At 43.6% G+C, this 143028-nt stretch overlaps 3 protein-coding genes and 1 long non-coding RNA gene across 10 annotated transcripts; 3 read left to right on the top strand and 1 right to left on the bottom strand.

The window, feature by feature from the left end:
* Positions 1-5427: 5427 nt before the first annotated feature.
* On the top strand, positions 5428-40984 carry CD101 (CD101 molecule). Of its 2 annotated transcripts, XR_012003060.1 has the most exons (10): positions 5428-5538; positions 13280-13660; positions 14930-15346; positions 19214-19600; positions 23049-23417; positions 24501-24905; positions 27741-28151; positions 30761-31156; positions 38766-39060; positions 40745-40984. XR_012003060.1 is itself a non-coding variant. In XM_025994637.2 (9 exons), exons 1-9 carry the CDS (start codon positions 5496-5498, stop codon positions 38993-38995), a joined length of 3039 nt encoding a protein of 1012 aa, XP_025850422.2. In that variant the 5' UTR covers positions 5428-5495; the 3' UTR covers positions 38996-39784. The 2 variants fall into 2 exon arrangements, 1 of the variants encoding a protein (XP_025850422.2); XM_025994637.2 differs by lacking the exon at positions 40745-40984 and having other exon boundaries at positions 38766-39784.
* An 18743-nt stretch (positions 40985-59727) lies between these two features.
* On the top strand, positions 59728-99420 carry TTF2 (transcription termination factor 2). 4 transcript variants are annotated; one of them, XM_025994638.2, is made up of 23 exons: positions 59728-59839; positions 59921-60023; positions 62363-62449; positions 71707-71773; positions 72609-73547; positions 73864-73978; positions 74331-74513; positions 76250-76377; positions 77575-77656; positions 79697-79816; positions 81119-81269; positions 83498-83606; positions 85631-85815; positions 86557-86710; positions 86998-87089; positions 88099-88184; positions 88601-88737; positions 89716-89886; positions 92282-92340; positions 93189-93339; positions 94021-94103; positions 95795-95869; positions 98592-99420. In XM_025994638.2, exons 1-23 carry the CDS (start codon positions 59812-59814, stop codon positions 98734-98736), a joined length of 3450 nt encoding a protein of 1149 aa, XP_025850423.2. In that variant the 5' UTR covers positions 59728-59811; the 3' UTR covers positions 98737-99420. The 4 variants fall into 4 exon arrangements, with proteins under 4 accessions (XP_025850423.2, XP_025850425.2, XP_025850424.2 ...); XM_025994640.2 differs by lacking the exon at positions 95795-95869 and having other exon boundaries at positions 59745-59839; XM_025994639.2 differs by lacking the exon at positions 62363-62449 and having other exon boundaries at positions 59752-59839.
* Positions 99421-111849: 12429 nt separating this feature from the next.
* Positions 111850-120301, bottom strand: TRIM45 (tripartite motif containing 45). 3 transcript variants are annotated; one of them, XM_025994641.2, is made up of 6 exons: positions 119353-120301; positions 116978-117711; positions 115577-115706; positions 114846-114960; positions 113134-113297; positions 111850-112120 (listed from the first exon to the last, which is right to left on the bottom strand). In XM_025994641.2, exons 1-6 carry the CDS (start codon positions 119838-119840, stop codon positions 111889-111891), a joined length of 1863 nt encoding a protein of 620 aa, XP_025850426.1. In that variant the 5' UTR covers positions 119841-120301; the 3' UTR covers positions 111850-111888. The 3 variants fall into 3 exon arrangements, with proteins under 3 accessions (XP_025850426.1, XP_025850427.1, XP_025850428.1); XM_025994642.2 differs by having other exon boundaries at positions 113134-113260; XM_025994643.2 differs by lacking the exons at positions 114846-114960; positions 115577-115706 and having other exon boundaries at positions 113134-113260.
* A 1527-nt stretch (positions 120302-121828) lies between these two features.
* LOC140599973 (uncharacterized) lies at positions 121829-141884 on the top strand. Its single transcript, XR_012003061.1, has 3 exons — positions 121829-122502; positions 127796-127929; positions 140978-141884. It is a non-coding gene; the product is annotated as an uncharacterized lncRNA (long non-coding RNA).
* Positions 141885-143028: the final 1144 nt, after the last annotated feature.

Below are 143028 nucleotides of genomic sequence, written 5' to 3'. Positions count from 1 at the left end.
TAACACTTGCCAAGGTGAGGGTGGAGTGACCCTCAATTTAACCTGAATTGTAAGAGCTCAAACAGAATCATGAGTAGCTTCCTGCTGATCCCTTGGGGTTTTTCTTTTCCATCCTCCAGTCACACACACTATCCCACACACATTCTGCCTTCTGAAATCATGAATGGCAAGCTAGAAGATACAATGGAAAGAGTATGATCATCTCACACCTGTTAGAATGACTAAACCAACAACACAAGAAACAACAGATGTTGGTGAAGATGTGGAGAAAGGGGAACCCTCTTGCACTGTTGGTGGGAATGCAAACTGGTGCAGTTGCTGTGGAGAACAGTATAGAGGTTTCTCAAAAAGGTTGCAAAAACAGAATTTGCAACACAGTCTAGTAATTCTACTACTGGGCATTTACCCCAAGAATATAAAAACACTAGTTCAAAACGATCTATGCACTCCTGTTTATTGCAGCATTATTTACAATAGCCAGATTATGGAAGCAGCCCAAGTGCCCATCTATCCATCGGCAGATGAATGGATACACACACACACACACACACACACACACACACACACACACCACGGAATATTACTCAGCCATAAAGAAAAGTCTTGCCATTTGCAACAGCATGGATGGCTTTAGAGGGTATAATGCTCAGCAAAATAAATCAGAGGAAGACAAATACCATAAGATTGCACTTGTGTGGAATTTAAGAAACAAAATAAAGGAGGGAAAAGAGACAAACCAAGAAACAGATCCTTAATTCTAGAGAACACACTGATGGTCACCAAAGGGGAGGTGGTTGGGGGGTTGGATTAAATAGGTGATGATGGAGATTAAGGAGTGCACTTGTCATGGTAAGCACTGGGTGATGTATAGAATTACTGAATTGCTGTATTATATACCTGAAATTAATATTAACACTTGTATGTTAACTATACTGGAATTTAAAATTAAAACAAAACAAAAAACACTGAGCCAAGAGGAAGAAGGCAGCCATTTCCTAGCCATACCACCTTGGCCAGGTCAGTTGATTCCTCTGAGCCTGTTTCCTCATCTGTAAAATGGGATTCGTAATACCTGTCACATGGTGATGTGAGCCCTTCTATAAAACCATGTATGTGAAAGTGTCTTGTATGGAGCCTGACAGGTAAAAAGTCCCTGATGAAATAGTTTGGGGCCTGCATGCTTCAGACAGGAGGCCACAGTACCCGAGATTTCTGTGATTTTGTGGAATATTTGTGCATGTCAAATCTGAAAACAACAACAACAACAACAACAACAACAACAACAACAAAAACCACTTCTTTTTATTAATCTTCCAGGAACTGGAACATAATTTTTTTTCGTTAGTACATTCCTGTGTTGCTTTGTCCGTTCCTGGCTCGCTCTCTCCATCTGACTCAGGAAGTGCGTTTTTACATTCTTTTCGCCTGATACAATTACAATGCAGTGATTCCCAAGGTAATAGAACAACACTCTCTCTCTGGCTCTGTTTTATCTTTCTTCTTTTTTCCCCCTTGACAACAGAAAGCTGCTTTTTTCCTTCCCTCCAGAAAAGAAGCGACATCACTCTGTCAATGTTAATTCTGCAGAAATGGAGCCACTAAAATAGAAAGAGGGGGAAAATTGGCAATAGCTAGAAATGAGAAGTTGTATAGCATTTATTTGGTTGAATGTATTTCAGGAATACTGATACTATGAATTATTGGCAATGATCATCCCCGTGGTCAATGCTCATTTCTAAAATAGTTCTCTTTTCAGTGCATGCAGCAGCAGATTGGCTTCATCGGTAGCTCTAGTCCTTTTTGCCCTGTAACTTTGCTGTTCCCCTCACTAAAAAGATGAGCCTGATAACCCATCTCTGCATTTGGACTTGGTCATGTGACTTGCTTTGATCTATGGGATGTTAGCACCATGATAAAAGTAGAAGCTTTAAAAAGTGCTGTTGTGTTTCTACTAGTTCTTTTGGACTCCTAACCTCATCATGAAAACCAGCTTGGGCTAGCCCATTAGAAGGGACAGCCAAGGCTGTTCTAGACCATCCAGCTGGGATAGGTGACTCACAAGTCTGTGAACAAAAATAGATGTTGACTGTTGCAAGCCATCAAAGTGTTGTGGTTTGTTCTACAGCAATAACTAACTGATATAGTGTATTTGCCTAAAATTTCAGTGCTTGGGGATGACCCATGCTTTCTCCAACTGAAATGATGGACAAATTACTGTAGTTCAAGCCCCACTGATATTATAGTCAACAGCCTGGAAAGGTCATTTGAAATCCCCATTCAAGATAAACTACCCTTTAATTGTTCCCTGAATATAACCTGTGCATCCCTGCCTTTGTATCTTTGTACGTTGCATTTCTCCCTCCTGGAATATCCTTCCCTCCCTCCTCTGCCTATTTGAATCATACCAGATCCCCCAAACACCTACTTGAAACCAGCTTTTTCTGAATGACCTATGGCTGCTCTCTGCCTACAGAAGCCTCTTCGGCCTATTAACTATTAGGATATTTTTTCTCTGAGCCACAAATTGGATACTCAACATACACTGCCTTATTTGGTTACTCTTTCTTCCTTTCTTCTTCCTCTCCGCCGCCCCCCCCCCCATCTTTCTCCCTTCCTTCCTTCCTTTCTCTTTCTGTTTCTCTAACAAATACATACACATTCACACACCATGTGATAAAGCACATATGGAAAAATGTTAAAAATTGTTTGAATATAGGTATAGGTTTGTGGTGGTTTTAAAATACCTCCATGGATTCTTGACAGTCCTTTCAAAAAGCATAGCCTTGGGGCACCTGGGTGGCTCAGATGATTGAGCATCTGCTTTTGGCTTGGGTCATGATCTCCAGTCCTGAGATCGAGCCCCATGTCAGGTTCTGGGTCCAGTGGGGAGTCTGCTTCTCCTTCTCCCTCTGCCTCTCCTGCTCATGCTTGCTTGCTCTCTGTACCTCTCTGTCTCAATAAATAAACTCTTTAAAAACAAAACAAAAAGCACAGCCTGATTTCCTTCCTCTTGAGTGTGAGCTGGACTTAGTGATTCATTTTTAACAAATAGAATAGGGTGGAAATGATAGTGTGTAGACTAGACCACAGAAGGCACTGCATCTTCCATCTTGGTCTCTGTCTCTTGGATCACTCAATCTGGGGGAAGCCAGCTGCCATGTTTTGAGGACACTCAAGTGTTGCTGTGGAGAGGCCCCCGTTGTTAGGAGCTCATGCCAACTGACTCCTGTTTCTTATCTGTGGTTGTATATTAAGCTAGATTCAAGTTTCTGGAGAGACTGACTCATCTTCCATTTCTCTTATCCCCAAGCCTTGCATTGTACCTTGAAAAGGGAAGTTAGAGAGCTTTTCACTAAAGACATTAATATTCATAGTTTGACTGACCTTGGAGGGCTAATTGTTAGGTATCATCACTAATAAATAAATCCAGAGGGGAAGAAAGTTAGAAGTTAGAGGCTTCCAGACCTGAATGTATTGAAGGTTACCCTACTCTACTATAATGGCCACTGGGAAAATAAGCCCTGTGTTAAGATTGGCCTGATGTCCCATTCCCAGATCAGCTATGCTCTCTCCCTCCTTCAAATGTCCATACCTCTTTATCTGTATTTGTTCTGGATGACCTCACCCGACTTACCTTGTGTGATAGCCAGCCATGCTCCTGCTTGTCCCCCCACCCAAAATGCTCCACCATTCCCGACAGAAGATGCTAAGATCAGAGGCTACACTAATTCCAAATCTCTAGCTATCCTTCCACAATATTTTAAATGCCCTAATTCAGGACCTTATCACTTATATGGAGGACTACAAAAATCTTATAACCAGCCTTCCTGCTTCTAGCCTTGTCTCTCTCTCCCTCATTTTTCAACCAGTTAGCAATACACAACATGGAATTCAATTCAAAGGGAAGACCCAATCAGGCATTCTCCTCCTAAAGAAGAAGGGGGGAGGACCTCAAAAGCTCCCCTCATCTATGGAATAAAGGCCAAGGTCCTAGGTCTGGCATGCATGGCCCAGTAAGATCTGCCCCAGCCTACCTCTATGGACCCTGCTCCTTTCATACCAGCCCCAAACTGTATTCCAACAGGAGAGCATGGCTAGTGCATCATTATCCACGCTAGGCTGCTTCTTCCTCAGCTGTACTGCCCCACCCCCTTCTTCCCTAGTTGTCTCATTTGGCCTAGACCAGCCCAGCCTGGTCTTCCCTCTTGCCCACCCACTTTTTCCCACTTCCTTCAGGGACTGCCTTGATGACTGTCTTTGCAACATTGCATTGTGATTCTCTGATTAAGTGGAAGTTTCCTGAGAACAAGGACTGGGTTGCTGGCATCTTCATATGTGCAGAATTTACCCAAGCACCCAGCATATAGAAGTACTAAAAAATTGGTGAATGGATGGATGGAGCAGGAATCGGCCTGAAACGGTGGCCTGAAGCACACCAGTTTATTACTGACCTATCTAGATGTAGCCTTGACCTAGGGAACCAATGTCTTCATTGAACCCCTCCTGGTATGATCTTGTCTTCCAGGATTAGATAGGATTAAGTTGGCTGGGGTTCAGTCCCAACTGTTATATTTAGGCATCTACTTGCCATTCATGGTGCCAGGCCCATCTTGGACAGGTGAAGACTCACTTAAATGTCACATGATGGCAGCTGACATTCACTGAGCACTTACTATGTACCAGGTACCATTCTTTTTTTTTTTTAAGATTTTATTTATTAATGAAAGACAGAGAGAGGCAGAGACATAGACAGAGGGAGAAGCAGGCTCCATGGAGGGAGCCCAATGTGGGACTCAATCCTGGGACTCCAGGATCATGCCCTGAGTCAAAGGCAGATATTTAAGTGCTGAGCCACCCAGGTGTCCCACCAGGTACTGTTCTAAGTGCTTTGCATTAATTCATTCATTCAACTCACACAGCAGTCTGATGGGGATACATCCTCCTAGTATCTCCATTTTATAGATGAGGGTTAATAACTTTTCTAATATCACGCAGCAATTAAAAATAGGATCTGCATGCAAACCCAGGCAGCCTGGCTCCAGAGACAGTCACCATTACCATCTCCTCATGTCTCCCACGTTTTGTGTTTTCCAGGGGCCCTTCTTACATTTCATAGTTCTCTCTCCCAAGAGGGAAGGAGAGGTAAGGGCTAAGAAGAGAATGTTACTGCTTGATTTTCTATTTATTTGGTTCACCTTCATTTCCTCATGATTATCTAATGATACATACTTAGCATAGACAAGGCCCATCTTTTCTTATTTGTCTGTACACACTTACCCATGAAGATCACTCACTTTTCTCACTCAGATTCAAGTGATTAGCCAAGAACCGTATGATGCAAATGGTTTTTCTCTTTGCAAGCTGTCTGTGTTTCCCAGTGCACTGAAAACCACACTATTGCTTCCTCTTTGCATTTGTAGCAAGAACACAGCTTTTGCCGCTCAGTGTCTGAGCAACTTCAGTGACACCACGAGGAAAGGTCTGTCCTGGCCCAAATGGCACACATCCCACGTGTGGCATCTTTCTTTCTTTTTCTGAGTAAGTGTCATCATTCTGCCTGTCTCTTATCCCAGGAGCTAGTCAACAGGAGGCTGTAGGGTGGCAGAGCAGGACAATTTGGTATTTACAGGAAAAACTATGCCACTCATCTCTGGTGTCGGCAATAATTTTTGACTTTCTGATAGAAGTTGCATGGTTTACCTTGGCATCCTTGAGTTCTAGGGTGGTGCAATGCTTGGTTGAGTCTGTGAACCCATGGATTTTTACAGATGTGTGTTGCTAGATCTGCCAGTTTTGCTTGCCCTGCCTCAACCTTATCTCCCTGGGCTAACCCATCCCTGGCACCAGTGAGGGCTCAGCTCCCCCAGCCTGAGAGATGATCTTGTGTTTTGTCTGATGTGTTTGCCTTGTCTTGTGTTTTGTCTGATGTGGCTGGATGGAAGGGAAAGTTCTGAGAGCCCTTAGTGGTTTTAGGTTAAGCTAACAGAAAGTTCTGGATGTCCCTGGGAGCTGAATTGGGAATCAGCTTGAGGGATTGAGAAGGGCCAAGAAGATTTGCCGGGCTCTGCTAAAGGGCATCCAGAGGGGTCTTAGCTGGCCCAGGAGCAGGGTGGAGGAAGGGGAGATTTGGAGGTAGACAGGAGAACACATGGCCTGGGCTAGAAATGGAATTGTTCCAGAGCAAGTAGCAGGTACTGTTTTGGTGCTGTGCATGCCTTAGCGTCTGGTGAGGACTATGGATCCCACCTTAGAATAATTTTTTAAATGCCTAAAATAAAATACATGGGATTATAGGGGAAATCTGTCATACTGGAATGTAATCATCAAAATAGTTTTAAATAGTGATGTAGTCATTTATTTGCTTCTTTACAAATTCCATAACAAAACCTAGACGTGGTCTGTTAACCACCAAACTTCCAGGGAGTAAGGGATATGAATCATATTTCAAGATATCTGCAACAACTATAGTGTGATGTGAAAATACCTATGGCTTGTTGTCCACAATCAGGACTGAAGGAAATACTAAATTTTCATTAAGACTAATGAAAAATAAAGATGTAGGGGGGGTTCCCCTCTACATTTATGAGCCATAAATTCCCCTCGAATTTATGGGCCTTTTAATCCCGTGTGTGGCTCAGGTTAAGAACTTCTGTCAAGGGCAGCCCCGGTGGCGCAGCGGTTTAGCACCGCCTGCAGCCCAGGGTGTCATCCTGGAGACCCGAGATCGAGTCCCATGTCGGGCTCCCTGCATGGAGCCTGTTTCTCCCTCTGCCTGTGTCTCTGTCCCTCTATCTCTGAATAAATAAATAAAAACTCTTAAAAAAAAAAAAAAGAACTTCTATCAAGACTAAATTGAATCGGTGTGGGGACTCAAGTGACTGGAAAGGTAGGGGAACTAAATGAATTTATCATCAGTGTGGCCAGAGCTGTGGCTAACACATAAAGAGGCGACAGCCTTCAGCACAACATTGGCTCAAATTGAACTGGGCTTGTGTCTCAGCAGACATTAGATCATGTGAGATAAAGATCCGATCTAGGGCCTGATAGGGTGAGAAGTGGCCTGCAGGGTTAGTTAGGAGGACTGGTTAGTTGCTGGGTGAGGGATGCCCACCAGACTGGCTTGGCAAGCACTGATGGCCTGGAGGATTGGTGGGATCTTCACTGGCTGGTACATTCCTATTTGCCCTGTTCACTATTGAGTGTGAGTCCGTCTCTCTCTTTCTTTCTCTCTTTCTTTCTCTTTCTTTCTTCCTGTCTTTCTTTTTTTCTTTGAATATGATTCTTAAGTGCACGTGCTTTGTGTATTTGGACTGTGTGTTTGGCTTGTGTATAGGGGAAAGCAGGGTGTATTGTGCAATAAATCAGACACTGCAAAGTCTCTCTCTCTCTTTTTTTTTTTTTAATTCTGGTGAGCAGGCTAGAAGGCTTGGGTGAAGGCAAGTTGTAACCAGGTTCAAAAAGAGAAAGCTGGAAGCTTTTCCTTAACCCACATAAACAATTATCCAAACTGAGGCATGTATTTATTTCTTCTAGGTCTGACTCACCCTAAAGCACTAATTTTGTATAGAACCACAGTTTTTATGTGAAGAGCTCATAAATCAGGAAGTGACTTGAAAGGACTTTGGAAGCCTGCTGTCTTTCCTTACAAACATGGAGGGAAAATTATAAATAAGGGAGGAACTTAAATGCTGATAAATTGATGGGTTACATTGTTTAGCAAAGGTGTACTTTGTTAATTTTTTTAAAATTTTTATTTATTTATGATAATCACACAGAGAGAGAGAGAGAGGCAGAGACACAGGCAGAGGGAGAAACAGGCTCCATGCACCGGGAGCCCGATGTGGGATTCGATCCCGGGTCTCCAGGATCGCACCCTGGGCCAAAGGCAGGTGCCAAACCACTGTGCCACCCAGGGATCCCAATTGTTTTTAAATAAACATAAAGACTGATTAATTTTGTTAGAACATGGTGCTGGAAGAGGTTAATATTATGGGTAAATGAGCTCTTGGATTTAGGACTCAGCTTTGCCTTCCTGATCTGGATCTGTCACCCCTCACCCTGACTAAGCTGCCCTATATGTAAAAACCATTAATGTGAGAGGGTGCTAGGGGGGACCGATTTTTTTTTTTTTAATTTTACCATGACTGTATTCGTAGAAGAAAATGTTTTTGGTTAGAAGCTCTCTCAGCCTTCAAGGGCATAGGGATTTTGTAAGTGTAAAGAAAGGGGTGTTGCTTGTTATGTCTGTAGTTCTCCAGGTAGGTTTTGTATGAGATGGAATGATCCGAAGTTGCTATTTTTGTGGATCAAGAAAGGTCAGTTATGGGCCATTTTATACCATCCAACCTTAACAGCTTCCATTTAAATAATATAACAGTAAATTTGGCAACTATTGAGATGCCTGGGTGGCTCAGTGGTTAAGCATCTGCCTTCAGCTCAGCTTGTGTTCCCGGGGTCCTAGGATCGAGTCCTGCATTGGGCTCTCTGCACAGAGCATGCTTCTCCCTCAGCCTATGTCTCTGCCTTTCTCTGTATCTCTCATGAATAAATAAATAAAATCTTTAAAGGAAAAAAAGAAAAGAAAAAAAGCCAGTACCACCCGAGAAAAGTGTGGCCCTGGTATGGTGTGTAGGTGCCCAGCATTGTGTCCATCAGTCAGTGAGAATTTGAGCTGCTGTGCAGAGATCTCTAACCCTCTGTCCACTGGAAGAAAAGAAACAGAACAGTCCTCTGAATTATTTTACTTCTTAGGAGGAGGAGAGATAGGTACAACATATCCCATAGGGAATATCTTGATTAAAGATGCTTCAGCATATGGTCCCAATGCATAGCCTTTTGAATTGATCTCTGTCAACCATTCCTTTCCACACCAAAAATACCTATGAGACTTCCACACTGTTGCTTTACTTCTCTGAGAAAGCAGTACCTTCCCCCTCCTGTTCTTGACCTCATGCCTCTACTAGGACTTTCCTCCGTTCGTTATCCTGTTGTCATCCACATCTCCCCTCTCAGCTCCTCTTGCCATCTGCCACCCTATTCTGTTTCCCATCTCCACAAAACTTCTTGGAGTCGTTTACCCCTCCTACAGTCACTTCTTATCCTTGAAATCCTTTGCTTCTGGTCTTTTGAAACCTCTTTTACAAAGATCTCCTCCGATATCCTCCTCATCAAGCTGAAAGAACCGTCCCCCCCCCTGCCTTTGGGTCCTTACCCTCATAGCAGCGTCCAGCAAACAGACAAGCCCTTCTGTGGAGCATTTTTCCTCCTTTGGTTTCTACGCACCTGTGTCCTGGCCACTCTCCTATCTCCCTTGCTCTTCTTTCTGGGTGTTCCTTATCCTAGCCCCTAAATACAGAGACCCTCTCATAATCTCTCTTTAGCCTTCCCCTTGTATTCCCTAACACTGCCCAGCACTGGAACTGACCTAATCCACACCCATGGCCCAGAACCCTCTGTGGTTATAAAAAGGTGCTCAGAGGAAGCAGTGAGAAACAATGGAGACAGCCAGGGATTTCACATTTGCAGATTTAGGTTCAAGAGCAGCTCAACCAATTACAAGTTTGACATTGCTAAATGTGGGACTATCACAGAATTCTTAAAAAGGATTAGACCACAGAGATTTTCAAAGGGTTGAATAGACTTGAAAGTATATATATATATATATATATATATATATATATATATATATATATACTTTTTTTAAAGATTTATTTATTTATTCATTCAGAGAGAGCGAAGACAGAGGCTGAGACACAGGCAGAGGGAGAAGCAGGCTCCATGCAGGAAGCCCGATGTGGGACTCGATCCTGGGTCTCCAGGATCACACCCCAGGCTGTAGGCGGCGCTAAACCGCTGTGCCACCAGGGCTGCCCTATATATATACTTTTTAAAAAATATTATTTCCCAGTGTTTGCTGGCTGTCTTTCCTGTTTATGGTATTCAAATTTAGTATTTTCAAAAGCAAATGCAGTATCTTCTCCCTCACCCTTGAACACAGCAGTCTCTTCCTGATACCCTTATTTCTTTTTTTTTTTAAATGAGATTGTATTTATTTATATATTTATTTATTTAGAGAGTGAGTGCGAGGGTGGAGGGGCAGAGGGAGGGGGAGAGAATCCCAAGCAGACTCCAAGCCCAATGCAGACTCCATCTCTCGACTCTGAGATCATGACCTGAACTGAAAGCAAGAGTTGGCCTCTTAACTGATGGAGCTCCCCAGGTGCCCCATAATACCCTTATTTCTGTTAACAATATCATTATTCTCTCAGTCAGCCTCACAAAACCTGCCATCATTTTTTATTTCTTCCTGCCTTCCCTTTCTCCATCCACCCCTTCTACCACTTCCAAGCATCTGAGACCCTGAAAAACTCTAGATTTTATCTCGATGGTGGCTCTTTGCATTCCGATTATGGTCATCATTTCTCTCCTGGGCTACCATGGTTTTCTGTCACATTAATTTTCCTAAGACTTTTCCAACACTTACAGTGGATTCCCCATCGCCCAATTAGTCAAGTCCAAACTTTAAAACATGACTTCATGGTTTGGGCCCCAAATTCCTATCCAGCCTTACCTCCTTCTATTCATCTTCATGTAACCCTTCCCCTAATCCAGTTTATCACTCCCTAATTGCTAAACAGGTTGATTCCTAGCCATACAATCGTGTCATGAAGTCGCCCACTTAAATCATCATAATTTTTCTGATGCTCCAAATTCCTAGCCATACAATCGTGTCATGAAGTCGCCCACTTAAATCATCATAATTTTTCTGATGCTCCAAATTCCACTTCTCATCCTGTCTCTTCCATAAACCTTTTGTGTTTCCCTCCCCTAAAAGTGCAATCTGTCCTTCCCTCAGATTCCTTAAAGCACTTTTATCATCTCCCTGACATGGAGATATGACCATCATCCTGCCTTACTAAAATTTTAAAATCATGAAGTCAAAGACTGTCCCAAGCTCATTTTCACATCTTAGTTTCTGAAGCATTAGAAATACAAGTTGTTGAATAAATATTTATCAAATTGGCAAATAAAGCAGTAGAAAATGGAGTGCTAGTTTTCACAATAAAATGTTTCACATGTGGTACCTATCTTTTAAAGTTATGTAAGATGTTGAACAAGTGTTGCCTAGCCACCAAAATAGCATTGTGGTCACATACCCTGTTAGAAATAGGTTAGTGGTACCTCAGAAACCATATTTCTATAAACATTTTTATTGTGGAATATAACACAAAAGAAAAGGTAATAAAACATAAACATGGAGATTAGCAAATAAGTAAAAAAAGTAAGAACCATGTAGTCACTATCCAGGTCAAGAAATAGAACATTGCTAGAACCCTAGAAGCACCCACCCACTGTGCTGTGTGCCCCATCCAGATTACAACCCTCCCCCCTGATGCACAATCACTGTCCTGACTCCCATGATAACCACTTCCTAGCTTTTCTTCTTTTTTAAGTGATTTTATGTTTGTATTTATTAAATAATGCATTGTGGTTGTGCCTGTATTTAAATATTTATAAAGGACTGGAATCATTCTACATATCGTCAAAAAGATTCTCCATATACTGCATCTTTCAACACAGTCATCCACGTTACAAACAGTTGCGATTCACTTTCATTTCTGTGTAATATTTCATTTTATGGATGTGCCACAGTTTGTTCTGCTGATGGACATACAAGCAGTCTCAAGATGGGGGATATGATGAACGGTGCTGTTGTGGGTATTCTTTCACACATAGCTTGGTGCACAGTGCACACAGTTCTCTAAGATATATATCTGAGTCTAACCAGCGTTGCCGAAAATGTTTTAAGTTGCCTCTGTTGGATAATTGTTTGGTAAGTAATAAGTTACATTTTTCCTATATGTGCCTCAGTATTAGAAGAGCGTAATATAATTACATCACATTAACTTGGATGTATGAATCAGTTGGCGTATTTTAATTATTATTGGAAATGTGTGTGATTGGTGGGATGTTTGTTTTTCAGTTTTGCATTAAACATTCAATAGGCCAGTTTTAGTGGGTTGCCTCAGATGACCACTCACCCTTTCTCCCCGTATGTTGTAGGCCCCCCTTCTATCAGAATTGTTTCCATTCCAAAATTCCCATCCCCCACCTTATGGTCTCTGTAACGTCATTTTTCCTTTTTCTCGCTTTTTTTTCCCCTTCTACTCTCCTTTACTTGCTGTTCTTGTGGGTTTGCAAAAGTCAGCAGATACCCTGCTTCTTCCCTACCTTCTTATGAGTTCTATTCTGTTCATTCCACAATACCAGCAGTTGCTGCCTGGCGGTGGGGGAGGGGGGAGGACTCTTCTGATGTCTTTCTTATCCTCTTCCCCTTCCACTGGGCCCCAGATTGGGCTCACCCATTGGCATCTCTGTTATTTGCTCTTTGTTCTTTCTGTGGCACAAACTAGTCTCTTATATCAGCCGGATCCATAAACACATGCCTTTCCATTTCTGCAAGCTGCTTGATTTTGAACACGTGCACTTCAAAGAAAATGTTGTCAATTTGATCATGTTTTCTCCTTTAAGCCTGATGCTTGAGATTTGTCTCAACGGGAGACAGTCCAGAGCAATCCCAACTGAAAACTTTCAGTCAGAGAAGAACTGAAAGGGACTCTGAGGCCGGATCCTGGTGGACTTGACTAGCTGGCTTTTACAAAGCTTTTCGATAAAGCTGTGGTGGCTCTTGAAGAAAAATGACAAAACAAAAAACCCTCCACGGTATAGAAAGGAAGTGCTGCTGTCTCTCTGGATGCTAATTTTAGCTAGTCCTGCATTTAGACCTGGCCAGGAGCTACAAATAGTTCTAGCCAACTAGCAAGACAAAGAAAGCGCAGCATCAGAGGCAGTGGGTAGATTTCTCTTCTCCACAATCTCTGAGAGAACTGTCTGACAGGTACCCAGGAATTTGCTGAATTGTCCTAGAAAATAACATAAAAGGTGAATTTCCTTATGTAGTATTGACTTTCAAATAATGCCCTTAGACAACACCGGGCGCTAAGTATTAGCAGGTGTAATAGCTCGAATACTGTTGAAGCTAACCTAAGAGGCTAGGAATTATTACAGAAGTTCAAGTCCTAAAAGAGCAGTGAATTCATCAAGCGATCCCACCGTGCCTCAGCCTGAAGGAGACATCGAACATTCGAGTCAATCATAGCTAATAACCTCTGATCTCATTTACTAGAACTCTTAATACAGGGAGCTGCAGACGGGGGCACACTGGGGACTGGAACACAAATCTCTTTTGATTCCCCTTTCTCTCTTTCCTCTTTGCAAGCTAAGCTCAGCCTTGGCCAGAGAGAGGTAACCATCCAGAGAGGACCGCTGTACCGGGCTGAGGGCTACCCCATCAGCATTGGCTGCAACGTAACTGGCTACCAGGGCCCTTCTGAGCAGCATTTCCAGTGGTCTGTTTACCTGCCCAAAGCCCCGACCCAAGAAGTCCAGATCGTGAGCACCGTGGATGCCACCTTCTCTTATGCAGTGTATGTGCAGCGGGTGAGAAGCAAGGGGATCTATGTGGAGAGGGTCCGGGGCAACTCGGTCTTCTTGCACATCGCAAAGCTCCAGTTGAAGGACTCTGGCGAGTATGAGTGTCACACGCCAAACACAGATGAAAGATACTACGGCAATTACAGTGCCAAGACAAGGCTAATTGGTAAGCTGCCTACCCCCCTGTTCTTGCCAGCGTCCCCCCCACGCCTTGCAGTGTGACGTGGCTTTCCGTCGTGTCCTTGCTTTGGCAAGAGAGCCCTCATCGCCCTCTGGATATGTTGCAGAAGGGGCACAAATCGGTATCTCCCATTCTCTAAATGTTCATCTTTCCAGTCACCTTTGCCCTGGGAATTTAGATGGTGTGTGTGGTCTAGGCCTGTCCACAGCTAGCCACAGGGTGATCGTAGCAACAGCATCAGACAAAACTCTGGGAGTTCTCCCCATGTCATCTCTTCTGCAGGCAGAACATGAACTTGGTAATATGATCAGTGGTAAGTCACTCGCTTGGAAATGATTATCCACAAACTAGTAATGTCCAACATATTTACATAGAGAGAGAGGGTCATAATCTTTGTAGTTAGCATTTTGTCCCCTTGCCTAGAATATCTTAGCACCTCTTTCTCAGTCTAGCCAACTCCCACCTATACTTGCACCCAGTTTAGGTTTTACTTCTGTGAAATCTGTCCAGATGGTCTCAGTGCATATTCCCCATCTTTGTTTCCTCTTGATCCTCTATTCACATTGCTATTATTAGCGCTCACCTGGTTGATGGGGTATTTGGCTACTTACATGACTCCTACTTCACCCCAAGGAGAACAGTTAGGAGAACATGAGAACAGTTATCTCAGCCCCAAGCACAGTGGCTAGCCCTGAGTAGCTGCTTAATAAATACTTACTGATTGAATCTAAGTGCTGCCTTCCCATAAGCTTGGGCTTGGAGGAAGAGCACAATGAGATGGTAGGATGGTTGTCAGAACTTTGGTGAGGGCTGCATTTTGGCTCTGAATGGCAGATTGTAAGGGATTATTGCAGAATTTTACAAAGAATCAGGTTAAGGTGTAAGGAAGTGAAGTGACTTGCTCCAATTCCTGTAGTCAAGTAGGGACAGATTTAGGATCAGAATCTAGGTCTTCTAGCTCCCAGTGCTCTTCCCTTTTAAATACTCTGTGTCTGAACAGCTAAATTGGTCACAACCTATGCTAAAAATGTAAAGTCAGGGTCAATACACCACTGAGCCATTAGTTTTGCCAAGTCCCATGGACTATGTATACAGATGCCAACATTCCTCTTGGTGGTAGGGAAAGCATATGGCTGGTTGAAGAGCAACTCAAAGTATGTGCTTTACGGACGGTGGGTCAGGGCGCCATCCTTATCCAAGGAGGCTTGTCTGACAGGTTATTGGGCCAGTCAGTTATCATTCCTTTGTCTCCAGTTATTCCAGATACCCTCTCTGCCACCATGAGTTCCCAGACTTTTAATAAGGAGGAGGGTGAATCATTGGAACTTACCTGTGAAGCATCCAAAGCCACAGCTCAGCACACTCACCTCTCTGTCACCTGGTACCTGATGCAGGATGGAGAAAGAAGCCAAACTACCAAGATAATTTCCCTCTCCAAAGATTTCACGTTGATCCCTGGGCCCTCATATACAGAGAGGTTTGCAGCTGGTGATGTACTGCTCAACAAGCTTGGAGTCACTACCTTCAGGCTCTCCATAGGGAGGCTCCAGCCCTCAGATCAAGGTCAGCTGTTCTGTGAGGCAACTGAGTGGATTCAGGATCCAGATGAAACCTGGACTTTAATCACGAGAAAGCAGACAGCTCAAACAGCTCTGAGAATCCAACCCACAGGTAAGGATCTTCTCAAGCAATTCATACTATATTGATGGTGGGTGTTTATGGGATATCTTTTGGGTTTTTTTTTAATCTTTTGTTGTGTCTAAAAAATACATTTAAGAAGTTTGAATACATTTTGGTTTTGGCTTCTGGGAAGCATAAGTAAGAAGAGGGACATTTGGTTTCAGGCCTGTCCACAGCAGGTTTCCTATGGGATAAGATCTTCTGAATGGTTAGGGATTCCACAAGTCATGCATGAAAATGTTTTGTTATCCTCCTTGCTGAGCCCTGTGTAAGCACTTTATCTGCATTATCTACTTTATCTATATTACCTAATTTTAAGTCCTTGCTCCATAGGGCAAGTGGTTAACTCCCCATTTTTAAAACAAGGAACCTGAGCCTCAGACATGCAAAAATGCTGGTGAGAGATAGAGCTGCTGCTCTAAGCACGTGTGTCTCTCCAAACCGCCCACACCACAGACACCCAGGCCTCAGAGTAGCTCCAGTTTCTAATGTGGAACTTTGTCTTACTGCTGGGATTTCCTTCCACCTGACCCCATTTCCTGCTTGGGATGGTGTTACTTTTCGTGATCCATTGGCATTTTCATCAAAGCAAGTGGGAAGCCTCAGCTGCCATTCCTGGTTTCTCTACACGGGCTATGGTCCAATAGGAAGAGGTTGCAAAAACCATATATTTCCATGCTAAAAGCAGTGATCCATTGGTAGATCATTGATGATTCTTTCTTTCTTTCTTTCTTTCTTTCTTTCTTTCTTTCTTTCTTTCTTTCTTTCTTTCCTATTTTATTTATTTGACAGAGAAAAAGCACAAGCAGGGGGAGTGGCAGGCAGAGGGAGAGCAAGAAGCAGGCTCCCCACTGAGCAGGGAGCCTGATCTGGAGCTTGATCCCAGGACTCTGGGATCATGAGAACAATTTTTTTTTTAATTTAAAGATTTTATTTATTCATGATAGTCACACAGAGAGAGGCAGAGAGGCAGAGACACAGGCAGAGGGAGAAGCAGGCTCCATGCAGGGAGCCCGACGTGGGATTCGATCCCGGGTCTCCAGGATCGCGCCCCGGGCCAAAGGCAGGCGCCAAACAGCTGCGCCACCCAGGGATCCCCATGAGAACAATTTTTATATAAAACAGTCTTCATTTATTTTTACTTATTTATTTCACAAAAATTCTATGTATTTAAGATGCACATAATGTTTTGATATACATAGGCATTTTGCAATGATTACCACAATCAAGCTAATGAACATATCCATCATCTCACATAGTTATTTTTTGTGTGTAGTGGGTGTGTGCTTGTATGTATGGCGAGAACAGTTAAGATTTCTATTCTCAGCAAATTTCAAGAATGAAACACAGTATTATTAACTGTAGTCACCATGCTATACGTTAGATCTATAGAACTCACCTTGCGTAATGGAAACTCTGTACCCTCTGATCAATATCTCCCCCTTCCCCCTCCCCCCTAATCCTGGCAACCACAATTCTACACTCTACTTTTATGAGTTCAGCAGTCTTAGATGCCACATATAAGTGAGTTCCTACAGTATTTGTCTTTCTGTGTCTGGCTTATTTCACTTAGCCTAATGTCCTTCAGGGTGATCCATGATGTTGAAATGGCAGGATTTCTTTTCTCTCATAGCTGAATAATATTTCAGTGTGCATATAATACCACATTTTCTACATTCACCTATTCATCAGTGGACCCTTAGGTTGTTTTCATATCTTTGCTATCATGAATAATAAACTTGGGAATGTAGATATCTCTTTGAGATCCTCATTTCACTTCCTTTAGGTATCTACCCGGAAGTGGGATTGCTGGATTATATGGTAGTTCTATTTTTAATTCTTGAGGAAACACCACACAGTTTGTATAGTAAACTGTGCACATCCTCCACGTTCTCACCAACACGTTATTAATTCTTCTAACCCATGAACATGGGATATCTTTCCATTTATTTGTATCTTCTTTAATTTCTTTCATCAGTATTTTAAAGTTTTCAGTGTCTTTCACCTCCTTGGTTAAATTTATTTCTAAGTATTTTCTTCTTTTGGACATTATTGCAAATGAGTTTTTTTATTGAGATAAAATTAGTATATGACATTATACAAGTTTCATGTGTGCAACATTATAATTCGATATTTGATACACTACAAGTGATCACCACCATAAGTCTAATTACAACCCATCACCATACAGTTGAGCCCCTTCACCCATTTTGCCCATTCCCCAACCACCTTCCCCTCTGGGAACCACCAGTCTGTTCTATGTCTCTATGAATTTATTTTTGTTTTGTTTGTTCATTTGTTTTGGTTTTTAGAGTCCACATATAAGTGAAATCATATGGTATTTGTCTTTCTTTGATTTATTTCACTTAGAATAATACCCTCGAGGCCCATCCATGTTGTTGCAAATGGCAAGATTTCCTTCTTTTTTATGGCCAAGTAGTATTCCTTTGTGTGTGTGTGTGTGTGTGTGTGTGTGTGTGTGTGTGTATACCACATTTTCTTTCTCCATTCATCCTTTGATGGACACTTACATTATTTCCATATGTTGACTATTATAAATAATGCTGCAGTGAGCATAGGGGTGCATATATCTTCTTGGTGTTTTTGTGTTTTTTGGATAAATACCCAGAAATGGAATAGCTGGATCATATGGTAGTTCTATTTTTAATTTTTTTTAAAGATTTTATTTATTTAGGAGAGAAAAAGAGCGTGCACACATATAGGAAGAGGAACAGAGTGGGGAGAGAAAGGGACAAGCAGACTCCAATATGAGACTCTGTCTCACAACCCTGAGCAGAAACCAAGAGTTGGCCACTTAACATACTGAGCCATTCAGGTACCCTATTTTTATTTAGTTATTTATTTATTTTGAGAAATCTCTATACTGTTTTCAATATTGGCTGCACCAATTTACATTCTTAGTAGCAGTGTAAAAGTGTTCCCTTGTTACCACATCCTCTCCAACACTTTTTATTTCTTGTCTTTTGGAGAATAGCCATTCTGACAGGTGTGAGGTGATATCTGATTATGGTTTTGACTTACATTTCCCTGAAGATGAGGGGTGTTGAACATCTTTTCATGTGTCTGTTGGCCATCTGTATAGATTGTTTTCATAATGTCTTATTCCCATATTTTGTTGCTAGTATATAGAAATGCAACTGACTTTTTTTTTTTGTATGTTGACTTTCTGTCCTGCAACTTTACTAGTATCATTAATTTTAAGAGTTTTTTGGTGAAGTCTTTCGGGATTTCTATATATAAGATCACATCATCTGCAAGCAGATAATTTTACTTCATTTTTCTGACTTGAATGCCCTTTATTTTTTTCCCCTAACTAATTGCTCTGGTTACGGCTTCCAGTACTATGTCAGATAGAAGTGGTAAGAGAGGACATCTTTGTCTTTTCCTGATCTTAGAGGAAAAGCTTCCAGCTTTTTATTGTGAAGTGTTATGTTAGCTGCGGACTTGTTATACATCACATGTACTTTCACTTAGGAAAATTCCACTAGATAGTCTTAGCCAAGAAAAGAGAGCAAAGAAATAATAATTTATAGCAATTCAACATATTATAAAATATTTTATATTTTTTTATTAAAAAAAGATACATTATACTTTAGACTTCTATGTATACATCTTGCTTAAAGGATTGCATTCAGAAAGCTATACGCTGTTCTTTAAAGAATAATCAAGGACATTTTTGGTTCTAGGTATTTCTTTGGTTGAGCTACTCCTCAGAGCTAAACTCCCGCCTGAAATTCAATCCCTCTACTGTCCTTACAGGGGGTATTATCTCTCTGTGGTTCTGAAAGGACAGATGCTGTGGCTTCTCTAAATACCTGTGTTGCTTTTGTTTCCTAGTGAGAGATTTTCAAGTCAACATTTCCGCTGAGAGCACGTTTACTGCAGGGAAATCCTTAGAACTGGTCTGCCTGGTAGTAGGTGGCGGCTGGGACCCACAGCTTCAGGGCGTTTGGTTCTTCAATGGTAAAGAGGTGGCCCGCATGGATGCTGGGGGTGTTCTGGACCTGAAGAGAGACTACAAAGAGAGAGCAATTCAAGGACAGCTCCAGGTTTCAAAGTTAAGCCCCAAGGCTTTCTCTCTCAAGATCTTCTCTGTGGGCCCGGAGGATGAAGGCGCCTACAGATGTGCTGTGGCAGAGATGGCAAGAGCTCAGATGGGTTCCTGGCAGGTGCTTCAGAGCAAGCAGTCACCAGATACCCGTGTGCATCTGAGGAAGCCAGCAGGTACGTGAAGTCAGAACAAGATATGACCGGACTGCTCTCAGCTTCCCTCCTTTGTGAGTACAGGATGCCTCCATGGACACAGTGGACTTCTCCTGAAGAGTCAGGTGTCAGCTGGATCACTTTGAGGTGGGATAGAGAAAAGCGACCAAACTAGCTGAAGACCTGAGTCTTATTCCTGGGTCCTTAAATGGGCTGTGACCACAGGCCCAATACTTAACTTCTTTAAATCTCAGCTTCCTCAAATATGAAATAATGATGTACAGTTAGATTGTCCTTAAATCCCTTCTTGCTATCTTAGATTCTTATTTGCGATTAGTCCTCATTTTTGTACATTGGGTTTTTCTTCAAGCAGGAAACACCTGTATTAATGAAACCCTCTGTCTTCTCTTTGTTGTCCGTGTGATATGAGTACGTGAGAATGACACTTTGCCTTCTTCCTGGGGATTAGACACCTACATTATGCCTCCCTGCCCCCCAAACATCTCTCAGATGCCTTTTTCCATCCTCTATTATCTTAACCTGATACAGGGGATGATAGTATATCTTAATTCTGTATCAAAGCATGACTCAAAACAAGAAATGAAGAGGCAAATGAAAGCAAGCAGACTCTGTTCCCTGCATTTTGCTGTAATGTGATATGCCTCTCCAAATGGGTCTGTGTATCTGTAGGCATGAAAGTGGAAGGCCACTGGGCTCTCATTTCAAGTTTGTGAAGGTTGAATGATCTTAAATATGTTTGAACACTCAGTGCTTTTTGTGTGAAGAGAAAACAAACAAATCTACAACTAATATTAGGATGCTCTGGGCTAGGTATTATATTCAAAGTCTAGAAAGATTAATTGCCCAAAAGCACAAAACAAAACCCAATTAAAAATATAGATATCCTTGTTTCACTTGCCCATTGGAGGCATCTTCAAAGATGGATAAATTTCCCTTTCATGTTCCTCTCTGTCACCTCATTTGCTAGCAATGAAGACACACAAGACAGGAAGTGTGTTGGTGTTCGTTTTCACACTAAACATTTGGTCTAACTTTCTAGGATTCAGGAAGAACTATGTGGGTGGGTTTACATATTTACACAGAGCTAAATCTCTGCTTCATTCATCACAATCTCTGCTGAAACATATCTGTAAAACTTTCTTAAATTCAGCATATGGGAATTTGTGCCAGACGGATGTAAAAGTGTTTTTTGTGTTGCACAGATCATAAGCCTATCAGTAGTGTGGTCTTCCAAACCTAAAAATAGTTCTTTGCATAGGCTGGAGTCCAAACTGGGACTAATATGTAGAAACAGAGAAAGTTATTAGCAAATTTATTAAGGATTCTTGTGAGCATTCAGTTTTGAAAGTCAAACCAAAGTATGAGCAGAGTTTTATCATGAGATTCATATTTTATGAATATTTTAAACAGAAGGGGGTACTCATTACCACTGTGAGTGTGTAACTTATACATACTTGATAAGTGTATTACTTCTTATCAAGAGGCAGTAATGACTGTAATGAACTAAGGAAACCTCATTTTTTTTCTTAAAAAAAAAAGATTGATGTTAGTTGAAACTAACCATAATGGTTTATATTCAAGTAGTGAGATTATGAGTAATAATTTCCTCTTTATTTTCTAAACTTCAGTTATGAGTCTATTTTTAACTTGAAAAAAACTTAAGTATAATCTGCCTCCAATACCCAAAATTTGGAAGCAGTTTTGCATATACATATACATAGCATATATAAAATATATATTAAGTATTATTTAAAGAATTATTATTTAATTATTTAATAGTGTTATTAAATATTTTAAAATATTAAATACATACATTAAACTTATTTCTGGACATTGACCTTCATTCTGCCTTTGTAACTTATATACATATACACATAAAGCAGAAGATAGGACTCCTTCCTCAGCAGGGAAGAACAATTTGCAAATTCATTTAGATCCTATTTAGATTTCTCATCCCAATTCAATTTTGTTTTCTCTCTTCTGTCTTTGAACTACTTCACTTTCACTAAGTGCCTATCATTACAACCAGTGCTAATAGCCACCCTTTACTGGTTCTTTCCCTTTCCAGCCAAGCTAAGCCCTTTTGCATGTACTACTTTTAGTTGTCCCAACAATGCAATAAAGCGGGTGCTGTTAATACCTTCATAATATTCAGGAAAGAAAATCAAGGGTCATGGAGGACAACAGTATTGCCCAAAATAAATTCTGACACCCAGGACCTTGGCCTTAAACCTAGGATGCATGAGTTACTGAGGTGTCTTTGCTTTGCCCACAGAGCACCCAGGACAAAGGCTTACACAGGAAGTATCTGTTGAATGAGTATTTGCATTTCTATGTGTTTTGAATTTCCCATTTGGGAGCCAGATTTTTATTTTGTAGCTTAACATTATAGTTCAGATATAAGAAGGATCTCCTCCCATCAACCAAATATATATATATATATATATATATATATATATATATATATATATGTATATGTATATACACACACACACACACACACACATACATATATATATTTTAAAGATTTTATTTATTTATGAGAGACATGCACAGAGAGAGAGAGAGAGAGAGGCAGAGACACAGGCAGAGGGAGAAGCAGGCTGGACGCAGGGAGCCCGACGTGGGACTTAATCTCAGGTCTCCAGGATCACACCCCAGGCTGAAGGCGGTGCTAAACTGCTGCCACCCGGGCTGTCCATATATATGTGTTTATAAACATGTATTTTATATATATGAATATGTGATTTGAAAGAGTAATATATCTATGTATTACTATCTATCTGTCTATAGGTAATATTTTCCACCAAGTAATTGTTTTTAATGGTAGTATTTTATTTGATGTTGTTGTTATTGTTGTTTTAAATAAACTGTACAACCAACGTGGAGCTCAAACTCATGACTCTGAGATCAAGAGTCAGATGCTCTAAGGACTGAGCCAGCCAGGCGCAATTGGTAGTTTTGAACAAAAATCTAATTACCAATACTCCTCCCCTGTTCAAAACACTTACTAGTTAAGGAAAGATAAGTAGGGAGAGGAACATCAATTCAAACTGTGAAAGACAAAATTCCAAAAAACTAAAAATTTAAATAAATGCTGCTTCCTTACTCTTAGGCTTGTACACCCACCCTAACTCATCTAACAAAATATTACCAGATGTCCCAACTAGATGTTCATAATGAAAGGCTGATTTAACAAATCACTAAAAATAGGCCAAATTGTAAATTGTTTAGGTGTAAATAAGTTCTTCTGATATCCTTCTGCTGCCCTGTTTCCACTAGGTAAGTATTAAGCAAATCTCTTTCCTGGGGGTGGTCCAGCAGTAAAACAGCCTGACCTGATTTATCACAAACTAGTCAAGTCCTAATTAAAGAGATATCACCGTGTTTTATAAAAATGTTCATTTACTTGAAATACTTTTTTTCTCCTCTCAAATGTAATCCACAGCAAGGAATGTGGTCTTATTTACCAAGAGCAAGCTGCAAGCAGTGTGGGAAGGAGAGGCATTAACCCTTCTCTGCAAGGCAGATGGAGCTGAGAGTCTCTTGTCCGTGGAATGGTGGCACTTCCCACAAGGCCGGACGCAGCAGGAGTTTGTGGCTGGCATGCGGCAGGATGGCACCGTGCAGCTGGGTGCCTCCTCCAAGGGCCACGCAAGGCTGGAGAAAATAGACTGGGCCACATTCCAGCTAGAGATCAGCTCCACCACCATCACAGACAGTGGTGTGTATGAGTGCAGGGTGTCTGAGGGAACCCAGAACCCGGCCAGAGATTGGAGCTGGACTCAGAAGTTGGCAGTCACTGTCAAATCTCTGGGTAGGTGTCAAAGAAATCCTATTCTAAACTTGCATATCACTGGTACCTTCCTTTGCAGTGGGATGCAGTGGAATTTGATTGTGTGTCATCATGAAACCCCGAGTTGTGGCGTGTACACTCCAGGACACAGGGCATAGTCTCTGGCTGCTGCATCTGTCTACTAATCTCTAAAGTTTACTTACCTTGATAAGGATCATCTGTAGGGTACCACTTGTAGGTGTTATTCAAAGCTGAACACAAAGCCTCTGACTTGAAGTAGATTTAGAGAGGACCTGTGCCCAGTGCCCCTGAGCCTCTTACATCCGGGCTTCTGTAGCTGCAGCCCTGAGATTGCAAAGTCTCTTTGAGCCTATGCAAAAGAGCAACACTGAGCCCATGAGTAGAAATGGGGGGTGGGAGGTATGGCGAGTGCCCCACCCACTCAGTAGTAGCTGTCTAAGGAGCAGGCTGGGAAAACAGAGCCTGTTTGTTGTCATTGCTGAGGATGCTCTTAGAAGAGGATCAACTTTGAAAAATTGAGGGCTGGGATGCCTGGGTGGTTCAGCAGTTGAGTGTCTGCCTTTGGCTCAGGGCATGATCCCAGGGTCCTGGAATCAAGTCTCACATCGGGCTCCCCGCAGGGAGCCTGCTTCTCCCTCCGCCTATGTCTCCGCCTCACTCTGTGTCTCTCATGAATAAATAAGTAAAATATTTTTTTAAAAAAAAGAAAAATTAGGGATCCCTGGGTGGCGCAGCGGTTTGGCGCCTGCCTTTGGCCCGGGGAGCGATCCTGGAGACCCAGGATCGAATCCCACGTCGGGCTCCCGGTGCATGGAGCCTGCTTCTCCCTCTGACTCTGTCTCTGCCTCTCTCTCTCTCTCTCTCTGTGTGGCTATCATAAATAAATAAATTAATTAATTAAAAAAAAAAAAAAAAGAAAAATTAGAGACAGAATTCAGGACAGATTGGACTGTGAGTCAACTTATACCCCCAAATATCTGATGTTCCCAATGCATGGTTCTATGTTGAAGAGGGGGTGAGTAGGAAAACTTAGACCTGATAAACATATTGGAAATTGTCTTTCCCACTTTTTTCTGCCCCCAGAGTCGAGTTTACGGGTTAAGCTGATGAGCCGTCAACCCCAAGTGGAATTAGCCCACACCTTTGGCCTGTCCTGCATAGTGGAGGCTGACTACCCCAACCTCGGGATGCTCCTCACTGTGACGTGGCAGTTCCAGCCTGCGACATCTCAAGTCTTTCATCCACTAGTTCGAATCACCCATAATGGCACTATTGAGTGGGAGGATTTCCTATCTCAGTTCCAAAAGAAGACAAAGGTTCTACAGTCATCATTTCATTCCCAACTCCTAGTCCATGATGCCACCGAGGAGGAAGCAGGAGTTTATCAGTGTCAAGTAGAAGTCTACGTCAGAAATTCCCTCTGCACAGGCAGCCCCGCAAGAGCTTCTGCTATCTCTCACTCACTGATGATAGCCGTCAGTTTACCAGGTAAACACCACTTGAAATTAATAGCTGCTTTCGAAAACAAACACATGTCTCTTTGGGTCAGTTATAGAATTGTTATAGAATTAAAACAGAAAATATCTCCCCCCACCACCACCACCACGTTTTATACTGCGTACATGTAAAACCACTATCCAGGCTGACATGAAGTTACTGTGCTTGGGAGGGCCATCCTGGTTATTAAACACTGACCTCCTTCCACACCGACTACTAATAACTTGCTCCATGCCCCTTCCCCCTAGTCTCCATAAGTCCCACCATCCAGCAACTGAAAGGTAACATGTGGCACAACAGGGGGCTTCTCAGGCAGTTTTGGTGGGGAGGGAGGCATTCTTTTGGATTGGTCACTGCCTGTGCCTTACTGCCTTACCAGTCATTAAATGTTTGGAACATCTCCCCTAGTGGTATGGATAATGTAAATTCCATTAAAATACATTTATCCTCTTGGTTGAATGTGTTAATGTATAAGAGAGTACAGGATCATAGTCAAATATAATTTACCTCATCGGTTGGTGAAAGAGCAGAGGGGAAAAAAAAAAAAAACCAAAAAACCAAGACACAACCTGGTCAAAGTCCTGCTGGCTCATGTATCTTCTTTTATCACTTCCGTTCTCTTAAGACACAGTGTTCAAGAGCCTTTGAAGTCATTTCCACCTGACAGGCACCAGCGAGCAGCTTAGCTTTGGGCAAGTCACTCAATCTGGTCAACTCTAGGTACTTCTCCCTAAACTGCCACTGGCACTGTAAAGGTGGTGACATATGTAATGTGCCTAGGACAGTACCTGATGCATCCAGCAGATGCTCGGCCATGGTAGCAGCCATTATTCTCTCTGCTGCTGAGCGACACTTTTGGTAAAAGTAATAATGTCCATGTTGATTAACTTATGCCCTCATTGCCTTGTCCTTCTAGTGGTATTTGAAATTGGTGACCCAATCTTTTCTTCTTAAAACTTCCCTTTTCCTTGGCCTCAGGACCTAAGATTATATTGGTTTCCTTCCTAACACTCTAACTGCCCCTTCTCATTCCCTTCTGCAGAATTCTCCTCCTTCACAGATCCATTCCTTTGTGTTTCAGGCTCAGCTTGCTCTCTCCTAATTCTGTACAGTATCCTGAAGTGGGCTTATTCCTCCCCCTGGTTCAGCCTATATACTGACCACTCTTAAATCCATTATCCTGAAAGGCTTCTCTTCTGATCTCCAGACTCGCTATGCAATTGCCTCCAAGGCAGAGCTACACTCACTAAGTCTGGGTGTAAATGCACCATTCTTATCCTTCCTTTTAAAAAAAAAAAAAAAAAAAAAAAAGATCTTATTTATTTATTTATTTATTTATTTATTTGAGATACAGAGAGAGAGGCAAGCAGAGACATAGGCAGAGGGAGAAGCAGGTTCCATGCAGGGAGCCCGATGTGGGACTCAATCCTGGGTCTCCAGGATCATGCCCTGGGCCGAAGGCAGATGCTCAACTGCTGAGCCACCCAGGCATCCCCATTCTTATCCTTCCAAAGCTCCTCCGCATAACAATGTTCTCCACGTCCTCACAATCACCAGTGGCCTAGGTGAGAAACCACAAGGCCTCCATATCCAGCTCATCCACACTCCCATAGCATGACCTGCAAGATCCTTTATAATCTGGTATATTTGTGTCTTTCCAGCATCATCTTCTACTTTCCATCTTGAATTTGCACTCCATCCACACTGACCTATACTTGTAGGCCTTCAAACACTATGTTCTCTCTTCTCACTTTTAGTCTTCAGTTCAAGTCATATGTTTTGTGTGGAACTCTTTAACCTCTCCTCCACCAGACTAATTCTTATTAACCCTTAAGAGCACAGAGTCCTGCTCTGTGCTCGGACGACCACTTCTGCATACCTCTGTCAAACTTGGAATCAGTAAGCCTCTGTGCCTGTACTAGTCTCCCCCTCTAGACTGTGAACCCACTGTTGAAGGTATCCACAGGGCAGGGAATGCTCTGGCACATAACACAGTGTGTGCTTGTTAAGTATTTGCTGGAAGAAGAGGAAAGAGACCCACTGGCAACTTTAAGAAGCTTCTACAAAAGTAGAATCAGGGATGTCAGCAAGAAGTTAGAATAAGCTTTAGAAGGCAGGTTATAGCATTCATCCTCCTGCCAGAGCAGAAAAGCTGCTGGAGTAAAAGGAGGGTTGACTCTATACCTGTACGAGATTCCCACTATTGACCGGCTGCAAAGAGACATACAACTTTAATAGCCCACGTACAGCTTCCTTTTGTTTACCTGTGTTTGAAGGCAGATACAAACAAGGACATGTCAAAGAATTGTGAATCAAGGAGTGTTCTAGAGAGTGAGCACACGACAAAGCATTAACAGGGCACTTTTTCTCACTTTGACTTATGAAATGCAACAGAAGAGAAGATGTCTGTGCTTCAAAAGTGAGACATATCATGTGGAAGAGATTAGTTTTCTGTATGGCACTCCATCCTACCCCACATTCCCTATCCCACTCCTATGGGTAAGGGTAGAACCAGGACCAGTGCCTGGAAGATATGGAGTGGTAAAATTCAACTTGATGTCAGAAAGAATTCTCTAGTGGCAGTGATGTCCAAAGATGAAATGGGCTGCTTTGTCAGTTGGTGAGCTGTTCAGAAGCTCGATGGGCAGATAGTGGGTTGCTGGGGTGGGAATTCCCACATCCAATGGACGTAGGAGGCATTGCCCTCATTGACCTCTAATGTCCCTTCTACCTTAAAATTCTATTTTCTAATGAAGTAACAAAAGTCACTATCACCATTCTTATATATATATATATATATATTTTTTAACCATTCTTTTAATTTAGAGAGCAAGCTACAAGTGAACTCAAGTAGTCAAGTCCAAGAGATCTCCATTACCTCCAACACTGTCATAGAATGTGGCATCTTGTCCCGGTCTGCTGGAGACCTTCAGTTAGCCATCGTTTGGTACTTCTCTCCCAGTTCTGCTAACACAACCTGGCTGAGGATCCTGCAGATGGACCAGAGCAGTGTTGTAAAATATGGGGATGAATTTCACACCCCAGGTAGAAAACAAAAATTCTACCCTGAGAAAGTTTCCCAAGACTTGTTTCAGCTACACATTTTGAATATGGAAGACAGCGATCAAGGCAAATACCTCTGTGCTGTGGAGGAGTGGCTCTTGTCTACAAATGGAATTTGGCACAAGCTTGGAGAAAAGAAGTCTGGTCTGACAGAACTGAAACTCAGGCCCACAGGTAAACCTGGCGAGTATATTCTCACACATCTTTCTATAAGATTGTAATGGCCATCTTCTCTTAGGCAGGTCTTCTCTGTCGTGGTTATGTGAAGGTAGAACTATGACCCAAGGTCATAGGAATGGTGTCCACCTACCCAAAGAATGCAGGACCTGGTTGGTCAGCAGAAGAGGTGGGAGTCACTTAAGGTGAATCAATCTGAGGCTTTAAGGAGCTTGGATGGGAACAAGATCTCTTTGATTGGTTTGCTTTTCAGCCTGGCAGCCTGGTCTATGGAGCTACCCAGGGTGTCGTATCTCTAGATCTCTGTAATAACAAGCTATGTCATTCCAGTGGGGCTCTACTGTAATTTGGCAAAGAAAGAGTAATACGAAGCATATTTCTCCCACTGTGAACAGAAACTGTACAACTCTATAGGGATGTGTGGAGAAATTGCTTTTCAACATTTGGCTTCCTAAACATAAGGCGAATAAGAGTAGTTAACTGTTGGAATGGCTTACTGAGGGAGTCTCCACTTCCTCAGGAGATCTTTAAAAATGTAATAGAAGTTCCATCCATTTGCATTGGTCTAGGTGTACTGTGGTCTCAATGTGGGCAGGGTTGATTAGATCTCTCTGTATTAGATCACCTCCAATGTTGATGAAAATTAAGTGAATGTCACAGCTAAGGTTGGGGAACTGGCTGAGATCCAACAGTACAATGCAAATAAGTTAATCTAGTTTAGCACTTAAAATTTTGTTTTCAATGTAGCATGCGAAAATAAGATTATTATAATGAACATTGCTGTGTATTAGACAATTAGAGATACAAAGAGAAATAAGGCACAGTTCTTGCCTTAAGGAGCTTACAATCTGTTGGGGGCGGCAGAGCAAAACAATAGTTTAACATAGGGATCTCTCTTTCTGCTGCTCTGGTTCCCCTTCTCCACATTCTTCAGGCCTTTCTCCCTGCTAAACATGGATGTTCCTCAGGGGCAGATTGTGGGTCCCTTTGTCTTGTTATTCTCTGCTCTCTTCAGAATTTCTTAAACACCAATTTGGTTTCAACTACCACCTTCAATGAAATAGTTCTTTATACTTCACCCCTGTCTCCTGAGCTCCAGGTCTTTCTTCCCAACTGCCTGTTGTACATTTCTGTTTGGATGCCCCCCCAAGACCCTCACACTCAGCATGTCCCAAATTGCATTATCATCCTTGTCATCCCCCAAGGCCCCTGCATACTTTTGCACTCTCTGTCTCTGGCTGGCAGCCTTTTCTCCCAGTTGGCCAAGCCAAAACTTGACAGTGTATGCACAACCCTGTAAGGAAGCAGCCACTCCTTAGCTCAAGCTAGCAAGTACTTCCCACCCAGAAACGTGAGCTCAGTGATGTCTGAACTTTTAGTCTACCAAGAAGTGCTTAAAATCTTTTTTTGTGACATCACTTAATTTGAGAATGTATGCAAATAATCCATCTTCTTTTCAAATTCTGAGGGTTTCAAACAAGATAGATCTGTGGGTGGGGTGTGGCTGTCTGGAGGTGGTCAGCTGTGCACCCCAGTGTAGAGAGGGAGTTAAGGAAGAGGCCCCAGAGAGAGATACCAAGAAGGAGTGGTCAGAATTGTAGGAGAGGCATTTTCTCTGACATCAAAAATGAAGAGGATTTCAAGAAGAAAATGGACTTTAGTGATAAAACCTGCAGAGAAGACAACAAAACTAGAGAGTCTCAAGCTGGGAATTGGACCCATCCTGAGGATCTTGGCAAGAGCATGGGGATGGAATTGGAAGGCTGATTGCAGTAGAGTTGGGAGGAATTTGAGATGAGGAAACAGAGACAGTATCATATAAACTAATCTTACACATAATTTACCATGAAGGGAAGGAGAGAGTAAAAATGGTAACAACAAGAACAAAATCCAGGATCAGACAAAGTTATTCTCTTAAGGATAGATTAATAAAGGTGTTCGCAGGAGAGTTGAAAATTTAGCGTATACTATAATTTCTTTATTTTGTTAGTAACTACTCTGGCTTTCATTCAAAATTCTCACCTGCTGGTTAGGAGGGGAGATTTTTAAAAGTAAATGTCAAGCTCTGTTTAAAACTTAGTCTAATCCCATAGTTAAATAGTCTCTCATTGAGTGTATCCTAACACTTGTGTAAAATGTTCAGTCTCTCAGTAGCCTCCTCTTTCCCTATGTCTCGAACTGAGATGATATCTGGGTATATGGGAGGAAGGTAATTTGCTAAGAATGAGGGGCAATAGTTTAATACACAACTTGAGGAAAGACCAGAAGTTTTGAATGATCCCTCTGGGAAGTTGAAGGAAGAGTTGACCAGGGAGAGGTAAAGCAGCAGGGCAGAGCACCCACTGAAGCTGGGTGGTATTGAGGGCAGGTTTGTGGGAGACAAGAGGTAGGGCTGAAGAAGGAAAATGGATGGTTTGATTCATAGAACAGAATATTCTAGCAAATGTGGAAGAAGGACAGGGGTCAAGGAAAAATGTTAAAGATGGAAGACCTGACATCTAAAGATTTTAAGATGGCATCTCCTCAGTGAAGACTAGATTTTTCGGAGGAGGTATCCAATCTAAAATCTAGATTTTTCTCTAATTTACTGCCATTTTATTTCCTAGGAAGTAAGATCCGTGTCTCCAAAGTGTACTGGCCAGGAAATGCTACCGAGCACGGAGAGGTGGCCATCCACTGCAGCATGGAGAGTTTTGGCAGTTTAGCTTCCCTGTTCTCTGTCACGTGGTACCGGAACAGGGAAAATTCTGGAAGGAAGATGCTGGTGCATCTGCAGCATGATGGCTTGCTGGAGTATGGTGAAGAGGGACTCAGGCAGCATCTATACTGTTACCGTTCATCCCCTACAGACTTTGTCCTGAAGCTTCATCAGGTAGAGATGGAGGATGCTGGACTATACTGGTGCAGGGTGACAGAATGGCAGCTACATGGCAACCCAAGCAAGTGGGTCAATCAAGCATCAGAGGAGTCGCAGCACGTGGTACTCACAGTACTGCCTTCAGGTAACTAGGGGTTAATCTGCCATGGCTCATGGTCAGGAGAATCTTGGTCTCTCCTCTTGTGCTTTCCCTCTCAGCTATGTTTTGCTGAAAACAATTCACAACCTAAAGAAAGTGACTTTGCTGTTTCTCTATTGAGAGAAATTTCTCTCTCTCTCTCTCTCTCTCTTTCAATAGAGAGAGAAATTACTCTGTTGAGACTAATTTCCGTTTCTCATTAGGACAGACAAGGTCTATGTGAGATTTTGGCATAGACATTTAAATGTCAGGGGCTTCCGACCTTCTTCCCCCACCCTTCCCCTCCTAAGCAAAAAAGCCATCAACATTGCATCCCTTTAAATAACAAAATAATGTTCAAAGCAGCATCCTTACCCCTGGGCTGATTCTCCAGTCTCAGAATACTTCAGAATGAGGGATGGGGGACAGGTGACTTTAAGGTCCATGTGGTTGAACCAGGGTCAACTACACCTAAATGTTCCCCATCTCAAAAACAAAACAAAACCATTCTCGATGAATAAGTGCCAAGCTTCTTATCTCTCTATTATGTTCAACAAATCAGCAGGACTTTGATCATGATAGTCATTTGGTGTGCCTCTCCTACTGGCAGCTTGCAAAGCATCAAAGGGAGGAGTGTGCCCAGTAGAACTTGTTTACAGGGTCCTGCAAGGAGGGTAGCTACTTAAAGACCTTGGCTAAAGAGTGGCCATTCCCTGTGTGGGAAGACCATCCTGCTCAGCTGAGTACGCAGCTACAGGAGGGATGTGAAACAAGTGGTTGTGAAGGAAAGGAGAGCATCCTTCCAGCCAATACAGTGCCAAGCATGTACCAGGCATTCATTAAGCATTTGTTAATGAAGGCAAAAATTTCTCTAGCCAGACCAGTAAATCTTCCCTGGTGATCAGTGTGCTATGCTGGCTGATGTTCTAGCCAGTTCATCTCTGAGTCGCTCCTTTCTGGCGCATTGAAGGAGAAGGTGAGAGGTGCACAATAAGCTGAACTTACACTGGAAGGGGATGCTGGGGACGCAGAGGTGTGGTCTGGGTGCCCCACACCAGGAAGGGGAAAAAGGATCAATGAAGGATAACATTCCTAAAACACCAGCTAGCTTTGGTGATACTCCTTCGTGGACGTGAGGGGAAGGGTGCTGCCGGGAATGAGTGGCAACTTCTCTGATGTAGGGTTAGTTGCATCTCAACCTCAGCCAGGCTTCTAGAGTGAAAGTCAGAGTTATCGGATTTTTTCCCTAGGCCCTGACCATTCTTCAGCAGAAGGTTTCTCCCAAGTGTCCAGAGAGAATTTTTCTTCATATCAGCTTTCCTTCTATTCTGACAATAATGTGAGATCCCACAACCCTGAACACATTCCATGCATGTTTTCTCACTGGAATTCCTGGGCTCTGTGGAATCAGCAGTTTTTGTGGTAGAATAAATAGATAATACATGTTTAAAAAAGTATATATTCTGTGAATAAAAAGCACATCTCCTCTGAGAGAGGTGGGATCCTTCAGAGCATATCTATACTGTTCATCTTTGTGGAATCCTTATAAACCAGGTGAAAGGTTTTAAAAAAGATAAACTCTGGAAACAAAACATTAAGAATTCGGTGGTCTTTGTATTATTTACAGTTGAAGAAGCTTAAAAGCCTGTGCCATGATAAGCTGAGGGTTTTCATTATAAACACAGTTAAGGGGTCCCAGGTAAATCCTCCATCGTAGCATCTCACTTCCTTTACCTGGCTACTCCTTCCTGGTAGTTGTGGAGTTATGGAGGTCATGTGGGGGGATGAAAAAAATCCCAGGGTTTGGAATCAGACAAGCCTAGGCTCAAGTTCTAGCCCTGCCACCTCCTTACAAGCTTTGAAATTATACCCTGGTCACTTAACTTCTGCGAACCTCAACTTACTCTTAAAATGAGGATCACAATACAAATGTGTATAAAGTATCTAGCATAGTCTCTAGAATATTATAAGTGCTCAAGAAATGTGAACTCTCTTCCCCCTTAAGCCTCCAAACATGCATGTGCACACCTATATTTGTATACTTATAGATATATCCATGTATGTGACAAAATACTTTATGTTGTTCAACAAGTAACTATGTGAGGATCTAAGAACATAAAAACATGTATTACAGAGTCTTTTCTCAAAGAGCTCAGATTCTGATGGGAGATAGGAAGTCCAAAACGGTAGGTATCATCAAAGAAGTAGCCTCAGGATGCAGCAGGAGGAGCAGAGACTGGGCTGGAATAAACGGCAGAGTGGGGAGATCTGGGAAGTTCTCCAGAGTATTGGGCCTATGAAAAGGAAGAGAACATATTTAAGGAAAAGGAAAGACTATTGAGATGATCAGAAAAGCTGTGGTGCAAGAACGAGAGATGAAGTTAGTGAGATGAGGAGGGTATGGATGTCAAAAGTATCCTGCATGCGTAGCTAAGGATGGCGATCTGACTCATGAACGTTATGGAATGTCAGCAAACACGTGCAAGCAGGGGAGTGACATCATGAGATCTGCATTTAGAAAGCTCCCACTGGGAACTTGTTAATGATGAATTGGTAGGGAGTCAGAGAAAGGGGAACTATCTGAAATTGATGGTAGGAACCCAGGTGAGACAAGATGAAGACCTGAATTAAGGCAGTGCATGTGAGGACTGAGAGAACAGGAGGCATTCAGTGTTAGGAGGCATCATCTCCAGATTTAGACACTGATTAGATGTATGTGGAGGGCGCAGGAGCAGAAGGGGGGAATCAAAGATGAACATCAAATTTCTAGCATGGGTGGATAGTGGGGCACTCACTAAATGAGGTAATATAGGGGAAAGGTCTGAAGAGTAAATTGGTTGAAATTTGAATAAGCTGGACTGGAATTGAGTTTGGAGTATGTGGGAATTATCCAGAGAGATCTACTCAATAGACCTGGAGACTTCCAAGTGAGATCTTTGCCAGAGTTGTAGATTAGAAGGTATCAGCTTATAGGCAGTAATGGTGCCCAATGATGGATTCCTGAGATATACCACTGTTGATCAGGGGAGTGCAGAAGAAGAGCCTGTGAAGGGGAATGAAAGGAGTAGCCAGGAGGAAGAGGGAGGAGGAAAACCCAGGGTTTAGTAGTATATCATAGAAACCAAAGGCAGAGAGGGTATCAAAAGGGAAGGGGAAGCAAACAGGCTCAACTATTGCAAAGAAGTCAATCAGGATAAGAATGGGAAAATATCCAGTGGATTTCACACTGTAGGGCAATTGCAGACAAGCAATGAGAAAAGTCAGACTGCAGTGAGAAAGTAGACATATCAAATACAGATTACGCTTTCAAGAGCTTTGAGGTAAAGACAAGAGAGAAAATAAATGGCAAGAAGTGTCAGTGAAGTTTTGCTTTGTTCTGTTTTTGGTTTGGAGCCGGTATATGTTTGGAGCATGGTTACATTCTGGAGGGGAGAGAGGCAGAGGAGAGGACAAAGAGGAAGATTAGAGGAAGGTAGAATAGCAGTCCAACACCTTGCATCAATATATATCACCTCCTGTCTGGAAAGTTCCTTCATGTCATCCTTCTCTGGTCAATGTCTATGAATCTTTCGCCTCCCAAATTAACTACCGCCTTCTCAGTGACTGACCTTATTCTCTTAGTCATCACACCTAACATCCATCAGCACAGCCAGACTGTACATTCTGAGAAGGCAAAGACTGAGTGTCTCACTCCCAGCGCAGCACTGTGCCTGGCACATGGAGATGTTCAAGGACTTACTGAATCACAGCGTAGTCGCACTTCTCATAAGGGCCTGCTCCATGTATTAATAAAGTCTGGGTCAAATATAACATGCTACCAATTCTCACTTCTCCAGTGGTTTTCCACCACCTGTATGTGGCACTTTCAGGTTGGGCTAGTTTAGGACTACCTAGTACAACTGTGGAGCATGTGGCTCAAGTGAAGGCAGAAAAGTTAAGAGGAATTTCCCAAGGGTGGGAGTGGGGGTTGGACCTTGCATTTTCTTCTCCATCTTACTTCCTTATCTGTGACTATGCCGAGGTAGGGGCCAGAGATATCTTAGTCTTCTACCTCACCTTCAGAGCCCAGACATAAATGTCTTATTCTAGAGAATTCTCTGTGATTCATTAATAGGCAAGACTATAAGGCTTCCTGGGGCCTGGATTAGTTGTAATAATATGGTGCTTATTACTATTCCCCAGCTTCTATTTGGGTAAGGATGTACTTAGAAAGTGAACCTTCAAGGGGAGATATGTGTCCCTATCACTGAAGTTTCTGGAGAGACGATAGAACTTCTATGCTACCCCTAGTACCTCCAACAAAGTCTGGCACGTAGTACATAACAAATGCTTGATGAGAGAATGAGTAAGAGAGTCTCCAGTTGAAACAGGATGCTGACAGGCATTACTCATTCTGGGATGTACTCCTATCAGGTTACCTACCCCTACTTTAAATTTCTGGGCAGGAGCCAAGTCTCTCACATGGCCACACTTGGCATAGTCTGTTGCCAAAGTTTTGGTGGGGGTGGAGGAGGAGTCAGTAGCCCCCTTATTATCCTGTATCTTTCTTCTGCTGAGGTCAGTGTTTCTGAGGTAATATCAAAAAGGAATGCTCCTCGTGGTGTGTTTGGCTGTGGGTGGAAGCAAGCTATAAACCAAACCTTGTGATGAATTGTTCTCATTACATTTTTGGCTCTGTCTTGCAGACCTTGTACTTTGAGCATTGGGCACTTACTCGGATTGATTCAAAATGCCAAACCTTAATGGTTTTGAATGTCACTAATTCTAATCCAGATATGGGTGAGAGGCAGATGGTGGGAAATGGTGATCGTGGGATCCAGAGCAAACACTGCCCTCCCAGGAGAGGTAATTTAGAAGCACTGGAGCTGACACTTGCTAGCTGTTGGCCAATTCAGCCCTGTGAAGAGCGCACTTTGCCATCCTTTGATGGCAGATTGCTCCAAACAGAGCTGCCTCCTCCCCACTAAGATAGTCAAACTCTCTGGCAGTCCCTTTGTGCTGAAGGTAAGAGTCTCAATGGCAAAAAAGCCAAGTACCAGATTACTTTCCACCTTCTGTGTGCCTGCCCCATCTCCTCATTATCACACCATCATCAAACAACGGTGAGACTGAAGTGGACTCTCACCTTCCAGTTTTCTGCCACCCATGACTGGGAAGGGAAGTCAGAGTCTCTTACTAAGTACTCATTTGACTGATCTCAGTGGATTGTCACCCAGTTGTGGCAACAGAGGGACCAGAGATTTAAGGGGGGGAATCTTGGCTTGTGGAAGAACATGGCCCTTGTGTGGGGAATCAGCTGGTTCAGCCATGTTGTCTGTCCCATCTCTTGAGAGAAAGTTGCCTCGGATTTTCCTAACTTGCTTGCTAGCATTCCAACTAATATTTATTTCTTGCTGACTCCACAAATGCACTGGGCACTGTTAAATATTATACATTGTCTCATCACAACTCTAGAAATTATTATCCTCATTTATTAATGAAGAAACTAATCATTATAGAGGATAAGGACTGGTCCAATGTCAATAACAGTAAGTTGAAGAGCCCAGTGTGAACCCAGCTCTCTTCAAGATGGTAGTCAATCACTACTGTGCGTATGAGGAGTATGAAGTGTCAAAGCCAGTACTCTTACCCACCATTCCCTACAGCTTCGTTCTCTTTCCGCATCACCATCTATACCTCCTTCTTATCTACATGCCTTCAAATATATTCAGATAAGAGTTGGGAGACTTATTGTAGTCAAGCAGGCCTTGGAAAGCGGTGTCGGGTAGGATATGAAGAGAGAGGGTGGTAAAGAATTAAAGTCTAGCTTTACCTTTGCCCACCATTTCAAAAACAAAAACCAAATTTCAGCTGGAGAATATAAATAAGACCAGAGAAAAGCCAGGCCACAAACCCCTGAAGCACTTTGTGAGTCCTGTTCAGAGCTGCCAGCCTAACGTTCAGGGATGATCTTTACTCTGTTCAGTGATGATGGCAGCCACCCCTGGGTTCCTGTGGGTGGGTTTCACTCACGCAACTAATTCCTTCATCAGTTTCCACTGATGACCTATGGACAAAGTGCTAGACAAGATAAAAAGATGTGTAAGGCATTGTCCTTCAGGAGTTCACAATGTGGGGGTTGGACAAATGTTTAGATTCTTCCTTGACTTCAGCAAAGATATATTCTTCAAGGTGCAAGATGCATCAGCAATGCCCAAAATGGACTTCTTGCAGCCAAGGTTGGTGGAAATGACCTCTAAAGCTGTTTACATCTCTAAGAGTCTATAATCTCATGAAGCCCATAGCTTAACCACTGAAGAAGAAATTGCTTATGGCATTACAATTTTCCAATAAAATCACAGCTCCTATTAGCATCTGATTTTTCAGAAAAGCCCGGGTTTCAACTATCCTGTCCTAAGTACCTGTAGTTGGAAGACTACATTTAGTCGTTGGCATTGCTCAAAGCTTGTGTCTTTCTGCACAAAGAGTCTATAAACCTGGTCCTTTGACTTGTGAGTCTGGGTGCTGCTTCCTAGCTGTGGTGTTGGCAGTCCTGTCCCTTTGCTTCCCTGTCCCCATGCTGGAGAACCACTCTGGGGCCGCAGGTGCGTGCTTGGCATGTCTGTGTGCTGACGGTGCTTCCCCACGGGCTGCAGCTGCCTGATGGTCATGTGCCCCAGCTTGCCTTTATATGGTATCCTCTGCCCATGTGGTTGCAGTCAGTCCGATTCACTTCAGATAGGCAGAAGTTGTCACGCATGTGTGCAGGGCATGGCAGGGGCCACGGAAACACACGACACTGTCAGGCATACTCAGGCACCTGTGGTGAAATGAAGGAGATGAGTCAGGGGGAACAAAAGAGGTCTACACCCAGGGACCTGTGAAGAGAGGTTCTGGGAAGACTGTGCCTGAGGCAGGTAGGATGACCTTGGGGAGGAAGTGTCTTCTGAGCCAGGTCAGAGGGACCCAGGGGATTAGGGTACAGAGAGTGTGCCTGTTGGAGGCCATGGTATGAGCAACTCAGGAAAGGAGCCCAAAGGTCAGGGGTACCCTGGAGGAGACCCATCTGGAGTGTCAGGAGGGGATGGAGCTGCTCGCTGTGGGTGCGTGTGTTTGTGTGTGTGTGTGTGTGTGTGTGTGTGTGTGTGAGAGAGAGAGAGTTGCATGCGTGCACGCGCACTTAAGCAGCAGTGGGAATCATCCCATTAACAATTCAGGACCCGCAGCCGAGTTGAGAACGAGGGTTGAATTCTAGATCTCTTTTCTGAAGAGAGCAGATTAAAGGAGAGGTTTGCTTTTTTTGTTTTTTCTCTCGCGGCTGTTGGTTTTAAGTAGGTCACGGGAACCCCAGTGGTTGGAACGGGCTGGGTGAGGGCAGCCGAGGCTGGAACAGCGGCATGCTGGACTTCTGTTTGCCCCACTGCTTCCCCCTTTCTGCCCACGTGTGATTTAAAGCGCCCCCCTCCAGCTCTGCTCTCTGGCCCCCAAGGATGTTACCTGTATCTGCCTGTATCAGTACCCACCCCCCCACCCCGCCCGCACCCCCCCCCCCCCCCCCCCCGCAAGGTGTTTATCCGTTGATCAGGGCAGGTGAGCTGGAGACTCATTATCTTCTTTGTTCTCCTTTCCTTTGCAGAGCCCACATTTCCTTCCAGGGTCTGCTCCTCAACATCTTTACTCTATTTCCTGTGCGCCTGCCCCTGCGTTCTGTTCATTCTTCTGCTCATTTCCCTCCTCTGCGTGCACCAAAAGGCCCGGAAATTGTCAGCGCTGAGCCTAAAAGTGCAGCAAGAGAAGTCTCTCTGGGTGAGCCTGAAAGGGCCTGGAGACTGGACAACCAACCAGAGGGAAGAGGAAGACAATTGAATCCGGAGAGCTGCCTGCAGCCCTGGGGAAGGTGTGGGCTTTGGAATTGGACTGAGCGGTGGCAGGTGAATGGATCCTGATTGGGTTCTTCTTGGTGTCTGTGGCCTTGGGCAAGTTACCTAGGAATCAGGGGGAATGTTTACTGGGCAAGTACCCGGGGCCCCACACCCCTGACTGTTTCTTCGTGTGTTGCCCTCATCTACCCCTGGCATCCTCCCAGGAGCAAGATGATTTATCCTGTTTTTCATTTGCCCACAGAGGTTCCGGCTCCCTGTCTGTAGGGGGACAACCTCCCTCACACAGCCCTTGGGGTGAGGGTGCTCTCTCCTCTCTCCTCTCTTCTGTCACTGATTCCTGGGAAAGCTCTCCGAGTGGTCCAGTCACACTGGCTCTAGGTCATCTTTTGCCCCCCAATAAGAGGCTCAGGAAGGGGCCTGATGTCAGCAAGGCAAAAAGGAATTGGAGATATGCCCTTCATTCACATCAGATCTTTCTCCCAACACGAGTGTGACTTCCTCCAAAGCAGAAATCTTGCCTTTCCCTCCTCCCATCTATAAGTGCTTCTCAAGAATAAGCTCTGCAGGGATGCCTGGGTGGCTCAGTGGTTGAGGGTCTGCCTTCGGCCCAGGGTGTGATACTGGAGTCCGAGGGTTGAGTCCTACATCGGGCTCCCTGCATGGAGCCTGCTTCTCCCTCTGCCTGTGTCTCTGCCTCTCTCTCTGTGTCTCTCATGAATAAATAAATAAAAATTGTAAATAAATAAGTAAATAAATTGGAATCTCTGAGGGTGAACCCTGGGCTTTAGAATATTAAAAAAAAAAAAAAGAATAGACTCTGCATAGAGGATGCCTAATCAATATTGGTCCTTTGATGAAATTATAAAGCATTTTGTAGTCTGAATCCTTTTTCTTTCTTTCTTTCTTTCTTTCTTTCTTTCTTTCTTTCTTTCTTTCTTTCTTCATTCTTTCTTTCTTTCTTCTTTTTTTTCTCTTTTCCTCTTTTCTCCACTATCATTAGGTCATTGTTAAGGAGAAACTTTTTACAACAGTGCTCTAATCAGCCCCCAAGACCTCCTACCTCCCCTTCCTCCCCACAACAAAAGACCCATCTGGGTCCTGGCTCTTAGCCAATGCCTTATTTTCTTTGATGTACCAGCATTAGGTAGTAGCACAGGGCCTTGTGGTAGTTCTTGGGTGGAGGAGGAGTAACAGTGCCCCTGCCCCCTCCTCCTCCAGCAGGAGCTCAGGGGAAGCAGTGGGTCAAGTCTGGCTCCTCAGGGCCCCCTGTTCTCAGCCACGAGAAGTCAGGGGGTCTGAGGTTGGGGAGTGTCATGGCTTAAGGCTTTCAACAATTGTCCCCCAGGATATAACAACTGTTTCCACTGGGCCTGAGGTCTCCTCCTCTTTGTTTAAAAAGCTGCTCAGGCCTGTTTGTAGCCAGAATTAGAAATCAGTGCCACCTAACAGACTTGAGAAAACGCATCTATTTATTATCTACGTGACCAACAGGGTGGCTTTAAACCTGGTAATTTGCATATCCAAGGAGAGCAATTTATTTTTAATTATTTTATCAAGCACACACGTCTTCTTCAAACATAATTAGTTCCTTTGCAAGGTGAGCATTGGTGGCTATGAGAACTCCCCACGTAGACCCTGTAGGTTCCTTATGTTCATCTCCCTTTATAGGCTCATTTGAAATACTCCAAGTGTTTCCTTAAATATGTCAACACATTTGTCTCTTCTCTTTCAGGTAGGGTGGCATATTTTTTAGAAAACAAAGACTTCGGCAGCCCTGGTGGCTCAGCGGTTTAGCGCCGCCTTCGGCCCAGGGCCTGATCGTGCAGACACAGAATCGAGTCCCAGGTTGGGCTCCCTGCATGGAGCCTGATTCTTCCTCTGCCTGTGTCTCTGCCTCTCTCTCTCTCTCTCTCTCTCTGTGTGTCTCTCATGAATAAATAAATAAAATCTTTAAAAAACAAACAAACAAAAAGACTTCTTAGAATTATGTCCCCTGCCTTTTTTTTTTTTTTCCAGAAACCTGTGTTTTAATTGGGATTTGAAGGGAAGGGGAGCAGAATTGAGCCCTGCCAGATAATCAGATTCTAGTGCTGCCCTCTGCTTGAGGTACTCTTTCCCCCCGACCTCTTTCCTCTCTCCTCACCTGGGTCCTACCTTTTAGCTCATAGCTCACATGCTACTTGTTGGTGTTTGAGTCCAGCATAGACATTGCACAGAGCAGACACTCAAATATCCAAGTGCCTCACCCAGAGCAGAGCATGGGAATGATTATTTCCCAGTGAGCACCTCCTCATGCCCAGAACCAGGACAGATGTGAGGGGTCCAGTGATGATTCAACCAGACACAGCTCCAGTCCCCTGGGGTCATGACTTTGTTTCTTCTGGATGCTATACTTGCATACAGCATGTTAGATGTCCTAAGAAGCTACATTGCACTATGTGGCCCATTATAAATTTTTAGGCAACTAAACCCCAAAGTCATCTTTTCTCTTTTTTGAACTGAATAAAGTTTGTTTTCACCTAAGTCAGTAGACATTTTACATGAAACTTCTTCTCTTTCCAAGTATGTACTTGTTCCATTTCACTTTCTAAAGCTTAGTGGAGAACTTGGCTTTTATTCATCGATTTAAACTTTTCCATTCTATGTCAGCACCTGGTTTTCCTTTCAGCGTCTTGTGTTTTAAAACCCCCTTGGCAACAGAACAAACCTGTCTCGGGGGTTGGCTACCTCTGGCCCACAGGCCAAATGTGGCCCACCACCTGTTTTTGAAAATATGAGTCACTGGAATACAGCCATTCCCGTTTGCCTGCATATTACCTCTGGCTGCTGTCATAATAAAACAGCAGAGGCAAGTGGTTGCCATGGAGACTGTATGCCTGGAATATTTACTATCTGGCCCTTTACAGAAAAAGTTTTCCAACCCTGCTCTGTTTCAGTGGCTAATGTTCTATTTGTCTTAACCATGCACTGTGTTCCTGGGAAACTTGATTTGACCTATTATATCTGTATCTGTTATATACCTGATTAACTGAAGAATAATCTTAGGTCCTCCAGATTGGTGTCTAGCCCAAGCAACTGTGAAGTGCAAATCCTCTGCCACACTCCTACTAGAGATGGAAAAGTCATCACTCCAGAGGTACTCCTACTCTGTGCAGGATGAGATGATATGCAGATGAATGAGGCGTGAATAGGCTGGTTTAGTTCTTTTTGGCCTTTTGAGACATGAATAGGAAAACAATTGATGTATGACAGAACATGAATGCAATGGTAGAAAGTCAAGTGCCATAATACTCTCTGACAGTTGCACAGAAATTGTTCATCATCTCAGAATTTCAGGGCACCCCCATGCCAAAGGGATTGTTATTCCTGTCCTGCAGGTAAGACACGGATGCTTAGAGGGATTGGGTTGATCCAGGATCATCCAGCCATATGTAGAAGAGTAAAAGCTCTGATTTAGGTCTTCTGACAGCAAATCCTAGAGTCTTCCCACAGGAGACACTATGCTCAAACTCACAGCGATGGGAACATCTAGTGATAATATCCACCTCATGTGGTTGTTATGAGGAAGGAATCAGATACTTATATGGAGATAAGTTTTAAACCATTTCAAGTCACAAGTGAATGTTGGCATAACCAAGTCTTTTTTAGGTCTCACCTGTCTATGCACATAAATTAGCATAATCAAAAATCTTTAAAGATTTTATTTGAGAGAGAATGAGAGCAGGGAGAGGGGCAGAGGGAGAAGCAGATTCCCCACTGAGCACGGAGCCTGATATGGGGCTTGATCCTAGGACCCCTAGATCATGACGCTTAACTGACTGAGCCACCCAGGTGCCCAATGATAATCAAATTCTATGGACTTTCGCCCCAAGCTACTTACACAGGGTGTGGGTCATCTATAAGGCATTCTTCAAGTATTTCTGGAAATTCCATAGGATTCTGGGAATTAATATGAGTTCACAAACAAGTCCGCTCCCACATGGTTTCCTGCTGTTCTGTTCAGATCTATGGGCTCCCACAACCACTGGGATTCTGGATCCTATGATGTGTCAAAGCTGGACAGTGTTCACTGGTAAGCAAGGAAAAACACCTCTCATTCTGCCCTCATATTGTACTCTGGATTGCAAACAAATCCAAAATTGCTTGTGCCCCCATATCTCCAAAGATTGTGAAAACAGGTCCTTTAACTTTTGCCGAACACTTCCTTGCTCCATAAGGTCTGGGCACCAGCCAATCTGGGCCCAGTCTGGGAGAAAGATGTCATGCTGTTTGCCTTTCCCCATGCTCAACAACTCGAAACGTGTTAGTACATATTCATCCCAGGCCCCCTGTCTGCCCTGCAGTTGACTCATGCAAATTGTGCTTCCTGGGAGGCCATCCGCTCATCAGACAGGTCCAGGGAAGTTTGCATTCTCTGCAGGTTCAGCTGGGACTTCCTGTCATATTGGCTATTAATTTTTACCCCTGATTCAGTAAAGTGCTATGGCAATTGAGAAATCAGAGACCACTTCATAGAAGAGATGTCGTGTAAACGAGGCTTCAAAGTCAAGAAATATTTTCACAGGAAAAGCTGGAATAAACAGTAGTCTGGGGAGAAAAGTTGTTCCATGAAAAGCAGTTTTTAGAATAGCTTTGATTTGATATAAGTGTTAGATTTATAGAGGGGAGCGATGGGAGATATTAAATATGGAATGGTTAAAATGAGGAGCGGCTAGAGACTAGATCTTGAACATGCACAAAAACTTGGACTTTATTTGGTGGACAATGGTGTGAGCCATTGAATGCTATTTAGCAGGGAAGGAGCAGCTCTCCTTTAGGACAGTTGACAAAGCAGCAGGATAGATGATGGGTAGGGGTTGAATGAGGGCTGAGGCAGTACCCAGGCAAAGCAGGGCAGCTAACTTTAGGAAACAACCTCCACTTTCCTAATTTGTGTAACAGGGATAAAACTAATTTAGCAAGGTTTGAGGACTGAAGCAAATTATCAAAAAGTTTTAAGGATTACATCAAGCTCATAGAGGTAGTTGATGTATATTTGTTAAATACAATGGCACATGTTATGGTCTTTTTCTTCAGCTTAATAAATATTTGTTAACCTAATTTTCTATTGGTAAGTGTAGAGGTAAGAGAGTTCTTTTCAGGTCCTTTTCAGGATCCCCGGGTGGCTCAGTGGTTTAGTGCCTGCCTTTGGCCCAGGGCGCGATCCTGGAGTCCTGGGATCAAGTTCTGCGTTGGGCTCCCGGCTTCTCCCTCTGCCTGTGTCTCTGCCTCTCTCTCTCTCTCTCTATGTCTATCATAAATAAATAAAATCTTTAAAAGAGAGAGAGAGAGAGTTCTGCCTTTTCACTTAGCTGGCTTTCCATTTGCCTTATCCTTTTTTTTTAAGACTTTTTTTTTTTTTTAAAGTAATCTCTACACCCAGTGTGGGGTGCGAACTCACAACCCCAAGATCAAGAGTCACCTGCTCCACTGAGGATCCCTTACCTTATCTTTTTGATGCTTGCTTTTGTGTTTAATTTACTTGTTAGATATTTGGAGTTCCTACCATGTCATCTTTAAATCTGAAGCTCTTTCTGGATCAGCTCTGACTTCCAATAGAGATACGTTGACTAGAAGCATAATTATCACATTAAACCATTCACTGAGATGGAAGACTACTTTGGACAGGAGGTGTGAATAAGTTCATATGTCAGAAATAACCAGTAAATGAAAACCCAAATTCATTATGCCTTTATGGTCACAATGGTACAGGATGTTGAAAGTGTATAATTCAATTTTATATGGAGAGATAATCCATTTTCGTGGATTGAAAGCCTCAATACTGTTAAGATGTCAGTTTTCTCCAAATTGTTCTATAGAGTTGATTCAGTAGTTATCCATGGGGGAGGGAGGGCATGGTAGTTGGGCTCTCCAAAGAACATTTGGCAATTTATGGATGCATGGTTTTGTGTGGCATGGCCTGAGGAAGGGGGATTTGTGACTGGCACCTAGTGGATAGAGGCCAGGGATGCTGCTAAACATCCTCCGGTGCACAGGACAGACACCTTTCCCCATGGCATGAATTGCCTGGCCCCAAATTTCAATGGTGTTGAGGATAAGATACTCTAATTTAACTGAATCCAAATCAAAATTGCAGGCAATTTTAAAAATTGACTAGCTCATGCTAATAAATTAAAATATAAATTATCTAGGAAAGACAATATTTAAAAAGAAAAAGTTGGAGGAATCACACTCTTATGTTCTGGGACCTTGTATAAAGCTATAATAATTAAAGTAGTGTGTTCTAATAGGGGCAGCTGACTGGCTCAGTCGGTGGATCATGTGACTCTTGATCTCAAGGTTGTGAGTTTGAGCCCATGTTGGGCATGGAGATTACTTTAAAAATAAATGAATAAAGTCTGATAGTATTAAAAAAAAAAACCCTAGTGTGTTATAGGTGCAAGTATAAACAAGGAAACCAATGGAAGAGAATAGAGTCCAGAAATACACCTGCATATGTACATTTACCTAATTTCCATTATAGGTGCCATTGCAGTAGGGAAATCATTCCTCTTCCAATAAATGGTGCTGATATAACTGGATAATAGTATGAAAAAAATGACCTTGACATCTACCTCACATTTTATACTACAAAAGAAAAAATTAATTGGACATCACTAAAATAAAACCTTTCTGTTCATCAAAGACATCATTAATAAAGTGATTACACAAGCCATAGATGGTGGGGGAGAGAGTCACAAAACATATCAAATAAAGACTTACATCCAGAATATATACAAAACTCCTATTAATCCATTAAAAAAAAGAGAAAGAAGGAGCATGAAACTCAATTTAAAAATAGGTAAAAGACTTGAACAGAGATTTTACAAAAGAGAATTATGGGAACAGTCAGTAGTCCTATGTGTCAGTTCAGGCTTCATAAAGCATATGCCAAGATGATGGGGTCTCCAGAGGGAAATGCCTATGAAGGAAATGGGGATGGAGCAGGAGAAGGTGGGGGGAGAGCCCTGGACTGTGGTGCAAGTTTGATATCTATAAAAGGAAACTGGGAAGGATGAAGGATTATATAGGAAGAACTTTAAAGTCAGTGCAATTTTGAGATAATCTGGGTCAAGCTGCTGGGAGTCTCTTGAACAAATTTTGGCTGTTGGGAGGAGTTCCTCACTGGGCAGAAATGGCCTAGCTCTAGTATCTCTGCCCTGCTTAGTCTTTGACTGGAAACAGCCCTGGGAAAACGTAGCCTCAGCTACATTTAGTGATTGTAGTGTAGTGTAGTGTAGCTTCAGCTACACCAATGAGCATGGTGACAGATACGAAGATCTAGCTGCTGGAAGCTGTCAGTCAGCTATGTTTCCTGCAGAAGTTTCTCTTGAAGGAAGATTTCACAGCACAGCTCTATGCCACAGCATCTGAAAAGATGCTCTGAAAAGATCATTCGTCGGCCAACTGAAAATTAAAACAATGAGCTCCCTCTATCATCATGATGATTAAAATGTAAAAGACAATATCAAATATCAAATGCAGATACGAATGTAGAGTTACCACAAATTAATACATTATTGGTGGCAGTTTAAATCTGTTCAACTATTTTGTAAAATAGTTCGGTAGGTTCTTTTTAAGATTTTATTTATTTATTCATGAGAGACACAGAGAGAGAGGCAGAGACATAGGCAGAGGGAGAAGCAGCTCCCCAGAGGGAACCTGATGCAGGATTCGATCCTGGGACCCCAGGAATCACAACCTGAGCCAAAGGCAGACACTCAACCACTGAGCCATCCAGGCACCCTTAGTTTGGTAATTTTTGAGGAAGTTAAACATATACCTGCCCTATGACCTAGCAATTCCCCTCCTTGCATTTGCCCAAGAGAAATGAATACCTATATTCACCAAAAGACACATACGAGAATACTTACAGCTTTATCCATCATTGCTAAATCCTGGAAACAACCCTATTGTCCATTTTTAGGTGAATGGATACAGAGTTTATGTATACTGTGAAATACTACACAGTAATAAAAATGAACAAGCTACTGACATACATGACACCATAGATGAATAGCATAGCATTTTTTTCATGAAAAAAGCCAGACATGAAAGGGTATGCTCTATATGATTTGGTTTCTTTGAAGTCCAAGAACCAGCAAAACGAATCTATGGTGACAAAAGTCAGAATAATCATTTCCTCTGGCAGGGGAAGTATTGGCTGGAAAGTAGTACGAAGAACCTTCTGGGGCAACCAAAATTTTTTTTATCTTTATCTAGGTGCTGGTGCTGTAGGTGTATACCTATGCAAATATCGACAAAGCTGTTTTCTTAAGATTGAGCAATTTCTATAGGTAACATATAGCTTAATAAATGTACAATACAAATATAATAATATATAACTTAAATAATGTATTGTGTATGAATAACCTAAACATGAGTTTTGAAAAACAGCATCTCTTTTTCAAACCATATTTGAGAACCAACTAGATGACCAATGCAGAGTGAGGGATTTTAATATAGAGGGATATAAGATTTATTTATTTGATAAACATTTTCTGATATTCTGCATGTGCCAAGACAAATGCTAGGAGCTAGGAATGCAGAAATATAATGGACATCATCCATCCCCTCTAAAAGGAAAGGAGAAATGAGTTAATGCTCACTATGTTGAACAGCCATCATGAGTTAGGAGGACTGGATCTTTATGACAAACTTGTGAAGCTGAAATTAAACCATAAACCAGGAAAAAGCAGGTAAGTATCATGTCTTAAGTATCGTGATCAGTAAGTGTCAGAGCTAGTATCTAACCCCAAGTGCATTAACTCCAAAAGCAAGGGTCTTTCTATTGTATTGTTCCTCTAGTTATAAAGACTCTACCATTTCATTTTGAGCAGAGATCTGTTCACACAAGGTGGAACGGGAGGACCACTGGAGAAAAAATAATCATAGGTGCTTGTTTTGTCATAAGCTAAGTGCCAGTTTGCTCTAAAAAGGGGAGATGAATTTGGAGTGGACAACAGGGGACCCCTTTGCACTCTGTGCCCTGATTCCCACCCATTCAACCCAATGCATGTTGATTGCCTGGCTGCTCTGTGCTGCCTTATGAGGCCATTCAAATTAGCACATGAGAGCATGTTTGTCATGGGCTCTCATAAGTGAAGGCGATTGCTACAAGTTCTTGACTCTGTCTTTAGGAAATCTTTATATTGTTTAATGGTCTGGTGGCAGCTCTTTGTACCACCCTGCTGGTGGCAGAAAATTGAGGATCTTCTGTTCTTAATAACCCAAGGTGTGACCAGCCCCATTAAGATGGCGCTGATGTCAGAAAGGCTTTTATTACTCCATATGGGCCAAATCCCTTGTAGTCCTAGACCTGACAAATTGGGATGCTGTGCAAAAAAACACCACTATTAAAGCAAAACTGAGGCAGTGTTACAGGAGTCTGAAGTAGCTGGACTTAGCCTTGATACTGAAGAAGGGCTACTGGCTCTGTCCAACGGCAGGTCCTAACACACACACACATGCTAAGTTTTAAAGTCCAAGTCTCAGGTTCAGATTCCTCGCTTGAAACTTTTCTTGACCTAGGGAAGGCATCCAGTGTAGTATTAAGTAGAGGGCATTCAAACACAGTAAACCAAGAGACTTCCCAACTGGCAATAGCAGGCTAAATGGGGACTGTGATATTTAGTAATCCTCTCATACAAAAGAAATCGTCAGCACGTGAGCCCTTGTGGAAAGTAAGAGGCAGCAAAATAAAATCAAGACCATTAAACTATCTCCTCTTAGGTTTCTCCACTTCAACTTTTTGCTCCTCTTAGGTGGCATGCCCAACAAATACATCTGGTTTCTTAATAGGAAGGTGCACTTCAGATTTAGACTTGCCTGCATGCAAATCCTGATATCCATCACTGGCTGTGTCATCTTTGCCAGTTAATCTCCTTTTGCCCCGTCTTCCTCGTCTGTACAAAGGAAGCGATGTCCATTACTTCATGGAGTCTGTTGGAAGGGTTAAATGAGATATACACGTACAGGAGTTAGAATTCATGAATGTTAGGTTGTGGTCATTATCATCCTTGATAAGCTGGACATTTTAATCCTTTTTACTTCTGGAAAGAAAACCAGATACCTGCATTTTGTGTTCTAGTTCTTAACATTAATAGTGGACAGAAAAGAGTATGCACATGAAATACCAGCAATGGCTTTGCTACAAAACAGGATCATTGTTTGGGTCCACAGACCAAAAGCCTAATTTACAGAAGGGTAAGTATGAAGTTGCAGGAAAGAGTCCTCATTCAAGGCAACGTGGACAGAGGAACATTTGGACAAAATTGTCTAAGTGCTTTATAGTTAAATGAAGAGCCATGGTACTTTAATTCAGGAGTTCCAAGTGAAGATATATAAATATATGAGAATTAGTGGGGAATGGAGTCACCAGAGACTCCTATCCTGAGGTACTTTATACCTGTATTAATTAGCTAATTCAATTTGCATGTAGATTCGAGTGCAAATGGCACATTTGGAAAACAAATGTTATGGTAGATAGCAAATAATTAGCTTCGGAATTTGTTTTAGTCAGCGCAGGCTGCCATAACAAAATACATCAACTGGGTGGTTCAAACAACAGAACTTTAGTTTCTCACGGTTCTGGAGACTGAAAGTCCCAAATCAAGATGCCAGCCAACTGGCAAGGGCCTTCTTCCCAGCTTGTAGACTGCCAACTTCTCGCTACGTCCTCATATGGCACACACAGAGAGAAACACACTCATACAGAGGAAGAGTCTCTCTGCTATCATAAGGGCACTAATCCTGTCATGAGGGCTTCATCCTCAGGACATTATTTAACCTAATTATCTCCCAATGGCCCCCACCTCCAGATACCATCACATTGGGAAGTAGAGCTTCATCACATGAATTTGGGGAGACGCAATTCAGTCCATAGAAGAATTCAGAGCATAATTAATGACTTGAACTGTGGTTTGCTCCCTACCTGTGTTCTTCATGCCTGTTAACATGGTTCAGATGGAGTAAGTTATTTGATATTTCTTATTGTACATGCACACACCCGGGCAGGACATGCAGCTTAATAGCAAAGCCACTCAAGTGGGCAGAATTTCTTTACCTACCACTTAGCCACGCTCCAGCTCTTCTTCTGTCAGACAGAGGAAATTAGGAAAGTGGCAGGAATTGTATCACCCTGAAAAAAAGTGTGAGACTGGAAAGGGCATAAAAGAACCTGGGTGAGTCCTCTTCCACAGCCCTCCTTAACGCTGTTTTTGTCTCCCTTGGACTGACAGAGATATGTTGAGGGTTGGCGAGAGGGGTAGTGGGGAAAGTGGGAGAAAAAGAGGAACGGGAGGGAAGAATCAGGCAATTAGCATACGAGTGAGAAAGCAGAAATAAAAGTCAACAAACCACAGAGAGAAGACCCTCACAGCCCAGTCTCCACCCAAGCTTTTCTCATGGGCTCAGGTGCGGAAGTCCTATCCCCAGCACCAGGCACCAGCAGTGTCTGAAGGAACCTGCTGACCGGGAGAAGGAAGAGGCTGCCTGCTTACAGGAAAGGAACTTCCAGATGCCAGGAGAGGCAGCCGGGCCCTGAGCCCTGAGGCCAGGCCTCTCTGTCTCCCGGCTACCATGGAGGACGGTAAGCTCTGTCTGCTGTGTGGAGGACTTCTGCTCAGAGTGAGGTGAAAGTGGTCCAGGAAACAGAGGGTGGGGAAGCTCTAAAGGAGAAGTAAAGAGCTGGGAAGAGCTCCATCTTTTGAAGGGGATGCCCTGGGCTACCCAGGAAGGCTGCCTCAGATCTTCATCAAAAGAGTTATTAACTCTGCTTCTTCTCATTGTCCGACCCTGGCAAATCCCTCACCCAGAATCCGCCAGCCTTCGTCCAAATGCACGCAAAGCTGGAGAGAGAACTGGGCAGGAGGTGGCCGATTAGATAAAAAGTGAGAGGTGACAGGCATTGCCAGGCAAGTGGACAAGACAGGAGATGGTGTGACTGAATGAATCACTAGCCTGGCGCCAGGCGAGGGCCTTTGCCCTGAGGAACCACATCCCCCTGCAGCGTCCAGGCCACTTCCTGTGCTGCTCACCAAGAACAAATCACCCAGGTTAACCTCACTTCCTCTTCCGCTCAGCTTTGCAGGCTGGTAAACCGAGGGACACGTACAGAGCACACGTGAGCCGCAGCAAGGCTCTGGAACCAGGAGTGACGTGGCCCTCGGGGCTGACCCGGAGGACCGTCCCTGAATCATGACACCTTGGGCACCACGTTTACCCACAGGAGGCCTCTCCAGGTTGTGCTGAAATGCTTCGCATTTCTCCTGGCTACTGGGAGGGAGTCAAAGGGAGAGGCCTTGTCAAGGGTTTGGTTGACACCAAAGTCAGGAGACAGCATTAATAGGTCAGCTGACAGGAACAAGATTCAAAGAGATCTAGTCAGGTTAGAATGATGGATCTCTGCCAACAGGATGAAAGATAGAATCCAGAGTTAAGTTCGGGCAATTAGATGCATCAGGTAAAGGAGATGCAGGTTCATGCGTGAAAGATGAATGCAGCGGTTCTGGTTGGTTGCACACTTGATATGAATGACTAGCATGACATATTCGTTAGCAAGGAGAGAGAAGTGGTTTTTTTGCTGCTTTATATTGCATGGGTATAGTGGTCATATACGAAATAAAGGAGAGAATTATCCCATAGGATTCTTCATATTGAGTTCCAGTTGAGATGCCTCAAATTAAGCAAACATTCACTGGAAAGTGCTGGTGAGGGGGTCCAGAGGGGACGGAAATGATTGCAGCAGCTGGAGCAGACTCCCTGAGGACTGGGAATTGGAGCAGGTGTGGGGAGGATGAGAGAGCCGTATTCAAAAATTTGAAAGTGACATTGAAGAGAAAATTCAGTGGATGATGCAGAACTCCAGATTACAAGGAAGTGGAAATTTCAGACAGAAAGGCATATTCCTCCTCAATATACGTTAGAATTAATTGCCATTTTGAGCTACTCTAATAAAGAATTTGCTGTGACTCCAAAGTCCTATGCTGAATCTGTTAGGGATGATGTGGAGGGGATTGGGTGGGCACCCTAGGTACCTTTAGGTCCCTTCCACTCTACGGTTTCATTTATTTCACTTACCAGATATGTATTGAATTTCTACGTACTGTGGTGAGCAAGTTTCTAGGTCCTGTAGTCCCTGCTTTCTTGACACTTACACATATAATCTATGAGGGGGAGACAGACCATCAACAAGGAAACAGCAACATGCAAATGACATGTTATGCAGAAAGCAAACAGGGTGCTGAGGCAGAGAAGAGCAGGGAAGGATCTCTTTAGATTAAGTAGTCATGGAAATTCTCACTGAGGGGATACTTCAGCTGAGACCCCAAGAGCTAGGGGCGAGGCTTTTTAAAGAACTAGGAAAACAGGGCAGGCAGAAAGTACAAGGTGAACAATAGACTTAAGGGGAAGAGAAGCCCAGCACAGTGAGGCAAGGAGAGCAGGTCAGGATGGAGGGCACATAGGGGCGGGGAGGACAGTGCAGAAGGTGAGAGAGAGAACCAGACAGGGTCAAGGTCACATGGGCAGCCTCCCTCCCCCCCCACCTCCCCAGCATGAGCCAGGATGAGGATTTCAACTTTTCTCAAAGTTCAGTGGAGAGCCACCAAAGCATTGTCAACAAAGAGTAGCAGAATCTGATTCATGTTTTTAAAAGGTTAGTGAGTGGGGCACCTGGGTGGCTCAGTTGGTGAGCATCTGCCTTTGGCTCAGGGTGTGATCCCAGGGTCCTGGGATTGAGTCCTGCATCAGCTTCTCCCTTTGGCTATATCTCTGTCTCTCTCTGTGTGTCTCTGATGAATAAATAAATAAAGCCTTCAAAAAAGAAAACCTTAAAAAATAAAATAAAAGGTTAGTGAGTTCTGGAAGACCATTCTAACAGACAGAGGCTGTTCTGCTCCAGCTCCTAGGTTAACTCAGCAAGGAAATGGAAGGGGAGCTAGCCTGAAATCTGCTGGAGTTTGCTCAGCCGAGCCCAAAGATCCCAGCACCTAGAGAGGCTCACAGCAAAAGTCTTTGGAGTGGATTCTCCATTTTCCACTTGAGAACCTGGGATCTTCCCTAGTGACATTTGTTACTCCTGAGGAAATTCAATTCAGCGTGACACCAGAGCATGTGCACATGGTCACCGAGGTCCTGAGACTAGGGCATCTGGAACTCGTAAAAAGGCAAGGGCTTTAGGGAATGAATGAAAAGGGTCCTTGCTTTCCAATGATATTTGGAATTTGGGTAGATGATAAGGTCAGAATTAAGCAAAATAACTAGTATAGAATTAAGGAAAAAAGGGGGAAAAGGTATTCTTGCTATAAGGTTTGGAATGACATACCAAAAAGTGGACAGGAGGAAAAAAGAAAATAAAGGGAAGAATGAATGATAGGAAGATCAGGGTTAACTAGCTGGATTGAGAAGCGAAGGAGTTTATGTTATTTTATTTTAAAGGTTGTATTTATTTATTCATGAGAGACATGGAGAGAGAGAGAGAGGCAGAGACACAAGCAGAGGGAGAAGCAGGCTCCATGCAGAGAGCCTGACATGGGACTCGATCCTAGGATCCCAGGATCATGCCCTGGACCAAAAGCAGGTGCTAAACTGCTAAGCCACCCAGAGATCCCCCAAGAAGTGAAGGAGTTTAAGAGGTGCTGTGGTAGAGGTGTGGAGATATGGGTTCTCCAGCTATTTTTCCACCAACAGGCTAGCAGCATTGCACACTGTACAGAAAAACGGGGAAAAAAAAGAAAAGAGCTCCCAATAATCCTGCCATCTTAAATAAGCATGATTATTGTTTGGGTCATTCCTTCCTTATTTTTTCTTATGCATCTGCTCTTAATGTAAAGACATCTGGATTTTTTTTTTCAATCAAAGGAGTAACACATGTGAGTTGCACAAAGTAAGAGTTGCACCTATCTCCCAACCCAACCTCTCAGAGCCATAGGAATGGAACTCAACAGTGTATTAGTCTTAGAAGTTAATAGTTTCTTGTGGGGCACCTGAGTGGCTCAGTCGGTTAAGCATCTGATCCTTGGTTTTGGCTCAGGTCATGATCTCAAGGTCCCGAGATCCAGCACTGCTCCACCCACCCCCCATCAAGCCCTGCATGGAGCCTCTCATGTAATCCTGAGCTAGCCCCATGGAGGCTGCTTAAGATTCTCTCTCCCTCTCCCTCTGCCCCTCCAGGCATCCCACACACTGAGGGGTTCTCCTCTCTCTAAAAAAAAGTTAATACTTTGGTAGTTAAGTATTTTTCACATGACCCGGATCATAGTATGTATACAATTTTGTTACTTAACATTATACAAACCATTACTCTTTCTTGATCTCCTTGGATTAATAACAATTGATGTCATTTTTACTTAAGTTTTAGTTGAAGTTCCATTCAAAGGAAAGGAACAAAGGAAAAGCCTTTCAAAACCATTGAAAAGGGGCACCTGGGTGGCTCACTCTGCCTTCGACTCAGGGCCTGATCCCAGGGTCCTGGGATTGAGTCCCACATATGGCTCCCCGCAAGGAGCCTGCTTCTCCTTCTGCCTGTGTCTCTGCCTCTCTTTGTGTCTCTCATTAATAAATGAATAAAATCTTAAAAAAAAAAAACATCGAAAAAGAGGAAGGTGATGGCTAATAAGTGCATGAAAAGGAGCTCAACATCAAAATTCATTAGGAAATTCAAATTAAAACCCAAAGGAGAAACCACTTCACAAGTAGGAGAGTGATTATCATAAAAAAAAAAAAAAGGCAGACAATAACAAGTGTTGGTGAGGATGTGCAGGGGCTGGAACCTTCATATCCCGGCTTCTAAAAAAATAAAATGGTTCAGCCACTTTGGAAAACAGTCTGGCAATTTCTTAAAAAGTGAAACCTAGATTTACTACACAACCAGAAATTCTACTCATAGGTGTGTACCTGAGAGGAATGAAAACAAATATCCATACAAACACTTGTTAATGTTCATAACAACATCATTCCTAATAACGCCAAAGGGACAACAACTCAAACGTTTATCAGCTGATGAATGAATACGTTGGAATACTCTCCCCTCTCGTGCAATAAAAAGGATAAAAGATGGATAGATGCTAAAAAATGGAGGGACCTCAAAAGCATCGTGCCACATGAAGATAGAGGCTGTATATTACATGCTGTCTATTCCATTTACATGAAATGTCCAGAAAAGGCAAATTTATTAAGACAGATAAGTGGTCGCTTGGCACTGGGGATATTAGTATTATTATACACAGGTTTGAGAGAAGTTCTGGGGTGATAGAGACGTTCTAAAGCTATATTATGGTGATGATTGCACAACTTTATACGTTTATTTAAAAAATACTGAATTGTACCCTTACCAAAAAAAAAAAAAAAAAAAAAGGTAGATGAAGAAGGGGTGCTTTGAACCATGTGGGGAACAATATTTGAAGACCAGGGCAATTTGGGACCTACTTGTAATGTCTCTGGGCTTAACATAATATCATCCTGACTGTGTCTTTGTCAAAGGATGAGTTTAAAATGGTCATATCTTTGAAAGGCACAATTTGAAAAGAAATTGTTACCATTACGGATCCTGAAACAAAAAGAATGAAACTGCGAGCTCGTGTTTGGTTTTTTCATGTTCATGTGCTGCCACCTTGCGATCATTTATAAAATGGCACAACTTGGTTTGCTTTTTTTAATCTTGGATTTGTTGAGCTTTGTCTGCATACCACAAATACCTGAATGCTTGGCTATGTGTAGGTTAAATATCTGAATGAATCACTGAATAATTTTTGCTTCATAAAAATACTGCAGTGGCAAGAACTGGATTGGGAATCTCAGAAAATAGCTTCCAGCCCCCAATCTGCCTGGTGTCAGCTTTGTGACTCTGAGCCCAAACAAGATTAATCTGTGGGCCCTATCTGGTCCCAAAGTTCAAGTAGAGGCTCTGTGAGATGGCAGGAGCATGGCATTGGGGTAAGTTCCTAACTACTCTCAACTTTGGTATCCTACTCTTCAAAATGAGGATAAAGGAATACCCACTGCCAAGGTGGGTCCGAGAACCAAGTGTGAAAATGCATGTAAAAGCACTTATCTCAGAATACACTTCAGAAAGCATAGGCTGTGATAGTTTCCACCAGTAATCATGTGCCTCCTAGGCAAAATCCTTTATCTGACATTTCAAAGTAGTTACTTCTCCCCACTCCACCTCCAAAACAATAAGTAAAAACCCAGAACGATATAAGTTTAGAAAATAAAATATGTTTCTTAGAATTGGAAAACCACATTTGAACAATTTAATTGTTAAAATAATGAGTAAAGCCAAAGACTGCACAGAAACTAGAATTTTACAAATAACTTGGAATAAAAAAAATAACTTGGAATCATTGATTATTTAAGATTGTATCTGTTTATTTGAGAGAGACAGAGATAGAGTGTGAGCAGGGGAGGAAGCAGAGGGAAAGGGAGAAGCAGATTCTCCGCTGAGCAGGGAGCCCGAGGACATGGGATTCAGGACTCCATTCCAGGACCCTGAGATCTATAACCTGAGTCGAAGCCACTGAGCCACCCCGGCGCCCCTCACTGATTATTTTTAAACGTTACAGAGAGTGACAAGGACGTCAAGGGGTGACTGTTCTGGCTGAGCCTCCCATTGCCAGCATCTTACAGGTCCCTGATGTGTTTAACATCAGCCAGGCAGCACAATGCTGACGAGAGGAAACGGAATTTTCCCAGGAATTCAGATGAGTGTTTGCATCACTTGAAATTTTATTCCATAGATCAGAGAACCAGTCTGCATAAGAAGCCGCACTATCTGAAAGTAACAAGTTTCTACTATTTTACTTATTCTCCCTTTATGTTTCCTTAGGATATCAAAATATCGAAATGATCTTAGCTTTTATTTTCCAGACAGATGTTTTACTTATACATTACTTATACATTAAGCTTTTTGTTTGTTTTTAACAGCTTTATTGAGGGATAATTTAGATACCATAGAATTCCCTAACACATATAATTGTCTGAGTCTCAGTAAATGTACACAGTTACGCAGCCATTAACACAATTCAGTTTTAGAACAATTGCATCATGTACTTTGCATTTGACCATCCCCACAGGGAAAGAATTTCCTAGATCATTAACCTGCGGATTTAAACCGTCTAGCTCTAGAAACTGGTCTAGGCATTCCTTTTGAATAAATCAAGCATTAAAAGGAAACAAACTAAAACTCTCAAATTTACTCAAAATAGAGGTCAATGAAACACATTCTCTCCAGGGGTCTGCAAACTAATTAGAATATAAATTAAGCATATAAATTAAGAATAAAAGTTAATACACATACGCTAACGTATTTGTATATTTCAGAAAGTGTATATTATGTAATTCATTACAGTCTATGCCAATATTATGGCCACCTTTCACCCAAGGACACCCTTATTTGTTTTCTCACTCTTATAAATATGGGTAGGTGGGATAGACCGCCTGGAGCCTGAACATTTTGATCTGGCATATCCCAAATTTATGGAAGAAATATCCCCCCTTTCTGTACACTTTCTGAGACACTGCCTTAGATCCTGCAGAGGAAGAGCTTCTTCTTTAATAGGATATTTAAGAGGCCATGATGCCGCCTTATCTGTTTCAAAAGGCTTATTTATTCAAGAAATAAATTACCATGGTCCTCATCCTGCAGATCCAGTACTTACAGTCTACTTTCCCCAATATAGCATCTCTTAGATATGTACACAAAAATCTCTCAATGCAAGAATTATAATCTGGGTATAATAAAAATGCCTCTATTTGTTTTTTTGTTCTTGCCTTATCTCTAAGTTTATAGGTGTTTCAGACAGGTGGTTATGTATAGGTGAGGTCTGGAGCCAAGAACCAAGGAAGAATTCTTCAGACGTCTTTGGTGCAAAGTGGTAGTTTTATTAAAGCATGGGGACAGGACCCAGGGCGGGAGGTGTGGGTGTGTGTGTGTGGGGGGGGGGGGGGTTGGGGGGGGTTGGGAGGGGTGGGCAGGAAGAGCTGCTGCCCCCAGCCTGTGAGAGGTGGGTGGCTGATTATATACCTAGGAGTTGGGGGATGTAAGCAAAAGGGAGATTCCAAAAGGATTTTCATACATTATGGAGGACCTACAAGATACTGGAGGCCTTGCCATTGTCAAGTTAAAGATTGCTTTTCCCTCTAGCAAGGCACCAACATTAATTGGAGACTTCCAGAGGAATGTCACAGGTATCCGATCCTGGGTGGGGGGCGTTTGTGGGATTTCAGCTGTGCTCTGTCCTCAGCTAGCCCTGTTCCCCCATCATAAACTAGGGTCCAAAACTTTGGGTCCAAAAACATCTTTATATCTAGCCTCCCTTTCAGAGTTGACTAACTCCACTTATCTTGACATTTAAATACTATTTTACTTTGTTATTTAAGTGTTCAACGTGTGCTAATCCAGCCTCCTTCGCATACTAAGTTCCTTGTGGTTAGAATAATTGTTTCAAACTCTGTGCTGTGAATAAATGGATTTTATATTTCTCTGGCGCCTTGTTCACACTGGGCAAACAAAAAGCTATCTAATAAGTTTAATAACTTCTTTAATTAATAATGATACCTCACGTTTGTCTCCCCTCCAGTGAAGCCCCTGCCTCCCATCCTCCCCTTTACATTTATCATATAACCCGGATTTCCTAGGCATTACAGATTTCCTGTCCTACTGTCCCATAAGAACCGTTGCATGTGCCACACCATATGTCCGGGCATATGGTCCTCAGGAGCTGTAATAAGAATCCATCTCTATCGCAATACATCTCTGATTCCTACTCCTCTCTTTTTGGGAATAGCTCTGATTACCATTTCACATACGACCCCCTTTCTTTCTATTTAATTTCAGCCTTCGTGTTTTAGCATTACAAGAGCATACTAATAGGACAAGTTTGACGACACAAAATACACAGAGACCCCTCAGCAGAGGTTTTTCATTTCTTCCCTGCTGCTTCCACGCGGGCTGGCCCAAGTCAGGGCTCCTGGGGAACATTCGGCGCACGCAAAGCAGCAGGTGCGCGGTCGCCCGGGCACCCGTCCGTCCACCGAGCGCCCACTAATTCCGTGACCTTGGCCGATCTGGACCTCGGGGCCACCCCCACCCCGTAACGCTGCCCATCTCGGCAGGCGGAGTCCAGAGACGAGGACGTGTGAGCAGTCTGTGGAGCCGAAAGCGCCACGCAACCGTGCAGGACTGCGGGGGGGCGGGGGGGCGGGGGGTCCCCTGCATTAGCCTTCCTGCCTGCTCGCCCGCAGGCTTCTCGGCTCACCGCGCAGCTCCCAGGGGCGCGCCCGGGAGCCCGCACCCCGCACCCCACCGCGCCCCGCCCCGCAGCGGCACAGGCCCCTCCCCTCCCCAGGGACCCAGCCCACGCCCGGCTCGGACACCACCGCCAAGCTCCGGGCGCCGTCGGCCGCCGGGAGGAGGGCGCCTTCCCGGACGCGCGCTCCCTCTAGGGGCGCCCCTCGGGCTCCACTACAGACCCGGCCTCCCCCGGCCTCCCCCCGCCTCCCCAGCAGCCGCCGAGCGAGGCCCCTCCCCCGAGCAGCCCCGCCGCCCTCCGAGAGGTCCCGCCGGCCTCAGCCACGCCCCCCCCCCCGTTCAAACCCGGCGCTTCCCGCGGAGGCGGCGGCGCGAGGCCCGCGCGGTGGCTTATGGGGGTTGAGCCTGCAGAAGGCGGGTGCTGATTGGCTCCTGCGCGAGGAGGGCGGAGTCAAAGGCGGAAGCAGGCGTTGGGGCGGGGCTCCGCGGCGTGGGAGACCGAAGCGCCCATGGAAGCGGTTGAGTGCCCCGAGCACGGTAAGGGACCGAGGTCCTTTGAGGCTCCCCGGGGTCTGCCAGGCTAGCGCAGCGTAACCGTGGTCACCTTGCTGTCCTTAGGGATCGCCTGCTTTCTCAAGACCGGCGTCCGCGATGGCCCGAATAAAGGCAAGAGCTTCTACGTGTGCCCGGCCGACGCCTGCCGCTTCGTGCTGGAGGCCGCGTAAGTCTCGAGCTGGGCCGACCGCCGGCGCCCGCCCGCCCGCCCGCCCGCCCGGCCCCTCCGCCCGGCGCCGCAGGCCCCGCAGGCCCCGGGAGAGGTGGGGACCTGGGCTGTGCAGCCAGGGCCTCGAAGTAGTTGGATCCCAGGGCGGCGTGGCCCGATGGGGGAGGCGCTCCTGCCTGCTTGCTTGCTGTTTGGCCCTGGGCAGCTTGTTCCCCTCTCTGGCCTCCATTCCCCCGCCTGTGAAACGGAGGGCCGCCTGCCTCGGGAACCTCGCGGTCCTTTCCAGCTCTGGGTTTCCTTGCACTTGTCGGGCCTCTGCTGGGATGTTGCGTCTCCCTGCTTCCCTGCTGAGTGACAACTTGCAGGCCTACTACAAAATGATTGGTCTCTGTTTTGCGCCAGTTTCAGGCCAGGTCAGATTATCAACTGCCTTTTGGAATAGGATTCTCTGGGGTGACCTGGGTGGCTCAGCTAGTTAAGCATGCGGCTCTTGATCCCAGGGTTGTGAGATTGAGCCCTGCATGCTGCCATGCTGCTTGTGCTGGGCATACAGCCTGCTTGGGATTCTCTCTCTCCTCTCCCGCTGCTCCCCACATGTGTGCCCTCAGGTGCGCTCTCTCTCAGGAAAACAAGAAAAAAAAAAAAAAGGTTCTCTCATTTAAGGTGTGAGATTGATAATCCAAAGAAACAAGTTACTGCTGAAAGAAAATCAGGTATCTGATTCAGCATTCTGGTTTTACAAAATTGGAAGCGGAGACCCAGAAATGTTAAGCATCTTCTTAAAGTGAGAAAAGTTAATACTACTCTCATAAAAGTGTTAATAAGGTCCACAGCCTATGTGAATTTTTAAACTATCACATGAAACATTTTTCCTGCTCTCTGAATTGGGTAGAGAAACATAAAATTTCTCCATCTGATGTAAGGCAAAAAAGTAGATACCAATACTAGAAAATAAAGTATTTTTTAACACGTATATTATGTTTCCGTTACATGATTTGCTTTGAAACTAAGTGAAGGAATTTGTATGTTTTTCAGTTTTGGCAAATAAATTTTTAGAGAAAACGCACTCTTAGCCTTCTGATAAGTTGTTTTATTTGAGAGAAATTACCGGGCTCCAGCTTGGTTAAATACAAAACAATTTTGAGAAAAGCAATGTCAAATCTTAGATAGAAGGGACAAGCTGGATAAGTTCTCAGGGTTTACTATTTATTTCTAATTTCTAAACTGAGTTTCTTAGGTTCTGTACCTAGCTCAAGTTTCGTGAAACATGGAAGCATGTTCATATTTGTAGGAATTAAGCATTAATGGTAGCTTAAGACTCAGTTATACGTTAAAAGAAACGTACCTTTGGGGCACCTTGCTGGCCCAGTTGGTGGAACATGCAGCTCTCCATCTCAGGGTTGTGAGTTCGAGCCCCACTTCGGGTGTAGAGATTAAAAATAAAATCTTTAAAAAAAAAAAAAGGACAAACTTTTATATATAGTACCATTTATACAAAGGCCCTGCTGCCAAAGTAGTACAACATAATATTTGACTTGATGACAGTTATTTGATAACCTTGACCTATTTGGTCAATATAAGCAAGACAAAGGAAGAAACAAGTGCCATAGGTCATATGAAAGTACTTTAGGCCTTCACTCAAAACTCTGTATCTTCAAATGTACACATACGTTCTCTTATAATAAGTTGGAAAAGAGGAGTTAAAAAACATGCCAAGCATGAGGCAGGTTAGGAGAGTCTGCTTCTGAACAGATTGTAGGAAAAGGGATGATGGAAAAAATCTAGGGAAAGTTTGCAGCCAGTCTTAATGTATTTCAGCTGTTCCTGGGTGGGGGGGTTTGCAACATAGAGATTGTAGAACACAGGACAGTTTTGAGCTTTTGAGTCATCAGGAAAAAGATGTATCTCTGTCATCCTATCTTTGGGGGAGTGGGAAAAAAATGAAAGCTCCAGACCTTTTCCCCAGAGGAATGTACATAGACCTAACAATGTTTGGGATTTACAAACCCAGTGGTGGTCATATATGTACTTGTCTAAAACCCATAGTTCAGGGACGCCTGGGTGGACTCAATTTCAGCTCCGGTCATGATCTTAGGGTGGTACGATCAAGCCCTGGGTCAGGCTCCATACTAGGTATGGAATATGCTGGAGATTCTTTTCCTCCCACTATGTGCCCCCTGTCCCCCGCCCCACTTGTGCACATGCGTGCGCGCTCTCTCTCTCTCACAGTTACTTGAATAAATAAAATAATAATAAAACCCAGAGTCTGGATTTAATTTTGGAACGTTAATTTCTGTTGTTTACTAAAGCAAAATTTCTTTTTCCCCTCCCTCTAGTATTCCTGTTTCTCATTGTTTGTTGCATGAGGACTGTGTGGTAGGGCTTCAGGGTTTGCTTCTACCCCCAGGCAAAGAAGAGTATAGGTAAGTGTCCAAAAGGAACATCTAAATGTATTTACTTCTTTCTTTACCTGGAAGAGTTACAGCCAGATGTGTTTTCCTAGGATTGAGTATTCTGTAAAAAATCATTGTTAACAAAGAGTATTTCTGTCTGTATTGAATGTCATCTGAGCCCTTGCTCCCTCACTGCTAAGTAGCTGGTTGATCTGAGAATCTGATTAATTTCCGGATCAACTGTTCTTCCTTCTTCAGTCTCCAGCTCTTAAGTAGCCAATAACATCAGCCCACCAGCAGCCATTAACTTGCAGTGACTTGTCAACTTTTCTAGTAATAGGATGAAGAAATTAAGTTTAAAAATGTCTAAAGTATGTTAAGCACTCAATAAATGTTCGTTTCCCTTTTTTTTATGAAAACTCAGGTAAGGCAGGGAAATCTATGTAGGTAGCAGGTGATATTTGTCATGAGTATTGAAAGATAAGAAGAAATTCACTAGGGTTAAGAAAGAGGTCATTTTTAACAGATCCATACCCTGCATGGGGTTTAGAGTTATGAAGTGACCAGGAATCGCAAGCCTTTGGTTTGGTAATAATTTAGCATGTGTTTGAGTAGAGATTTCAGAAGATAAGGCTGGCCAGGAAGGCAGGGGCCATTTTTGATGGTCATTATATGATATTCTATTCAGCTCAGAATATATATTCTAGGTCAATCCCCTTACCTCTTCCGCAATATTGGCATTTAACTATCATCTTCACCATTTTTATATACCTGAATATTGCCCATACTGCTGTTTTTCTTAATTGAGGTATGGATACAGTAAGATGGCAGAGAATTTAAGTGTTCAACAGTCATGTTTGAGAAATTGATATAACCATTCTTATAACCAAGCCTCAGTCAAAATATAGAGTGTTACCTCATTAAGTGCCATTTGACCCCTTTCTAGTTAATCCTTCCCTTCTACCACAGGCAGTCACTATTTTTATTTATCCTTTTGTATCTGGCTTCTTTTATGTAACAGTATCCATGAAATTCATCCATATGATAGGGTGTATCAGTAATTCTTTACCACTGAGTTGACTTCCATTTTGTGAATATCACAGTTTCTTGTCCCTATTTGTCATCCGTGTTATCTTCTTTGATGAAGTTTAAATCTGTTTAAATCCTTTGCCCGTTTTTTTAATTGAACATTTTATTGAGGTAATTGTACATTCTCATGCATTTATAAGAAATAGTTCAAACAGAACTCCTGTAGACTTTACCTAACAGTTACATTTTGCAAAATGTATATAAAAAGTATATAATATTATAATTAGGATGTTGATTCAGTCCACTGATCTTATTTGTGAGATTAATTTTCCTTGTACTAATTTGTGTGTGTGTGTGTGTGTGTGTGTACGGATTTAGTTCTATACAGTACATCATGTGTAGTTTTTTGTATGCACCACCACAATCAAGATAAGGAACAGTTCCATCACCACTGGATCCTTCCACCGTGCTTCCCACTCCCTCCACCTCATCTCTGGCAACCAGAGATCTGATTTCCATTTCTGAAATTTGCCATTTCAGAAATGTGACATAAATGGAATCCTAAAATGTAACTTTGGTAGGTTTTTGCCTATCTTAAAAATTGTGTTGTCTTTTTATTATTGAATAGAAAGAGTTCTTTATATATTCACTATACAAGTTCTTTGGCAAATACATATATAATGTATATTTTCTCCAAGTCTTTGTTTTTCAATTTCTTAACTCTCTTTTGAAAAGCAGTTTTCATTTTTATAAAGTCCAGTTTATCTTTTTTTTTTTTTTAATCCTTTGTAGCTTTATGTTTTTCTCTCTGCCTGCCCCAAGATCACAGATTTCTCCAAGGATTTCTTCTAGAGGTTTTATAGTTTGATTGTTTTGTTGTTTTTTTTTTCCCTCTTAGTGGCTTTTTAGTCTGTGGCCTACTTCAGATTAATTTTTGGTATATTATGAGATAGGAATAGTTCATTTATTTTTCCTTTTATTACTGAATGAATATTTTTCAGTTGTCTTACCACCATTTTGGAAGACTTTCCTTTCCCCATGGAAGTGCTTGGCACTTTGTAAAAAATCAGTTACTGCCATGTTATGAATCTATTTTTGAACTTGCTAACCTGTTCTGTTGGTCTACTTGCCTATCCTTACACAATCAGATAAGATAGTGTGAGTCTTCCAACATTCTTCTTTTTTAAGATTGGCTCTTCTAAGTCACCTGTATATAAAATGTAGCTTCAACTTCTAAATTTCCTTAGAAAAACCTTGTTAGTATTATACCGAGTCTGTATAGATCCTTTTGGGAAGAACTGACATTAATGTTAATTTTCTAGTCTATGAGCATGATGTATTTATGGCTTTAAAAATCTTTTCCAGCATTGTTGAATAGTTTTCATTATAGAGTACTGTACCTTTTTGGTTAAATTTAGTCCTCACAGAGTGTTACCGTTTTTGGTGCTATTATAAATGGAATTTTTAAATTGTTCACTTTTTAAAAAAAGATGTATTTGTTTATCTGAGGGAGGTAGGGGCAGAGTGAGAGAATCTTCAAGCAGACTCTGCTGAGCACAGAGCACCATGCAGGGCTCAATCTCACAACCCTGAGATCATGACCTGAGCCTAAACCAAGAGTCGGATGCTTAATCACCTGAGCCACCCAGGTACCCTGAAGTTTTTCACCTTTTGACTGTTTTTTGCTAGTAAGTGGGGCTGATAAGCCTCTAGAGCATGAAGATAGGATATCCTGACACCTAAAATCGTTTACAAACTGCTGGGGGCTCTCTACTATACAGGAAGACTTCTAGGTTGTAGGAAGCCACTGAAGGATTTTTGGTCCAATTTACATTAATAAAAGAGGAGCTCTGAAGAGCGTTAGTTAGGAAGATGGTAGAGGCAAGGAGACTGCTAATACAGAAGTGCTATTAAATGTCTAGTAAATGGCACAGTCCGTATTGCTCACTGCCATATCACTCTTCTGTGATAGGTAGATGAGGCACCTGACATTTTGAGAGGTTAGGAGAGGAATCAGGTCCCACAGTTGTGGAGTCACATTGCTGGGATGCATACCTCGCTCGGTCTAGCCGATTCTAGATATATCCATTTTAGTCTCTAAGTGAAAGGTGTGCTTGGATTGAGGCATTGACCGTGGAGTTGGGTGCACTTAGAGTGCGGAAGGAAAAATCAATAAGGCAGTTTTTTGGTAGGGCATTTAAGCATGTACCTTCCTCCCTCATTTTCTTGTCAGGAATAGTGATCCTGGTAGTCCTGTGTTCCCTGGGTTGTGAGGATTCAGCGAGGTCATGGGTGTGATGCCAGTGGTCTGGTGTTTGGCTCACTGTCAGTGCTCCATAAATGGTTGTTAGGTTGGGATTTATGGGTGATGATTTTACCATTAAGCAAGATAAGGAAGGAAAAGTAACATCGTCAGAGGGTTGGGATGTGTGGCCAGCACAGACAGCTTTGAACCAATCATGTCTTACGTGTATTTGAAACCAGCTAGTAAAGGGAGTGCAGCTCCAAAGAAAGGTCTAAGCTGAAGATGGAATTTTGAGAACTTACCATGAACATTCTTCATACTAGGGAGATGAGGCTGAGAGTTGGTAATTATTTTAAAATAGAAAAGTAAGGGGGTGCCTGGGTGGCTGGGCCAGTTAAGCATCTGACTTGATTTTGGATCAGGTCGTGATCTCAGGGTTGTGAGATTGAGCCCCGCCTTGAGCTTTTCCCAGACATGGAGCCTACTTAAGATTCTCTTTACCTCTCTTCTGTCCCCCTCTAAAAAAAAATAAAATGGAAAAGTAAAGTATGCAAATGTTTTTCTCTTAGCCTGAGTCTAGAACATTGTTACTAGGAGGTACTTACTGGAAATTTTAAAAGGTTGCTTTAGGGGCAGCCCGGGTGACTCAGCAGTTTAGCTCTGCCTTCAGCTCAGAGCGTGATCCTGGAGACCCAGGATCAAGTCCCATGTAGGGGGCTCCCTGCTTGGAGCCTCCTTCTCCCTCTATCTCTGCTTCGTTCTCTCTCTCATGAAAAAATAAATAAAAATTTTAAAAAGTTGCTTTAAGACAAAATACAGCTATACAACACACAATAAATTAAAAACAAGTACCCTGATGGGTAGCACGGGCTGGAAATTTGAATAGAATTAGGTAAGCTGATAGATGACTTTCTTAGCAGACAGGGCATTTAACCAGAACCCCTGTTGTCTGGAGGGAATACATTTCCTCCTGTAAACTGAACTTAAAGTACTCTACATCTTTTTTTTTTTTTTTTTTTAAGATTTTTATGTATTCATTCATGAGAGACACACAGAGAGAGACAGAGAGGCAGAGACACAGGCAGAGGGAGAAGCAGGCTCTATGCAGGGAACCCAACGTGGGGCTGGATCCCGGGTCTCCAGGATCACGCCCTGGGCCAAAGGCAGGCGCTAAACCACTGAGCCACCGGGGCTGCCCAGTACTCTACATCTTTGATTTTTAATTCCAGTGTGTTTAAAGCTTAACCCAACTAGGAGCCAGGTGCAGCAGAGTAATGGGGGAGGGGGAAGTGTAAGCCCAGGTGAGGCTAAGATGCCCATTTTTCCTACCTTCGTGTGTGGGCGATTGTGTGCAGTTCTCAAACTTAAACCCCAGATGGCACCACTCACCAGCATTTGGTCCTTCAGCCTTGGCTCTCTGTTTAGGGACAATAAAGAGACAGCCACTCAGTAGAACCAACCTTAAGGAAGAAGTCTTTCCTCCACTCAAATGAGGCAAGAGTTCTTGTTTCCTCCCCTCCTGTCCTATCCTGCCCCCCTTTGTTTTTCAACCTTTCAAGGATGTAGAATCAAAATGGATAGAAGTACTCTTTTATCTTGTAACTAGATAAAACAAGTTTTAGTTCTTTATATAACTGGTGGTTGTGGGATGTTCAAAATATTTTATTTTTAATAACCCTGGAATCTTTGCATGTCTAGCAGATTTCTTGTGTGGTTGGTTTTTGGCTAAAATTGGCGTGCAGTGTGATACAGCTCAGTAATGATTTTCTGGGCAGATGATCGACAGGAATTTGGGTATAAGCCAGGCCCGTGCAGAAGCACCCCAAGTCCTACTACCCCATGAAGAACCCTCCCAATAAAGCTAGTACATCTTGTAGGGCTTTTATACCATAGAGTTATCACGCATTGTGCTGTGGGCTGGAGCTGCTGTGGCACATCACTCACGTGGGGTGTAGGTGTCTCCCACAACTGGAAGTTTACAACCTTTATGTGGTCAGATTTACTAAATCCTTTACCTCTCAGCTGCAGGACTTTAGGTCACACATAGGAAAGCCTTCTTCCCTTTAGGGTAACAAAACAAAACAAAAAACCATTCATCTCTCTTTTCTCCCCAGAACATTTATAGTTTCCTTTTTTACATTTACATTTTTGTTCCATCTTGAGTTTTAACGTCAAAGAATGAGGTAGAAATCCAACCTTGTGCTTTTCTAGTGCTGGAGCATACAATAAGAATTGAACCTGCACTCCTCAGGGCCTTTGACACCACTGACATCAGAGTCAGGCACACAAAGGCTGGTGCCCAGCATGATCTGCATGTATTAGCACTAAATTGCATGTGTTCAAAGGCAGGCATTTTTATGATACAGTAAGGCCTACAGTAAGGGGTTAATGCTGGTGCAAGTTACTGAGAAAGTGTAGGAATTGAGACATGAGCTTGGCCTTGAATGACCTTTAAAATTTGGATACAATAAAAGGTAAGGAAGTATTTAGGGGCTGTAAGCAGAAGTGTGGATATAGGAATAAGGATGGTCAGAGAGAGTGGAATAGTGATTGCTATTGCTTAGCAAGCCTTTCATATGCGTCATGCTTCAGTCTGAACCTTCTTTACATGTATTAATGCATGTAGTCTTCACAGTGATCATAGGAGGTAGGTACTTTTTTTTTTTTTTTTTTTTTTTTTTGCCATTCTACAGAAAAAGAAACTGGCACATTCAGATGAGGTACCTGAGGATTCAGAGCTAATTCTATAGTAAGATTGGGATTCAAACTGAGGGAGGATGACTCTAGAACCCCAGAGAATCCCAGCCTGGCTGATGTGAATGTGCCTGACATTGTTAAGTCTGGATTGGACAGTCAGCCTTTAGTAAGAAGGGAGGATATGCCTTCTGGTGAAGCATTGGAGAGGTCGAGCTTCCTCTAGCCATGTTCATCAGCATTGTTTATTACTTATGTCCTGAAAAATAATATAGTACAGAAATTACACTCTTCTTCATAATGGAATCAATATTTGCTTTCTCTGAGTATATTTCCATTGCTTCCTTTGTTGATTTGCAATTTAATAAACATAACAGACTTTATATCCTAAAAACAGAGAAACCCACCCAGGTTAGTTTCAATAAAAATGCAAGTAAAAGCATTTTTAGCACCATGCCTAGAACATAGTAGATGCTTAGTAGTTGCATCATAGGTATATTGTTTTCTCCCTTCTTGGTCTTCAGGTCTTGCCCTTTGGAAAGTCTGCAGTGGCTTGGGCTTTTTTAATAGATATGATTTATGAAATGTTCTTGTTAGTAAAGATTTTAAGTACTTGATACACTTGAAACAACAGCAGCAATTTATTCTTTTTTTTTAAATTTTTAAAATTTTTATTTATGATAGGCACACAGTGAGAGAGAGAGAGAGGCAGAGACACAGGCAGAGAGAGAAGCAGGCTCCATGCACTGGGAGCCCGACGTGGGACTCGATCCCGGGTCCCCAGGATCGCGCCCTGGGCCAAAGGCAGGCGCCAAACTGCTGCGCCACCCAGGGATCCCTAGCAATTTATTCTTGGTTCACTTTGATAAGTAGTGGTATTGCCTGACAGTTGCCAATACTTTGAATTGTTACACATTTGAAGCTTTTCAGAAATCTTATTAACACGTGTTCAATCTAATATCTTTTTGCAGTGAGACAAACTAAAGAGACCAGTAAATTATTTTTTTTTAATTGTGAGCTAGAATGGGGGAAATTGTGAGCTTATATGAGAGGAGCTGGACCTATTTTGTTTTTAGTTTGACTTTTATGGAACACTTGTTCATTTGAGGCTTATCTTTGATTATATGTTCAGGTGAGGTAATGATGTCAGGGGATTTTGAATTAGGACTCAGACTGTCATGATTTATGTCGTATATTTGAGAAGTTAGAAAAAGAGCAAGAAATTAAACTGAAAGAATGGAGAAAGAAGGGATTCATTTAGGTAAAAACGGAATTTAATGAGTTCAAAAACAGCAATAAATAAAATCCAGAAGGTAATTGACCAAGAAAAACAAAGAAGGCCCTAATACCTGATATGAGGAGTAGGGAGTTACCCTACAGATATATTAAGATTCATTGTGGCATTGTTAGTAGCACAGAATTGGAAACAACCAGATTGTCTCTCAAGAGTGTTCTGGATAAATAATAGAACTCTAAATAGTGGGAAACTGCAGCTGTAGGAAAAAAAAATACATATGTGTGTGTGTGTGTGTGTATGTAGATCCTTTATATCTTTTTCTAGAAAAATCTTGAAGACTGTTTAAAAAAGCAAAGTATTTAGTAGTATGTATACTATGCTATCAATATATGTGGAAAAGGAAATTAAGATTCATTATATTGATCAGAATATACAGTTTAAAATCTCTGGAAAGGTAAACAAAGCTAATAGGCATGAGTATTGGAAGAGATGGGAATTGGGCAGATAGGGTACCATGAGAGGGTCCTTTTCATGGCCATTGTATAGTTTTTGGTTGAGTTTATTAGCTAGTGAAACAAGTAAAATGATATTGGAAGCTCTTCTTTGATTATTAAATGTGTTTGAGGAACCATTTTGGGTAAGGAAGAAATCAGCTTGCTCTATTGATTTCCACAATACTTAACAATTATGTATAAAAGGCAAGGCATAGTTGGGAATAAGGAGACCATATATGGTAATAGCCTTCTAGTTGCTGAAAGTATAGTCAGCAGACAGGTAGATACGAGTATAATACGGCCAAATACAACAGAAATACAGAAACAATGCAGTGGATGAACAGGGAAGGAAATGTCTGAAAATCTTGCAAAGCAGGGATAGCTTGAACTGGATGTTGAAAGACATGTAGGATTTTGACAACTCGTGATGGGGGAAGTGGTGGGCAAATAGGGATAAAGAGGACATCCTTTGGATGAAGGAAGATACACCTGCAAAATCTGGGATGCTGGAGAGCGCATACATGTTTTTGTTTGCAAATGGACCAGTATAGCCATTTCTTATAGTGAATGTATAGGCTGTGTTTACTGGTGCAGTGGCAGGCAGTCTTGTATTGGGATGTATGTCTGAATGCAGTCTTTTTTTTTTTTTTTTAATGGAAAATTGCAAATAAATACAAGTAGACAAGATAGAGTTATGCAGCCTATGAGCTTCATCAGTTACCAGTTCATGCCAATCTTATTCCCTATATACTCTACACACTCCATCCCCCAGCTCTTCCCTTATTTTGGAACAGATCCCAGATAACATCACTTCTTCTGTAAATGTTTCAGTGTATGACTCTAAGAGATAGGGATTCTCTCTTTCTTTTTAACCAGTTGGAGTATAGATTTCCAGTAGCTTCATCAATACCATAAGTAGCTTATTTTTAATAGTTTTTGTTTATTTGTTTAAATCTTTAAGGTTCACAGTTGCAATTGATTGATAATGCCTTTGAAGTCTCTTGAGTTCTCTACTTTTTTCCTCCCTTGTAATTTATTTTTTGAAGGAAGGCAGTTCATCATAGGGCATTTCCCACTGTCAAGATTTTACAGATCACATCCCTGTGGCCAAGCTCTGTCTGTTCCTGTTGTTTGTATTTCCCATAAATTGGTAATTGAATCTAGGGGTTTGACCTGATCCCGGTTAGTTTCTGTTTGTTTTGATTTGGCTTAGTTTTGTTTTGCTTTACCGTATAGGTCCTATCGGGGTTTCCTGTCAGGGATACATAATGTCTGGTTATCTCTCTTTTTCTGATTTCAGCAGCCACTGCTGATCATGCTTCTATTTTAGTTATTCTTTGCAGATAAAAAGAATAAACCTGTGTGCATCTTGGCTTCCATGACGCCTCTTTTCTTTCATTTCTTAGCCCTTATAAATACCCCATGCAGTAGAGAATTTTTAAATGGAAATATAAGAGTAATTGGTTTTGAGTGACCTTTCAAAACCACTGTCAGATAGTTGCAAGATATGTTCTTGGATGAAAAAGAAATTTATCTCATTTTAATGGATTTCCACAGCCTTGATTATTTGTGTTTTATACTTCATTAGATTGTTCTTCCAGTGCATTAGAAGTAAGGCAGCACGGAAGCAGTGGTGCGGAAGTATCCCATGGCAGGTAGGAATTATTCCTGTCTTCAAACCTATGTGAAGACTGTTTAATCTTTGGTGTCGCCTGAAAAGACCTTGAAGTCCAGTATAAACTGGTTGGTCTTCATCATACTGTCTCTGAAAGATAGTTCTTTTCTTTAAGCAAGGTAGACCCTATAGGGTCTCTTAATTCAAAGGACTATTTGGTTATAATGAAGATTTAATTGTTTGTCTCCTATTTCATTTAAATATTTTTCAAGGTCTTAAATGTAGTCATTGCTCTATTTAGGAAGAGATTTGGGTTTACTTGACCAACTTCAGCATCTTTTAGACACTGGTGTCTCCTCAATGTTGTTACAAATGGGGTGACATTCGTAAGCTAGAATGCAAGAGACCGATAGATACCCAGAACATGGGGGGCTAGGGCCAGGGAAGCAGCAAGACCTTCATTGGTTGAGGCAGAGCTTAGGCTTGTCACTCTGGTTTCCTACAGTGAAACTTTCATAACGCCAAACTCAAAGCAAGCATAGGACATTTTGGGGATAAATTCTCGAGACATTAGTTTTTTGTGAAAGGTATCCATTATGGCTCTTACAACTGCAAACACACTTGATTTGATCACTACTTGTCCTTGAGGCCTGTGAAAGCAGTGGTCATGGGCAGAGAAGGAACCAAGCATTGAAAGTACTCTTCAGAAACTAATACTGTGTGAGTTAGGCATGTAGTCTTTCTGAGCAGCAGAAATAGTTTTGGGAATGTTCAGAAGTATTGGACTACTGTTTCCGTTTCCTCTGATAAAAGGCATTCTGATATGATGCTCGCATTAATCTTATTATATTAAGATTATTTTCTTTGTCTTTTAGGAGCCTCATTCCAAAGAACGTTCTGTAACCAAGTCTCAGTGTGCCTCTGAGCTACTTCATTATTCTTCCACCCAGCAGAGGAACCCATTCAAGGTACTTGACAAGAATCAAGAGCCATCTCTCTGGAAACAGTTCACCAAAGGTGAAGGTGAGGAAAAGATGGTGGATAAGAAGCAAAAGGAAAAGGGAGATGTACTCCTGGATCAAAAGGAGGAACGGAAGCCTGAACCCAACTGCGGTATGAAGAAAAATCTCTCATCTGGCCTGGAGGTAAAGAAAAAACAACCAGCACCTCAAGAGCAGCAGCGAGGGGAGAAAACAGAGTTGCAGCGTGAAGCGAAAGAGAACAAAGGAATGCACAAAAGAAACCTTTCTGAGGTGAAATCCAAGCAGTGCCATGTTGAGGAGCTGAGAAAACCATCTGGGTCTCTTCAGGAAAAATCAAACATTGAGAGTCATCACGTCGAAAAGAAATCAGAGCCTCTAAGGGAGAAGGAAGCCGAGCCTTTGCCTAGAATTATTCACAGTCAAAACCCAGTAAGCAAGCCCCAAAAAGGGGAACATGTTAGCAAAGAACACTCCAAGAGCTGGGAGGCAAGAGAAATAAAGGCAAGCGACGACCCCAGCTCGCAGACCAACCAGCAGTCAGAGCCTTGGGATGGGCCTGCTCCCGGGGGACCAGCCGCACAGTGTGCGCCACCAGCCAAGGAGTGCTCCCTGGGACAGAGGCTGGAAGTGGCCTCCAGTCATGTTTTCACTTCCTCTAAGCCTCCTTTGTTCTTTGGCTCGACCCTGAACTCACAGGAGGAGAGCCTGCCATTACCTGGTCAGGATATGCAGAGAAAAACACCTCCTGCCACAGGTGGTTCCAGGAAGGTAGAACCTTCAGACCAAGCAGCCCAACGTGTGTACCTCACAGCACAACTGAGGCAAAAGAAGGTAACTGCTGGTCTGCCGTGTGCTTTGTTTTTAAGGTCAGAACATCGTTAACTATGGGCCACAAGCTAGTCACGTGTGTTAACGTGGGAAAAGTTTTGTAGGTGGGTGTTTCGTTTCTGTCTTTTCCTATGTTTACATTTTTGGGGTTAGAAAATCAGCTGGATTTAAGAAAAAAAATAATAACAAAAAACCCTGGTTTTCACACATATACTTAAAGGAGCCTAATTTCAGAGTTTTCACATTGTAGGCTACTTTAATCTGACAGTCTTTCTAAGAACTTGAGACGAGAGACCATCTTACAGGATCTGTTTTCCAGAGCACTCTGAAATCGGTGAACATCCAGGCTCTTCCAGACAAGGGTCAGAAGTTGCTCAAGCAAATTCAGGAGTTGGAGGAAGCCCTTGGTGCTCTTGCCCTCTCCCCAGAGCCAGGTAAAATGGGTTATGCCCCAGAACTCGGGGTTTGCAGGAACTTTACAAGAGATGTGCGAGAATCCCTTTCCATAAAGAATCTGTTGATTCATCCACCTTTCCATTTGATAATCCACTTCTGAGCTTTTCAGAATGCACTTGTAATTTCTAAGAACCTCCTTCATTTCCTGTGTACTCAACTCTATCCCCATCACTTAAGAAATGTTCTGTGTTGTGGTCTTGAGGTCTCCAGCTTGTTGGAATGGTGATGACCCCACCCTCTCTTGACCTCCTCTCACACATAGAACTTCTTTGCTGTCCTGAATTGTAGCCTATTCTTTCCTTGTTTTTGTTTTGTTTTGTTTTGGGGCAGACATTAATGAGAAGAGTAACACTCAAGTACTGCAACAGAAAAACATCACCAAAGCTACCACTGACCCCCCTCACCTGGTGCCTCCCAAACCCCTGCAGGGTGAGGATCTCCAGCCTCTGGTTTCTCAAGGACTGAAAGCTGCCTGCCCAGTAGCTGCTGGGGGATCCAGTTGGTGCTCTGGAGGTAAGATCCAAGGGCCTGGCCCTGGTGTGAGTAGGTATACCTACAAGTTAAACGCTGCCTAGGAGATGTCTCTGTGCCCATGTGAAGGGAGAAGCCATTCTGGAGTAGTAAATTGCCATTATAATAAAAATGCCCAGCTGAGCTTTGCACAGTGTTTCAGTTTCTGTGCTTGGCTCATTTACTGACCGTTTTTACAGGCTGTCATCAATTAGACCAATGGCTGGCACACAGCAGTCATTGTGTAAATGTTTATGAGTGAAAGCTCAAGCTTATACCACGATAAGGTAGGCTGACCAGCGGGCACATTTGCACCCCTGTGTAGGTGTTAAGGCAGAGCAGAGGAGCGACATGAGTCAAGCTGATGACCAAAGACCCACTGAGAACTGTGACACCCTATTTAAATGACTGTTTCCATCCTTAACTTTACAGAAAACTGTGGTTCAGAAGTAACTGCAAATAAAGATCACAGCAGAGCCTCACAGATGTGCTGGGATGGGCTGATTTGCCGATCAGGGGACAGGACCTGGGCTCACTGGTCAGCTTGGCTGGCAGTGACTGGAAGCACTAAGGCCAGTTTTCTCCCAGCTGAGGACTGCTAGAGATATAGAAAGGAAAAGGAGAGAAGCAAGGGAACAAAAAAGGAAGGAAAGGGAGAAAGTCGAAGAGCAATAATTAATAAGGAATAAGAAATGGACTTGGTGCCAGATACAGTTGAGGCTAGCCTAAAAAGGGACAGAAAATCCTGTTTCAGGGCGCCTGGGGGGCTCAGTCGATTAAGCATCTGACTCTTGATTTCGGCTCAGGTCATGATCTCCAGGTTGTGGGATTGAACCCTGTGTTGGGCTCTATGCTCAGCGGAGTCTGCCCCAACTTTGCACATGTACACATGCGCACAATAGATAGATAATAAAAATAATAAATAATTTTTTTAAAAGCACCTTTAAAAAGAAAAGAAAATGTGCTTAAGTAGCATGACAGTTCTGTCTGAGAACATTGCTATTACAGCATCATTCAGTAATCATAGTGGTGACTGAGTCAACTAGACAAAAACTAAATTTTATTAGAGTCTTAAGGTAAGAAAGTAATATGTTTAGAAAGCATTTCATCAAAGCGATTTTTCATTTAAAAATACTTTAACATTTGAAATGGTTAATTGGCATCTGCCTAGAAACCTCCTTCAGGATACTTCATGCCTGAAATTGCAAGCAGTGTAGGGGCGTGAATAGTGTTCCTATAGGATGAGTGAGCTAACAGCACCACAGTATCTCCTGGCACAGTGCAGTCAGTGTGTGACACACACATCAGGGGCTCTCTCCCCGTCTATCTAAACGTCCACGGACTTCCACAATCTCAGCCTTCCCTGTTGCTGACTTCCCTTCTTTGTATCTCACCCTGAGGATCTTTTCTTCCTAAAATAATGATGACATTACCTTTTCCTCGGCTTCCGCTTCGAAACCGGGGAAAAATTAAAAAGCGTACTCAAAATACTACAAGTTATCTTTTTATTATACTTTAATTATTTTGCCCTTTATTATAGTAGGTGTGTGGTTAAATGAACAAATGGAAAATGGGGATAGAAATGTCTATGGGGAAGGAAACTCTATGGGCAAGAATTTGTAGGCCATGCAGATGTGTTATCTGGCAAATCGTGGATTGCTGGTTCACAACATTAGCCAGGGTGGAACACTTGTGACACCTTTAGATAACATTTAGATAACACCTTTATTCGTACACAGGCCCCATGCAACAAGATGGGCCTCATGCCACATGGAAAATCATAAGTAAAGCCATTGATGAGCTGCATGAATCACTTGAGTCTCGGCCTGGTGAGACCGCTGTGGCAGAGGATCCAGCTGGGCTGAAGGTGAGCCAGGGGAGACTCCTGGTGCAGAGTGTCCTCTAGGGGTGTCCCTGCACCACAGATGGGGAGAACCTGTGGAGCTGCCCAGCAGAGTGCCATCCTGATGGATCTTTCCTACACATGATGCTTTAGTGGCTTCCCTTGTGGTGTTTTCTCCTCCTGTGTGGCAGGGAGGAAAAAAAATACAAAACCCACTTTTTTTGTTAAAGCCATAACGTTCTATAGGTGTATAGCAATAAAAGACTCGTTTATTGAGCTTCAGTGAGTGCTACGAGGATGCAAAGGACTTGCTGCTCTTAATGAACTATTTGGGGGCAAGTGCATATGCAACATATATGAAACATAGAAAATTACACGAAAACAAAGGTAAAATGTGCACTGTCATGGGCTGCAGACAGTATACAGCAAACAAAAGGAATTCAGAATAAGGGAAAGTCCCCATAGGTGAAGAAGTCTTTATTGCCTGCCTCCCTGTGCCTTTACAAAGTGGCAAGCCCAAAGGTAGCAAGGAGGATAGAAACCAAACACTTGGGTTGGAGAGAAGATGCAGGCAGCATTACTAACAGTTGAAGATGGGGAGCAGCAGGTGACATCACTGAGCAGGGGGCCTGCCTCATGATGCAACCTGGCACATGGGAGCAGCTCAGATAGATTCACTCAGGAGATGGGACGAGATCCCATAGAACCTTGAGCCGGGTGTTTCCTGAAGATTGTTTTTGTCATGGAGTACCAGATGAGCTGGATTAAAAGACTGGAAGGGGGTGTCCGTCAAAGAGCTGCTGAAATTTATGACTCCCAGTGCAGATCCGGGACCCTGCCTATAGAGAGAATGAACAGAAAACATCGGAGTGGCTCAGGAGTGAAAGGGAGGTGGCCAGTCAGAGGTCTTGCTTACAAACAGTAGAAGCTGCCTGGCTGATTCAAGCAGACAAAGCAAGACTCCCTTGAGGGGGTGGAGGATGCTCTTGGTAGACATGCTGGCTAGCAGGTGCAAGTCTGTCCCTAGCAGACCAGGATGCGTGGTCACCCTAGGTGAGACGTGGAGTCACGGACCTCTGAGGTGCAGTGAGCGGCCCCACGACAGCTGGAATATTGGGAGGATCACTTCTAGAAAAGGAGAGGAAAGCGTGGAGTCTGAGTAGTCAGGATCCAGCGCTCATGAGGAATTTATACTCAGCTTTTGGTTCTTCCCTTTGCCAGGTCCCCTTGCTCCTGCACCAGAAGCAGGCATTGGCCTGGTTGCTATGGCGGGAAAGTCAGAAGCCACATGGTGGAATTCTGGGTGAGTCTGGTGTTATGATAGGAGCCAACATACGTATTATATTGTTTCATTTGGTCCTGTCAGCAGCTCTGGAGTGAGCACTTTGCTGTCCCCTTTTCCAGATGAAGAAACTGAGGTGCAGGATGGTAAAGCAGCATACTCGAGTACATAGCTGTAGGGTCAGCCAAGTCGTGGCTACAAGCAGAAGCTGACTGACTAATTAAGCAGAGAGACAGTTCATTCTCTGGTGGCACAGAACAGACAGTCTGAGAGATGTGGAGAGCTAGATGGGAGGCCAGACATCTAGGAGCATGGCCAAAGCCAAGGAATAGCCTCAGTGTCTTCTGGGAACTGTCATGGCTACTTTGTTCTATGAAGCCACCCCAAAGTCAGAGACCCCTGTCTCCACTCCTTCCTGCCAAAAGGATTTCACAGGGAGCCTCTTTTCTCAAGTTGCTCACATCTTCGAAATCTTGTGTGAGTATATGTATTCTCCAGAGCCAGATCACGCTGCCAGGCCTTAGGTGTGGGGAGCCTAGAAAGAAAGTTTTCTGTGTTCTGCTTTGGAAACTCAGCAAAATAAAATTTTCCAAGGTGCTCAGTTTCTAGGAAACATGACAGATGGCCACAATGGCTAGTAAGTGGCTATGATAAGGATCCCCAGGACTAGCTCCAGGTTAGATGCTCTGCTAGGAAGATGCACAGCATGGTATCTTACTCATGGCTAGAGTTTATTACAAAATAAAAAAGTAAGATTAGGGATCCCTGGGTGGCGCAGCGGTTTGGCGCGTGCCTTTGGCCCAGGGCGCGATCCTGGAGACCCGGGATCGAATCCCACATCGGGCTCCCGGTGCATGGAGCCTGCTTCTCCCTCCGCCTGTGTCTCTGCCTCTCTCTCTCTCTGTGACTATCATAAATAAATAAAAATTAAAAAAAAAAAATTAAAAAAAAAAAAAAAGTAAGATTACTTTGATTTGTTATAAGTCGCAATCTGCAAAGGGAAAAGGCACATGGAGCAAAGTTCAGAGGATACTGGGTACAAGCTTCCAGAGGCCTTTGGCAGTGAAGTCGGCCAGGGTGAGCTGTGATGACACTTGTTAAGATGTTGCTGAGTGGGGGGGTTCAGGCCTAAAGTGTTTACTGGAAGTTGGTCACACTGGCAGTTTCAGGCCTGGTTGGTCCTGGAATCCCAGGCTTCCAGAAGGAAAGCAGATGTTCAGCAAAACCACATTGTTGTTTTTTTTTTTTTATTTATTTTTTTATTGGTGTTCAATTTGCCAACATATAGAATAAACCGTATTGTTTGTGTGTGCAGTTTAGGCGCAGTGAACCACTCTTATAAGTTCTGGAAATGGTGGGAACCCTGCTTGAAATCGAGTTCCCAAGGCCGGCCCAGGGCCCTGTCCGCAGGCCTTCCCTAGGATGATGGTGAGGCCTGCTGTGTTAGCTCCTGTCTACTCAAAGTAGCAGGGCCTGAATTTGAACCAGAATCCACACTGTGATATTTTACTTCTGCTTATGTCAGTGATTATTTAAACTGTTACAGTGAGGATGAGAATATTTTATAGGGTCTAAAAAATAGTAAACTAAATTAGAGGAGTCCAATGACCAGCACAATGACAGTACCTGAGAAACGTTCATTTATGTCCCTCTTTGATGAAGAAGTTCAGGGAATGGAGGACTGTTTTGAATTAACTCCATCTCTTGGCTCTTTTTGGTTTTGGGGGAGTAAAAATTTTTAAAAACTAGTCAGTATCACCAAATGAGAGACAGATACCAGTGAGTGCATTAGGTAAATAACAATACAGCCTGCAGACCAGAGTAAGGTCTAAATTATAAGTCTTGCAAAAGTCATGGTAACATGTCTTTGATCTGGATAATGAGTAGCAAGAGCTAGGGTTCATCTTCATACACAAGGTGAAGGATTTGTTAGGGGAGGAAAGAACAGTGCTTGAACCAGCAGGAGCCAAGGTATGCCAGTGATTTCTTCTCTTGAAGTGGAGGTGATTCTTTGCCCTAAGTGATAAACTATCTTAACTTCCTTTTTTTTTTTTTTTCCAGCGGATGATATGGGATTAGGAAAAACCCTAACAATGATTGCCCTCATCCTGACCCAGAAGAATCGAGAGAAAACCAAAGAAGAGGACAAAAACGTGGCATTGACTTGGCTTTCCAAAGATGGTATCCAAACGCCCTCATAGCCTGTTATTTCCGAAATTATCTGAGCCAGCAGAGAGTGGACATTTTTAGGCTACGAAAGAATACTTTTGGTCATGTGTCATTAGTCTGTTAGAGAACCAGTGTTAGACTCTTTCCTCTGGCATCATTTCTGATGCTGGATATGCTAATTACAAGTGATCATTGCCTCTTTTGCTATCAACTTAGCTTGACCTGTGATTAGAAAAAAATTTTAAAAAGAAAGCCAAGGCTTTGAAATGGCTCTTATTTTTGTTAATGTTGAGGACACAACTATGGGGCTGGTCCAAATTAGTTAATAATATTTTTTTTAATATTTTATTTCTTCATTCATGAGAGACACAGAGAGGCAGAGGGAGAAGCAGGCTCCCTGCTGAGCCACCCAGGCATCCCCTTTTTTCTTTTTAAGATTTTAATTAATACTATTTTTTTAAGGAAGGTTTGTCCCACCTTTGGATTTTAGCCACGATAGCAGAAGCTGTTTCCAAGTTTTCTGAAATTCTTCAGCTTTCCAAATTCTCAACAATTTCTCACTTCAACCTCTGTTTTTAAAATAAAATAGCTAAAAAATAAATAAAATAAAATAAAATAAAATAGCTGTCTGTGTACTTTAAAGGTCCGATATGTCACATGTTGGCAACACTGCATCACACGTGAGTTGCCATATATGCAAGGACCTTTCTCAGGTGGTTGGTGCAGATCTGGCTCTCTACTCTCAAGGCTTCTCCTGGTGGCAGCTGGATCCCGTGGCTCTGGGTGCAGTAGTGACATGCTGCATGCACACACAGAGATGGGGGTGGTGGGACAGTGGTACAAATACTATTGCTAGCTGGTTCCTGAGTAATCTTTGCTTATTTTAGGAATTTTGTACTTCTGTTGTGAGGTAGATGTGTAATTAGGTGACGCTTTTCAGAAAGAAAAGTAATAGTACCCCCCTGTAACGAACCAGCTCAGGCTGAGGTAGGAAATGATCCTGCTTCTACCTCCTGACCACTGTTGGAAGCACATTGGTTTCTTTAGATGGAGACCACGTACTGTACCCTTTCCTTTCTTCCTTTAGCCACTGTCTGTCTGACCTTTGTACAGGGGAAAATAAAGAAGTGTTGTGAGTTAAAAGACCACCCCTTTACTTTCCCATTCTGTTCTATACTGTGTGTGGAAATAAGAGCAGCAGTTTGTTAAAAATACTGATTGAAGGAAGAATAGTCCAGAAAAAGAGGAGATAACTTTAAGGGTTAAAGACTGTTTAATGAGAGTAATGAGGTGTTGATTTTTTTTCCCCTCAAGACTCCCGTGAATTCACTTCCCGTGGCACGCTGATCATCTGTCCTGCTTCCCTGATCCATCACTGGAAAAACGAGGTGATGAAACGTGTGAGCAGCAACACGCTAAGAGTCTGTCTCTATCATGGGCCCAATCGGGATCAACGTGCAAAAGTGTAAGTGCAGAAACACTGCGTTCGGTGTCAGCTCTTAGCATCTTGGCTTGAGGGGTCATATTGGCCTTCCTTGAACTTTCTGATAGTCAGGACTAATGATACTTGAGAAGACTAAAGGCACTTTCGCCACCCAGCATCCTTCACCTGTGCTAGGAGATGCATCTTTTTTGTTTGTTTGTTTACTTTTGTAAAAAAGATTTCATTTATTTACCCGTGAGAGACACACACAAAAAGAGGCAGAGACACAGGCAGGCTCTCTGTAGGAAGCCCGATGTGGGACTGGATCCCAGGACCCCGGGATCACACCCTGAGCCAAAGACAGATGCTCAACCGTTGAGCCACCCAGGCGTCCCTAGGAGATGCTTCTCTGAAGAGAATGATGTTCTTTTGCTGTATCCTCGTTACCATCGTCAACAAGAGCTGTCATGGGAGGTAGCCTGAGATGCCAGAGCTGTTGGTCAGGAAGCAGCAGCATTCTCTTGGCGCAAGAGGGTCTGCCACAGTTATTTCATTCTTGCTGAATTTCTGATTCCAAACTCACATTCTTTGTCCGTTCATGTAAATGTAACCAGCCTGGTCTTATGGAGCATCTTAGTAGAATATTAATGATTAGTTGGTATGGACTGGCTATGTTTTTCACATAGGAACCATCTATGAAGTTTTAGAATCAAGGGTTTAGATTAGACCTAACTGAATTCCTGAAGGGGGTGGATCAGGAAGCAGGAAGGAAAATGTTTCCCCAGGTGGTAATTTTAGTCCTAGCTTTGCCTTTTGGTTTTAAAGAATTTTTTTTGTTTTTTAAGATTTTCTTTTTAAGGAAATCTCTATATCCAATGTAGGGCCCAAGATCAAGAGTCAGATGCTCCATCTACCGAGCCAGCTGGGCGTCCCTGAAGGAATCGTTTTTTGTTCCTAATTGTGATATGATGGTCTAGGTTGAATACTTGCTGACCTAGTCAAGGAACCGAGTTGTTTCTGCTTCTAAACAATCTCCCCAATCTCGCATATTAGATATTTTATCTCCTAAAGAACAGAGTGGTAGTCTTTCAGGGGTGAGTTGCAAAATTGGGGGCCATCAGTCTTCCAATACACCCATTCTCATGAATGAGGGTCACGTTAGCAGATGAAAGGTGTTAGGGCAGCCGTGACAGACCTGCATGCCTTCTCCAGAAGAGTACCATCAGTGGTTAGCCTTTGTTCTAGGGAGGTTTTTGTGTTTTTTTTTAAGATTTTATATATTTGAGGGAGGGAAGGGGGGAGAGAGAGAGAAAGAGAGAGAGAGGGAGAGATGAGTGATGGGGGAGGAGCAGAGGGAGAGAGAAAGGCAGACCTCTTGCTGAGCAGGTAGCCCAACAAAGAGCTTGATCCCAGGATCCTGGGATCAGGGCCTGAGCTGAAGGCAGATAATTAAACTGACCGAGCCACCCCAGTGCCCCTGTTATAGTTATTAGAAATTAATTGCACCTTACTTGATTTGCACTTCAGTCATACCTAATTTGGTATTCAAATGTACTACTAGTTGGCTGATTGGAATCATTCTTAATCCTTCTTCTTCGTATGATGCTAAGTCGGCGTGTAGACAGTGTTCCCTCTGAATTAGGCGTATCATTTTATCAAAAGTATTTATGGGCATTCTCTCAGGTGCACGATATTAAGTTTCATTGGAAAAAAGATTTTTTTGTTAAGAATCTTTACATGTAAAGAGTAGAGGCAAGGTAAACTCAAAGCTTACATGTGTATATTTATACTCAAATATCAAGGCCAGATTAATGTGTTTTCAGAAATCTGTTATAGAATGATAAGGTGAAAGATCAGATCTAGATGAACAACGCTTTGAGGGTTTCTTACTTCCCTGGGACTTCAGCATCAATCTAGCTCAAATCATTCCTACTACATGTTAATTCCCAGCCCTGCCCTACTTCTCTTGTTGCCAGATCAAATCCAGCTTAATATGACTCCAGCCAGAGATTTTCTTTTCTGACTCATGTGATGGGAACAGGGAGGCCGTTTAGCTCTAGTAAACAGGCTATAAAAATGATCAGAGAAAAGACATAAGGAAGCCAAGTAAGTAAAATTTACCATGTATGTGTGGATTAAGGGCACGAATTAATGAATTCTGCCCACTGTCCTAGTCACAGGCATTTTTATAAAGGGATCAACTCCCCCTCTCTTGTCAGTCACAATGTGGAGGGATAGTTTACTGTTTGCTTCCTGTTCTGTCTGCACAGCCTCTCTACATATGACATCGTGATCACTACCTATAACCTTCTGGCCAAGGAGATTCCCACACAGAAAGAAGAGGGAGCGATCCCTGGTGCAAACCCCAGTATGGGGAAGGTGAGTCTAGGAGCCACCAGGGAAATGGACCAGCACCTCATAATTTAACTGGAGGCCTCCCACAGCATCACATACAGCAAAGGTACATTCTTGTGAGGTCAGGAATGGCCTGGACATTGCACCTGTGGACACGGAAAGTACCTTCCTCTCTTCGTTCCTATTTATTCCAGACCTTTATCATCAATGATGAAGGCTGAGGTCTGGCACAGTATTTAGTTGTTGTGTAGAGTGAACAGTAACTGCATAGCAGTTGTAGTGGGGCCTGTCACATGAATATGGGAAGTGCCACTTCCTGCAGTTTTTATTTTAGAGCCTTCTGGGTATACTCTTAGGGTATTTTTTTTTTTTTTTTTAAGATTTTATGTATTTATTTGAGAGTGAGAGGGAGACCGAGAGAGCATGAGCTGGAGGAGGGACAGAGGCAGAAGAAGCAGGCTCCAATGCAGAACTCAATCCTGGGACCCCAGGATCACAACCTGAGGCAAAGGCTCAACCCATTGAGCCACCCAGGCGCCCCTCTTAGGATATTTTTTTATATTTAACGTGAAGAGCAGCATTTTAATACTGGCATTTTTGCATCAAGCTGTTACTCCTGCTTGTCTTCCACCTCCTAGGGAAAGAGGTTGCATGCAGTCAGGCTACCAAGGGGCCTGAGGCTAACTGATAACCAGGGAAGATTGATTGTTTGCTAGGGCGTCCAGGGTCGTCTCCATCAAATAGCATAGAGGCTTTCTGGCATCATTATCATGAGGCTTTTTCTCCTGAAAATGTGGTGCTGTTCCAAGAGCTAATCTTTTGCATGTTATTTTTCATCAGATCTCCATATTGGGGGAAATCTCTAGAATGCTTTTCCAGTCAGACCAACTCTGATTTCCTGTCGATGATGAACTTTTCAGATTCCTCACTGGTTCCTCATTGCTTTCGGGATAAAACCGTAGTTCCTTTCCAGGATGAATCAGGCTTTTTATGACCTTGTCCTACTTGACGGGGCTCTTATCTCCTATAGTTTGGCCTTCCCTGTGGCTTCTCCTTCTTAGTCCCAAGGGATGTATGTCTGCCCTGCTCTGTCACACTGCTGTGCCTTTGCTCTCTCTCAGTGGAATGCTTTGCCTCTGTTCCCTTTCCAGGTTAGTTTGGGTTTTTTGTTTGTTTGTTTTACCTGCTTTAAGAATCCTTTAATCCTTTGGTTAAATGCCTCTCCTATACCTTGTACTTACTTAAGTCCTAGCACTCCACATATTCAGCACATCCTGAATATCTCCTATGTGCCAGATGCTATTTCAGGTATTAGAGAGACAGCAGTGAGCCACCCTGGCTAGGTTCCTCCAGCATGTGTTGAATTATCCAGTGATACTTAATATATCAACATTGTGCCATAATTAATCTTTCTGCTTATTTTTCTTCCCTGCTCCCTTTTGAGCTCCTTGAGGCTGGGAACTGTGCTTCATGTCTGACTTCATATCTTACATATAAAAGTAGACTTAGGGGCACCTGGGTGGCTCCGTGGTTTACCGTCTGCCTTCAGCTCAGGTTGTGATCCTGGAGTCCCTCTTCTTATGTCTCTGCCTCTCCCTCTGTGTCTCTCATGAATAAATAAATAAAATATTAAAAAAAAATAAAAGTAGACTTGCAGTAAATTTGTAGTGAATTTTCGTAAATTTAGTAAATATTTTTATTGAAACGAGTAAATTTCTAGACGAGACATAGTGTCATCCTGACACATGTCATCCTAAAACACATTGCTCACTTTTGTGTTTTAACTTCAAGACTCAAGGTAAAACATTTTACTCTTAAGCATCTTAAACTCAGAGATTGGGACTTTCAAGTCAACTTGTTTATTTCTACCCACTGAGAATCTCCACTTTTTGATTCTTCAGCTTAATTCTGATTTCAGTGTGCCCGACCTAAGCCCTAAAACTTGATGGTTAGAGTGGATCTCAGTACTTGTTCATTGTTTCTCCTTATCTTCTTGAAGGCATGGCATTTTCCCATACAGTTGATGATTTTACTTGGGTTTCTTCCAGGATATTGCCAAAACACCTTTGCTTCGAATAGTCTGGGCTCGAATCATATTAGATGAAGCCCACTGTGTCAGGAATCCGCGAGTACAGACTTCCATGGCTGTGTGCAAGCTACAAGCCCATGCCCGTTGGGCTGTCACTGGAACTCCCATTCAGAACACCTTGTTGGATATGTATTCACTGCTGAAGTGAGTAAAAACCTTCTGGATCATGGAAATATGAACCGTGTCAGTAACCCTTCATCATTATTTCCTATCTCAAGAGAAAGCTCCAGAGTGTGCCAGATTATTTCATGTAGCGGATGGCAAGCTTCTGAACTTCTAAAGAGCAAAAGAATTCATGTTTATGAGAAAGTAATCAGTTGATTGGCAGATACAGGACTATGATCACATCGAGCCCCACTATATGGAAAGATTTAGAATGGATTAAAATGAAAGGAAACAAAAGTTCTCTTTCTTCAGTCCAGTGAATGTTTGGGGTTTTTTCCTGCTTTAAAGTATATGGCCCAAGGTTAGGCCTACTATTTATTGGAAGCAAACAGAAAAGAATGCTGATTTTAAAGCCCTTGCTTTTATTCAAGTCAGCCCATCAGAGGATAATGGAATTTCTTTGCCGGGCTTTGAAGCTTTAGGATTAAATCACAGCTATTGGTTCATATGTCCTGTTGTGATGATACGGACATCGTTAATGGGAAAATTCACATTTTACAATGTGGTTTTGTTATTGAGTTAGATTCTTTTGATGTGTCTCTCAGGGCTTTGCTATGAAATTCACTGTTAAGAACTGATTGAATGACAGATGTAACAGAAAATATGATTTGCTTCTCACCTTGTGTGTTTCTTTGGACCCTTATTTATTTTCTCCTTGCACTGTTATTTCTCCAATTCTTCTGTCCTGCTCTCTGTCCTCTTCCTCGACAACAAAAAAAGATTTCTTCGCTGTTCTCCATTTGATGATTTCCACCTATGGAAGAGCCAGGTTGACAATGGTTCAAAGAAAGGAGGAGAGCGGTTAAGTATTTTAACCAAGGGCCTTTTGCTGAGGAGAACAAAAGACCAGCTGGACTCCACAGGCAAGCCCTTGGTAATCATCTCATTTATACGTGTCCCTGAGGGAGGCTGAGGAAGGAGGGTGGTATGCCCTCTCCTTGGCTCAAACAGCCATGTGCTTTGCTTGGGAGCCTCCGAGGGTCCCATCTGCCTGTGAGGGGGCCCCAGGTCGTCATGTGTCACCGCAGTCCTGTTTTTAGGGCAGGTGGAAGAGCTGTCTGGGGCTTGACTAGGTTTCCAGGGTCACCTGTGGGGAACTTACTCTGTAATGCCCAGGGCATTTGTCTGACTTTGCCAAGCTGAGTTCTTCTTTTCCTCCAGGTGATGCTACCTCAGCGTCAGTTTCACGTGCACCGCTTAAAGCTTTCTGAAGATGAGGAGAATGTTTACAGTGTCCTTTTGGCAAAATCAAGGTGTGTGCGATGAGGAAGCACCTCGCATTTATTGTTGTGTTGTTGCTGTTCTTGCTTGGAAGTGAATTAAGGGTCAAGTTTCTTCAGACAGTGTTTATAGAACTATTGATGAGTTGGGTATCTATGTTCCTTTCTCTGTCTGTTTTGGCTTTTAAATCTCCCTCTTTGTCTCTCTCTCCTCACCCGCACTCTGGCTCACCTCTATCTTGTATACACACTGAACCTGTTCTTCATTGGCTTCCTTGCATAGAAGCCAGATAGTATGGTCACAGTGCATCAGGTCTGTCTGGTCCTATGGGGCCATATTGGGAAAGAACATTTCTTTGACCTTTGACCTGTTACTCAGCATCTCCTTGGAGCCTAAAAAAACAAAACTCTGATCCTTGTCACCTGTTCTTTGTATTTTCTCTAAAACTCTTATCCTTCCCTAAGTTCCGGATTTACTCTCCCGCTTGGTACCTCTCACTTCCAATGTGAATATGTTTCTTTTCTCTTTGTAAACCTAATGTAGTATATTTATTACTAAATATAAACCAATTCTAATTAATATTGATATTACATTAATATTATAAATTAATAAGTTATCACACATAATATTTATAATATTAATGTTTTATTAGCACATTTAAAAAATGATTTGGGAGGTACCTGGATGGTTCAGTTGGGTGAGCGTCTGCCTTCAGCTCGGGTCATAATCCCAGGGTCCTAGGATGGAGCCCCATATCCAGTTCCCTACTCAGTGGGGAGCCTGCTTCTCTCTCTTCTTCTGCCTGCTGCTCCCCCTGCTTATGCTCTCTGTCAAATAAATAAATAAAATCTTTAAATAAATAATGATTTGGCTTTTAAAATAATTTTAATTACCTTTGGTCAGTGGTTGCCATGAGCCTGACTTTATTTAACAAGTCTTATTCGAGTTCCTCCTGCAAGCTCAGTTAAGCAGTGACCATTGGTAAACCTCTTTTGTCTTAACAAACATCACATGTGCATTTTCTCTTTTGATCTGAGGTAGGTCAGCTCTGCAGTCCTATCTAAAAGCAGGGCGTGAAGGTGGAGGCAACCAGTCTGGAAGAAGCCCTGGTAATCCATTCAGTAAAGGTAAGCAGTGGGACACTCCTAAGTATATACAAGTTATGAAACTGGATTTAGATCAGGTAAAATTACAGATATGGCCATTATGAGTTCTTGGTATCAGAGATTTGGCCTTAGCTAGGAACCTCAAACCAAAGTAACATAAGCCCATCTGCCTTCACCCAGACCCGGTGATAGAAACTTCTTTTAGATTACTTTTGAACTCTGCATTATTAAAATGCAGCTTGGTCTGTAAAGAAAGCCAAAAGAATACCACACGAGGTATTTCGTGTGGCTCACTTGGTAGAGAGGTCAGTTACAATGATGTTATTGAATCTCAGATCCAGGAAGTTCAGAACAGCCTCTTTCGGTTTGCGATCTGTCCCCATGTTTCTGTTCTAAACCCTGTACTGTTTGCCGTGGTTTGTGTCCCTTCGTGGAAGTGGCCCAGGAGTTTGGGTCCAGTAGGCCTGGACCCTGCGTGGCAGCAGACTCCCAGAGACCCGGCACCCCCCACTTACTGTTGACCCGCTTGCTGAGACTCCGCCAATGTTGCTGCCACCTGTCTCTGCTGAAGTCGGTAAGAAGAGCCCTCAGGGTGCACCCCCAGAGTGGCTGCCAGAGAAATCGTTTCAGTCTTCCATAACGGGTCCAGCCTGCCGGATCAAGGGCAATGGCATCTTGGGGTCTTTCTATTTATTGGTAGGACAGAGAAGAGGAAGCTTGTTTATTTTCCTGTATATTAGTTTTTATTGATCTTGAGATAATTCCCATAGTGTTGAGAACAGCTTTTCTTGTTGTTGGGTTTTTTTGTACATAAACTTTATCTGAGAGTGGAAAATGTCATTTTGTTAAACCATTCATGAGTACTCTGGTATTTTAGGGCATCAGGAAGCCAATTTAGGTACTAGTTTTTTCTGCCTTCAGGCAATATTGAGGCTTTTAAGGCTAGTCATGAAAACTCAAGTATTTATACAATTGGAAAAGTTGCCTTTACATTGGAGAAAGGCACGTCCATCTAATTAAGATGAATCTGTTACTCTTTTTGAAGAGCTGTGGTAATGTGTTTTGATTATCAGTAGCTTAATTAACTGTACTGTTTAGCTGGGGTGAACAGGATGATCATGTAATCTGGCAAATCTCTTCGTTCCATCCTTTGCTTTATCTTTAATCTGTTATAAAAACCTGCAAGGTTGGGCAGCCTGGGTGGCTCAGCGGTTTAGTGCCGCCTTCAGCCCAGGGTGTGATCCTGGAGACCCAGGATCGAGTCCCATGTCAGGCTCTCTGCATGGAGCCTGCTTCTCCCTCTGCCTGTGTCTCTGCCTGTGTCTCTGCCTCTCTCTCTCTCTCCCTGTCTCTCATGAATAAATAAATAAAATATTTTTTAAAAACTTGCAAGATTACATTTGAATCAGATTGTCTCTGAGGAGATACTGATGAATTATAAGACATTTTGCCTTGTGAAATGTTAAACAATCAGTACTTCATTGGCAAATAACATGGCTTGCTGCCTCAACTGCCCACCTGTTCTTCTGTCCCCTTCCTGTATTCTTTTCAGGCCCTGGACCCAGCAGAACTGAAAAGTGAGGGCCTAGCCCTTTCTCTGGAAGAGCAGCTCAGTGCCATGACATTGTCCGAAGTCTGTGATATGGAGCCGTCTCCCATCATTTCCCTTAATGGTGAACGTTTCAAGGCAGAGCTTTTTGACAACACAAGAGCAAGCAGCAAGGTACTTTTGTCACCTCTGTTCTGATAGAAAAACTTGGATTCGTTTTCATGTGTGGGAGTGGCACATTGGTTCAAGCACACACAGCCGTTGCATGACAGGACTAGAACTATTAGATTTGAGCTGGTCCAATACCCCTCCCAGTCCTAAATTCTAATTTTATTTCACAGATAAAACTAGTCTTATTACATAGTGGGCTTTCAGAGTGTGATTTGGGCAGCCCCAGCAGCAAGGCAGATTTTCTGTCATGGGTCACTGGGAAAGTTGCCGATCGGGTTTACACCAACGACAGGCCTCCGTGAGTGAGCAGTTTGTCTCAGGAAAGCTTTAAAGGAAAACCACAAAGGCTGACCCCAGAGACTGATACATCCGAGCACCAATTGCTTGGACTTGTTGAAAGTCATCCATCTGTGAGTATTATTTCCTAAATAGCCTTCTATCTTCATTAGTCATTTTGTTCTATTTTCATTAAAGCTTTTTAAGGCTGAAGCGTTGTGGTGCAGGAAGACTGAGGTGTGCTGTAATTTGAATCCTGCCTTTCTGTTGGCTGCTTGGAGTGTATACTATTAGTCCGCGTAGCCTGATACGAGGGCTAGTCTCTTTCTCAGCTGCTGTCTGAAACTGCCATTCCCAGGCCCAACCTCTCTTCAAAACCTTTTTTTTTTTTTTTCCAAAATGCAACTAGAAATGAGGTCACTGCCAAGAGCTCAGTGTTACTTAAGAATTATTTAAATTTTACAAATATTTACTGAGGTCTTCACCACTAGGAACTGAGAAAAACATAGGAAGAACACCTCACGTGGATAAGCTTGATGTCCTAGCACCTTCAGAGTTAGCTCTTGGGTAAAAGTTAGAGTCCTCATAATTTGTGTGCCTCACCTAATACTTGGGTAATGTTTATTCACAGGGCTTTTTAACGTCAGCCCATTAATAGTGACTCAAACCATTTAAGGTTGTTTCTCGCAGGGAAGGAAGTTTTGGCAGCACCCTCCTAAACTCATGTAGAAGTTCCTGGAGTTTGACCCCAGCTCATAGACTGTGAGGCCAATTCCTCTCCCGCTAAAGTTTTCTCAAAATACCTACTGCCAACTTTTTTGTGGCAGTCTGAGCGTTTATCAGAACCTCAAGTCGCCAAGACACCAGGTGTTACATTTCCTGCTTTTCTTTCTCCTTGCAAATTCAGAATGATCCAATGCTGTCCTCACTTTCTGTCCAGCACATCTGTTGAGACTGGGTGGCAACCTCATGGGTGGTGGAGGCCTCTAGAGGTGACCACTCTACGGTAGCAGAGGACATAAGTGCCGAGGGCACCTCAAAGTTCACCCAGGGCAGCTCCTTGTTTCAGTGATGAGGTGTCTGAGCTCTTAACCAGAAGTCTTGAAGGGATACAGCCATGTGATTGATGGCAGAGCGTAAGAGCTCCCGTCATCTCTCAATTCCTAGTCCATTTTTCTTCCTCCTCCACCATCTTGGGGGTTAACTCCATGGCCCTTAGAGGCTTTCAAAAGGTCATCTGCATTAGCAGTTGGGAGGAATGTATCCAGCTCATGTGTTCTTACCACTTGCTCCCATGTGGACTCAGATGTGCTCTGAGGGCGTTTGGTAAATACCCAGAGAGCTTTTTGGGAAGCCTTAGCAAGTGTTGCTCAGACTGGATAGGTCGTCTTCTTCAGCAGCCTTTAGAGCAGGCCTTAAACTGGATAAAGCTCTTTCACTTTGTCTTTCTGCAAAAGTTTGGATAGTACCTTCTCTGGTCTGGCTACCTGCTGGATGCTAGGGGTTTGAACCAGGGATGAACTAGTCATATGCTGGCTCTGTTTCCTTGGAGCACCTCAAGTCATGATAGCAAGAGATGATCAATACGCAATGTGTAGTGTGAAAAAGACCATGACAATAGAAACAGAAGGAGTGCTCAAGCCATAGGAGCAGGTGGGCAGTGGGCACCTAACCCATACTTTGGGGTTTGTGGGGACCTCCAAGAAGTGATGTTGATCTGACATGGAAGGGTGTTCTAGGCAGAGAGGACAGAGTGGACAAAGATGAGACAAAGTATGGCTTAGCAGAGGAAGGACTTTGGTATAATGAGAGCATTGTTTGGGGAGGGAGTAGTGAGATACAAGACTGGAGACATAAGCTGAGGCGGGAGCAGCACGGATCTGGTAGGTCATTGTCAGAAGCTTGGGCTGCATCCTTGGTGGGAAGGCAGTTCAGGAACTCCAGCCAGAGGAGGGAAGTGACAGCCTGGGCATTTTAGAAATAGCCCTTGGGCCACAGAGAGGAGGGTGGCCTAGAGTGAGGCAAGACCAGAGGCAGAGAACCCACTTCTGTAGTTCAAGTGAGGGATGACGGAGAAAAGCGAATTTGCTACGACTTACGTGTACCAAATAACATTTCCTAGATTTCATCTCTGTTGGTGGAATTGGAGGCAATCCGAGGAAATTCAGGGTCCCAAAAGAGGTAAATGTGTTATTTTGTTATCCAAATATTGCTTGTGATTAATCAGGAAGCCTTGATATTGCTGATAATTCTCAGCTTTTTATAAATCAAGGACCTTGAATCATCCTCAGCAGAAAGCACTGAGGTGATAGCACAAATTCTCTGTGATTTGTTCAAATATTTGTGGCACCGATTGAGAAGGAAGCCCCTAGAGGATCAGAGTAAGCTAAGCATCTGGACAAGTGTTTAAAAGTAGAGAAGCAGCTAAAGAAAAGCAAGGGAATAACAGGTGCAAAAGGCAGGGGGAGGTGTGTGATCAGACAGGGAGCCCCGCAGTGCTGGGAGTGTTCTTGAGCCCGTACGATATGTTGGATCCATTTGTCATCTGTTATCCTTACTTGTGTGTTATGGACCTGCATTTGTGTATGTGAATTATTTTGATTTAATAACTTAAACTCCTAATTAAAACATAGCATGGGGCATGGGGGTGTGGGTAGAGACCTCCCAGTAGCTTGCTGTGGGTGGCAAAGGGAGGGCAGCCCGTATCCCTTTCCTGCAGGACCACAGATCTCTAGAGGAGCACCAGGTCACCAAATAACAAGAGGCTGCAGTCCTTATTTTAGGCCGGCCACCACTTTATTCTGACCTCATTTAGCATGAGATGAATTACGCACTGGATCTGGAAACAGTTGAAGCATTCTGACCTTAAAATGTGACCTCAGTGTGTGCCTTTGCCCCACAGGGGACAGAAGGCCTTTCCTGGTCCACATTTGATAGTCGAATCTTAAAAGAGTGACAGGGCATTAAGACCCTGAAATGTGTTTCATCTCTTCAGGGGGGTTGATGTTTTGTTTTATCCTTACTTCCAGTGTCATTGTCTCCCAGTGGACCAGCATGCTGCAGATTGTAGCGTGGCACCTCAAGAAGTGTGGCCTGACTTATGCCACCATCAATGGCTCTGTCAGCCCCAAACAGAGAATGGACTTAGTGGAGGCATTTAACAGCTCCAGGAGTCCCCAGGTAGGAGCTGGTCCCCTCAGAGCTCTGTCATTGAGAGCACATGGTTCTCAGTTACACAGCGAGAATTCTAGAGTAGCAGCTCAGCATGAAAACATTTGTTGCCTTGGTCCCTCCACATGCTTTTAATTTATTAGACATCTATTGGGGTACATATCAAAGTGTGCACATGCTTTAAAGAAAATAAAATACGAGAGCTAAAAGCAGAGGAAGAGCAGAGCTGGTTGGCTCAAGCTATCTTTGTGGGGGAGGCAAGCTTTTGAAGGGTAGGTTGCATTTTGATAAGAGGAAGTGTGGGGGGAGAGGTGGAGGGATGGCAAGAAAGCAGAAAACACTGGTGGACAGTGGGCGGGAAGATCAGGGCACTGGGTGGGGGTGCAGAGACCAAGGGAATGGATAGAATCTGGTTAATGGAGAGCTCGTCCAGCCAGCCACCCTGAGTACTCTAAATTGTAGCAGTTGTGTATTTTGGCAGGCATAGAATTCACATTCTGAGGTTAACTCACAAAAAAATACGAAGTGAGAGTTTTCTTAAAGGTGAGGCATGGGACGCTGCATCTCAAGAGTATTTTAACAGCAGAGGGAAACTGGATAGGAACATGGTACTTACCTGTATTGGTCTTGGGCTCCAACTGTATTATGAGTCAAATCTTGATAAGTGAATGCTGTGTTTTCTTTTCGAAGGTTATGCTAATCTCTCTCTCGGCTGGAGGTGTTGGTCTGAACCTGACTGGAGGAAACCACCTTTTTCTTCTGGATATGCACTGGTAATGATTCTGGATTTCTGTTGCATAGTTCTAGCATAGTGGGGAGGGGGGGCGGTGCACGGGGTAGTGGGGCCCAAATCCTTGTGTTGAGGTTGCTCTTTTTATGTTAGGCAGATGCCTCTGCTGTGTATAAGTGTACAGGTGCCGTCTAAACAAGGTGTGGGGCTGTTGGAGGCCTGCATTCCTGAGCAAGCAAGGCTTCAAATGACTGCTTAAAATAGCACTCACTTATTGTTAATCTTACATCTGTTTCCATGGAAACTGGGAAGAAGGCTTTTTCTCAGGGCTAAGAACTCCATCGCTCAGTTTTTTCCCTCTTCAGAATACCGTATTTCACACCATTTGTGGATGTTCAAGGAGATCTCAACCCTGGAAAAGGAGAAGCTTTACTCCAAAAGGAAAGGGAGAAGGAATTTTCTAGTTATGGTAGGAATACACTTAACACAAGACCCTTGGCCGTGCACTGAGTATCAACATTGGGAGCATGACAGCAAATTTCCTGGAAATAAGATAACTGAGTTTGTGTGTTAGGACAAGAATGTCATAATTAGTCTCAGTTTGGGGTTTTCCAATTATGCCAAGCAGAGATTGCCACACATTTGTCTGATTCTCCAGGCAGCCCAGATTGACACACACAGGCCAACCTGTTACCATCTTCTGGGAGAATGTGTTTGGGTCTTAGGACTCCCTCACATACTTAAGGGAGGAAAGCAGAGTGGGAGTTAAATGCTGACTTATGGGGGCGCCTGGCTGGCTCAGCCAGTAGAGCATGCAACTCTTTTTTTTTTTTTTTCTTAAAGATATATTTATTCATGAGAGACACAGAGAGGCAGAGACACAGGCAGGAAAGAAGCAGGCTCTCTGCAGGGAGCCTGATGCGGGACTTGATCCCAGGACCCCGGGATCAGGACCTGAGCCAAAGGCATATGCTCAACCACTGAGCCACCCAGGCTCCCAGAGTGTGCAGCTCTTTATCTCAGGGTTGTGAGTTCGAGCCCCATGTTGGGTGTGGAGATTACTTAAAAATAAAATCTTAAAAAAATAAATCAGTGCTGTTTTCTGAAATGGTGAAATGCTGTCCAAGATCTTAAAGAGGTAGGATGAGAAACTAGTTTGGAGTTGATAGCATGTAGAAAAAAGGAAAGAAATTAAGTCTCCTTAGTTGAATCTGAGAATATTAAAGTTGAGAAGGGTATTTCCTGTCATCATTAGGCAGCCCTGGCGTTTCCAAGTAGCAGTCTGAAGTACAGAGGGATGAGGTGAGGTGACTTGCTCGAATTCATCTAACTAGTTCGGGAGTGAATTTGCACATTTGTTTCACCTGTGCTACCCAGAGTTGTTCAGCTGATGGTGGTGCTGAGTTTCCATTGGCAGACTGACCTGTGTCTCTCATTTGAGGGCGGGAAGGTGTCTGACTTTCAAGGTCAGCGTAGCCACAGACAGGGATTTATAGACTCTAAATATTTGAGGCCAGATGATACCTTTCTGACTTTGCAGGCCACAAAGGTCTCTGTCCCGGATTCTTCATTGTGGGTTTTTCATTTGTTTGCATTGTCAACTCTTGAAAACCTGTGACTGCCATTTGTAGCTCCAGAGCCATCCAGAAACAACTGCAGGCTGGCTCTGCCCAGGGGACTTGCCTACCCGGTCCAGGGCATCCGCACCTTTGAGCTTTGCCTCTCTTCTAACAGGAATCCATCACTGGAGGACCAAGCCTGTGACCGAATTTACCGGGTAGGGCAGCAGAAAGATGTTGTTGTGCACAAGTGAGTAAAAGCCTGCCGGGACCTAGGCCCCTTCCACAAGCTTTACTTTTGTGAAAGCCTTTTTTGGGTAGTGTTTTAATAGGATGTCAAGTATTTGGTGAGCACTTGACTAATGATGTTCCTGAGCACACAGGAGGACACGGTGTGTCCTCTGCACACACCGGACTCCTTGGGACTCTCAGGCCAGAGGGAGCACAAAGCAATTTGGGGGTGCCCTGGGGGTTGGTTCCTGCAAGAGAAGAACAAGCTTGTGTATTAGGGCTACAGAAAGTACCCTCATCCCCATCCTTTACTTACTAATTTTCTTTCTTTTTAACTTGTATTTTGGTGTAACTTCAGATATGTAGGAAAGGAATGTAAGTTCTTAAAAGAATAAAATCCCCAAAAACCTTGTTTGTAAAAATAATACCAAAATATTCTCGTGTGCCTGTACCACGTATATATGTACGTGTAAACTTTTTTCTGGACCATCTGAGAGTCAGTTGCAGCCATTGTGTTCCTTTACCCTTAAATAGTTCAGGGTACCTTTCCTTAAAATAAGGACATTCTCTTAAATAAGCGCAGGAAAATGCCTGAAATCAAAATGTTCACACTGATACAGTACTGTCATCTGAGCTCTGGACTTTATTCTATTTTGCCACTTGTCCCAGTGATGTCCCTTACAGCAAAGGAAAACCCTAGATCCTGCATAGTATTCCATTGTCATGACTCTTCTATCTCCTTTAATCTAGGACAATACCTTGGTCTTTCTTTGTGTTTTATGACATTGACATTTTTGAAAGGCACAAGCAGGTGATTTTGTAGGATGTCCCCCTCTTTGGGACCTTCTTCCCTTAAAAGCATCCATCAGCCTTGATGCTATAATCTGTTCCAGCAATGGACCTCTTTTTCTCCTTCCTTTTCAGGCCAGGTTTCCTGAAGAATTAGAAATTACTGACTGTCTTTTCTTGCTTACCTCTCCTTCGTTCCTTAACCTTTACAGATCCTCTACCTTTCAGCGCTGTTGTTCCACTACAGGCCATATGTGAATGCCATAGTTTGCCAAATACAGCAACCGTGCTAGTTTCCTGGTGGTTAGCTCTCCCCTCACCCTGTATGCAGCTCCCTTAATAATCCTGTCTACTCCGGGAAGTCCAAAGTCTGAACCTTCATTCCATCACATCAGACCTAGATACCCAATCCCTGCTAGCTATCTTGAGTGTGCACATACTTGCCCATTATTCATTCACTCATGCTTTCATCTCATCCAGCTCCTAAAACTAACATGTATTGAGTATTCACTATGTAGCAAATACTATGGCATGTTCCAGGAACTCAGAATATCACAGACTGAAATGAGATACCACCTCCTATTTCTTGATGCTTCTGAACATGTGAATAGTATCCCTGTAACTAATCCTCTAGGTTAGGTACAGATTAGGTTCCTCTCTTTTCCTCACTTTTCATATACCAAGTCCATTACTTTTATTTTCTAAGTGTCTCTTAAAACCATCTCCTCCTTCCCATCCACACTACCACTTCCCTTTTTCAATCTAAATTTCTTAGCACGAGGGCGGCCCCGGTGGCGCAGTGGCTTAGCGCCACCTGCACCCTGAGGTGTGACCCTGGAGACCTGGGATCGAGTCCCACATCAGGCTCCCTGCATGGAGCCCGCTTCTCCCTCTGCCTGTGTCTCTGCCTCTCTTTCTCTATGTGTCTCTCATGAATAAATAAATAAAATCTTAAAAAACAATAATAATAAGTTTTGTAGCACGATATGCAAAGCCACTCATGATCTGGCTCCCACCATCCTCTTGAGCTTTTGCCATTGCTCTGCCACATGGTGCAGTCCTTTGGACTTTTTTCCTGGCCAGACTGGACAACCTGCTCTTCCTCCAACATAACCATGTTCTAAACTCAGCCATGGTTTTACCACATCCCCGTTCCCTGGGACACCCTCCATTTTATCTGGCAAATTCTTGCTCATCCCACAAGTCACACATTACAAGTTAAGTCTTCAATGGAGCCCTGCCAGCACACTGTAGATGTTTCCTTTTACTCTCTGCACACACCGGACATATTTCTACAGCACTTTCCAGCTCATGTTATTGTTTACTTGCATGCCTCTCTTCCCATGTTCTCTTCGAGAACATCTCTCCATCCCTACACCTAGCATAGCACATGGCATATCATAAATGCTCAGTCAATACTTGTTGCATGAGTGAATGACAACAGTGGCTTTTCTTCAGGTTGCAAAACCTGTTTTCAATGTGAATTAGCTAAGAAATAAGACACTGTATTTAGAACAGCACACATACACCTGGCAGAAATTTGATAAGCTTTAAGGCCTTCTGACTTGATCAAGGTTGAGATTTTTGGGTGAACACTGGATGGATCTCTGCCTGTTTTTTGGAGAGTGATATTGTTTGCTTATTTTGGTTTTTTCAATTACCTTAGCTTCAGAAAGAAATGAAAGATAATTTTAGTTGTGTCATTTTAAATGGGCATGTATTTAGATCAAGGTTATTTGTGTCTCGTGAACATGGAGTTTTTAGCCAAACCTAAGAAAACTTAAGTCAGGGAAGAAATCTCATGTAAAATCTGAAGCATTAATAGAAATTTGAATATGTTATTAAACATGCTGTTTTGATTTTTTTTGATTATTTGCTTATTTGGTTTTTGTTTTGTTTTGTTTTTGTGTGTGTGTATGTTTTTTTGTTTGTTTGTTTTGGTTTTTTTTTAGATTTATTTGTGAGGGAACCGTGGAAGAGAAGATCTTACACCTCCAAGAGAAAAAGAAAACTTTGGCCAAACAGGTCCTATCAGGATCTGGCACATCTGTCAAGAAGCTCACTTTGGCTGACCTCAAAGTCCTTTTTGGCATCTAACTCCCTGTTTCTAGGGCTCAGGGTAATGGCTTTGAGGGTTAGTGGTAGGGTCTGGGATAGTGACCTGCATATGGCCATCTGAGCCCTCCTCAGCTTCTCATTTCACTGGCAGGCTCTCTAGGCCCTCCCAGGGAAGGGGGCATCATCTTACCCCGGAATTGGGCGCCAGTTATCCCATTAATCACTTGGTTTGTAAGTCAGTGTAATCAACTTATTTCAGGGCCACTGAGAAGCCAAGAAATTACTTCAGAAAAAGGGACGTGCTTAGAGTTAAATAATTTTGGAAAACAACACCAGGGGAGCATAAAGAAAGCTTCAGTAAAAGTTCCAAAGCCCTCTGTTGCCTTTTTCTTGTCAGCTCAGTGGGGACCAGTGTTACTGCTCTTTCCAACACCAGCTCCATGCAGTCTCTCCCTATTTGCTGCCAGGGAGGCTGCCCCTTTTGCCACGTCTTGGGGTAGGGCAGAGAGTGGGCCCCAAGGCCAGGCCTCTGCCACTGCCTCTGACCAGACCGTTGTGGCACCCCAGCGCCATAGCAAGGAAGTGCTTCACCCATAAATAGATGTCTGGTAGGGTTTCGTTGTACCCTCCAGTATCTGCTATCATTTCACTTTGTGTTGTTCCGGCGTTTCCTATTGCTAGAGTATCATGTGCTGCTTGTAAAATAAAATTTACTACCTGACATTTTTAAGATTTTATTTATTTATTCATGAGAAACACACAGAGAGGCAGAGACATAGGCAGAGGGAGAAGCAGGCTCCCTGTGGGGAACCCGATGCAGGACTCGATCCCAGGGCCCTGGGATCACGCCCTGAACTGAAGGCAGACGCCCAACCACTGAGCCACCCAGAGGTCCCAAGACAGTGGATTCTTGAGATGGAATCTACTCCTGGTGCAGACACTTTGAAGATTGTTGAAATGATGACAGAGGATTTAGAATATCACATAAACCTTGTTGATAAAGCAGCTGCAGAGTTTGAGAAGATTGACTGTAATTTTGAAAGAAGTTCTGTTGTGGATAAAGTTATCCAACTGCATTCTGTGCTACAGAGAAATCCCTCATGAAAGGAAGGGTCAATCGATGTGGCAACCTTCACTGTCATTTTTAAGAATTGCTGTGACCACCACCCTCATCAGTCAGCAGCCATCAACATTGAGGCAAGAGCCTTCCCTGACCCCTGAAAGTTCAGATGATGGTTAGCATTTTTAGCAATAAAAGGGTTTTTTTCAAAAATTCTATTTATTTATTTAGAGAGAGTTCAGGCGAGCCGGAGGAGGGGCAGAGAGAGAGGGAGAGAATCTCAAGCAGACTGCACTGAGCAGGGACCCCAATGCAGAGCTCCATCCCACAACCTGAGATCATGACCCAAGCTAAAACCAAGAGTCAGATGGCCACCCAACTGACCCACCCAGGTGCCCCAGCAAATGGAAGATTTTTAAATTAAGATATATATGTTATTTGTTAGACATACTAGTGTTGTACAGTTAATAGACTGTAGTATAGTGTAAGTATAATTTTTATATGCACTGGGAAACCAAGAAATTCATTTGACTCCCTTTCCTTTGATATTCACTGTAATGTGGTCTGGAAACAAACCTGCAATATCCTAGGTATGCCCTGTGTTTGCATCTTTACAAATTGACAGTATTTGTAGCACATACAAATTCAGGTCAAATTCTCTCGAGGCATCATGGTCCACATCAAGATTCCAGACAATCACAGAAGTCACAGTGAGTATTGGGGGGCCCATGATCATCCTACTAGTACAGAAGAATCTGGCTTCACCTTTGAACCCTGCTGAAAGCTACTTCATTGGGCAACCGAGACCATCAGAATAAAGCCAGGGTTCACACGTAGCTGTTCTAAGTCACACACCCAGCTGATAGAGAACAGGGTCATATTCTACAAAGATGCATTCCTAGAGAATGAGAGAGGGTCATTCTTTGATTTAGTATTGTATCATTTAGCGTTTGTATAATCCAACAAATACGTGCTTGACCGTGTATCAGAGAGAATGCTGTATGTTCACTAACCCATTTCCTCTCTTGGGTCCCCAGAGAGACTACATTTCCCAGTGTTACTGCGGTTACATGGATCCATATAACTGAGTTCTAGTCAATGGAATGAGGAGAGAGGTGATATAAGTCATTCCTTACCTCCTCTCAAACTGTGAGTGATTCATCACTCTGTCTCTTCCTTCATTGGCCCACTGGGTGCAAAGGAACTGATGGAAGCCTACGAGGCCCTAGAGAAGCCACTAGATTATGGATTCTTAGCCACTTTTGGGCCATAGACCCTTTCGGTGGACTAATAAGCCTCGGTTACTGAATGACAGGCACAAAGCCTGCATGTGTGCCTCCCTCCTCACCCCTGCTCACCCACATGGCGTTATCACATGATCAAGAAATAATATTTTTTTTTTAAGCACTGAGATTTTGGGGTTGTTCACATAGCAGTTGGTACTTTAATACAAACTCTTGAGACTTGCATACTTTGGGAAACTTCATAGTTCCTTTTTCCCATTAGCAAGCGTTTCTAAAACACATCTGCTAATTTCTGTGAGAAGGCATTGTAGTTCTCCTAGATGGAACTATTCATGCCATCCTTGAATCGGGGTTGGGAGATGAAACCTTCTTTAACCCAGTCACAGTATGGGCGGAGGCACTAGAGGCTGGGTAAACAAAGGTGCTCTCTCAAGACAAGGTCTAAAGACCTACAAAGGTGACAGCATGGCCCCATCAGAAGAGTTCTCATGTAGAATTCAGTCTTCAATTGAGTTCCAAGTTTTTCTTTGCTGGGGGCATAGACTTGAAAAAGATCATTAACTTCTCTGCCCTCTGGTTGCCCCGTTTATAAAGTGGGCACTGTTTGCAGAACTCAGCAACTACAGCAAGGTCCCTGATGTGATCAGGAAATGAAGGAAGTGAGATTGCAAGTTATAAGATCATCACACTAGGGCAAAGATACAGTCCCAAATAGCAGTGCCTCCCAGGCCAGCAAGGATGTACAATCCCTGGCCCTGTTCTCCGCTGATTGATAACTAGGCTAGCTATAGATTCCCTGGGCATCTCAGCTCTTTCATCTGTAAGATGTATGGATTAGCATATATCTCATTATGCTCCACTGGAATTTAGTAACTAGTAACAGTAAACACTACAATCTGACAAGGTGGATGTCAGTCATGTCAGGAGACAAATTACATGAACACCGTGCATTCCAAGCATTATTTAGGAGAGAAGCACTGTTAACTTTGAGGTTCAAGCATTTTTGTTTCAGTTTGGAGACGGATGCAGGGATTTATAACCTCTAATCTTCAGGTATTCAGAGCCCATTGACCTGTAATCTGCTCTAAGATTCCTTCTGGTCCCTTAAACAGTTTCTCTGGTGTTCTTGTTGGGATTTTAAACTGGCAGAGCCACCTGATTATGTCTTGGGTAAATGTTCCTGTACCAGTGAGATTCTATTGAAGTGTGGATACAGAAAAAGTTGGAACCCTTGTCTCAATGGGATGGAATGTACCAAACCATGGCATTCTTAAATCCTAGTCCTTGAGTGGAAATTTCTCATGAACTAATATAAGTAGCACTCTGGCGTCTCAGGCTTATATTCATCTTAGTCCATTTCTTAAGGCTGGGCATGACAGGGTGCATGCCTGCACCCGCTAGCAGCATGCAGTATCCCACACTAGTGATCTAATGGAAGTGCTGCCATTGCCAGCCAGCCTTCCGACCACCTACTGCCGGATGTTCTTATGGCTGACTGCCTTCCTTACCAGACTTGGGCAAGGACAAAATGATGTCATCAGTGCTTTTATAAGCTGTGAAGTCGCGTACAAGTGTTAGTGTTACTGCTGTGGGACTGGATCTGGGAATATGAGAGTAAGACGGCAGCATGGGTGCAGCTGAAAGACAGATGGTGAGCATCTGTCACTGAAGCGCAACACCACGGAGTACCCAATTTACAAGCAATTGCTCATATGACAGATTTGCCTTCATGGCATGCTTATAGTTTGACTTCTCTTTAGCAGTGTTGATCAAAAAAGGGCACTGTGAGTGCCCTGGCTGGACAGGATCCTGTACCCTTTAAAAATCCCTCCAAGGCAGAGAAAGAATTTGACAAAATACAGCATCCATTCCTGATCAAAACTCTTCAGAGTGTAGGGATAGAGGAAACATTCCTCAACATCTTAAAAGCCATCTACGAAAAGCCCACAGCAAATATCATTCTCAATGGGGAAGCACTGGGAGCCTTTCCCCTAAGATCAGGAACAAGACAGGGATGTCCACTCTCACCACTACTATTTAACATAGTACTGGAAGTCCTAGCCTCAGCAATCAGACAACAAAAAGACAGTAAAGGCATTCAAATTGGCAAAGAAGAAGTCAAACTCTCCCTCTTCGCCAATGACATGATACTCTACATAGAAAACCCAAAAGCCTCCACCCCAAGATTGCTAGAACTCATACAGAAATTTGGTAGCGTGGCAGGATACAAAATCAATGCCCAGAAATCAATGGCATTTCTGTACACTAACAATGAGACTGAAGAAAGAGAAATTAAGGAGTCAATCCCATTTACAATTGCACCCAAAAGCATAAGATACCTAGGAATAAACCTAACCAAAGAGGTAAAAGATCTATACCCTAAAAACTATAGAACACTTCTGAAAGAAATTGAGGAAGACACAAAGAGATGGAAAAATATTCCATGCTCATGGATTGGCAGAATTAATATTGTGAAAATGTCAATGTTACCCAGGGCAATTTACACGTTTAATGCAATCTCTATCAAAATACCATGGACTTTCTTCAGAGAGTTAGAACAAATTAAGATTTGTGTGGAATCAGAAAAGACCCCGAATAGCCAGGGGAATTTTAAAAAAGAAAACCATATCTGGGGGCATCACAATGCCAGATTTCAGGTTGTACTACAGAGCTGTGGTCATCAAGACAGTGTGGTACTGGCACAAAAACAGACACATAGATCAGTGGAACAGAATAGAAAACCCAGAAGTAGACCCTGAACTTTATGGTCAACTAATATTCGATAAAGGAGGAAAGACTATCCATTGGAAGAAAGACAGTCTCTTCAATAAATGGTGCTGGGAAAATTGGACATCCACATGCAGAAGAATGAAACTGGACCACTCTCTTTCACCATACACAAAGATAAACTCAAAATGGATGAAAGATCTAAATGTGAGACAAGATTCCATCAAAATCCTGGAGGAGAACACAGGCAACGCCCTTTTTGAACTCAGCCACAGTAACTTCTTGCAGGATACATCCACGAAGGCAAAAGAAACAAAAGCAAAAATGTACTATTGGGACTTCATCAAGATAGGAAGTTTCTGCACAGCAAAGGATACAGTCAACAAAACTAAAAGACAACCTACAGAATGGGAGAAGATATTTGCCAATGACGTATCAGATAAAGGGCTAGTTTCCAAGATCTATAAAGAACTTCTTAAACTCAACACCAAAGAAACAAACAATCCAATCGTGAAATGGGCAAAAGATATGAAGAGAAATCTCACAGAGGAAGACATAGACATGGCCAACATGCACATTGGAAAAGGCTCTGCATCACTTGCCATCAGGGAAATACAAATCCAAACCACAATGAGATACCACCTCACACCAGTGAGAATGGGGAAAATTAACAAGGCAGGAAACCAGAAATGTTGGAGAGGATGCGGAGAAAGGGGAACCCTCTTACACTGTTGGTGGGAATGTGAACTGATGCAGCCACTCGAAAACTGTGTGGAGGTTCCTCAAAGAGTTAAAAATAGACCTGCCCTACGGCCCAGCAATTGCACTGTTGGGGATTTACCCAAAGATTCAGATGCAATGAAACGCCGGGACACCTGCACCCCGATGTTTCTAGCAGCAATGTCCACAATAGCCAAACTGTGGAAGGAGCCTCGGTGTCCCTCGAAAGATGAATGGATAAAGAAGATGTGGTCGATGTATAAATGGAATATTACTCAGCCATTAGAAACGACAAATACCCACCATTTGCTTCAATGTGGATGGAACTGGAGGGTATTATGCTGAGTGAAGGAAGTCAATCGGAGAAGGACAAACATTATATATTCTCATTCATTTGGGGAATATAAATAATAGTGAAAGGGAATATAAGGGAAGGGAGAAGAAATGTGTGGGAAAGATCAGAAAGGGAGACAGAACATAAAGACTCCTAACTCTGGGTAACGAACTAGGGGTGGTGGAAGGTGAGGGGGGTGGGGGGTGGGGGTGAATGGGTGACGGGCACTGAGGGGGGCACTTGATGGGATGAGCAGTGGGTGTTATTCTGTATGTTGGTAAATTGAACACCAATAAAAAATAAATTTATTTAAAAAAATCCCTCCAAGGATCCCTGTTGCTATGCAATCGTGAACAGCAATGGGTAGGAATGCATCTTTGTAGAATATGACCCTGTTCTCTATCAGCTGGGTATGTGACTTAGAACGGCTACCTATGAACCTTGGGCTTTATTCTGATTGTCTTGGTTGCCCAATGAAGTGGCTTTCAGCAGGGTTCAGCCAGGTTCTTTTGTACTAGTAGGATGATCATGGGCCCCCCAGTACTCAGTGTGACCTCTGTGGTTATCTGGAGTCTTGATGTGGACCATGATGCCTTGAGAGAATTGGGTTTACAAAGTTGGCTATTGTACTGCTATTTGTTATCTAGCATCTTGTCCTAAGAAAAAGCAGAAAGAATTTTAAAAGCATAGCTGCAGGCACAAAGAATTATAATAGGAGCTTAGAATTGCTAAGCACGTAACCTAGATGAAAACTTTTTCAGAAATAAAAATGGTACCAGCACCAGGTACCACGAGAGTCAGTAGGTGGGGATGGAGATGGAAGTGAGGAATAGCCTGACCTGCAGCTACACAACCTCTTTCTTGCCTGGAGTCCATTTACCCAGAATCCTTAGCTAACCTGAGGGTTGGTAGAGATGGTGTATGAAAAGTAGGATGGGGGGCGGGGATACTTCCACTGTTCAATTGTTCATGCATCAGTTCAAAAATACATATTAAATGTGTCAGGCACTGCTGGGCACTAAAGGCAAAAGGGCAAGCCAACCCCCAGACCATCCCTGTCCTCCCTGAGGCTTACAGTCTCCTACAGGAGCTGGACATTAAACAAATCACAGGTGGCTGTGAGCGGACAGTGGTGTGGTAGTTGGGAGGGCTTAGAACAAGGAGCTAGAACAAGAAAGTTAGGGGAGGCTCGGAAGTGATAGAAGGAGTTGAAGTCAATCCATAGATTGCTAACAAGGCAGACTGAAATCCATCTTTATCTGCATTCTGCCTCCGTTAGGGTCACTTCACCTACCCACCTCTTGAGGCTGACTAAGCAGGTGCACATCCTCTAGAGTAAAAGTTGAGTGATGATTGCATTGTAGAAAGTAGAGCCGGTGGGCTGGCGGGGATGTACGTGTGTGTGTGTGTGTGTGTGTGTGTGTGTCCTGTTACGGCATCCCAGAGGACAGAGGCTGTAATCTGGCTCTTTTCTTCTTGCCTGTAACACCAGAGAGAAAACTTACATCATAATGCTGCACCTTGTTGATGCTTCAGTGCTCCCGACTCAAGGGTGATTTCTGAAGCACTCTGTCACCCTGGGGACAATTCTAAGTCCTCAGATCTCTTTTTCTTCACCTTGGGAGTCTGGGGCTCTGCAGATAGATCACTCTTAACTGCCTGGTTGAATTGAATTTTGACTCCATTGGATGGCAAGCCAATGAACAGGCCACCCCCCTCCTCACAAGCTATCTTAAGGTTTATAGCCGAATTATTACTATTAATATTGCCAAAAGACTAGGACATTTGCCAGAACTTGGCTGTCTTACAGAACTTTTCTTTTGCAATATAACTTCATCCACAGTAGAGTTATACAATTACCCAAACCTTTTTCCAACTGAAGTAAATGAGAAGCTTTATATCCTCTATTCCAAAATCTGATTCATTAAAGGACACTTGGGGCGGGGGGGAAATGATGTAATACAACAAGCTTCTTCATGGCAAAACAATTCCCTGGATGTCTGAGGTAATTGGAAAATTCAAGGCTGGTCCCTAAGGTGCATACAGTTTATCCAGCAGGTTTGAAAGGACTAGGATTTTATTTTATTTTTTTCCCCAAGTGGTATTTGGTTAAATGACAAATATTGGCATTTGGGGGAAAGGAAGTCTGGCTTATAGAAACAGACACCAAGGAGATCCAAACTAAAACTTGTACCAAATTATATCTTTTTTTATTCCACAAAATGTTGATTGAACCTCTACTATGTGCCAGGAACTGTCCTACATGGGGACAAGGTAGTCAATAAATGTCCACAGAGCTGACAGTCTCATGTGAGAGAATGAACATGAAACAAATAGAACATGTATGTGAGGTGGTGATGAAGCCGGGTAAAGGTGATATGGAGCCCTGGGGGTGGGGCATTGCTATTTTATACAAGATAGTTAGGGACCTCTTCAATAAGATGATGTTTGACATAGGAGCAGAAACCTGAGGAGAAAGAGAAAGAATCATTAAATATTTGTGAGAAGAGCATTCCAGATGGAAGGGCAGTGATTCTAAAGGCTGCTAATGAGAGTATGTGGCGAGTTTGAGGAGTGCCAAGTCAGCTGGTTTGGCTGGAATAGAGTGACTCGGGGTCAGGGATAGGAAATGAGAGAAGAGCAGGGAGCTGGGGTGCGGGCTCTTGCACACTGATGTCAACACTGGCTTTGTTCTAAGATGGGAAGCCATTGGCAGGTGTCAAGCAGAAGAGTGACATGATCTGAGGTATTTCAGAAGGACCTCTCTGACTCCCAAGGGGAGAGCAGGCTGCAGGAGGGGAAGGGTGGAAGCAGGGGAGAAATCTTGGGGTCTTACAGCAGGGAAGCAGCAGTGGAGGTAGAGAGCAGTGCTCGGCAGGTGTATTTTGAAGGGACAGCTGAATGGACTCACCCATGGATTGGATGTGGTACGTGAGGGGGTACTCAAGCATGTTTGCCAAGCCATTGACTCTGTCACCTGTAAGAATGAATTTGGACTTTCCTTTTTTAAAAAAAATTTATTCAAGAGAGAGAAAGCGTGAGAGAGCACACTAGCAGAAGGAGTGGGGGAGGGAGAACCAGACTCCCCACTGAACAGGGAGCCTGATGCAGGATCCTGGGATCATGACCCGAGCCAAAGGCAGACACCCAACCAATGGAGCCACCCAGGCACCCCTGGACTTTCCTTTTAAAGAGGTGGAACAGACTGCAGGAGAAGCAGTTTGGTAGTGGAGGCAGGTGGGAAGTGAACCAGAGATTGGGAGTTCTGTTGTGGACATCTGAAACGTGAGGTGCCTGGGATACGTTCAAGTGGAGGTGTTAAGTCATGGGATATAATGCTTTGGAATTTGGAGCGGGAGATAAATGTAGGAGTTATCAGTGTCTAAATGGTATGTAGAGTCAGGAGAGGAAAAGATCATCGAGGGAGGGGGAGGATGTGGAAATGCAAGAACGGATCGCAGGGCCATCCAGTGTGTAGGACCTGGGAAGATGACAAGGAACTGCAAAGACAAGGAGTCAGGAAAAATCAGTGAGACAAAACTAAGGAGAGTGATGCCATGCAAACCAAGTGAAGAGAATGTTTCAAGGAGAGAAAAGTGATCAGCTGTGTTAAATGCTGTTGATAGAAACATCAGGAACTGATCATTGGGTTCCATAATGTGGGCATTACTGGGGACTCTGAGCAGCGGTTCCAGATGAGGAAGAAAGACTGATCAGGTCAGATCTAAGAGGAGGTGAGAGGAGTAGAAATAGCAAAGAATTGTTTTTGAGATTTTTTTTTTAAAGGGAAACAGAAAAATGGAGTGGCCGTTGTCAGAGGGGGATAAAAAATGTTATGGACTGAATGTGTTCCCCCCAAATTCATAGGCTAAAGCCCTAACCCCCAGTGTGACAGTGTTTGGAGACAGGGCCTTTAGGGAGATACCTGAGGTCAAATGAGGTCATAGATACAGGCCCTAATGCAGTAGGACTGGTATCCTTATAAGACAAGAGGATGCCTGGGTGGCTCAGTTGGTTAAGTGTCTGCCTTTGGCTCAGATCATGATCCTGGAGTCCTGGGATAGAGTCCCTAGTTGGGTTCCCTGCTCAGTGGGGAGCCTGCCACTCCCCCCTACTTGTGCTCTCTCTCTCCAATAAATAAATACAATCTTTAAAAAAAAAAAAAAAAGGAGATAAAGAGACACTCAGGATGTTGTGTCTGCACCAAGGAAAGGCCATGCGAGGATACAGAAACCAGTGGCCATCTGGAAGCCAAGGAGAGGGAGCCTCGAGAGAAACCTTCCTCTTGAACTTCCAGCCTCCAGAACTGAAAAAATCTTGTGTTGTTTAAGCTCCCTCCCTCACCCCCCGTCTGTGATATTTGGTCATGGCAGCCCTAGCTAATAGAAAAATCAAGGGAAATTTTTTTTTTTTAAGAGGGGGTAATATTGTATCATGTTTATTTTCTGAAATGAGCAGTCAGTAGAGGGGGGAATTCCTGGAGCAATGTTCCTGGGTTGTGGAGATGGAATGGGTTTAGCATATAAATATAGAGGTTTGTTTTGTTTTGTTTTTTAGATTTTGACAGAGCAAGTGAGAGAGAGAGCATGAACAGAGGGAAAGGCCAAGGGAGAAGCAGACTCCCCGCAGAGCAGGGGGCCAGATGTGGGGCTCCATCACAGGACCCTGGGATCATGACCTGAGCCGAAAGCAGGTGCTTAACTGAGCCACCCAGGCGCCCCAGAGGTTTGCTTTTGATAGGGATGTAGGCGGATTTGTACTTGTGGTGGGAGGGTAGGAGAATTCGTTTCTTAATCCTTTTATTTTTTTGGTGGAATAGGGGAGGCAAGATCATAAGTGGGGAGGGAGAATTGGGTAGAAAGTGGAGTTTGAGAAGTATGATATAATTGTCTAGCAGAGTGGGGGAACAAACACGAGAGAGATGTCAGACAACTGGGCAATGCCAAGAGCCCACTGAAATTAGTGGTCATAGATTTAAGTGAAGCTAAGTCCTCATGCTCTTGTGTTTTTCTTCAGGATCATCTGGTTGGATTAGATGAAGATTCAGATCCAACCAGGGGTTTTGTCACGAATGGCAGGGAGACCACATGCAAGAGAGTGGTTATAATGATGGTCTGTAGGGCAGCTCAGGTGGCTCAGCAGTTTAGCGCTGCCTTCAGCCTAGGGTGTGATCCTGGAGACTGGGGATAGAGTCCCATGTCAGGCTCCCTGCATGGAGCCTGTTTCTCCCTCTGCCTCTTTCTCTGTGTCTCTCATGAATAAATAAAATCTTTTAAAAAAATGATCTGTAGAATCTGAGCTGAGAGAAGATGAAGGAAAGCACGTGTGGGTGTGAGGTAGTGGGATCGCTGCATCGTGGGTTCCAGGAGGAGAGTTGGGTTGTGATAGTGGGTGAGCTGGAAACACAGAAGCTGGTGGTTGTAGGATGCTTGAAGTTGAAACTGTGCAGAGGGTGCATCTGGAATCCCCCCAGGTCTAGGGGATGACTGACTGGTTAAAGTAGGGAAAAAAGAACAGAGAATCAGCCAGAGAATTGGGAAGTGTGTGCAGATATTGAATTACTCTGAGACCATGAGGCATGCTCCTGCCATGGCAGCAAGCACGGTGCTAAAGTCTTCAAGGAATGAGGGGAAATGATGCAGGGCTGTGGAGTTGGCTGGGAGGGCAGCAAATTATAGAAAGGCATGAGCCTCAAGGCTGGCCTTTTTTTTTTTTTTTTAAGAGGTAATGGTCTGGAACAGGGTTTCTCAACAGCAGCACAGTTAACATTTTGGATTGGGTAATTCCTCGTTGTGGAAAGCTGTCCTGAGCTGAGCGGCGTTCCAGACTTCTACACGATAGATGCTAGTAGCACCGGCACCCAGTCATATGAAGAAAAAAATGTCTCGAAGACTTGGTTAAATGTCCCTGTGGGGCGAGATCACTCCTGGCTGAGAAGCATCGATCCTAAAGTAGCAGTGATGAGCCCACAGGACACCTACCTGACCTCGGGGCCCAGTGGTTATAAGGAGTGAGGAAGAGCAAGTAGCTAACACTCTGTGACCCCAAGAGAGGGTCACAGGACCATCACTGTCTTCAGAGAAGAGCAGACTTGGGTTAGAGAGCACCCGAAGGGATTCTTCCCAGAAAAGGATGAGAATACAGTGAATATTTTAGGATTTACAGCTATGCTGTAGCTCCTATCGATCAGCCCTAAGGAGGAAATAAATGTATTACACTATGACCTGTGTTTACTTCACTTCCTTGGACTGACCCATCACTGCTCAGATGAGTCACCTGCTTCTTAAGCAGATCTTGCAATACAGATCTAATACACGCCAAGTTTTGCCATAGGAGAAATCCAGAGTCCCAGAAGAACACACCATGTATATCCAGCGAAGCCCTTGGCAGAGATGAGGCACCAGCCCTACATGCTTCCTCTTCCAAGAATTCTCTTCAGGCTCTCACAGCCAAGCAGGCACGTGCTAGGACTTAGGGCTTCTAGCTACCTTCCCAGCTTTGCAGACAGAAGTGGAGACTCCTCTCTAAATAACAAAGGGTTGAGAGGGAGGAGGATGAAAGGATCTAGGTGCCTGGCATGAGGAGAACTCATGCCATAAAGGGGGGGATGTATTGCTCCCCTTTATTTACTTACTACTTGTACACCCTTGGCCAAATAGTAACCTAGGCTTACGAGGACGAGATGGAGTGGTACAGGGGTGAAACTGGGGGAACTGCCCCTAAACAGCAAGATCACATTACAATCCACTTGAAGTGTGCTAGGGAAAAAAGGAGACACGATGAAAGGAAGTTTTAATTCTTTAAGGGAAACAGCAAACGTGTGGCACCAAGAGAAATACAAGAGTTACAGACCCAAAAGTCCAGAACTCCACTACCCCTGTGATCTCTTGAGTCCCAACAGCACAGATCGCTCCGTTCCAACATGAGAGAAGGGAGCCTCAGGTGTAGAACAGACACTGCCACCTGTCACGAAGAGAAATGCGATGTCTCTGGTGCCCAACCAACCATCCATCCATCCAATTAGCACATAACTCCCAGAAAAGGACTGAAACTCAGAGAATAGAAGATAAGGTAATTTGTTTTTAATTCTATCCATTTCTTCAGCATTAGTCAAGGTCTGGGGTCCTCCGGTACCATGAAGTTGCTCTGGCTGCAGCTCTCACAGGCTGGCCACCTGTCCAGGAAGGCGTCAGAGGGCCACAGTCCTGAGCAGACTCCTTGGTGCGCTCTGCCCACCTGTCCACGTGCATTCCGACTTCTCCGTGACCTTCCCACAGCACGACCAGTGCGGGCGACCCGGGTGGCCTTTGTGTCCGTGGCCACAGCCTAGGTACCCACCTGTGTGGTACAAAGAGGAGACAAAAGACAACCATTATCAGGCTGACCGTGGAAACTAAAGTTTCTGGCAACAGGTTGACTCGTGGATGTGAAAATATTCAATAAAAACCCGGTGAGAAAAAAGCTATTTGATGCCTCGGGAAGAGGACGCTGGCCAAGGACTGAAGACCGCAAATCAACAAAGGTTTGCTGAAGTTCCGAGAAGAATGTTGTTTTAACATTCTGCTAACTTAGGGCACCTGGGTGGCTCAGTGGTTGAGTGTCTGCCTTCGGCTCAGGGTGTGATCCCAGGGTCCAGGATCAAGTCCCGCATTGGGCTCCCTGCATGGAGCCTGCTTCCCCCTCTGCCTGTGTCTCTGCCTCTCTCTGTGTCTCCGGGATCAGGACCTGAGCCAAAGGCAGATGCTCAACCATTGAGCCACCCAGGCATCCCAAGCATCCAGCTCTTGATCTCAGCTCAGATCTTGATCTCAGGGTCGTGAGTTCAAGCTCTGTCCAGCATGGAGCCCATTTAAAAAACAAAACAAAACAAAACAAAAAACAACTTAGATCTCTTGCTTGAGTCAACTCCCCTCCCTGCAAGGAAAGAGCCAGACCTGGTCAACTGATTTAATCACCCACTTCCCCATCCCTGACGTGCCTGGACTTTCTTTAAGGTTTTAAAAGGAACAGAGCGGGTTTGGATTTTTTACACGGCCAGGTTGCTGGAAAGGGTAAGGAAGCAAATCGAGCCACCCAGGGAGAAGCACAGGGCTCTCCTAAGATTCATGAACTGTATCCGAACTAAAAGAACTCAGAACTTTTAAGTTGACTATTTGACTTCTCAGAATAAAGAAGCTTTAAGTGAAATTTTTAGAACTGTAGTGTATTTATATGCACAGATTATTTCGCTATAGAAAGAAAGCCTGAGTCTGAGTATCCTAAACCTATGGCATGTGGCCGTGGACCCCCACCGCTGGGAGACAGGCCCGGGGGGCTGGGGGGTAAGGACTTCCGAGAGCATTCCTCCTCACCTGGCATGGTGCCTCCACAGGCACAGCGAGCAGTTTTCTGGCCTCCGCTGGAGCAGAACGTGCAGCAGTGAAACACACCTGGGTGTGGGCGATGCCTTTTCCTCACGGTCACGGTGAACGGTGAGCCCTTCAGTGTTCAGAACAAGAGCAAAGAACAGGCGACCCTATGAGTCAACAGGGACGGTGCTAAGCATCACCCGTGCTTAAACACAGCCTAAGTCACAGGGCCTAGCCATGGGGAGACAAGGACAGCAGGAGGGAGACAGACAAGGGGACAGGGACTAGCTGGGTACTCAGCTGGGTGGCCCCAGCCACAAATACAGTGAAAGTCAAAGACCCTATGCTGCCCGTCTATCATGTGGCCCACCTGATACACGAATGACCCCAGGCTGTGTTTTGTGTCCCCAGTGTCACTATCTTCTCCGTTTTTGAGGAGTCTTGGGGGTCACTAGTAGAGCACTGCAACCACAAGCCTAGGCCATCCTGTGATCCTTCCTCCTCCCCTCACATACTGAGCCTCGCTCCCTTCCTTCCACCCCTCCGTCCTGGACATATCTATTTTCCCACCAAATTATTCTCAGTCTGTGAGGATAGAGGCCAGGGAGAAAGGTAAAGAGTGTGTGGTTTAATAATTCTCAAATTTGAAACTCTCCTACCCTGCCCCTTCCTTTCCAGGACAACTTCTCTTCTCCACTTTCCATCCTTGTTAGACAATAAAAATTAGAGCGTAGCTTATGTGTTTGTCCCTGAGCGAGAAGTACACAGTCTGCAAAAGCACCAAACAGAGAGAGTCTGGCACATGAGACGCCTTTCAGATGTTCAATCTCTCTTCCTTTCAAGAGTTTATGATCCGCCTTAAAAACAACTTGGAGTTCAAAGAAGGAGCTGAAATTCTAGTTTTGCGTTATAGGTACTGTGTACTGTGGGCGATGCTTCCCATGCCTGAGTGGCTTGGAAGAAAGGCGTAAGAATGTACTCGAAGGGACCTAACCCACTCCGGCATATGTGATTAGACAAGCGGTAAGTGGCTATAGAACAGGAGTCTTCCTGGTGCCCACACCACAGGCTCAACCTATCACGACACCACAGTGTTTTTATCATCTCTGTCGGTGTTGCTCTCTGGTCGAGGAAAACCTGAGACGACTCGAGATTCCATTGGACATGCTGACTATTGCCCAGTTTTTAAAAATTTGTGATCTCTGAACCAGAGAGTGTAATCCTTGTCTGTAGAGGTGGTGCAGTAACCCTGGTAACAGCAACGCACATATGTAAACAGGCTAAAGGGTTACGAGGGTAACCCCGCCCGAGGGTCAGGCGGGTAGATAACTGGTCAGTTGCAGGGAGAGGGTGTAACTCCCCCAAATTGTGTTCCAGGACGTCTGCTCACGCTCTGAACCAAGGCTGGAAAATTCTGAGCTAGATTATATTGCTTGAATGTGTGTGCCTGTCCCCTGGCAGACTGCCCCCTGTGATTAAGGTGCTTGCCCAAATGAAGAAGCATGCTCCCAACTGGGACACTGCCAGGAGAAAGGAGAAACAGGGAGAGAGTTCTTACGGTCACCGGCAAAATCTGGGTCATTTCTAACATGGAGAGAAGACAGAGAATCCTACTCAATCCGTCCGTACAGCTGATCCTGGGCATCCCGAGATGGGAGAGGCCAGAGGAACCAGGGAGAGAGGTGGCCAGGGAGGCGCACACAGGTCCTACTCACCTGCACATGCTGCTCTTTGATGCAGACCAACACCGTATAGATACCAGGCTCCTTGGGGGTATAGGAGATGTAGTACGACCCATCCTTGTTATCTTGTACCAGCGTTCTGACTGGACTGAATATAGACGGGGTTCAAAAAACCACTCGCTCTCACAGGCCGGCTGCAGCTGCCCACCACTCTAGGATGCAAACTCTACACCATTCAACCCATTATTAATTTGAAGTGTCCCCCAAGCAGAGCACTTCTTCCACTGGTTTCAGAAATTAATTTTACAATGTAGGGAAGTGACATAAACGCTGATTTTAATCTGTTGTACAGATGAATTCCTTTGAAAAATGCTGCCGTTCTCTTTGATGGGCTTCTGTTGTACCCTCCCTCTCTCCTCCCTCCTCTGATTCCAGACACATCTAAATGTGTGGCACACACACGGTAGCAGTGGGGCTGAATTGTGCAAAGGGGACCATTCCATCTAATGTGGAGTGTTGTTTCAGACAATCTGATGGGGGGTGCAGACCTCTGGGAGCGAATGGGGTGGTGGCATAAGACCCGCACAAGGAAAACACCTCTGTTCCGACTGGCCATATCACCTTTTTTAATAGCATCTGGAGGGCAGAAGAGGGGGTGGGTAGGACGTAACTACTGCAGGTGCACCTCCACTACCGCGAAGGGCCTCGAGTGTCCAGTTTCATCATCGCTTATCACCCTTGACACCTGACTGTGTAGTACACACCTGTCTTTCTTATCTTTAGGGACTACTGCGACTTGCACGCTGTCTCCTCCCCTGCCCATGCTCTCTCCTGCCGAGTCCTTACAAAGCAGGGTGAAAGAGGCTGTCTGTTTCTCCCGGGCTCGGTGGAGATCTGCGGAAGATAAACACCCACTCCTCACCTCAAAGGCCAGCCGCATCCCCAGCACGGACACCCACCATCTTGCTACTTCTCTTTAAAACAAAAGCCCATGCTTCCTGTTTACTGTAATCACCCTGCTCCCTTTCTCTTCTCTTCCCGCTCTGTCCCCCAGAGCATACCCCTTGGGAGTCCCTCCTGGCAAGCCTGGTGCCTCTCAGCCAGGTGCTGTTCTTGGATCGCACAGGATCATGAGCCTTAACTGCAGCCCTAAGGGAGCTTTGAAAATACTCCGGATAGACCTACGTGTTCAGAGTAGAAAACCTCCAGACCCCATGAGGGAAGCTCGTAACCCCCAAAGCTTCCCTCTCTGAGCTGCAGATCATGGTGGAGTAGGCAAGGGGGTACAGCTGATCAGCGTGGACTCCAGCACCTGTGCCAAGCTGCTGGGGGAACATTCGATAGGTACAGCCTCTGGTCCAGCAGATGCAAAGGGCCTTCTTGACTTGGGGCTCATGGACTACCCTGTGGTCTCTGGAAGTCTTATGGGGAGTCTGAGAATCTCCTGAAGTGATGTGCCCAAATTAGTGGATGTTACTTGGAGAGAGATCATTCTCAAAGAGATCCATGACCTCCAAACAATGAGAAATTCCTATGCCAGAGTCAGGCTGCGTCTATGGTATAGTCTTCCCATCGGGACTGACCTCTCACATACATATGGTTGAATAACTGCCTCCCTTAGGAATAGAATAGTCAAAGGAAACTGTTTCCCCTCAATGAACGAAATGCCTACCGTCAACTTTTAAATGCCAGGATGTGGCTTCCGAAAACCAAGGACACAGAAGTACGCTCTAACCCTGTCTTCCTCACTCCTCTGAAACTCTTTGGAACTTGACCCAAGCATTCTGGGTCCTGCTATCCTGCTCTCCAGGATTTCACCCCGGCCTCTCCTGTTATCATCTTTGGGCACTGTGTCTGCTCTATCATCTGATCGAAAGAGCATGCTCCTTGAGGTCCTTGCTAGTTACGACTTTGATCAACTGGAAAAGGGTCAGGCCTCACCCCCGTATGGAATACTAACTGGACCCTGCCAAGAACAAAACAGAAAGCAAGGGCAAGGGAGGGGTCACTGTCCTTTAGATCAGTATGGCTCTCTCCCTTGGTAAACTGGTCGGCAGGGAACTCTTTCTAGCTTAATGAAGGCCCTGGCTGAAAATGCCACACGTCTTTAAATGGCATGTCCCCGGCCACTGCCCTCTCCAGGCCAGTGGGAAATGCCTTCCTACCTTCTCCTTGAAGGACGCACTTGGCCGGATCAACCTCTTTGGTGTTGATGGCCCCATAAACTTCATAGCCGTGGCAGCGGCCTGCTTTCTGCTGAGGAGAGAAGCATATCTTATCGTTTACTCCAGGATGGGTGCTATATTCGACTTTGTTCAGCTTTGTGAGCCGTTCTACTACCACCCCCTTGGTGATGAGGATTTCCAAGTCTGAGCCGCTGGTCAGCAGGTGCTCCGTGAACTCCACGCCAGTCCGCATGTCTGCCAGCAGCTGCTCTAGCTGCGCCTTCTGCAGCTGCAAGGAGTTCTCCTTCTGGACCCGGATGTCTTCCAGCTGCTTCAGCAGCTTGTCCCGATGCTCCTCGATGGCCTTGATGTAGCCCTCGGAGAACGTTCGCACGTCGGCCGCCACAGCCTCCACTCGCTTCTGGAGGGCAGTGTTCGTCCCTCTGATCTGCGCAAGGGCCTCCTCCAGCGCCTCCACGTGCGGCTGGGTGCCCCTGAGGAGCTCCCGCACCGAGTCCCCGTGCTTGTGGATGACATTGCTCGTGAAGTCATAGGGATGCCCCCGGTGCTCCCCCACCACGCAGTCCCGGCACACAGGCCGGTCACAGAGCTCACAGAACAGCCTCAGCTCCTCGGCCGGGTGTGCGGGACACAGAATGGGCTTCCCGAGCCTGCTGTAGCCTTTCAAGTCCTTTAGGTCCACCATCGTATGGTAAGTCGTTTTCTTCTGCCGCCTACAAGCAGAGTCAGGAGCAGGAAATTAGGGGCACGATTCAGTGGGGGAACAGTCCAGCCGTCTTCAGAGCATGGGCTCTGAAGCCAAACCAATCTTGGATTTAATCCCTTGCTCTGACCCAGTTCCTCATCTGTAAGGGGGACAGGGGCAGAGTAACACCTACTCCCTACTCAGAAGGGCTACCACATCGAATAAAATGATAGTAGACTAGGGCTCCCTGGCCTGGGATGTGACTCTGCCAAAGGTGGCAACGCTAAGGCTACGCCCTGGAACTTTCTCTCAAGAGTTAGTTTGGCAAGTTGAGACAAGAGCCACGGCCTACTCCTTCAGCAAGCTAGAAGTGAGAGCACGGGGGGACCCCAGTCACCAAGAGACAGAAATTATGCCACATGGCACAGCAATAAACCTCCTGCAATTAAAAAGTGTCTAGGTGGCTCCCACAGAAAGCCTCCTTCAACTTTCACTTGAGATTTTGGTAAAGCATTTCCTTGGACCAGCGCCTGTATCACCCAAAGCAGCAAGCTAGAATTTGCCCCAGGAGTCATTGGCATTATTTGCAAGAGTGAAATCAGTGGCCGGTAGAGTCACGGCTCCCTTTTCTGTAGCCCTCTAGAGACTCAAGGAAATCCCCCAGGAAACACAGTGACTATGGAGAGATCCCCCCGTTAGCATGATATCAACTTGGAGCTTGCACGCCTATTCTGGCACCAGAAGAGTGGCTGTAGAGACAACAGGGTCAGCTGTCTAGCTGGCAGCATGACAGTGGTAATTACAAGTTAAAAATAGGAAGACTGAAGACTACTAATGTGTTCTGTTGGTGAGACCAGAAAACAAATGGAAGGCAGAATTTAAGAACTATTTTAAGCTAATCCTAAAACCTTGGCTATTTTATATTCTGATGTCCTAGTATGGGGGAGGAGCTTGAGAAAGGACCAAGAGTGATTCACGTGACCGACTATTCACCGAATGCCATAAAAGACATAAATCTGCACCCCAACAAGCACCGATGGGCCAACTTCACCAAGCTCCAGAGTCACCACTCTAGGGTGCAAGGCAAAGGCTGCAGTGGCCCCTGCCCCTAATACCACTTTATAATGGGAGGCAGCATGGATTAGTAGAAAGCACAGAATAAGGTGAGAAGAACTGGATTTAAACTTGGGTTCTGTTATATGCGACCTACCAACTGTGGGACCTCGGCAAATCACGTATTGCTGAGCTTCGGTTTCCTCAAATAACAAATAGGAGGGAAAACAGGGCCTGCTTTTCTATAAGAGTTGCAAGGCAACAAATGAGATCAAGGCCAGGGGCTACGCTATTATTTGCATTCTTCTCTGTTTATCCAGCACCCACTACAATTATTCACTATACAAATGACTGATGATCCAAGGAAACTGTGAATGTGCTTTGCAAACTGAAAAGAACTATGCAAGCCTTTGCTTCTATTATTACTAGGGGTGTTAGGTAAGGCTGCAGGAGTTAACTGCCATTCTCAAGTACTTCTCAGAGCCTTCACTGCTCTTTGGCCTGACATGGCATTCGAGAGGGCTTTCCTTCTCATCTGCTCACCAAGGGATTTCTGGCTCAACACCTCTTTGTATTCTGCTCTGAAGCTACACCAGGTGGGGTGTCCCGTCTTTACCTATGAGCCTGGCAGCAGAAGTGGCAGAGATTGGCTTTGCAGGTCTGACACCTCTTCTCCACTTTCCTGTCGCTGCACAGGTCACACACCAGGCCCTGACCTTCCCCACGAAGGCTCTCCAGCATCACATCATTCATGGCCAGGTGATCTATGGTTAAAGCCTTCACTCCACCCATGGGCAGGTCCACCTGAGCGTCACATACCGGACAGAGGATGCCGATCTGGGGCTGCAGACTGGGTGGCTTGAGTTCCTGGAATATTGACCCCTCAGAGCTTGTGTCAGAGTCTCCCCCTCTGATGTCCACTACTGAGAAGGGTTCCAGCTGCTCCAGACACGTGGTGCACACTGTGTGCAAACAAGGCAAGAGCCTGGGGGCTTTGAAAAGCCCCATGCACAAAGGGCAGTGGGTCTTGCCTGAGTTCCCAAGTGCGGTCCCACCGGGGGGTTTGCCCACGAAGCCCAGCAGCGGCTTCCTGTTTTCTGACATATTCCCCACGCTCGCGCCCAGTATCAGGAAAGGCGCTGGGCAGCCCTATAAGGAAGCAGCAGGTGCTCGAGCCCGCCCAAAGACAAGGCTTCCAGAATGTGAGCAGAGACCATGGGGGCTCGCCCTTCGGCAATTCAAAGGGCAGAACGGCACACGGTTCGTCGGAGGAACCACCCGCAGATGTCCTTAGGAGGGCCCCCGCCTCTCCACCGCATCCCATACCAGGCGCGCGCCCGCCCTCCGGCACCCCCGCCCCGGCCCCCGCCTCCTCCCCGCAAGCGCCTCCAGGTCTAAGTCCCGAGCTGGTCCTGCCGCCAACCCCGGGACCCCCGCGCCCCGCCCGCCCGACGCGCGACCAGCGCCCCCCACCCCCGCCCCCGCTCCTTCCCTCGACCCGGCCCTCCGCGGGCGGCCCACGGCGGCAAGGGCAGCTCCTCGGCGCCGCCGCCGCCCCTGCCCCCGGGCCCAGGGCGCCCGGACGCCGCGGCCCCTCCCCGCTCCGACCCCAGCCGGGCCCCGCTCGGGCGAGTCCAATCACCGTCCGGCGGGGGCGGCCCTCGCCGCTGGGGGCCCCGCCTCCCGCCAGAGTGACAGCAGCGGCATCCAATAACGTCTGGAAATCCCACATCTTCGGTCCGCTCCGACGGGGAGGGGAGGGACCAAACTAGGGGCCGGGGGGCCGGGGGCCGGGGGGCGGAAGAGAGAGGGGCCGGGGGCGAGCGGCATAGTACAGCCAGCGTCACCCTTTTACGGGGACTGTCTATCGCTGTGGCGACCGGAGAAGCCAGGGGACCCCTTAAAAAGCCGCGCTGAGAGGCCACGGGGACGACCTCCTTAGCGCCCTCGGATTGGGCCCACGGACCCAGACTGGGCCCTCCCATTGGCGGGGGGCGCTGTCAGTCGTCCCCGAGCTCAGCGCACTGCTTGCTGGGAGTTGTAGGACGAGGCGCCTTGCGGGCGGCGGAGGCCTCGCTGGCGCCGACGGTCGTGCCTGCTCTGCTCTGCGGGTGTGAGCCCGCCGGCCCCCCTGCGGGCCTCCGCGGCTTGTTTTAGTTCAGGAATCCCTCGGGCCTAGCGGGCCGGCCCCGGAAGCTTCGTTTCCCGGGGCTAGAGCCCCCGAAGCCCTGGTGAGCGCTGAGCCGAGGGCGGGCCTGCGCTGGGGGAGGCCGGGCCGGGGCCCGGGGAGCCGGGGAGCCGTTGTTTCCCTCCGGGGCCGCGGCGGAGGCCTAGGGGCGGCTCCCCCAGAACCCGACGGCTCTGTGTGCCCGACGCGGGCCCGTGGGTCCCGGCGGGGGCGGGGCCGGGGCCGCCGCGGGAGAGCCGAGGATGTCCGAGGATGTCCGAGACGGCGACCGCTTTGTGGGCTCACAGGCGCGTCAGGCGGTGGCCGGTGGCCCTAGGCCCGGCCCTGAGTCTCCTCCCCGGAGCCTCCTGATGGGGCCCTGGGGGCTCTGCCACGCCTGCGGTCGGAGGCTTGGAGCTCCACGGTGTCCAGGACCGGAACACCCGAGCGCCCTCGCCTCCGAGCTACTGTTCCTAACTATCTCTGAGGCCTGATTATCTGTCTCCCTGCTCCATCTGGACCCCCGGGCAGCTGCCTCCTTGACGTCTGCATTACTCATCTCATGCCCCAGGCACAGTGCCTGCAGCCTAAGCTTACAAAAGTAGGGAAGTCTGAAACACAACACGAAATAAAATAAAACTTGACTCCAAAATACGAAGACTGTAAACATTTTTAGAAAGGAACTGTTGCCCATTTCCAAAATATAACATGTCAACGAGTCAAATGCCACTTTAACTTTTTTTTTTTTTAAAGATTTATTTATTTATGAGAGAGGGAGAGAGAGAACATACATGGACGAGCAATCAGGGAGAGGAGGCAGGAGGGAGAGAGAATCGTCAAGCAGACTCCTCACTGAGCACTGAGCCCAACAGGAGTCTCCATTCCGGGACCCTGAGATCGCTGACCCCAGCCGAAGTCAAGAGTTGGCCACCCGACTGACTAATCCCAGGACCCCGAGATCGCTGACCCCAGCCGAAGTCAAGAGTTGGCCACCCAACTGCATGATCCCAGGACCCCGAGATCGCTGACCCCAGCCAAAGTCAAGAGTTGGCCACCCAACTGCATGATCCCAGGACCCCGAGATCGCTGACCCCAGCCAAAGTCAAGAGTTGGCCACCCAACTGCATGATCCCAGGACCCCGAGATCGCTGACCCCAGCCGAAGTCAAGAGTTGGCCACCCAACTGAATGATCCCACAACCCTGAGATCATGGACCCCAGCCAAAATCAAGAGTTGAGCACCAAACTGATCCTAGGACCTTGAGAACACTGACCTCAGCTCAAGTCAGGAGTTGGCTGCCCCACTGACTGAACCCCCCAGGGACCCCCCCAAGTGCCGCTTTCATATAAAAATTACATGTGATTTCCAAAAAATAAATATGCCTACAAGGTCCTAAAATAGTCCTTACCTAGATGTCTTCAGCTTCTCCTTGTCCTCACCTACTCTGACTCGGAAATCTGCTTTCGACTCTGGTGTGCTGGAGTAAGTCACAAAAGCCATGCAGACTTGTGTTTGCTATATATTTTTGGTCTGAACTTTACCTGATGCTTGGTGATGCTCTGCTTCATCTCTTATTCATGCTCTATCACATTTCCCATGGTAGGTGTTCCAAGCTTCTCTTGTTTAAGAAGTGCTTTATAATTTACATGTGCATATTTCATGTAATCATTTAACAACTCTGTGAGGAAACAGAGTCTCAGGTCTGGTGGCCACGCCAGGGTAACACATCTGATACTTGAACTCCTGTGCTAGATGCCATGTTTAAGATTCACCTCTAACTTCCCTTTCCTTTCGTGTTGTTTTAGGCATCTAATCCCTTATATACTGAGCAGGTAACTGCCTTTAATTGAGTGAGAAAAAGCAAAGAAAAGCAACACTATCCAGAGAACTCTTTTACTTTCTACTTAAAAATCTATGATTTGTTAGTATGCCTGGGTGGCTCAGTCTGTTAGGTGCCTGTCCAACTCTTCATTTTGTTTTTTTTTTAAAGATTTTATTTATTCATGAGAGAGAGAGAGAGAGGCAGAGACACAGGCAGAGGGAGAAGCAGGCTCCATGCAGGGAGCCCGACGCAGGACTCAATCCCGGATCTCCAGGATCAGGCCCTGGGCGGAAGGCAGCACTAAACCGCTGAGCCACCCGGGCTGCACCTCGACTCTTGATTTTGACGCAGGTCGTGATTTCGGGGTTGTGAGATCAAACCCCATGTTGGGTTCTCCCTCTGCCCTCCTTCCCGCCAAAATTAAAAAATCTGTGTTTTGTCACACTTCCTCTTATGCACATCCTGACTGCCTCTCTTCTGTTCCTGAAGACCTTTGCTCTTTATTCCAACCTCTCCTGGCTCTTCAAAACCTTGCTGCCCCTACATTTTCAATTGCTTTTTTACTAGCATGTTCTTTTTACCAGGAGTTATGATCAAGTCCTAAAGGAGGAAGCAAATCCTTCCTTGACTGAACTGGCTTTCTACCTACTGACTTTTGTGACTCGCTCCTCTATTTCTCAAAAGAGTAGTCCCACTTTGTGTTCATCACCATCACCACCCATTTCTTTTCCACAGTTTTTGAACAAACTGCCAACTCCTCTTTTCCATTGAAACTTTTCTCTTGTAGGTTATAAGTGGCCAAGTCACTGGTCTTTTCTGAATATGCAATTTCTTTAGTACTCACCATAGTTATGTACTTCATCATCCTTCAGATTTGCTTCCTTCTTGACTTCTGAAATGCTCTACTCTCCTGGCCTTGGTATCTCTTGGGCTGCTTCTCCCACTCTCCTTCCTCACTTCATCCTCTTTATACCCTACCTTCTCTCTACATGCCCTCTTACACAAATAATTCCCAGATCCACACTTTCTTCCCTGAACTTTGGTCTTAACTATCTATTCTAAATCTGCATCCAAATGTGTCCCCATCATTAAGTCCCACATACCATAAACTTCACTGAACCTTTTTTCTCACTAAGCTATACTCTCTGAATTTTTCAATTTTATTCTCTCAAGGATATCATTAGTCTCCCCTCTATCCAGCTTGAAACCTTATAGTGCTCCTGGCTTCCTTTCTCTTTTTCCATATCCAGGCAGGTATCAATTTCTTTCCATCCTCACTGCCAACATCTTACTGAATAGAACTTTAGGATGATACAGGACTTTAACCTCAATGTTGTAATAGTCTCTGGATTATCCCTGCCCTCTCTTTTTATTTTTTCGGTCATTCCTACAATTTTCCCCCAATTAATTGGGAAAACATGGTACAAGGGAGTCTTTTAAAGTTTCTGTAGCTCCCCATCTCCATAGGATAAAATCTGGATTCCCTATTACACACATAAAACTGGCCTTTTAGGGATGCCTGGGTGGCTCAGCAGTGGCATGCCTGTCTTCAGCCCCAGGGTGTGATCCTGGAGTCCTGGGATCGAGTCCCACATCAGGCTCCCTGCATGGAGCCTGCTTCTTTCTCTGCCTGTATCTCTGCCTCTCTGTGTGTCTCTCATGAATGAATAAATAAAATCTTAAAAAACAAAATGAAACGAAAACAACTGGCCTTTTAGTTATCCCCTAAGCATTGCCAGACACACTTCTTTTTTGCCAGTTTTGTCTGCAGAATCCCTTATTATTTAAACCTACCCTTCCTTTGATGTCAGTCCTGCTTTACACTACCTCCTGGAAACTCGCTGTTACTTTAGGGCTTCAGGTGTGAGTTGCAATGGTTTTTTTCCTATACTTTCCTCTTTTCAGTTTGTGTTACATTGTAGTAGTGTTTTTATTATGTATGTACATATATGTATATACAGGTGCATGTATATATATAGATGCTACCCACACATGCACACACTCTGTCTCTGTATTAAGATGAGAAACCCTTAGCAACCAACCTAGTGCCTAATCAGTAGACCTATAATAAACGCTTGTTACTGATGAGGCAGGAAATGATGATGGCAAATAGAGAATAGACAGGACTACATGCAGCCAAGACTTTTGTGGTTAGTGTAGACCATAGGCGATATGGGGTGAGATCACAGGAGAGCATTAGTTAAGGATTCTCCTTTCCCAGAATCAGTTCACCGTTTTGCTCCATGCTCACATACATATTCATCTTTCTGGGGACCCTGGGGAAGCAAATAGAAGGAAGTACAGAAGTCACAGGATCACAGGAACAGTACTGATTAAAGTAATCAGGTCCATCAAGGCATCTAAAGAGCTTGAGCCCACTCTTGTATCCCAAGACAGAGAAAGTACCGGGGGGCGGGGGGCAGGAAGGATGAGAAGGCAGGTCTTGATTGGACATTTTGATTGATTAGCACTATCAGACACTGCACAAGTATATAGAAAGTGAACCAGAAAGCTATGTCAGACTTAACCTTTCGCCACCGCACCTCACTCATCATCCTTCTTGCTTGCTTCCTTCAGAGGAAAGAGAAGCCTTGTAGGATCTGTGCTCTGAAGCCTAACCTCATCTGCCTCTACCCTCTCCTCCGTTTTCATCCTTTGCTTCCTGGTGGATTTTTCTTTCAACGCATACTCGTGCTTCAGTCCCCTACTTTATGCTCCTCTCTAGCTCCTGATTTCCTTTGGCCTCTTAAAAAGAATAGTCTACATTTGCTTCTCTTAAGTCTTCTCCAGTTTTACTCCTAAACACTTGGATCTGGCTTTAGCTGTCACCACTCCTTTGAAAATTGCTTTCTCCAAAGTCTCTGATAACTTTCTACTTGTTAAATCTACTGGATACTCTTCAGGTGTTACTGAGGAGAATTTGCCATAGTTTTATTTTAAGTAAGTTCTTTGCCCATCTTGGGGCTGAAATTCACCACTTGGAGATCAAGAGTCCTATGCTCTACCAACTGAACCAGCCAATCACCCCTTCTTGTGACATTGACAAGTTTCTTCTCAAAACTTTCTCCTCCCTTGGTGCCATAACGCTATTCTTGATTTTCTTTCTACTTCTGGCCTCTCTAACCACTCTTTTTTTTCTCCCTGCAGAGCAAGACTTCTCCCACCCAGCTCTTAAACATCAGTATTTCCCAGAGTCCTCCGCCCTATTTAAAAAAAAAAAAAAAATCTTCATCCACCCTTGACTGTTGTCAGATTTGGAGGTGGTGTTTCCAGAGCATTAGCCAGAGTTTGATACGGGGGCTCTTTTTACTGTTATCATTATTACCCACATCATATCTCTGAATTTACTACCTCCCTTCCATCCCCACTATTCCTACTTTGGTTCAAGTCCTTATCATACTTCGTTTGGATTATTAACTGGTATCCTTGTTTCCAATCCATTCTCTATAGTCCTGTCAGGTATCTTTCTGAAACTCCAATTGGATCATGATCTTCAGTGGATCTTCAGGACCTTCATTTATTCATTAAATATTCTTTAAGCACCTGGAATGTGTTTTCCCTGAATGTCTTCGTGGCTTGCTACCCCCTGGAATAGTAATGAGGGTGGGGCCTTTTGACTGTGTGCCAGGCTACATCATTGTTCTAGGACAAGCAAAAATCCCTACTTTCATGGAAGTTATCTTCTATTAGGGACTAACCTTAACTCTACCTCTGCCTGCTCCTCAACCTCATTTCTTCTACTGCCCCACCCTACCTTTTCTTAAGGAGCCTGATTCCTAAGAGAGTCTTTATTGCCATCTAGTGGAAGGAGCTGCAATAAAATGCTATACTACTTAAAAGTGTGGACAGTGCAGACTTTTATTTTCCTTATTTTGAACTGAGATGGCCAAGAGAAAACTTGGTTGCAGTGCGTTATGGCTGCTTTGTATCTCATCTAGAAATTCCCTGTATCTTGAGATGTTATTAATTGTGAGATCTAACAAGTATAAATAGTTCCTCATAACTGATTTTATGTTAAGTGGTCAACTCTTCAACCTTGTGAAGGTGTAGGATGAAATGGCTAGAATGATCTGAGCTTTGGAGCTCTCCTTGTGTAACTTCTTTCAGGTCAGACTGGAACTGCATGAGACATAAGTTCCATTATTACTTAATTACCCACCCTTTCAGAAAAAATTCTCCAGTCTTCTTTAAGATATTTTAGCTCTTCTCATTTGACTCCTAGATGTTCTGCCCTGACCCTGATCATTCCAGAGTTGATGTAGTCAGGAAGCTGCACCCAATCTTAATTGGTTTGGCATAAATATAAGCTATTCTTAGACTGTACTTTATTACACACTTTATTCATCTTTCTGTGAATTCCTTTTTTTATGTTTATCAAATAATAAACCTTATTAACCTTTCTTGAAATAAATGTTTCATAAAGCACCTGATATATTAACATATTTACTAAAAAATTAATGTGGATAAATGCTTTGTGATTACATTATCTTTATATAAATTTATCTTCCACATAAAATATACATAAACTGGGTAATAATAAAAAGAAAATGGCACATTTAGTGATTGGATTTTGTATTGTATATGGTGATAATTCTTGTGATTAAAATTAGAGCAACGGTTGTGGATTGCTCATACTGGTATATTAGAGAACAGATATTAAAAGGCATGTTTTAAATGAATAAACAAACAAAAGGCAGAATCACACCTGTTACACAGAGAACAAACTGATAACCGCCAGAAGGATGGGGTTGGGGGGATAGACAACATGGGGAGTGGAAGACCCAGGCTCCAGTCATGGAATGAAAAAGTCACAGGAATAAAAGGGACAACATAGAGAACATAGCCAGTGACATCGTAATAGTGCTGTAGGGTGACAGCTAGTTGCTATACTTAACAGTGAACATAGCAGAATGGTTAAACTTGTCAAATGATTATGTTGTACAACCAAAACTAATGTGATGTATCAACTGCACAAAAAAATTAACAAAAAAAAGAAGAAAAAATAAAAGGCATGTTTTGCACTCTTTATAGTATTGCATCATAATTTAACCTGTGCTCTTTTCCCCTTAGGATTCTTTTTTTATTTGTATTTAATGAACATGTCAACTTGTAAGATTAATCATGGAAATTTTGATTAAGAAGAGACCCTTTGTCTGGAATACATTTGCCCGCGATGTCTTCATGGCGTGTTCCCTATCAGATTGGTAAGGCTTTGAAGGCAAGGACCATTGTCTGTGTATTCATGGTATCTAGATGCATGGCTGGCCCATAACTGGAGCCCAATAAATATTTATTATATGGTTATATGAGAAAATTGAGGCACAGCTAGGTAAAGACATGCTCTGAGGTCACATAAAGTTGCTGGAAGAACTGGGGCTTGAATCCATGTCTTCTGACTCCAACCCTAACACCTGGTCTCCAATCAGTACAGCTCTTAGGCCAGACACCTGGTTCCCCTGGGCGTTTTGCTTTGGAAGGACCTACTCAGTCCTCTCTCCAGTCACATCCCAACCCAGGGGACAAGGAATACTAAGAATACATAATCCTACTCTATCTCCTCCAACTTTGCCTCAGGAGTGTTCAAAGGGCAGCTGTTGGGGATGGTGGAGATTGATGGAATCTGTTGGGGTGTCCTCTATTGGGTGGAAAGAGAAAAACAATATAGCCAAATACCTGTTTTTCTCCTTTTGCTCATGACTCCTCAGGAGCCTTAGGGATGGGCCTATCTCCATAGTAAATCTACTTCTTCCTATATATTAAATGTTGTTTAAACTGACAATCGGTACCTACATAGTGCCGGACACTGTGCTGGGTATTTTTAAATGTATTTTCTCATTTAAATGTTATTGTTACTTAATAAGGCTCGGAAGTGACTTGCTTAAGGACCCACAACTAATGAGGTGCAGAGCTAAATGCATTACCAGTTTCTTCAGGAAGTGTAGACTGCATTAATGTGTGTGTGTGTGTAGACATATGTGTGTATATAGACTTTTTTATTGAGAAAATAATGTTTGATAAAAACATGTGACTAAAAGAATGTAAGTAAATCACCATGCCTTGAGTCAGAAATAACCAGTTAAGTTTCTTTTGTTAAAGATACCCACATATTTTAAAACTTACCACCAACAATTTTGAACTTTTTTATTTGGAAAATTTTAGATATATGCTATACACAGTGGAGAAAATATAATGACCCTCCAAGTATCTCTCATTCTGTGTCATTTTTATTTCAGCTATTCCTCCAACTTTCACCTTTATTATCATTTTTATTTGTTGGAGTATTTTCTTCCCCCCCGCCATTGGAGTATTTTCAATCAAATTCCAGACATCATGTCATTTTATTAAATTATATTGAGATTATATTAAGATACCTATTTGAAAATATTTAGTTATAATGATGGAAAATATTTTGACTTTTCATGTAGAAGTCTTTTTGTTTTTGTTTTCGTTTTTATTTTTGTTTGCATTTATTCTATGCAGAATTTACTCCCGGGCCATAAGTTTTTGTTTCTTCAATTTCTTCTGGGATATCTTTTTCTTCTGTGCAACCTCCTCTTCTGGTTTAGGAACAATCTGCTCTTTTTCAGTAAGAATCATCTCAGTGTGGCAGGGAGAGCTCATGTATGGATTAATCCGGCCATGAGTCCTGTAGGTTCTACATCGCATCTTGGGGGCTTTATTCACCTGGATGTGCTCAGTGACTAGAGAATCTACATCTAAACCCTTAAGTTCAGCATTACTCTCTGCATTTTTAAGCATGTGCAGTAAAAATTCAGCACTCTTCTTGGGCCACCGACCCTGTGTCCAGCCCCACTGTTTGGCCTGTGTACACCTACCAACTCCACCATTGTAGCGACAGAATGGCACACACTGCTTCTGCAAAGTGACATCTTTCAGATACTTGGTGGCTTTTCGAATATGCATACCCTTGATGGCCAGGGCAGTTTCATGTGTGTTCTTAAAGTGAACACGAAGATTTGAACCTCTCGACTTGCGTGATTTTGTAGGGTTTTCTGGGTCCAGCGAGTAGTGAACCATCACCGGAGGTCACCTCAGGCCGCTCGGGGGAAGAGCTCATGTAGAAGTCTTAATTTTAAAAATACGATATATAGTTAAATACATATTTTATTTGTTTTATAAAATTTTATTTATTTGTTCATGAGAGACACACAGAGAGAGGCAGAGACATAGGCAGAGGGAGAAGCAGGCTCCCATCAAGGAGCCGGCTGGGGGACTCAATCCCAGGACCCTGGGATCATGCCCTGAGCCAAAGGCAGACACTGAACGAGCCACCCAGGTGTTCCCCAATTTTATTTGTTTTATTTTAAAATTCCTTCCTTCATTTCAAAGAAAACTCAGATGGGAGCTGGGCATTTAATAATGATTTCTGTGACTATAAGTAAAATGTATATGTATGCAGCCTGTGTCATATCATGCTGTTTTCTTCTCAGGATTCTGTGGGACTGCATGGGCCACTCTCTGGGTTTTTTTCCTTTTCCCTTCCTTTGCAAGAGCTCTTCAAAATGGCAAGCAAATAAATGCCTTTTTTTTTTTTTTCACTTCTCTGAATGATAGAACCTGAAAATGATGAATATAAAAGGACAGACTGTGATTTAATGTAGTGCCTTTTCTAATTCAAATGACAGCTAACTTTTCTGAGCTGAAGTCCACCCGCATCTTGGTAATAGCCTTTACAGCATGAGTAGATTATAATATATCATGGCTTATAGAGAAGTCTATACATTAGTTCCAGAAATGTGGCTAGGAAATATAAATAATTAATGTTCCTAGTTGCATGGAAGTATATATAATCCCCAACAACTGAGGCAAAGCCGAGTTATTTATTTCTATATTGACAGCAACTCTTTTTTTCTTAAGTACCTATTTTCTAGGTAGCATTTAAATCTGCACTGCATCTTAATAAATTCTTCATATTTTTTTTTGTAGACTGTGCAGGATGTGAAAGCTTTTTCTCCTTTTATTAATGAGGAGTACATGGTGTTTTCAGGAAACTCTGGTGTGATAAATCCCTTATATTATTCAGTGCCTCTCTTTTAGACAGAGTCCCATCAGGAAAATCTCTGGAGTGATAGTATCTGGAGGACTGAGCTGGAGAAGGGGCTTGTAGGGAGGATGCTCCTAAGTATCTTTATGAGAGGAGCTGAGAGGTAGCAATTGAAGTGGAAAGAGGATTCAGAGGCTTGATTGGAACCTGCATTTGCATAGCAAAAACATTTTCCTTGTATAAATATCCAGTGTGGCTGGACTGCTGTAGACTTGGACTATCCAACATGTGGCTTTTGAGCACTTGAAATGTGGTTAATTCACATTAGAAATGGTCTAAGTGTAAAATACATGCAGGTTTTTAAAAGATTTGTAATGAAAAAAGGAATGTAGAATATCTCAATAATGTCTTACACAAATTGCATGTTGAAATGATAGAGATTATAAATATATATATATACATATATATATTTTAAAATATAGACTTTATTTTTTAGAGTAGTTTTAGATTCACATCAAAATTGAGCAGAAAGTACAGAGAATTCTCATATATCCCCTCTCCTCCACACAACACACAGCTTCCTTGCCATCAATGTCCTGCATCAGGGTATTACATTTGGTATAACTGAACCAATATTGACACATTTTTTTATAGATTTATTTTTTATTGGTGTTCAATTTGTCAACATATAGAATAACACCCAGTGCTCATCCTGTCAAGTGCCCACCTCAGTGCCCATCACCCAGTCACCCCCACCCCCTGCCCACCTCCCCTTCCACCACCCCTAGTTCGTTTCCCAGAGTTAGGAATATTGACACATTTTTATCATCAAAGTCCATAGTTTTTATCAAGGGTCACTCTTGGTGTTGTACATTCTATAGGTTTTGACAAATGTATAATGACATGTATCTGCCATTATAGTATCACACAGAGTAGTTTCACTACCCTAAAAATCCCTGGTGCTTCACTTATTCACCTCTTTTTCTCAAACTCCTGGCAACCCCTGATTTTTTTACTGTCTATCATCTTGTCCTTTCCAGAGTGTCATATTGTTGGAATCATACAGAAGCCTTTTCAGATTGGCTTCTTTCACTTAATAATAGACATTTAAGCTTCCTTCACATCTTTTCATGGCTTGATAGCTTATTTCTTTTTTACACTGGATACTATTCCAATATGTGAATCTACTATAATTTATCTTTTTTTTTAAAAAGATTTTATTTATTTATTCATGATAGTCACACACAGAGAGAGAGAGGCAGAGACACAGGCAGAGGGAGAAGCAGGCTCCATGCAGGGAGCCTGACGTGGGACTCGATCCTGGGTCTCCAGGACCGCTGCACCACCCAGGGATCCCTTATTTATCTTTTTAAAAGTGATAATATTTTAATAAAAATATATTAATAAAATCTATTATTAAAATTTTTACTTGCTCATTTTTAACCTTTGTAATATGGCTTCTAAAATGAAATTGTATACACTGCTTACATTAAATTTCTACTGAACAGCGCTGCTTAGACTTTGGTAAAATGATGTTGTTGGTAGTTTATCTACAAAACCATCTTCTCATTCCAACACCTGCCTAAATTTTGCTGCCTACTACAAAGAGCATTCTCCTTCTCTAGGACTTGTCTGCTTTGGATTGGTTCCTTTCTGTTGCCCCCAAACTACTTGGGATTACCATTGTCCTGTCCCTACCTTTCCCAAAAGAGACTTATGTTATTTAATTCATTGTGTCAGGAAGGTGACAATTGATGAATTAAGTCCTTGAACACTGTACTAGGTTATCTGGAGCATATTAGTTATGGTGTCTTTGGCCAAGTGGCTTACAATAAAAAGTTTTTTGAGGAAGATCTGACACAAAGCCTTAGGAATTAACTTTTTTTTTTGTCAGAAATCTTTGAATTTATTTTACTTTACACATATATAAGTGACTCATTTGTTAAAATTGCCTCTAAAAGCTAATTGGAATGAGAATCCGTTGTATTATAATCTGATTTATTCCTCTTTATGTTAGATCTGTTTATCTCATACATTGTCAGTGGGAGTGATATTGCCTGCAAGTGGGCAAAAATTTGTTCTGGGGTATTGAAAAATCTTACTCTTTTTTGTTTTTTAAAAGGTTTATTTATTTATTTGAGAGAGAGAGAGAGAGGAGGAGGAGGAGAGTTAGAGGGAGAGAAAGAATCTCACGAATCTCAAGCAGACCACCACTAAGCACAGAGCCTGATACAGATCTAGATCCAGCAACCCTGAGATCATGACCTGAGCCAAAACCAAGAGTCATTTAACCAACTGAGCCATTCAGGTGCCCCCAAATTTTACTCTTTTAAAGTATAAAGCATATATATTACTTATACATAACATATACAGTGCATATGTATATATAATACACACATTACAAAGCCAAGTATATAATATACCTGCATAGTAAAGTTCCCTGAAGAGACAATTAGAAAAAAAATCTGAAAATGTTCCTTAGGGGGTTGGTTATGAAACATCTTGAGAAATACTGGTTCATCTGGACTAGAAATCCCTGCAGCTTGCACATTACAGCAGAATGTTTTTATGATCAGTTAATTTCAAAGTTTCCCAAGTAGGGAGAGGAGGAAATAATAGGGGAAAGCATAGAAAGATTTACAGTTACAAATTGGGGGAGAGAGAGCATCTGAAGAGTGTTAGAAATCTCTATCACCAACTGATCACCAATTATTAACATTTTGCATTCATTCATTCATTCATTCATTCATTCATCTTTCTATCTCTCCCTCTCCCCACCAATCCTCCCCATCAATCCCTAGATTATTTAGGTGAAAGTATATAGATATTCATTGCACTATTTTTTCAAGTGTTTTCTATGTGCGAACATTTTCAAAATAAAAGTCTGAGTAAAATGCCATCTTTCCCTTTACCCACTCCTATACCCTGATTCTACATTGGGACCTGTTGAATTACAATGTCTTGGTGACATGTTTTCTGTCACCTTTGATTTTTTGCATATATTGCACCCTCTGCCTGGACATATACTCAGCCTTTGCCTGGATAACTCCCAGAAGTGGGGCACCCAAGTGGCTCAGTAGTAGAGCGTCTGCCTTTGGCTCAGGTCATGATCCCAGGGTCCTGGGATTGAGTCCCACATCAGGCTCCCCGCAGGGAATCTGCTTCTCCCTCTGCCTAGGTCTCTGTGTCTCTCATGAATAAATAAATAAAATCTTAAAAAAAAAAAAAAAAACTCCCAGAAGTCTTTTAAGGCTTTACTTCCTCCAGGAAGCTTTTCATGACCACTCAGCCCTACTTAAATCTAGGTTAATAGTCCTGCATATATTCCCTTTATTGTGATTGTCCTTAGTATTGCCCTTGTCATGTAGTATTATACTTGGACATTGAACTTGTCTGTCTTCACTGGACTGTGAGTTCCATATAGGCAAGGAATATGACTACTTTTATTCATCTTTTTTTTTTCCTTGCAGTTACCACAGGGCCTCCACAATATTTATTAAATAAAGCAACAATTAATTTTTCAATGAGATGCGTACTTGTTTTATAGAATTCTATTTACAAGGGAAAACAAGAAAAATTAGGGAAAACACTGATGTTTTATTTAGCCTGTAAAGCTTTACTGCTGATAACAGTATAATATCAGGTTAGACTTTTATAAATATTAAAAGTAGCTCCCGGATCCCTATCATTACCCCTGTAAAACTCTTGGTGAGATGTCCCTGACAATTCCAGGAAAAATTGTTTCTCAGCTCCAAGAGAGCTCTGTTTCTGCTTCTATATTATAGCATTCTGGAGGGTGGAGTGGGGAGATACAAAGATAGGAAGTAAGGGTGTTGTTTCCTAAGGAATTTGGAGTTTAGTGAGAGATACAGACTTAGGAATGATACTAATAGTTTTTCCTTACATTTATGTCATTTTAAAAAATTTTTTATTTATTTATGATAGGCACACAGTGAGAGAGAGAGGCAGAGACACAGGCAGAGGGAGAAGCAGGCTCCATGCACCGGGAGCCGGATGTGGGATTCGATCCCGGGTCTCCAGGATCGCGCCCTGGGCCAAAGGCAGGCGCCAAACCGCTGCGCCACCCAGGGATCCCATTTATGTCATTTTAAAATAGTTTATACCATGTAATTTCACATAGTTTATTCCTCACAAAAGCCCTGGAAAGTAGGTATTATTAGCCTCATGTTGAGGATGTTGTTAGTAAGACCTAGCGTGTGCTATAATGGTAAGAGATTCTCTTGTTTATTTCTTAGGCACTTCCCCCATATTTGGGGTCCAAAGATGTTAATGGCTAGCACCTTACCATTACCCTTTCTTTTGTATAAAATTGTGTAGATACAACCAGGCTCCAACGTCACCCTTCACCATTAGGAGCTACTCCCTAATGAATGATATATACCATATTGAAAAGTCCTCATGTGGAATGCATGAGATTAGGTAAGGTCAATTGTATTTATTTTTCTTGTTTTTTTTTATTTTTTAAAATCTTTACTTTTAGGTTTATTTATTTTAGTAATCTCTAAACCCAACATGGGGACAGAACTCACGACCCTGAGATCAAGTGCTCTTCCAACTGATCCAGCCAGACACCCAGGTCAATTGTTTTTCTAACTTAGCACATCTTTAGATGTATCATTCTATAAATTTACCCAAGACAAAGGCTATGATTGCAACTATATGAAATATATATGTAGTGGGAAGAGACTGGAAGCGTATGTACAGGCATGGTAGTCATTATCAGGGTGGTAGATTTAGGAGTAATTTTTTTCTCTATACATTAAAATTTGCCTATAATTTTTAGAGTATGTATATACTCAAGTTCTTTTGTATAATTAAGGAATGCTAAAGGTTACCTGTCTTTAATCCTAAAAGATTCTTGGCTATTTTTTTTAAAGATTTTATTTATTTATTCATGAGAGACACAGAGAGGCAGAGACACAGGCAGAGGGAGAGGCAGGCTCCATGCCTGATGTGAGACTTGATCCCAGGTCTCCAGGATTAGGTCCTGGGCCGAAGGCAGCACTAAACCGCTGAGCCCCCAGGGCTGCCTGATTCTTGGCTAATTTAACCCACCAGTTCAGTAGCCATTTTCCTTCTGTCTTCCCATCTCCCATCAAGAACATCTTCCCATCTCCTTTCCAGAAAATGCATAAAACTCTGCCAAAATCATTGAATCAAACCACAGCATCATGCCACATTGACTGGGAAAGACTTGCTCCTCTGTTTCTCAGCTCTGTCATTCTTCTGTTGTGAATTGGACCTAAGGAATTATTGCTTTTTCCCTCCTGAACCAAATTGCTTTATTCAGGAGAGATCAAACTTGTATTCCTATCCACCATGTCTCAAAAAGGATGGTTCTCAGATCAAAAATCAAAATGAAACTGGAAGCAGAAAGATTAGTTTAGAGGCTAGGCAATTCACTTCGGAGGAGATACTGAACTAAGGAACTATAAGGATAAAGAGCAGTGGAACAATAAGGATATAGATGCATTTTGGCAGTATAGTTGATAAAAAGCAATGACCAATTAATTAGGACTTAGGGTTGAAAGCTTTCAAAAACTGAAAGCTCTAACTTGGATGACTTAAGTAGGTAGTATTACTTAACAAAAATGAGCTTGTTTTGGACATGTTTAGAATGAGATAGCTTTAGATGGAGGTGCCTGGTCCATGTTGGGACATGTCTGGATTGGGAGAGAGTGATAAAAGTTGGAGATAAAAATTTGAGAATTAGATGTTTTCTTTGTTTGGTAACTACCAAAAATATATGCAATCTTTGGGCTAAAGTGACCCTCTTCCCTTGGTGTAAATTAATTTTTATTTGCTCTACAATATATGTTTGAAACATTTTTATTGTTTTCATAGTGTTAATGTTAGCATTTTTAAAAAAAATATTTTATTTGTGAGAGAGAGAGCACAAGCAGAGAGAGGGGCAAAGGCAGAAACAGGCTCTCTACTGAGCAGGGAGCCCAGGGCAAGGCTTGATCCCAGGACTCTACAATCATGACCTGAGCCGAAGGCAGACACTTAAGGGACTGAGCCACCCAGGTGGCCCTAATGATAGCATTTGGATTGCCATTTGTCCAGGGAGCAACTGAGCACATGAAGCAGAGAGGAAGGTCAAAGGAAAAGATTCATCACTTAGTGAACTCAGAGAGCTCTGAGGATGAGAAACTGTTGGTGGTCTTCAGATGACAAAAAGGAATGTAGAGGTCCCACCTTCACAGCCCTTCTGGCACGGTCACTCCAGAGGGTTTTCTTGAGTTTTTTGTTTGTTGTTTGTTTTTAAAATCACGATTTAGGCCCTACTGCAAAAAACAAGAGTCGTGCAGAATCCTGGCTCACCCTGCATGTGTGGCCACACCTATGTCAGAGCACTTAAAGAAAATCAGTCATAGGGACACCTGGGTGGCTCAGTGGTTGAGCATCTGCCTTTGGCCCAGGGCATGATCCTGGGGTTCAGGATCAAGTTCTGCATCGGGATCCTTGAGGGGAGCCGGCTTCTCCCTCTGCCTATGTCTCTGCCTCTCTCTCTCTCTCTGTGTCTCTCATGAATAAATAAAATCTTTAAAAAAATCATATTTTGTCCTGCCATTTCAGCTGACCAGCAGTCCAATGACATTTATATGCAGTGAGGATTGCCCTGCCTACAGTGGCTGCTCCATATTCCTTTTCCCTGACTAAGCAGGTGTGCATCTGGAGGGCCTGAAAGCCGTTGGGTAGAAAATGACCTAATACTAGCTTCTGAGGGGTACCTGGATGGCACAGCTGGTTAAGCGGCTGACTCTTGGTTTTGGCTCAGGTCTTGATCTCATGGTCATGAGATCGAGCCCCATGTTAGCTGTGCACTCTGCATGGAGTCTGCTTAACACTCTCTCTCCCTTTGCCCCCTGCCCATGCCTGATCTCTCTCTCTCTCTCTCAAGTAAATAAATAAATAAATTCATCTTAAAAAAAAATACTAGCTCCTGAGCTTTGGGTGATCCCCTTTTAACCAGACCATTTCCTCAATTGGGGGCTTCTCTAGCATTATACGTTGTGCCCAAGATTGCGAATCCGAGAAACCACGGAGGAGCCGACACCGATGCAAGCGCACGAGGGTTTATAGCAAGCTCAAGCTTGGGTCCAAGTATACCCGACACAGTGGAGTAGAGACTTGGACCCCGAAGTGGGTTACAGCTGGGTTTTTTATAAGCTGGTCTAGGGGATTTTCAGAAGGGGTGCAGGAATTTCTCAAGTTCTGTTTACATTCTGATATGGGGCTTTCAAAGGCATTGAGCTCTGTTCTCATTCTAATATGGGACTTTCTACCATGGGCATGGGCTCTGTTGTCTTTCTGATATGGTATTCCCTGCCGAGGACATTCTGCAGTTTTTCCTGTAAAGTTCAGCTCTTATTCACAGGGGCCTAAGATGGCTGTACTTGTGCTAATGCTAAACTTTAGGTGGAATGGCCTTAATTTTTCTCAGGCTCCACATTATGGTTACCTACTTTTCTTTTTCCACAAATACATAGAGCATGGTTGGGTTTAGGGAGGGTCACTTTCCACTGTAGTGGGATTGGGTGGCTACTCTCTACTTGAACACTTGGCCCTATTGGGCCTAGTTAATCAGGCCACTCTTAAAAGGGTGCAGAGGCTTGCCCTGCTCCTTCAAATCCGCTTGGAATGTTTTCCCCAAATAAGCCCTGTTTTACATTAACATTATGTAGCACTGGGGGTAAGTGTGTTTGTGTCCCTTTTGCATGATTTTGACCAATGCACAGACGTTTTTCATCTTCAAGGACTGCAAAAGGATTTTAGTGAAAAGGAAAGAAAAGAAGGAAAAAAACTATTTTCTATCCCAAGAGCCCTAGGACAGAAAAGATTGTGATCTCCCTCTAGCCCCTGGACAGCTCAGTACCCAGCAATTTAGTTTAGTCTCATGCAGCCAAACTGCCACTATCACTCAATTCTCCCCCTTTGAAGATTGGACCCACACTGGTTTTATTTTTCATCTTTTCATGCTCTACGGTCTTTTGTAACATTTAAAATAGTAACCTATGGTTTGGGGAGGCCATTAGCCAATTCAGTTCTCTTAGCAGCATCTACCTGCTGAGCCATTGTGCTCTAGTCTTCAAGTATCCTCTGACCTGGTTGGGATCGGTAGCTATTTGGACAAGGCTTTCTGTTATGTCCCAGCTGTTCAGGCATTAGACATCTATTCTTGGTAAGAAAAGAGGAAAAAGCAAAGTTGTTCCTATGTTTCTTTGTTATGGTTGCATCAATCTTCATTTGCTTTGCCCAACACATGTACTTAAGAATAACACATTTTTATTAGTTCTTTTATATATGCCAATGTTATTGTGTGAATTGTATCCCCTCCAAACTCATAAATTGAAGTCCTTATGCCCAGTATACCTCAGGATGTGACTCTTTGGGGATAGGGCCTTTGAAGAGGTAGTCAAGGTTCAACGAAGTCACATGGATGGGCCCTAACCCAATATGACCGGTCCTTATAAAAAGAGGGAGAGACACCAGGGATGCATGTGTACTGAGAAAAGGCTAGTAAGGACACAGTGAGAAGGTGCCTTCTGCAAGCCAAGAAGATAGGCCTCAGGAGAAATGAAACCTGCTGGTGCTCTGATCTTAGATTACTAGTTCTTGGAACTTTTGTTGTTTAAGCCACCCAATCTATGAAATTTTGTTATGGCAGTTTTCTAGCAAACTAATACAGCCAGGCAATGTAGTGACTGCTTTTTATGAATTCTGTCTTTAATAGTTGTAGCTACCAAATGAGGTAGGTCCTGTTGAGACAGGGACTCCCAATATAATTTTTGCCCAGAGCAGGAACTCTGTTCAGAGTATGCTCAGGCCTAACCCTAAATGTAGGTAAGTAAATAGGGTACATTGGCTCATAAATGGGTAAGGTGGGGAGAGGGATTAAATGGAGCTGAGCATTTTTCCAATAGGTGTGTCTACCCTGATTGTCCTTCCTCCTTGCTCACCACATTAAGGGAGAGTGGTAACAGGGCAAAGTCTTACAAGGGTTTATTTTTTGAACTGCTAAGTCCCTTCGTTTTTTTTTTTTTTTTTTTAAGATTTTATTTATTTATTCATGAGAGACACACACAGAGAGAGAGAGGCAGAGACACAGGCAGAGGGAGAAGCAGACTCCACGCAGGGAGCCTGATGTGGGACTCCATCCAGGGACTCCAGCATCACGCCCTAGGCCGAAGACAGGCGCCAAACTGTCGTGCCACCCTGGGATCCCTGATAAGTCCCTTCTGATCATTCATTATTCATTTCTAATTTTCCCCTCTGTTTTGGTCTCTTTCTTATCTATCTCTATGGAGTAGCTGAGAAAAATGGATTTGCATATAACTATTCTTTTTTCCTTTCCTATATAGACTTGTTAAAATGGTAAGTCTCAAGGTTATTGAAAGTTCAGGAACAGACACGGTATATATGGGAACATGCAATGTAATATTTTAAAAAGTTAGTGGAGGTAAGGATTAATTAATAACTAGTATTAGAGAATAATTTGAAAAAAACAGTAGTTAACTCTCTTATCTCACAGATTATGCCAAAAATTAAGATGGAGTAAAGATTTAAATGTTAAAAAAAGGGGGCACTGGGTGGCTCAGTTGGTTAGGTGTCTGCCTTCCATTCAGGTCATGATCTCAGGGTCCTGAGGTCCTGAGATTGAGCCCCACCCTAGGCTCCCTGCTTGACAGGGAGTCTGCTTCTCCTCCCTCTGCCTCTGTGTGCTCTCTCTTGCCCTCACTCTTACCCTCTCTCAAATAAATAAATAAAATCTTTTTAAAAATGTTAAAAAGAAACATGGAAGTGGGACACCTGGGTGGCTCAGCAGTTGAGTGTCTGCCTTCAGCTCAGGGTGTGATCCCAAGGCTTTAGGATCGAGTTTCACATCGGGCTCCCTGTGGGGAGCCTGCTTCTCCCTCTGCCTATGTCTCTGCTTCTCTCTCTCTCTGTGTCTCTCATGAATAAATAAATAGAATCTTTAAAAAAAAAAAAAAGAAACATGGAGTATTATAATGTAAAGATGAATATTTTAACATAACCAGGGGTGCAGAAGTTATATCTAAACATACATAAAGAGAAGTACTAAAAAAACCCACAAAAGTAGAAAAACTGATAGATTTGATTACATAAGAGCAGTACAGTTGGTCATGGCAGAGGAGATAGGACCATGTGTGATCCAGTGGATTCAAGGAAGAATATACAATAATTAAATGTGTTCTTTCCAGGTGTACTTGAGGCTGAACAAGGATGAATGTATAAACTGGTCTCAGAAGACATTTCGGATCAACTGGAAAAGCCTTCACCTCAGCAGATTACAGCCTTCTTCTGATGTCTTAGAGGTAGTCCTGGAAGGACTGTTGGCAACATCACAAGTGGTGTTGCCAGAGCCAGTTAGAAGAGGCTCGCAATTCCACTACCAGCCCCTCTGTGACCCAGGGAAGTGCCATGATGGGAAATGGCCCCAAGTGTAACCAAGGCAGCATTTCAGTCTCCTTCCGGGGAGAAGAGCTGTCCTCATAGAGATCTAAAAAATCTGCATGAGCAATGAAGCTGAAAGGTCCCAATGACTCCTCATATTTTAATACGTACCATAACATGATGGCCAATATTTATATAATGTTTTAAATCTCCGATAGTACTTTTACACATGGCCAGACTCTTTCAGAAATAGTATGGGTTGTGATGGTAGAGTTGAGTTTGAATTCTGGTTCAGCCTGTTGGCTGTGTGATCTTAAGCAAGTTACTTAACCTCTCAGGACCTGTTTTCTCCTCTGTAAAATGGTGATGGTGATGGTGATGGTGATGGTGATGGTGATGGTGATGGGTCAAGGGGATACCCTCCATATAGGATAAGGCTTGAATGAGAAAAATACCTACCAGGACATTTGATACTTGATTTCCTTTCCTTCTCTGAAGGTAGCTATTTGTATTGGTTGACCTCAAACTTCCACAAAATAGTCCTGTGTTTGTAAGGGTAACCTATTCTCTTCAAGTATGTCTCATGTCACACAGTGATTCTTAACTGTTGCAATGGAGGTGGAAGTAGTGATGTCTGTACTGTTAAAAAGCCTCTGTACCCCTACCCCCAGACTTCCTGCTGAGAATCACTGGTCTACATTTTGGCATTCCAAGTATTTCGCAGTAGTTTAATATTTTTGTTCAAAATGTTCACTCATGGCTTTATTTTTACAAAGTAAGGACTTGCCTTCATGGGTGGGCAATACAGTAAGCTAATGAAAAAGGTAGTCCATAAATTACCTTCTCATGTGTAGCTAGATGCCAGGAAGCATTTTTTTCTTGGGCAGTGGTAGGTGGGGCAGTTAGTGGAAAGAAGGGTGGAAACACAGCAAGTACTCAGGGCCTAGAGGAGAGTTGAGGCCATGTGGGAGGAAAAAGAGAGGGGAGAGGAAATTGAAGACAATTATCATTTTTCTCACAGATCCTCATTTAGCAGGCTCTGACTCGGCTTTTTCTGGGGCACCACTGCCTCTCATTAGAAACTACTGTCTGTATGCTATAGCCCTGTCATGCTTCTGGTCTCACCTACCCTAGGTGTGAGGCCTGGACCCACCACTGGTGTCTTTTATGGCTACCTGAACCAACTCATCAAAGTCATATTAGGTACCATAAGGACCTGGAATTGTATCCATCAAAACCTAAATCATTCTCCCTAGAATGACACATGAATAGTTACAAATAACTGTTTGCTTAACTGCAAATATAGAGGGCAAAGAGAAGGGAAATGCTCTCATTCTGCTATGAACTGCTCACAGGCTAGATTAACTGAGCATCGCTTTTGGCTTGTTCTAAAAAAGGGATATAGGACCAAGGCATTCATAATGTTCTTACTTGAAATGTTTAGAGTTTTGGGTAAGGGACCTTATAATTGAAAATGCTAAGGGTACGCCTTAGACCAGATGGTTAGATTGGAACTGAAGAGATAAGATAATGCTGAAGGTCAAGTTATGACTTTGAGAAGACACAGACATATCATTTTCAGGGGGAGCCGTACCTTTCAGTAGACACAGGTGCTCCTGTAGTGATAAGTGCAGAGCCCCCTTCTAGACTGCAATTACCTGCTTTGTCCCAGCAAACACCATCAGGGAACGAGGCTTCCTGGGTGTATCTGCTTGACCCTCTTCTAAGAGCAGACTTCCAAGGACTGTCTGCCTGGACCCTCATCTTTATTTTGTCATCATCTTCAAGAGAGTACAAGCATACAGCAGTGAAAACCAATAGATAAAACAGAGTGTGATTTTGTGCTAAATTGCACGTA

This window comes from Vulpes vulpes, chromosome 8, assembly GCF_048418805.1.
Source record: "Vulpes vulpes isolate BD-2025 chromosome 8, VulVul3, whole genome shotgun sequence".
NCBI classification, from domain to species: Eukaryota; Metazoa; Chordata; class Mammalia; order Carnivora; family Canidae; genus Vulpes; species Vulpes vulpes.
The sequence above is the reverse complement of the archived record's forward strand: the minus strand, read 5'-3'. Positions and strand labels throughout refer to the sequence as shown.

What these genes read in the sequence shown, in the direction of transcription:
- CD101 (XM_025994637.2), top strand. Translation starts at nt 5,496, where the DNA reads ATGGCACACATCCCACGTGTGGCATCTTTCTTTCTTTTTCTGA. An exon ending in ATCTTTCTTTCTTTTTCTGA is followed by an intron (nt 5,539 to 13,279) that starts GTAAGTGTCATC and finishes CCTCTTTGCAAG; the next exon opens with CTAAGCTCAGCCTTGGCCAG. An exon ending in AGTCACTGTCAAATCTCTGG is followed by an intron (nt 23,418 to 24,500) that starts GTAGGTGTCAAA and finishes TTCTGCCCCCAG; the next exon opens with AGTCGAGTTTACGGGTTAAG.
- TTF2 (XM_025994638.2), top strand. Translation starts at nt 59,812, where the DNA reads ATGGAAGCGGTTGAGTGCCCCGAGCACG. An exon ending in GCGGAAGTATCCCATGGCAG is followed by an intron (nt 71,774 to 72,608) that starts GTAGGAATTATT and finishes TTTGTCTTTTAG; the next exon opens with GAGCCTCATTCCAAAGAACG. An exon ending in ACCTGTCTCTGCTGAAGTCG is followed by an intron (nt 88,738 to 89,715) that starts GTAAGAAGAGCC and finishes TATTCTTTTCAG; the next exon opens with GCCCTGGACCCAGCAGAACT.
- TRIM45 (XM_025994641.2), bottom strand. Translation starts at nt 119,840, where the DNA reads ATGTCAGAAAACAGGAAGCCGCTGCTGGGCTTCGTGGGCAAACCCCCC. An exon ending in CCTAAAGATAAGAAAGACAG is followed by an intron (nt 114,961 to 115,576) that starts GTGTGTACTACA and finishes GTCTATATTCAG; the next exon opens with TCCAGTCAGAACGCTGGTAC. An exon ending in TCAAAGAGCAGCATGTGCAG is followed by an intron (nt 113,298 to 114,845) that starts GTGAGTAGGACC and finishes GTTGACTCATAG; the next exon opens with GGTCGCCTGTTCTTTGCTCT.